Source organism: Mercenaria mercenaria, chromosome 17 (assembly GCF_021730395.1).
Source record: "Mercenaria mercenaria strain notata chromosome 17, MADL_Memer_1, whole genome shotgun sequence".
Taxonomy (NCBI): Eukaryota; Metazoa; Mollusca; class Bivalvia; order Venerida; family Veneridae; genus Mercenaria; species Mercenaria mercenaria.
This window is the reverse complement of record NC_069377.1, coordinates 22,594,334-22,738,512: the sequence shown is the minus strand read 5'-3', so window position 1 is coordinate 22,738,512 and position 144,179 is coordinate 22,594,334. Positions and strand designations below refer to the sequence as shown.

The window sequence follows — 144,179 nt, the reverse complement described above, 5'->3', positions numbered from 1 at the left end:
CGTAAGCATATTCTCGAAATACTGAACAATATTTTTTTCTTTTATTATGCATATATCTATTCTTAAAAGAATGCTGTCAAATCGACAAGATGTCTGAAAAGTAACAGACGTATATGTATGTATGCTCTGAATTTATAAGCTGCTACGAATGATATACTTTCCTCGCCTCCTATAGCACAATGCCTTTTTTGAAAATCAAACCGAAATTTAATGCACGACAAGAAAAACTATTCTATGAAAGTACACACATCAGAAGGTAGGTAGAAACTTTCACCTGTATACTCGTTTTATCTATCAAGGCCAGATTATAATATCTAAACACCTGCTGTGTCTGTTCTAAATATAACGCATAGTTAACTGTTCCGATGCAAAATTCTATATAAAACGTCCAAGTAAAAATAATATGAATAATGTCTAATCATTTAAACAGAGGATGAACATTCTATTGATGGGAAAAGTGACATCATTCTTTGAACGAAGTATGCACTTACAGGCTTACCCATAAGTATTAGTAACATTATTTCTTGTATGACGTATTAATTACTAAGTGGATGACGATATGCATATTAAATATACATGCGTATAGGAGTCAATTTCAAGGGATAATTAATAAGTTTTATAGTGTGTAGTTTTTCGGCGACGCCGTCTAAATTCGTTTTCGTTTTCCTATGCCACGTGACTTCAGTTTGCCAATCAAACTACTTGATAACGCATTATAGATAATTTATCAAAACGGAAGATTTATGCAACACTCTGCCTGATTTGACGAGAGTGTCAATTTCTTTCACTCTGTTGACTGTGCTACGCTGAGTGAAATGTAGACAAAGCGTTTATCCTAAACGACGCTGCTAACAGTTTTAAAGCCAACTTTGGCTCAGTATATTTAGCAAGAATATTGATATATCTCAAAATAATAAGTAAGTTTAATTAATATGATAAAAACCTGTTCAAATACCAACATATATAAAAATTAAAGAAAGAGCTGAATACGGTCTGCGTATCACATGAATAAGAGTGTGATAAGAGTCTTTTATGTAGAGAAGTGCTTTTTAAAAGATTTTCCTTGTTATAATTGAATTGTCGTCTGTATATGAAAAGGTTTCTTGCTTTTGTGACTTATTTAGTTTGCATATTAAAATGAGTACTTGTTTGCTTTGATATATTTGTTACAAATTATTTCAATTTCTTTGTTATATATGAATATTTTTTTTAGTATTGTATGCAAGTATTGAACTCAGTTGAAATCTGTTTCATTATATATATGCTATGTAATGACTGAATCTCATTTTACACTGAAATGAAGGTACGTTGCATACAGTTTATCTATGTGATATAACTACGGTCAAACTTTGCTTATGCGGCGCTTATGAAACAGAAATATTGAAATAATAACAATTGTATGTTTTGCTTGACCTTCACTTTTTATAGGTGTGACGTCATTGTCCAAAGATTCACGAATAGCGAATATGCATTTGTTAAAGCGGGATCAGTTGGCCTATTTTAGAAATAAATAAAAATAATAAATAAAAAAATGCTTTAATTGATTTTTTCTCATGTATTCTAATCAAACTTGATTTGTAGCATCTTTATTAGGCTCGCAGCCAACTTTGTTGAGCTGGGACATTTGACCCCTTTTAGGGGCTGCTAGAGCTAAAACTAGAAATGCCTTTATACAGCGTCTCATTAACAGCTTGGTGGATCTTTGTCATACTTGGTCTGGAGCATCATTATAAGGTCCTCTTCCAAATTTATTTATATAGGAACTTGGGCCCTATTAGGGACCACTATAGCTAAAAGTAGATATGCCTTTCTTCGCATTAACCACTAAAATGTAATGGATTTTTATCAAACTCGATGTGTAACAATATCGTAAGGTCTCCTGCTATTTTGTTACAAATGGGAATAGGGACCAATTTAGCTAAAAATATACACGTTTAATGACCTCTTCTCATGAACCGCTTTATGAATCTTCATCGAACTACTGCTGTAATTATTCGTCTAAGGATATACGAAACAAAATTGCAACCCTACGAAACCTTTGCGAAAAATTAAAAGAGAACCATTTAAATTGTTAAAGTGCGGTGTTTAGTTTTGCAATTTGAAAAATGTTAGATGAAAGATGAATGTTAGATGAAAAATTTATAAACTTCTTTTCTTATTACAACTCGCCGACCATCATTTTTAAAGATATTTCTTGTTCACATTTATTAACAGTTCCATTGAGTATACATGGCTTACGAAGTCTCCTTGTAGATATATGATAAATTACAATAATTTAAATACTGAAAACAAATGCCATAAAATTTATATATTTACAAACTAAGAGATAATACATCATAAGGCCATACCAAATTGATTTGTCGTTCGTCGGAACTACCGCATCAATGATTTCATTCCCGAGAAAAAGAAAAAAAAATTCACCCGCCCGCACGTACATAAAAATCGCCGAAAAAAAATTTTTTTTTTCTGATTACGCGGTCCGGAATGATAACGGTAAACAGGTTTTATCGCTGTTTTAATGCGTCAAAGTGATATTGATTGGAATCCATGCGTTCGTATTTGGTAACATGTAGCTGATGACACAAACTCAAAAAGTCAGGAATTATGGTGTTGTTCATCATTTGTTTTAAATCTGGAGTGTCTGTGCTAGTGCCACACATGGCCTTCGATGTGCCGGTAGGTGATGAAGTAGGCACGTTCTACGATTGTGCAAATTATACAGTGAAAAGAACAAAGCCCGACTTGTAAGACGTGCAGGGCCACGGGGATTCAAATTGAAAATATTTGGATTAAACATAGAAATAGTGTTCAGATAAAGTTTTCAAACCATTTGTTATCAGTTGTTTAGTTAAATATTTTAGATCTAGAGCCAAAGCCAGTGCTTTCTTGAAAAAAAAAGTTTGTTCACAGATCCTGACTGATCCATCGCATCAATTGTCTCAGGCCCAAATCGTTTTGAACGTAACTTCTTTAGTACGGCAGTCAGATATTCTATCAAAATGCATATATTCATTTTTAAAAAATGTTTAGCTTTTCAAATAAGTTGTGTAGATATAAAAAATAATTTCTGTCGTATTGTAACCCCAATTTTCCCTGTTTGTATATTAATTGGCTATGAATTGATTGAAAGAAAGAATCTGAAAAAACAGACCTTCCCAACTCAAAATTTCTTGGTCAGTCAAAGCACAACAAATAACACTTTTAAAGAGTGGCCATATTCGGATCATTTTTTGTCCGTCTGTTATCATTTTTGACTGAAATGAACCTCTACCACAAAAACTTAAGCTAACCTTATCTGTTAAGAAATTATTCCAATGGATTCGAGCAATGTTGAAGCATTTGTGTGCCCAACTCCGTTTGGTCTCATTGGTCAAGTGATTTATTACTTTCCCCTCATCTCTACCGTTTGGAGTTTCACTAGGGGCACAAAGTTGCTCATGTGTCGAAGCCATCTAACTGGGTTTCAGAAGATATGTTATTCCACTTGGATGCCTGTTTTGTCTTAAATATTCCTCATCCTCTGCCGTTAAATGGGCACGCCTTCAGATTAATGTAGAACAATCAAAATTAAAAATAAGACACTCATCCCTCAGTAATTATAAATACAAAATAAAAACAAAGTGATTCAGTGAGTTTTAGCAAGAATTTATTTGCAAAACCATTCATGTAGTCTTTAAAACATACAGAAAAGCTGTCTACTGTCTTAGTCACACTGTAAATGTTTAAGTTCTGTGTTATTCTTAAAGAAATGTTAACTTCATGTATAGTCATAATTGCAAAAAAAAAAAAAAAAAAAAATACCCGCTCGCTCCATGTAAAAGCTACCCGCCTCTGAAAAAATCAAAATTGAGAAAAAAAAAAAAAAAAAAATTTCGCTCGCCCGCTCCCATTTTTTTTGAAAATTTTCCGAAGAACTATTAATCAATTTGGTATGGCCTAAACAGTGATTTTATTTTTGATGCAAAAGAGTTATATGTGTGTTAACCTGAGAATACATCTCCGCAGTAGTTCGAAATAAGGTGCTCATCTTTGTCTAAGAGCGGTAATATCAGAACGAAACAAAATAAGTGTTCAGAGGAATCTGTTCTGCAAAATGACACAATTTAAAGATGTGTATCATCGTTTTGTAAGATTATAACGAAAATAAATGGCAATTTCGTATTTTTCTCATATTCTTGCCAAATCAGTCATTATCATTTCAGTCATATTCTTGCCAAATCAGTCATGATTATCATTTCTAAACAGAAACTAGAATAGTTCTATATAAAAAGCATTAGTACATGTAAGTATTGTAATAAGTTTACAGCTTTGTTAACACCACCAAGGGCGTAAACATGAAAGATCGTTGAATTTAAGGTCATCAAACATTTTTACTTGCCTAAATGATTCTGTGTAATTTTACACCTTAAAAAAGATTTTTGGATCTCTCGGTGCATTCTCCATTTGTAAGAATTGATAATTTTTCCCTGATATATATTTCATAGATAAAATTTGAAGATATTATGCATTGTGGCGTTCAAATCGATCAATTAAGGGATATTGGGAATGCATTGTAGGAGAGTCTGTTAGAGGCAGGTACATTAATTTCTTATTTCATATTGATATTGCTATAAAGGAGTCGGTATCCCAATACATTTAAGTTTATAGGTATACCAACATCTCATACATTTTAAAACATAAACGTCCAACGTGTTTTTTCTTTACTTTAACGTCAGTTTGTATGAAATACTTAAATTTTAAAAAATGTCATAACAATAGACAAATTATTAAATCTACGAATCTTATATGAGCCGCGCCATGAGAAAACCAACAGAGTGCATTTGCGACCAGCATGAATCCAGACCAGCCTGCACATCCGCGCAGTCTGGTCAGGATCCATGCTGTTCGCTTTCAAAGCCTACTGCAATTAGAGAAACCATTAGCGAACAACATGGATCCTGACCAGACTGTGCGCATGCGCATGCTGGTCTTGATCCGTGCTGGTCGCAAACGCACTATGTTGGTTTTCTCATGGCGCGGCTCATATGTTTATTGGCAATACATCTAACACTGCTAAGTTACAATTATATACAGATCATAGTAACAGCAATAAAAATATATTTATAACATCCCTGTCTATTTATTACCCAAAGGCAAACAAAGAACAAAATATACGAAATATTTTATTTTATTTTATTTGAGTCTCATCCATTTACATGAATCAATTTACATAAACATATAAAAACACATAAAAAATTATGTAAATGGTCACTCTAGTAAGAGTTACAAGAAACTTTATATAAGTACTACACCATTTTGATATATCATACACCACGTTTTTATATTCCACTTGCAATTAAGTATATATACATTATAAGAATTAGGAAGTGTTCGATAATCATGCACTGAAGTGTATAAAAGAGCCATAAAAGATGATGAATAAATTTTGACGAAGAGTTGAAACATGCACTATAAATATATGCCTATATAGACCAGACATATTTTAAAACAATTATTCCGAATGTGTGTAAACCAGGGGTCGTGAGTTCGATCCCCACTGGGGGCTCCATTAATCTGTGTCTATTACCCTATCGGTCACCAACACATCCTAGAAGACTTGGAATACTTTTATTACCAGTTGATAACTGTTACAATAAATCATCTGCAGTATTCTTCTAACTACAGTATACAATTCTCTAAGCTGATAGATACCAAAAACCTTTCAGGTCTGAAAATAAACATATCAAACATATCCTAATACAATTACCAAATATCTTATTTGAACAAATACGGTAATTAATCAGAACAAATACGGTAATTAATCAAACCGGTTTGACATCAATAATTCTTTCCTTAGTCATATACATTCAAATGTTTTCATTCAAATAATACATATACTTCATAAACAGTAAAACATATCAAATTCATAGTTTGTGGTCTAAAACCTTACAATTATACATGCAGATAAAACAGCTGATCAATACATTTTTAAACATACATTTTAAACACTTACTGATCTGATGGGATCAAACCCTTTCTGGAATAAAATATACCACACACCACGTCTCTCTGTCTGTGCTCCGGTTACTGTGAACAAACATAACATATTAAATACATACTGGGTTATGTTCAATAACAGAAGAACAGATAATCGATGGCCATTTTCAAAACAATGGAAATATGTATCGAAGCCGAAATTATAAATATGAGACCAAAAACAAATCATTCCAGTCATTACAAATTACCTGTAACTACTCTACAAAAGGTAAAATGTCTACAAGATTGAGTTAAGAAACTCAGACTCGAGTAATTCTAGTCTCCGACATCGAAAAATGACGTACAACAGGTATAAAACGACCACATGACTAATCACATGACCAAAGAGCGGGAACTTAAAATAACTACAAAACCGAAAGTAAAAGTAGAGAGACGACAAGCAGGGATGAATCGGAAAGGAATATGATTAAGTATCAACCGAGACTTAATAGAATAAATACGATAAATCCAACCCGGTTACATGTGCGAGAAAAAAGTTCTTTGTAGTTATATGTACTAGGGTTTCATCTGCATAGTGGTTTGATTGATATTTCTTTTTTCTACAAAATCGCCGAATACGCGTGTACTTGCCAGTGTTTAATCTTGCAACAATTAATTGTGTACTATAAAATCGTGATAATATTGCCTGTCTTTCTTGTATGCTACAAGGTTTTGGCATTTATAACACATGTTTTAGATAGAATTCAAATGAAGTTTAAAATTTGTAAAAAATATTCTTGGGTTTAAGCCATCTACTCAAAATATGACCGTTTTAGGAGAACTTGGAAGATATCCTATATATTTTATGTGAAGAGAGAGTATTGAATTATTGGATGGAAATAAATAAAGATACAGACTGTACAGAGTATCGCTTGTGTATAAGATTTTTCAACTTCAGTACGGAGACTTATAATAATGAAAGATGTTTTAGGCAAAACATGTTAAATTTCTCATTGGAAGCCGGTTTCCAGTAGGTACGCTTAAACAATTGTCCTATGGAGATGACGTCATCAATTTGGGATCAATTGTTGTATTACCTGTTATGTATAGATTGTAAAAATTGTACCTAACACTAAATGATTTAATAAAATTTGAAGGAATAAAATCAAATTGATTTTTTTAAATCATTCAATTTCTTTTTGATGCAGGTATATAATCATAATTACCTACCGGCTTCTTTGTTCCAATGAGGTCTATAAGCACCTTATAGACCACTTAAGAGGTCTATAACAATTTCCAGACCTGTCCTACCTCTACTGTTTACACGAAAATAACGAAAAATCTCAAGTGCCTGTAGCGGGAATCGAACCCCGAGTCGATCGGATGATAGTCCAATGCGATAACCACTGTGCCAAATTGTCGATACACTTACGCATTTGTCAGAGATTAAACTTAAAGTTACGCGTAAGCAACCGAAATAATGCAGTAGAATCATGAGAAATCCGTGCCTGTCATTTCAGGTGAACGCCTGACTGACTCGTAAATATAGTATCACTTGTTTCTAAAAAATACGTTTTACGTGAAAAATTTCCGACCAGTTTTACATATCTTGAAAAGTGATCTAAACATGACTTTACAGTAAAGTTTTACCATTTAATTCCTAAACAGGTCTTGATATTTTTTTCTGAAAGTTGATACGCGCAAACTCGTCCGTCTAGGAGGAGAATGCTTCATGAAGCAGGACATTTTACTTTACAATGAAAATAATGACAATGATATAATTGCAAAAAATACAAACAACACAAATTTCCTCCAGGTTAATCATTAATCTGCTATTGTAAATTGTGACGATTTTCTGTACAATCAACATGGAACATTAATTTAGAAAATAGCCCAGTTTAATGATCGTGATACACTCAAAACGTGTCTGAAATAAGATTGACTGTTTAAACATATTTAAAGGCAGTTGTTTGGTCGCGGTAACTGTGAAGGGTACATGTAACTGGTCAAAGTACATTTCTTGTTTTCTGAAAAATGTTCTTATTTTGCTGAATGACATTAATTCATATCAAATTAACAGTTGACATTTTATGCCTTTAATCTTTCTCCTGCTAAATTTCTATAATGGACAGGTCTATCATACAATTTGGGCAATGCCATTTATTATTTGAAGGGGTGTTCACTGAAAATGAACTGAATGAATAGTGAACAGTGTAGACCGTGATCAGACTGCACGGATGTGCAGGCTGATCTTGGTCTGCGCTGGACACAAGGGCCATTTGCAGACAGTAGGCTAAAGGTTAAATATCATAAGATATTTTGCACTGTACAATGTTCTGTCGACCTGATAGTCTTTCATTCGTGTAAAACTGTCAGTTTCCTGGATTCTTTACTTTTATTTACATCCACAAGTATCTGACAACTTCTTCACGTGAATCAGATGTGGAGAGACCTCGAACTTCAAGCCTTTTAATTAGTTGTACTCATTACTTTCATTGTCAAGAAGACTGAAGGTTTTTATATCTACTCGCTGGCGTGCGCGCAGGTTTTTAGCACATTTCGTTGTATCTTCTTGGCGTGTGCCTGATCACGGTAAATTATGATAGCATTTCTTGCGATAATGTAATGATAAATCTATATCAATACTTTTTTATACGGCAATGTATATTTAGGTAACAAATAAAAGATCTAAATTAACTTAAAAGTTTCTTATAATAATTATGAAAAACAAGACCTGTCACTATTGGTGACAAATGATCCCCGAAGTAGGCCCCAGAATACCACAATTGTATGCGCAAAAAATCACATATCATTATGTGACCTTGACCTTACCCTAAGAGGCATTGGTCATAATCGTGACACATCTCCTCAGTATGGTTAACATTTGTGTCAAATTATTTTCAAATCCCTTGATAAATTGCAGAGTTATGGACCAGACAATAAATAGCTTTGACTTCTTAGTATGACCTTGGCCTTGGAGCTAGGGGTCTGGATCCCGCGCATATGGAACATTTATGCCAAGTAATTTCAAACTCCCTTCACCAATGGCAAAGTTATGGACCGGACAAGAAACAAACAATGTTAACCTTTGACCTATAATTGTAACCTTGACATTGGAACTAGCAAGGGGTCTGGGTCTTGCTCATGACACGTCGTCTCAATATGAGGAACATTTTTGCCAAGTAAATTCAAATAAATGGAAGAGTTATGAACCGGACACAAAACATACCCTATTAACCTTTGACTTAAAAGTGTGACCTTGACCTTGGGAGCTAGGAATCTTGGTCTTGAGCATGAAACATCGTCTCATTATGATAAACATTTATGCCAAGTTGTTTCAAAATCCCTTCATGGATGGCAGAGTTATGGACCGGACAGGAAACAGACCATGTTAACATTTGTCCTCTTAGTGTGACCTTGACCTTGAAGCTATGGGTATGGTTGTTGGCATGACACGTCGTCTCATTTTTGTAAACATTTATGGCAAGTTATTTCAAAATTCCTTTATGGGTGGAAGACATACATCCCGGACAAGAATTTACCGGACGCACACTCGCACGGACGGACAGTACGATTTTTATATGCCCATCTTGCGAGCATAAAAACTTAAAAAATACCATTTACGTCAAATTCTGACTAATTGATCAGACACACATTAATGATCTCAGAAAGAGACTATAAGCTTCCGAATATTTCCCATAATATGCACGAATTTTTCATGCATAACAAAATGTCATGTCCCAGTTGTTGACAAATATATTTACAGGTGCGTAGCAAGTTGGGTCTTTTGTTGTGGCACATACTGTCTTGTTCCTTCTTCTAACTTTTTGTTTGTAATCATACATACACGTTACAAACGTTCTTCAAATCCGAAACCAATCTGGACTATGTAAAACAAAGAAGCATGTAGGTAAGTCAGTTATCATTCTCGGAATAGGTCTTCCTAGTGTTTATAGACCTGTGAGGTGATTTGAAAACCTCGCTCGCTGCGCTCGCTCGGTTCACAAATCCCTCACAGGTCTATAAACACAATGCAGACTTATTCCTCAAACAATAACTATTACTAATAACATTAAATTGTCAGCAACAATCGTAAAAGAACTTTTCCCCATTTTTGTAGACTTGTCAAGGATCCTCTTCTTCAATACTTTATTTGAATTATTTGATAGTTATTTCCCTGAATTTCGCATACTTTTACATCATAAACTAACTTTAGTGAAAAATATAAATATATTTATAAGGTAGCGTAATAGAATATTTGAAATGATCATTTTCGCGCAAAATTAGCGATTGAAATTCTTTCTCTCTAACAAAAATACCTGTTGGAATGCAAGTCTATACAGACTGGTTTTCGAATGTATCTGCTGTACTACATTACAAAGATTTATTACCGGGAACTAGACACTGCAATAAACTTCTCCTGTGGATAGAGATCTTAATCAACATTTAGTTAACAGGTGGTCAGCTCGTCTTCACGAGTTGAGATTCCGTTTTGTTTTACTAATCTCACTAGTTTAATTTATCATAAAGGTCTGAATTGCCCTTAATCTTCAATTACAATTATGTAAAAACTATGATACCTAAATGAAAATGTATTAAATAGTCTTCTTATAGGTAAGATTTATGAATATGTATAAATAACATACCGCTTTTCATCAATATATATGTATGAATGGGTGATGTTATTATATTATTCTGTTTATTTTGTGACACATCCAGTTTTTAAAAAAAAAATATTTAGAAAAAATAGAATAACTTGGAAAATGTATTAATACCAAAGAGAAAGCGTTATTTAAAACAAAAAAGTAATTACAGATCCAAATTGTTCTTCCTAGTTACCGTCATAATTATATTAACATTTTATTTTTGTAAAAAAAAATCTTCCGTTTTTAGTGTTTATAAATTTGATACATGTACCTGTGAATGTAAAAAAAAATCTTATGATTGCATAATTTAAATTCATTGAAATTTCGAAAATGTGATGAATAACATGTATATTTTAAAGTAAACTGTCATACACATTATTATTTTTGGCCACATATTCAGTTATTCGTCTGCGATATACATACGTTATGTTTTATTACAAATGACCCCTTAGTGTGACAAAATAAATTATAGATATTTGCATTTTGATGAAAATATTTAGATGTTATCTGATAATAAACATGTTCGAATCTAATGCAACGTGTACACCATTATTTTCTTCCAAACCATATATGTATTTTTGATAAGGAAATGTTTGACAGGTCCACACCGACCACAGCTGACATCGGGTATTGTAATCAAGTTTGTGTTTTGTTGTTGTGTGAATCAGTTGTTTAAAGTGAAATACATGTAGTTATTGTAGTTATGATTTTTATTCTGCTGATACATTCTTTGAACGTCATGAATCAAAATGATTTAGCATTAAAAGTTTCAACCAAGAGTGTTTTTCAGTGTGTCACATTCGAAAATATTGTAATTTGTTATTAAGACTGTTCTTCTGATGCAAGATTTTAATAGTATAATAATAGTAGGCCCGTTTTGAATCGTTTTGTTAAAATAATATGTCTGTATATTTTGTATATTCCTTACATTCGTTCTAATATATTTCTTTAATTAGTTATTTATAGTTTCATCTCTTTATTTATTCTGTTAACAGGTGCGACAATTTTATTCAGGTGGCATGCTATTTTTTTTAATTCCAGATAGTTGATGATTCGTTATATATAGGAAATGTTCTTTTGTCCGCAAAGTGCGCATTGCATTATGGTATAACTGCTGTATGTTCTATTAATAGAACACGAGAGAGTGCTATTTAGAAGTGCATTATGCACTTTGATATCAGTAAGTCTTATCTAATAGCACAGTGCATAATAAGATAAAAAGTCAATTACCGTTCATTTTGATCCATGTGTAAGAACGTAATCAGTAAATACACTCAACAATGTATCCTCAGCAGTAAGTATTACAAGTATTGCAAAAATATTTGTTTTTATATAAAAGAATAATTTAAGAATAATATTAAACAGATATTGGATGGTGTTGAGTTCAAGTTGGACATAAGCAGAATGAATATTTTAACAATGAATTCAGTCGGAGTGTTAATTAAGGCATAGTTAAATGGAAATGATGTTTTTCTTTTTTTTCTTTTTTCCTTTTTTTTTGGATTTTTTTAAGATAGTTTAGAAACGAAAACTCATTTTCTAACGTTCATAATAAGACCAAGCCGAAATCTGAAGATCAGTACCTTTACTTTGCAAAACTTGGATTCAAAGTTATTGTGATAATTTTGATTTAAATGAAGAATAATATTCTTTGAGTTGGAGTGAAAAGGGTATGTGTGTTACTTGCAAAATAGGCACCATTTTATCAGATTTAATGGCAATTTTTAACTCTGCGTATATGACAAATTATAGAGATGTAAAGCCATAATATTCCATTGAAGATAATCTGCTGAATGACCGACCTAAAGCTTTTGGTCGAAATTAGCAGAAGATGGTATTAATGATTCAAAAACCTTAAATCGAGAAGATTTTTGGTCCGTGTAAAAATTATAATCAAGTTATATTTCACATTCCAAGACGTCTGCTAACTGAATAAAAAATCTTTTTACATTTCTTTTCAGTGATGCAGTGGTATAAATTTACAATTTTGGTACAGAGTGTTTTTTGTTGCTAGTAGCTGCTGTCCGGTGTGCACATGGGTTCAAAACATAACTCGGGTTAACATATGTTTTAGACAGAAAGAGTTAGATGGAACTAAATTTCTTTTCAGAGACCCCTACCTCAAAGTAATACTTAGTGGTCAAAGGTCCTTTTGACACCTGTCGAGCTTGACATGTTGTCCAAGGACATCTAGTTTCAGTGTAAAACAATTCATAAGTTGTTGTATGGCATGCAGAAGGATAATTGTCTGATATTTCACCTGTCCTAAATACATGACGTATAAGTAATAGTTATTGTTCGAGGAATAGGTCTGCATTGTGTTTAAAGACCTGTGAGGGATTTGTGAACCGAGCGAGCGCAGCGAGAATCTTTGGTCTACTTTCAAGAAGCGGATTACGAAACTCATGGAGGAGCACATACCATCAAAATTGCTCAAAGGTCATAAGCCGAAAAAGCCTTGGATTGACAAGAAAGTAAGAGCTGCTGCCAGGAAGAAACTGAAACTCTTTAACAGAATGAAGAAAACAAATGGTGCAAGTGACATCCGTAAATATAAACAGCACAAGGCAGAACTACAAAAGCTAGAGAGACGATCCTATTTCTCATACATCAACAATCTCATAGAAATTTGTGATCCAGAAGACGAAAGACCATCAAAACAGAAACAATTCTGGAACTATATAAAGTCCCTCAGAAAAGACAATACAGGCATTTCACCGCTGAAGGACATGGGCCGACTCTTCAATGAGCCAAAGGATAAGGCTGAAATCCTGAACAGACAGTACAGCTCTGTATTTACACATGAAAACCTGGACAATGTCCCTAGTCCATCAGGTCCACCTTTGCCATCAATGGAAGAGATCATGGTCACCACAGCGGGAGTAGAGAAGCTACTTCGTAATACCAATCCAAGGAAGGCAACGGGACCAGATTCTATCCCTGGCCGATGTGCTACTGAATTAGCTCCTATCTTAGCCATGATCTTCAATACTTCTTTGCAAGAAGGGTCAGTACCAGATGACTGGAGACATGCGAATGTCACTGCTATATTCAAGAAGGGTGCTCGTCATGATGCTTCGAACTATAGGCCAGTCTCATTAACATGCCTCATCTGCAAGCTGCTGGAACATGTTATCGTGAGCAACATGTTGAAGCACATGGATAACCACCAAGTCCTTCATGACTGTCAGCACGGCTTCAGAGCTCGCAGGAGTTGTGAGACACAGCTACTCACCTTGCATCACGAGCTTGCCTCTACACTCGACAAGGGGATTCAGACAGACATGGTTATCCTCGATTTCAGTAAGGCGTTTGACCGAGTTCCCCACAGACGCCTACTGAACAAGGTAGGACACTATGGGATCAGGGGTAACACGTTGCGGTGGATAGAATCTTTCCTCACCGGGAGGACCCAGCAGGTACTTGTGGAGGGTAAGGCATCAGCAACAGCCCCAGTTGTCAGTGGTGTACCCCAGGAATCGGTCCTAGGACCACTGTTCTTCCTGATTTTTATCAACGATCTCCCGGAGTGCGTCATATCCAGAATCAGACTGTTCGCTGATAATTGCATTCTATACCGCCATATTGTGACGCTCGCGGATCAAGTTCAACTACAAGAAGATCTAAACCAACTCGCCGCCTGGGAACAGAAGTGGGGTATGGCATTTCATCCCCAGATGTGCAATGTTCTCCGTGTGACAAGATCTACAACCCCCATGACCTTCACATACCATCTGAAGGGTATTCAACTATGTGTAGACAGCAGTACAAAGTATCTTGGTGTGGATATACAGTCTACTCTAGTCTGGAACCAACACATCAACCGCGTAACCAAGAAGGCCAATAACATGCTCGGCTTTCTCAGAAGAAACTTATCAACAGCTACAGAAGAAACCAAAATCAACGCCTTTTACACCTTGGTGCGTTCTAACTTGGAGTACTGCTGTACAGTATGGAGTCCCCACACAAAATGCCAAATAGACCAGGTCGAAATGGTCCAGAGAAGAGCAGCGCGCTTTGTTACAAACCGTTACAGAAACACCAGTAGTGTTACAGACATGTTACAACATCTAAAATGGGACTCGCTGGAAAACAGAAGAAAGAATGCGCAACTCATTATGTTGTACAAGATAGTTAATGACCTTGTTGACATACCATCGTCACAGTATCTGAAACCTGCAGATTCACGGACAAGAGCATCACACAAACATAAGTTCGAGCATAAATCACCCTCTAACGACTACTTCAAGTACAGCTTTTTCCCCAGAACCATTCCTATGTGGAACAGACTACCAGCCAGCGTCGCTGAGGCTCCTTCTTTGGCATCATTCAAGAGGGAGCTGTGTGCCCATCCCTTCTAAGGAGATCTACATGCCTGTCTGTTGCATCTCAGATGACGGGGGAGCACTGCCGGCGGGACCTTGTGTCCTGGTAGCGCCACGCAAGCCGGACTGGTCACTCTGATGGGTTGTAGTAGACGGCATACTCAGACTTTGTATCATACTTTTATCTTTTATGCACCCATTCTTGACCGTACTATTTTCTGTCTTTACTGTTTTTTTATCGTGACTTTGTTTCTTGTCCGATTCTTTGCGCACCGTTAAATCATGGTCAATGATGACAGTTTAACGTATCATATAGATGTAGAGATGTAGGTCGGATATTTTTCACGTAAAACGTATTTTTTAGAAACAAGTGATACTGTATTTTCGGAGTCAGTCAGGCGTTCACCTGAAATGACAGGCACGGATTTCTCATGATTCTACTGAATTGTTTCGGTTGCTTCCGCGTAACTTTAATTTTAATCTCTGACAAATGCCCAAGTGTGTCGACAATTTGGCACAGTGGTTATCGCATTGGACTATCATTCGAGCGACTCGGGTTCGATTCCCGCTACAGGCACTTGAGAATTTTCGTTATTTTCGTGTAAACAGTCGAGGTAGGACAGGTCTGGAAATTGTTATAGACCTCTTAAGTGGTCTATAAGGTGCTTATAGACCTCATTGGAACAAAGAAGCCGGTAGGTAAATTTGAAATATTGATGATACGGAATATTAACATCAACGTGCACCAATCATAACTTTACGTAGTGCGATTTTATAATCATTTCTTCTACTAAACATTTTACTTCATAGACAACTTCCATATTTCTATGTCTAAGACATTTTAAGGAACAAAGAAACTGCGGCTTCTTTGATGCCATGCATCAAAAATTCGTCTTGTTGATAGTTTCGGATAGGGCTATATATGGCAACTGGAAGATATGTAGGAACTGATAGAATAAACAGAGTTTGCTAAAATTGCAAATTGCAATCATAATGTATTAGAGTCGGAGTATCATTTCTTAACGACTTGTCAAAATATTCTAACATTCGCTCTTTTTTTTTTTTTTGCCACGCGTCTCGTAGCCAAATTTCAATTTATTTACCTGTCTTATGAGTTTATGTATTTATAAATTCTTTTTTCTTCTACTAAAATCTAAGCACATGAATGCTTTCGTTAAAGACAAATAATTAGAAGTAATCCAAATAAAATATTTAACATCGAGAGTTAAAAGATTTTTAACTCTAAATGCGAAATCTTTATGTGAACTCGAATTAAATACATGTATGTACCGTGAGGCGGACTTTAGATTTGAGCTCAAAGTAAATAAATAAATTTTGATATGTCTTTTAATGTGAAAGTTCCCGCCAAATCCACATGATAATTATATTTAACAAACACAAAAAAGCAAGTAAATTATGGGCTACTAGAGAATGACTTACATAACAGACTGGAGCGATGTTAAATAATACAAAAAATGGAGCAATTCAATAATAGTGAAATGAACACAAGAGTAAACTTTTAGAACAGAATAACAGGATTAAGTTACATAAACAGTTCCTCTGGAGCATTTACATAATATATGAGCCGTGCCATGTGAAAACTAACATAGTGGCTTTGCGACCAGCATGGATCCAGACCAGCCTGCGCATCCGCGCAGTCTGGTCAGGATCTATGCTGTTCGTTTTCAAAACCTATTGGAATTAGAGAAACCGTTAGCGAACAGCATGGATCCTGACCAGACTGCGCGGATGCGCAGGCTGGTCTGGATCCATGCTGGTCGCAAAGCCACTGGTCGCAAAGCCACTATGTTGGTTTTCTCATGGCACGGCTCATACAGTGTAACAGATTGTAATAGCATTTACCGCGATCTTCGTGACAACTTTATAAGTATATATAAGAACAATAATATCTCTTACGAGTATTTTATTACCATATAATATTAATCATTGTTATAAATGAAGTGGTTTCTAAAAAAGATATTTACACATTGCTATCAACAAAGGATGAAAAAACTGCTATCTATATTTGCTTGCAAGAAACGAGAAACAGCTGTCTATAGCTAAAAATAAAAGATTATTTGATTTAAGTAAAAAAGCTTAGTGAATAAACGAACGAAGTCTATCAAGTTCTTTTCTTATATGCTGACAGACTTTTTTCGTTCTTAGCCCGCAACACTCTATAATATTTTTTTATATAAAACCACACCGATGAACCAAGACCTACCAAAACCTAGTCACATAATGTTTCCTTCCACATGAACTTCTTAAAAAGCATTCTGATAATACTGGTATTGCACAGCTTTAATGATCTAGCAGCACAACAATCAAATATGCTTTAAATTATAAGTTATTTATTTCACAAGTGTGATGTCGTTGCTTGTATCAAGTGGTCAAGATCGGCTTCTTGGTTGTCTGTGTATTTTTTAGTTATGTGGGAGTTTTTTGATACATAAAAGTACGCGAAAAAAACGTCTTTTATTTGTTAGATTGCACAAATTGACGTACAAAAGTAAGCAAGTGTCCTCGACAAGACGGCTATCAAATAAATCAGTATATTTGTTCTTTTGACAATACATTCAAACCAGTTAATAAGAAATTTCGGGTTAATAACTTATTCCTTGCGTTTATTTCAATAACTTGAATAATTAAATTACCACCCCCATATCGGCCAGATATTTCTTCAACAATAAACAAAATAGTAATGTTACAAGAATTTGGCACCAATTAACAAGGTTGTATTGTGGATGATAGTTATAGAGGGAGATGTGCTTACAAATCTCCTGGAATTTTACCTATATAATTTTATGATGTATTAATCAGGTACAAAGATATTTTGTAATGATTGTAGTAAGTTTTAATCATCATGTAGTGTTGGAATAAAGAGTATCTCACTTTTATGTATTATTAAAGGCACTGGCCTCCAGATCGTTCGAAAACAACAAGCAATATTTTTTAGATATCTGGAAATTAATGCTATATTTCTTAAGAATGCTTTGAAACTTAATTACCGACAGGCTATATGTTACGGAAAAACGTCAGAATTAATTGTTTTTGCTACTTTTTATTATGAAAATCGAAAAGCGTTTGTAACGCTTTATTCTAACACGATCCGCAGCAATTGCTATATAAACATATAGCGAAATCGCCTATACATGAATCTACGATAAAATATGGTTGGCTGTTACATTTCACCCACTGTCTAAGATTGTAACATAAGAGATTCTACTTCTTCCATTACATACGAATTATTCCAGGGCCAAACGGTTGAAAACAGCATTTCAAAAATATAAATATAATAAAAAGTCATACTGACTTATGTGTAGGTCCGTAAACACGTTCTGATCTCTACGAGCGAATTCAGTGAGCCTAATTATGATTCAGCGGTGACGTCATAAATGTATGACAAAGTATGACGTCATAATGATGTGACTTCATATTAGAATTTAAGCTCGGCACTCCTAACACAGGGTCAACTCGCCTAATTTGATGATTCTGTTCATAATTAGTTTGCGAGCTGTTAGTTTACTAATTTATGAATACTTCTCAAAATTCTGATAAAAAAGAAACAAATATCTATACGTTCCATTGGCTATGCAACACTTTCTAACCATAGGGGGTAAATTGTAACAGCATATGACCCCGAATGACGTATAACGCTGAAAATGTAGTACTGTAAAATGTGAATTATTTGCGTTGTTAGAATCGAAATAATAAATATGTTCCAATAATTTTATCAATTGATAAAACATGGGCAGTCGTTTGGATGCGAATAATTAAATCACTCGTGCTACGCACTCGTGATTTAATTATTACGCATCCAAACTCCTGCCCATATTTTATTAACTGATAAAATATAGGAACAGATTTATTATTTCTTAACTCGAGGTAAATTACCTCGATTATAAATATCTATATTTAACGCGCATTGAGAACTAAATCCTTTATAGCGGTATTGGTAACGACAGCGGAAAACTTCTTTATTGCAGCGGCGGTCCGGGTTCGATTCCAGAAGCGATTGTCTTTTTTTTCTTGATTTAGCATTTTTAAAATAGATGAAAAACAAAAAACTCACATTCTAATGTTCATAATATGAACAAATTTCAATTTGAAAGAAAAGTCATTTTTAGCCAAAATCTGGAGGTAAGTGCCTTAAATATTTGGTTTTAACTTTGTTAATAAACATGAAAAGAATGTGATACGTTTGTACTTTTACTGAGACAAACAAACTATTAATTTGATTATTTATGTTAAGCCAATTTTTTTTTTTTTGACATAGTAATCGCAAAGTTACGTGAAATATGCAAACATAAAAAAATCAAAGTCTTCAGTGGGGAAAGATAAAATAATTCTTCAATGTAAATATGATTTTTTAAAAAGTATATTTATTTCGAATTAAAAACATGCAGTCGTTTAAAAAATGTCCTCCGTTTTGCTTCGTGCATAAACAACAATTCATCAAAAAATACAAAAATCATATTTTGAAACCTATTCTAGCATAAAACTACTGTTTTTGTCATTTTTTCAGGGTGTTTCAACAGGAGAGAAACGTGTGTTAACAAGGAGATTCTCGCACTCACGTGCTGTTAAAACATCTTTTTATATATGGGCGTTCCTTGGCAAACCGTAAATGTAAATAGAATGACGTCAACTTGAAAAAAATAAGACTCAGACTATTTTATTTATATTATTTATTCGTGGAAATTGAATGACTTTGAGGGACAATAATTATAAACATTTATTAGATATTACGCGCTTTATGAGCGCATGTTCATTTCGTGTTATAACATCTGCAGAATCCCTCGGGAAAAAGCATGCGTTATCTCTACAAAACGGAACAAAGTAGCAAATTTTCCGAAACGATATATTAACGTCGCTTAGAAAAGGATATTTTGTATCAGAAGAAACCTGCACCTAAACTATATTTAAATAGTTTATTGATCAGCACTGCAATGTAGAGGTGCGATAAAATATGTCTTTTTCAGCAGCTACGGGTCAACATTTGGTTCCTAAAACTTATGGGTGAAAATGCAGTTTTCGTTTAGATTTGACTAAACCAAAAATGTTTTCAAATGGTTTTGAAAGTAAACAAAGCTGGTGGATTCTGAAAAATAATGGCAGAATCCCTGTACATAACACAAATCCAACATAGTTTAAGTGCTAGCAATAATTAACAAGTAGCATTACCTCCTCTCGAACATGCTACAAACATGATGAATGAACGACATTATCATACACTGGTAAATCAAGTCAGAGGTTGAAAATCATAGACAAACGAATGGAGTTCTTAAATTCTCAAATCTCAATTCTCAACAAAAAGGGGATGAACTGAATTCAATTTAATATTCTATCATTTATGTGACCTTCTTGAGAATCCAAGTTTTTTTCTCAGGTTTCCATTTCCAAATGCGTGTTTGATACCTGTATTTATTCATTATACATCTTAATTGCTTAGAGACTGGTATACGCTTACTTCTATTTTAACATATATACTATCTTTATTACTAGTATATGTCTAATTTTATTATATGATGTTCCGATAAGTTTTAGTGCTTCTGATTAGCAAAGAACTAAAACGTTGCTTGAGGGAACAGCCATTCATTATAATGTTTTGTAAAACAAGTTCACCACATAAAGGCTGATATCGTATTTATCTATCACTTTTGATATATATTGTGCCGAGTCCCCGCACAACGTTTTGGAAACAATCATCAGCGGTCTGAAATTATTTCGTAATATATAATAGCAACACAATCACTATGTTTATATTGATATTATCAAATACGTCTTCAGTAATATAATCAAATTTAAGAAGAGAACGGATTACAACATATTTAATAGAATTTCAAAACCTCTTGCTTCGTATGCTATGAGAAGGAAATATCTATTAAGGTCTGTAATCATTACCGTAACCATGGCGGTTGCATAAGGTCTCTTTGTTTATAAATTATCATCTACTTGTCCATTTATATTAATATAAGATTGTGTAGGATATAGCTTCAAACACATTTATGCTAAGCTTGTTCGTGTTACTACGCCGAATAAATGAGAATCGTTTTTATGAATTAATGGCAACCCTTCGGCTGGATGGGTGACCGCCTCGGTAGCCTAGTAGTAGAGAACCCGTTTTAAGTGCGGGAGATCTTGGGTTCACTCCAAAGACGTGAAAAATGGCAATAGAAGCTACATCGCATGAAACTCAACATTTCGAGGATGGTTCTAAGGCTGGTTAGTTCGGCGTCAATATAATGCGAGTGTGTAGGGAAAAATATCATGTCTACGGCATGCAATTCTAGTGAAGCAGCACTATATAGTTGGGCATTGTGGTCTTTAAAACAAGCAAAAACCGTTGCTCATGAAAAATTGTTGAAAAGACGTAAAACCCGAATACACACATCAACTTGATTGTTTCCTCACATGATATAATTCTACAGCCCAAACGAGGTTTTGATACCCAAACCGACCACAATTATCAGAATGGTATTGTTTGATACTATATACAAAGAGACATCAAGGAAAGTCCTTGACAAGTTAACATGGATCAAGATCTCAGTTATATGTTAAATACTTACACTTTTTTTACAAATAAATAGACTATAATCACAACTTACGGAAAAATGAACATGAATTTCAAACATATAGTAAAAATGATGGAACTCCATCACAAATAACAACGAAGTTTCAACACTGAATAATAAAAACAAGCATGCAATCATCACAACACGGACTTATGAAGAAACGTTTGACATGCCATAATAACACTGCAAAATATATTTTCATTGTTCTTATATTTCATTACTTCTTACCTATTTGTGGGAATCTGTAGTACAATTATTTTTGGCGAAAAAAAAAACGCATCACAAAAAGGTGCAAAGATGCAGACTGCTGATTTACCTAATATGATTGTTATGCATAGCTTGCCAAGAGATAATATCGCGCAAAATTAATTCAAAATCAAAATATATCCCGTTGATTTATGATTCAGTAGTCTATAATTTACAATGGTTGACTGAAACTTGACTGAAAATACCAAATAGCATAACAGGAATATTTTCAATCAAATATACTTGATTTAAATTATGTAAAGAAAATGAGGATACGTATCAAAAACAACGTCTATGAAGTTTCAACTCTGTTCTCTCCAACTGCAACAATGAAGTGCACAAAATTATTTATACGAGGGTGTTTCAATACTGTAACAGTCTTCCATAGAAACTACCTACATAACAGTAAGTGTTATAAGGGAGTTTAAATGTATTTGATGACAGATGGTTTCTATATATATCTGTGACGTATGAATTTTATCCAGTTACAATTGACCAAGATTGTACACTCATATACTGTGCTGTTATGAAACTATTATTACTATTATTTTATATCACATTTATATAACACTCTTTTTATAAAAAAATACGTTCAAAAATGCTTTACATAAAAGCATTCATATAATGTTCAATAAAAAAAAGGTAATTGAACTATTATAGAATGAATTTAAAATTACATTACGGTAATAAGATACATAACGTTTCAAATTAAAGGTAAGCATATCAAAACATGAAACAAAATACAACAGCGTAAAAAATTAAATGATCTATCAAAGAAACGAAGAACAAACAGAGTCAGGAAACGTTTCTTTGTGAATATCTACACAAGAGATATTGTCTGAACTGCGTTGTATCCATGATAGTTTTGTAATGAGGTTAAGAACATTTTTTGGTTGATCAAAACATTTAAAAGTGGTCGAAGTAGTGTCTGAGATAGTAACCGTCCATAAAGTCCTTTTGTTGCAAAGAAAAATACTACTGCCGTTTTTTTTGGTACGGTAGAAATGGTCAATACAATATTATGCCAATAGCATTCCTAAGGAGATCGAAAACCATATTTAGTCTGACCGTTTGAATTTAAAAAAATGTTTGTGCTAGACTGGTCTCCCAATATGTCAAGCATTAAAAAATGTTTAAATTTATATGAATTGAAATCAAAAGAAACGTTCCAAGTTGCATTCTAGGGACCCAGAGACGTAAATATCAAACAATGCCTAACTGAAAGCCAAACAAGGACAAAGAAAGGCTATATAGGTTGAGCACCTTGTGTATCTGTCCGCGAGATAGATACGTTCCAAAGTATTGTAGTGTAACTTATGCTAGTATTCACGTTACGGCTTACCGCGTTTATGACGTCAACGTCACTTCCGACGTTATGATATGTTGTTATAGTTATGTATGCTATCAAGAGATTCAGAATACAGATACGAACTGACACAACACATTTTATTGTTTCTTTGCTGGATCTCACTTACAGTATGACCCTGACCTAAATCCTTTTGACTTTTCCTTATTTCCTTTGTTAAAGTAAATGCTCGTTTTGCCAATAGAAATCCCACTAGTCCATTAGTTTTGCAGTTTCTCAGCAGTATACTAAGGGGGAAATTATGTTGTAGCATTGAGGTCATGCATAGCAAGACTCCAAACCTGGATTAGAAGGGATGATGTGAAAAATAATTTGACTTAATTGGTAATTTAGACATACGAAGACCAATTACAGAATGTAATGAATCACCCTCGTACGTACATCAAGAAACTCAGTGGTGCACCGCCATGAAAAGGTCATTAGCAAAACACCTCTTCAGAGTTTAAACACGGAATTTGTGCTAAAGTCCTAAATCCATCACTTCTTAGTGTTTGTCTAAATTTTGCAGGATGTTGTGTCCGTAAGAAAAAACAATCGTGACTACTTGTCACAGAAACATAAATGAACGTGTTTCTGAGAAGCAAAAATTAACAACATAAGCATAAATATAAAAAAGTTCTGACAATTGTGCAATGTCAGCTATTTTTAAGTAAGTCAATTTACTGAAACACCGTGAATAGAAATCGGACAGTATTTGTATTGTTTCCAATTCTGGAGATCATACAGTCCTTTCGATGCTCTTTATAATAGAGACAGCTGTACAACTATTATGAAAAGGCATTAAGCATCAGTTTCATCTTCGCTTTATATTCACAAATCAGTACACAAATATCTCCGGCGTTATAATTCATATCTATAATAATCAGCTATTCTTAAAAGTATTCACACCTTTCGGATAACTGAAGATTGAAGTGAACAGTGTGATACTTTTTATAAAGCCTTGTAATTTTGTTTTCGTGGAAATAATATACTTTTCATTGATCATACAAAAGCTTTCTATAAAAAGAATGTTTGCAACATGTTGTCAGATTTCATTTTTCTTTTATGAAACTAAATGAAAACAGGCAAATGTTGTTGACTGATACTTTCATGTTTATTTAAAGATGTTGAAAGCACAAAGCCGTTTCAGTACTAGTTCATCAAGTATGAATGGAGCTCTGTTTTTAATATGCTATTTGTACTCTATCGGTAATGGTAAAACACAGCATTGGCGAAAATAGACGAATTTGTTAACTTACAATGAAACAGTTACTTATTTTGAATGGAATTTATATAACATGACATTGTATAGAATTGAATGTAAACAATCTCATATTTCCTCTTGTGGGCGGAAGGGCTGTTATCATTTTTGAATCAAATAGTTTCAGGACTTAGTACTATTCAGTCGGAACATCAAAGATTCTCACATGGCTTTTCAACCTAATATAAATATAAATCAAACGTTTTTGTCTAAAAAAAAGATAGCCTTTTATATCTATTTATTGTTTTTGACTTTTTATCTATCTTTATTTTTTTATTGTGAAATGAAGTGATTTAAATCTGAATCAAAGATAACAAACAGACGGTTCGCCTCATGCCGTTGGGATTTGAAAAGCTAGTTTCCAAAAAAATCGTTTTACCCGAAGAAATATCGGAAACAGATATCGGTTATATCCTCAAATTTATTTTTTCTAGCTTGATCTGATTCGCCGATATGCGTCTTTCACATACAGATGTCTGTATCAGGTCAGAGAGAACTAATTCAATTTTCATAGACCAACATTGTTATATTTTAGAATATATTCCATTCCTAGCATTTTAACATTTTCTATGCCCCCTACCCATGATCAAATAAGTGTTCAAGACCTATTATGGAACAGAAAGAAATATACCTGTCGACTATCGCTTTTGGGCACATCTTTCTCTTAAAATTCGGTCACCAAAAGTCCAACACTAAATTACTTTTTTCTTATTTTTCATGAAAATGTTCAATTGGCAAAAGGGAAGTGCATGTTTTGACACACACAAAAAAAAAATGCATCAGTCAATTAAATTTTAGCAAGTTATCATGGATTAGATTTTTGTTTTAAGAAATAAGACGGGTTTCAAAAACATTCAACATATATGAGCCGCGCCATGAGAAAACCACCATAGTGGGTTTGCGACCAGCATGGATCCAGACCAGCCTGTGCATCCGCGCAGTTTGGTCAGGATCCATGCTGTTCGCTATTAGTTTCTCTAATTCCATTAGGCTTTGAAAGCGAACAGCATGGATCCTGACCAGACTGCGCGGATGCGCAGGCTGGTCTGGATCCATGCTGGTCGCATACCCACTATGTTGGTTTTCCCATGGCGCGGCTCATATATATAACACAAGTTGAAATCAACCATACAGCTTAGTACATCTCAGAATTCATTATGATATCATAAGGTAATGTTTGTTTTTAAAGTCACTATATGTTCATTCCAAATATACTTCGTTTTACTCAAGTGGAAACTGACAGGTATTTGAAAATGCAGCTCTCTGATTGGTCAGTAAGAACTCCTGATAACATGATAAAGTAAATCCATCCTTTTCTATCTTAATACATTGTAAAAGGTTTGGAAATCGCAAGACGAACACAGATGGATTAATCCGTGTCTTTGAGTTTACATTTGAGACATTTGATATGGTCTTATATAATATGAGCCGTGCCATGGGAAAACCAACATAGTGGGTATGCGACCAGCAAGGATCCAGACCAGCCTGTGCATCCGCGCAGTCTGGTCAGGCTCCATGCTGTTCGCTTTCAAAGCCTATTGGAATTAGAGAAACTGTTAGCGAACAGCATGGATCCTGACCAGACTGCGCGGATGCGCAGGCTGGTCTGGATTCTTGCTGGTCGCATACCCACTATGTTGGTTTTCTCATGGCACGGCTCATATGTGTTTTTCAATACATGCATTTGGGATGGATTAATCTGTCTTTTCTATCAATATTAACAAATGTATGTAGAAAATTGGAAATGTGATAGAAAAAGATCGATTAATCCGTGTCTTTGATTTTTACATGTGAGACATTTCGCGAACGGGTATTCACTACATAAAATTGGGATGGATTAATCAATCTTTTTCTATCAAGTTTCCAATGTTTTACATACATATGTTAATATTGATAGGAAAAGACGATTGATTAGCATTTGTTTTTACAAATTTGGAAAGCGTGTACAACGAATTAAAGGATTAGTCTATGTCCTTTACTGTATACTTTAGAAGGTCATACAATGTTTTCCACTAAACGAAATAGGCATGGATCCATCAATTCTTTTCTATAACTGATATTAGCATCTTTTAGTAGAAGTTTTGATTTTTTTTTTAAAATGAATGCGTGAATTAATCCAGTCCAATATACGTTGTTGTATACGAAACATATACGGGAAAAATACGTTCCGTATTTTCGTAATATACAAATTATTTAAATTCTGTATTTCCGGCATATACGGAAAATATACGGAGTTGTATATACCATACGGCTAACCCTTTTAAAAAAACTCCCGTATTTTAATAATATACGGGATATCGTATATCAAGAATTCCGTATTTTATAGTATACGGAAATCCGTATCTTATTAGTATACGGACTTTCAAATATACGAGTCCCGTACACGCGCAAATTCTAGTTTTCCCGTATTTCTTCCTGTCTATGAGTAATATACGGAATCCCGTACACTCCCGTATATTAATTCTTTTTTCGCATAATACATATATCAACCAATTAGAGGCCCGGTGAGTAAGTTTCATCGAGTTCAAATATCTGTTATCAGATTTATTATGGACAAGAACATTTTCCACACCATGATATACCTTTCATCCAATATATAGCAGACGGTGATAGAGATCGTGAGAGGCTATACATGTTTTAATATCTCTCGTGAACAGAATCTGTCAATCCGGGTCTGTCTATATTTTGCTGCTTCCAAAGGGTATATGTATAGAATATATTATCACAATACTAGTCTGTAAGTGTACCGTGTGGCAGCAGCAAACTATTCTCCGTATTGTTCTCGGTTTTGTTGAAATTTTGGTTCTATGATATCATGGAGTCTATTCAATGTTTATAGATAGCAGAATTTCGCTGAGGCCGCTACTAGGTTGCATGGTTTATTTCCTCTCATGAACAGACTCACTCAAAGCAGGTGTTCTTTTCTCTCATGAATAGAATCACTCAATGCAGGTGTTCTTTTCTCTCATGAATAGAATCACTCAATGCAGGTGTTCTTTTCTCTCATGAATAGAATCACTCAAAGCAGGTGTTCTTTTCTCTCATGAATAGAATCACTCAAAGCAAGTGCGCCATTGTTTCGGTCGGTTGCATTCCACACCTTCTTAGGATCTTCTTGGCAATGCGTAATTCATCAAGTATTATCACTGCATGTCAGAAGCGTTTGTTTTGAATATTTGATGCCCAGTGCACAATAAGTGGTCGTCATAGTTTGATGGCAAAAAGTAAGACTTCAAGTTAAACAAGCATTGTTAAATTTCCGTTAGAGAATGTATTGCTATACATTTTGGAAGAACTTTCAGCTTGATTATTTATTTATAACGCTTAAAATTTCAACAATAAATTGGGATTATCTGATTATCTTCAGGATTCCATGTCAATAAATAAAATAGTAAAGTAACAAGAATTTGGCAAAAATTAACAAGTTTGTACAGAAAATGTTAGTTATAAAAGCTGTTTATGAGGCTGAATTATGCTACTAAAACCTCTGGTATTTTAAACAGAAATTAATGATATTTTAATCAGGTACGAATACGTTTTTGATGACTGTAATAAGCTATATTATTCTATAAATAGAATATATAATATCTAATTTTTGTATTGACTTGAATTTTCTTCTTTTTTTTTGTAAAGCATGAAAAGAATGTAGAGCAGTTTTTTTGTTTTTGTTCTATTTACTTTTAGGTTATATTTTCAGTTGTGCTATAAATTCTTTTACTAGAAATCTTGGATATCTAAATCAAAATGAAGTTAAAAAGTTCAGCACAAGACGTTAAATTTTGTGGAAAACAGTGTACATTTCTGATGTCTGAAAAATAATATGAACTTGTTCATTTATGTGGACTACGAAGGGCTGTCAGTGATTTCACATTTCCTAGCCGTCATATTTCATGAAGTAGTTAAAGTGGTGTCCTGATGCAGAGGACATATCAGTCTCGTCGACTCGTTTCTTCCTTGAAAATAACAGTGACTACAAATCAAAGCCAACTCAGCAATCGTCGTGTAATGAAACGCATAAACGGCGATAATTCTCCATTGAATTCAGTCCAAAGAACAAATATGTATCATTGACAACTTTGTATTTGTTTGTAATAAGAAATATCGCCAGCTTTACATCGTAAAAATATGTACACATTATTTCGTGGAATAATACTAGTCAATAATTAATGATAAGCAAATTTAATATCGGGCGCGTGATATCATTTATGACGTCATTAATTTAATATGTTTCATCGGGTTGAAACGTTCATTTCTCCATTCTTTTTTTTCGCGAATTATTTCGCTGCAGAATTTGTGTATATTTATTATTCAAATTTAGTTATTCGACATATATTAAAAAACCAACAGGGTTTATGTGTAAACAATGTCATAAATACAATCAATAAAAGTGAAAGAAAACTTTCTTTCAAAGAAGCTAATAAACATATACTAGTAAATGATGTTTTAAAGTTCTCTATTTAAGAAATCAGTGTGGGATGTACATCGCCTAAGTTATTTCAAAATGTATGTAACAAGCTATAGCAATGTTCACATATATATTTTCGTTAGCTGTTTATTCCACTTTTACAGTGTATATGCTATCGATTATTTTCTTGTTAGCCTAAATGTTCAGATGTTTAATGTTTCTGATGAACAAGCAACTAGCATTTTACATACAGGCACAAAAAGTTAAACGCGTTATATCTAATGCTTGGTCAACATTTCGCAATTATCTTTCATTTCAATATAATATGCAAGTCTGTACAGATGGAAGAAGAAATAAGGTCTAGAACCATTCCCGTAATAATAGTCATAAGGTCTTTTGTTATCACAAAATGAACAACATGTCCGATGTTCTTTTATTAAATTTTATCAAATACTAGTAATATCCAAAAAATAAATAATAATAAGATACTTTGCAAAATTCGGAAACGGTACAGGTACAATGTCCGTTATTTGCTTTAAATAACACACGAAGAAGACGTCATAAAAGGAAAGATATTCTTGGAAAATATTGCATTATCGCGTATTCTGACTTTTGATTGTGTCCGATCTATAATTATTTTCGTTTTATATGATATTGCATTTTTGAATAGTACTGCTTTATATCGTTGTTTCATAGGTAAGTTTTCATGCTTTAAAAATCATCTTGTATTAAGATGTAAAGCTAACACATGTTTGTATAGCAAACTGAGACTTTTCTAGCCTGTTCAGAGGTACACAAAAAAAAAACAATTACCATTATAATAACGCTGAAGTAGGCTTTGAACGTTTTTGTTAATCTTTCAACTGTTTTGTTTTGTTGGTTCACGTGACGAACGAATATGCTAATGGATATTCTATGCATCAATGTACACACAATGCTGAGAAGTCAAAATATTAGCGAGTGTCAAATTTTAGAGGATTTTATAGTTGCGTTAATCTTTGGCAATTCCCAACGAACAGAAAATTTCCTATTGATTTTATCTTCAAACACGAAAATCCGCAAATTTTTATCAGCAAGTAGTATCCGTTTTTTTTTTCCAAAACCATGAACTTTTGTGCCCGCGATGATAAATGACTTTACAGTTTTTCTGAAGACAATCAAATCGAATAAAAAGCATTTGGCACAGATCAGCACCCTGTAATTCCTGCTGGTACATATAACAACTGTTAACAAGAGAGCGGGATATCCTAATAAATCGTTTGATATTTTAAATAGAATTTTATAGGGTATTAATCAGGTACGAAGGCGTTATGATGAGTGTAATAAGCAGTAATCGTTAATAGAATAAAGAATATTTCAATTTTATATCCACTTAACATTTGTTTTGTTGATCAACATGAAAGAAACTAGGTATAGCCCTTAAAACAAAAACTTGTTTTCAAGTCTAGAAATGCTAAGTATTTATGTATTAACATAATCTAGAGTTCTGTTATAATATCCTTTTGAAAAGAATATTAAGGTGCTAAAAGAGAAGTTATTTTAGTTATTCGGGAGTCAATACGGCGATATACCGTATCGACATATTTCAAAGATAATACACATGACGTTTTAAAACTTGATTTACTTATAATCGCCATAGTTTCGAATCTGAAATCAAAATTTATGCCATGTTTGATTGTCACTGGAGTTATTACGCTTGCAGTTAAAATACACGGGGATATAACATGACAAATATTGTATAATTCATCCGTGTACGAGGCAAATCAGGTGAACGTTCTGCTTGTATATAAATTGCCTAGTACTCGTACGTTCCTTTTTTGGAGGAATTCTGTGAACCGCCAGTATTTTCAGCATTGGTTATGTCAGGCTGGTAAGCCTAGAAATTTAAATTTCAGTTCTAACATAGATCGATCCTTTAGTCAAACATTGTATATTCTGCGATAAGTAACGGCTGATGATCAAACCGATGCGAAAAGATAATGACGTTTATTATGACGTCTGGTTGTTGTACGACGCCCAAAGCATTTCTTCTCGTATGAATGAAATTCAACTCTACATTGTCATAACTTTTCAATAAATATTTATGAGAAAGAATGGCAATACGCAATACCTTGTTGACTTTCGTCTGATTTTACACCATTCTGAATTCAGATGTCTGACCATTTAATTCAGAGAAGACATATTGTATATATTTTTTCAAGCACAATGGTCAATTTTATTCTATCAGTTTTGAGGAGATTAGAATAAAACATTTTCAAAATATAAAGCTTTATAAACGTCAAAAATATATTAAGATGATACAAATTTTGGTGACTTTAACGCATGAAACGTTCTGTAAAAGTTTTGACACATATTATGCTACATCAATTACGATTGAAGAAAACAAAATTATATCATGCAAAATGTCCTATAAAGTAATGCATACTTTAATATATAAAAACTGGCGCTTTTGATGAGGATGAATATTTAGTGCTAATAAAAGTGTAGTTTAAAATATATAATCATAATATTAATAAAATTTACATAATATACAATGATACCGCTCCTTTCTATACAAATCAGCTCATCCAGAAAATATATCTAAAGGTAGGTAGAACAGCTTATATTGTACTGCTCCATTTATCAGTCAAGGCCGCACTAATTCTGTAGACACCTGTTATAGCATTTCTGAATACAGCATTAGCTAAGTATTCCTCTGAGAAGTTATCAGTGCTATGTAACAGATTCAACAGTTCAGTCATTACTTAGAGTGCGAGATTGATAAAGGAAAAGTTTACTCTTTTCGAGAGAAATGAGGATAGCAAGTGTTTAGCAAACTGAAACTGAAACTGAATAATTTGACTAAACGCTTATTTCTATACAATGAGATATTCAATGGCGTTGTACATAATAATAATAATAATCATAATTATAAAAATAATAATAGTAGTAATAATAATAATGATAATAACTTTATTTAAACAAACATTCTTGATCGCACCCTGCCCTCTACGGCCATTTTACCCCTATTGCCGAAATATCAGTGCTTAAAGCCTTACATGGTACCCCCTGGTTAATGGAGCCATCATTTATTCTTTTAAAATAAGGAAATACCACCCACTTCCCTACCCATAGAGCCTATAGCAGCAGATACAGTTAATTAACAAACCTATAAGCTTGAAAATAGTACTAGTGTTAATACATAGTGTTTAGGTACTAGGAAAGCGCACCATGCCGCATCACCAGTATTGTTATCATTCTGTGTCCATTGGGATCATGGCGGCGTTTATTCAATCTTTCTTTAACTTGAGTAGGTGTTATGGGATTACATTTAAATGGTTGTTGTAAACTTCATTGCGAAATGAACGGTATAATAGGATTGGCACGAATCGCGCTATTCTGTCGTTCATTTCGCACTGAGCTTCGAAAAAATAATTAATTATTTTTTTATATTTAGGCCTAAAAAAAATTCTTTGTTTCCGGTATCATGCTCAAAAAAATTTGGGTAGGTAGGTCGGAAAAACTTATTTTTTTTTGGATTTTTTTTTATTAAGGGAGACTTTCAGAAATTATTTTTGTGTCAAAAAATGGATACAAACAAGGGGGTTATGCCTTTAGAGCACCAGTATGTTATTTCTAACATCACTGAGCATGTTTAAAGCATAAAAAGTGCAGTTTTGCAACTTTCTGTCAAAAAGTTGGAAAAAACATTCTCCAAGGCCATAAAAACATTTAGGGTCTTGCCAAAAATTTAGGGTAGGTCGCAATTTTTTTTTACGCCTTACATTATATTTCCTTTCCATTTGTTAACAAGGTTATATAAAAAATTTGACACATTTTGTTGCAACTAACATTAAAATCAGTTTCCCGGCCATTCTTTTCACCAAACGGAACAACTGCGACGTCATCTAAGGAACATTCTACCTGACTAATAATATCTGTCATGTATTTACGAATCGGATAGAAATATCCGTCCCGAGGGCACCTGCGCATTGGGCGGTAATGAGGCTTGCCGAATTACCGCCCATGCGCAGGTGGCCGAGGGACGGATATTTCCATCCGATTCGTAAACACATGACTGATATTTTTCCTTGCATATCGTCTACATGTTAGCATTTTATTCTGGCAGATTATTTTTCTTGCATACCGTTTTTTACAAATAACAGGTAGAAATACTTTCTTTGTAGCACTCTTTCTTATAGTGCAGCGCGGGAAATTAACGTCCGAAAGTAGAAGTGACGTCATGACGTTTTGCGTTACGCACAATAACAAAGTTCCACTTAAGTTTTATCGTTTGTAGCGTAACGTTATGTTCTTATGGTAAACTAACGTATTTTGAATCGAGAAATATACTATAAGGAACGGAGAGAAACTATCAAGGTACCTGCTTTTTTCGTATTTTTACATAAACAATATATTATCAGTGCATGAACCACTAGTTGTCATTAACAGCATGAGAGTCATCTGGCATGGAGGGTTTTGCCGGCATGGTTAAAATCACCGGAAACGCCAGTCCGGTGTGCAAGAATATACGCGGACGTCGTCAAAACAGCGACCAGTTATCACTAAGCAGCGTTGTCGTAACTTTGGCTCATTTCCTTTTGCTATTCATACAACATGAAATAGAAATTTAAGTATAGGGCGAATGTAAATATTTCAAATTATTGTCAAAGCAAAGTTGCGAGGAATAAACGAAATATCGCGTAAATTAGACAATGCTGCAACAAAGCCCGTTTCTATTCGGAAGATGTGTTTGTTATTCCTCTCAATTTCGGATTCGTTTATGAATTCTAGCAAAGTACATGTCATGGCAAATCCTTTTATTTACTTAATATTGTTATACTTTAGTTTATAATATATTATGACGAAAATTGGACAGAGATCCAAAATATTTTCTAATCGGTGTTAAAAAAATAAGCAGACGAAACTTGTCGATCTTTCACATTTCCTTCGGATACAATGATGCTGGAAATAATTTGTCTTAATAAAATTCTACATTGTATAGATCTATTAATATTTGTTTGCAACGTGCAGAAGTACCTTTTGTGTAACCTTGTTTACCTTTAATTCTGTGAATAATATCAAGTTGTTTTGTACTGATGCAAACTATTGATGTACTTATGATTGTCTTACAAAGAGAGCCAAGAGATTGTATCGTACACGTTTTATTCAATACATTAAGAAATTACATCGTGTTATTTTGAATTACGATGTTGAAGTATATATTCATAAAATGTGCGGTTCCTTATATCTATCATTCCATTCTTCCGCTGGGTGCCTTTATATTTTTCATAATGTATTACAAAAACATTTACACAGCACTTTTGAAGAATAAATATAACTGAAGTGTCTTTTTACTCAGCCGTAACCTACAAGTTTTATGAAAAGTTGTCCAGAATTAACTTACGTTTTGCTGTGAAATTCATCCTTCAAGTTCTAAATTCAGTACAATTTAAAAATTAATGTAACATTTGTTTAGAATTTATTTGAAATAACATTAGATATATCAAATAGCATCATACGATAGATTTCAAAAATAACGTTTAAGGTTTTCATTTCATTTCAGCATCGTCAAGTCTCTACCACGCACAGAAGTGTCCTAGCAAATATACTGTAGTTTTAAAATCAACAACAGTCATACCTGTAAATGTATGTTAAGTTTATTGCAGTCAAATACAATGTACTCCCTCGTACAAATTGAAGAATTGACACAAGCACATATATAACATGATTTATCAATGTTTCTAATGTTTCTAATTATTTGAGGTGTATCGCACTTTGTAGAATACGTCAGAATACAGTAATACTAATGGGTGAGAAATAATAAATCTTACTTTCCTCTGGGATTAATATATCTGACTAGTTTTTAAAGTACTATATATTCAAAAGAACAAAAAAACTTCACAACCTTCAGACAGGCCTGTCTCAACTTTCAATTGATCTGAACTATATTTTCTCTCTCGCAATTGTCAGCTCTGTCTGTCAGACGTTTCAAATTATACCAAATGAATTTAAAACGCATACCTGAATCACATGAGCGATTCTCCAAAATAATATTTCTCAATGAAACTCATCAAATTGATTTACCAAATTCCTCGAGGATTATAATATATCAGCAGTCTATATCGGTTAGTTAGAGAGTATACCCCGCCAATCATATTTTCTTTATATATCATAGGTTTTTTCCACACTGAATCATGTATTATTTCTAAGCATTTCGTTTTACGGTTAATTACCCGAGCATCTGTATTTCTATATTAATAAGATACTTTGAAATACAAATAAAATCAGCAAGATAGGTGTTAAAGCGGAAGTCGGAGTGAATACGCAATTGTGTTTATTATTCAGAAGAAATAGTTCGGATACTTTGATGAATTGGGAACTTAATTCTTAGTGTCAGAAAGAAACTGTTTAAAATAAATAAAGTAATATACTTATTACTGAGCGACTTTATGGATACATTTCAATTTATCATAAAGCAGCTCATTTCTCTAATGACAATTGTTTAACTAATGGTATTGGAATAACTTATCCACATTTGGACAAGTTAAAAGACGCATTTTTAAAAGGCTTATAAAAGTCATATTTTTATGTTATTAAGATTAAATCATTATCAAAGGCTGATCGATTATATAAAAAAACAATAGACCGTGAAATAGGCTTATTAAACAAGCAGATTTAAATTTCCGTAATGCTAACATAAATATTATATCAGATATAAAAGCTGTGTTGCATAATATTTAAAAAAGGATTGAATTTTAAATATTTGTTTTCGCTCTAACATACATTAGAAAATAGTTTAAACGATTGTTCAGAAAAAAATACATAAACATACTTTATAGAAGGACAATTCATGGATCTAAGGAACGCTTTCATCCGATCTAAGAGTGAGATATTTTAATGGCTACAATCACATACAATATAGTTTCATTGATGGCCAAGACGGTAACAGGAACAAACAATAACGATGTAAATGTGACAATACAGAAATACCTTCAAGAAGGTAAGATTTTTACATAGTAATATAAATTGTTAAATACGTGTTTCGTTTGCCTTTGAATGGCTGGGTGCAATGCAGTTTTTGTACAGGTGGTTTCATAGTATGAAAGTGTTTATTATGATATAAAATAACATTGATCATGATATATGGCAGAAATGGAGCGCCAAAGGGAATCGATCGCTAATAAAGACTATTGAATTTGCTTTAACGACATTGTGAAACAAGAAAAATACCCGTTCATTAATAGCAAAAGAAGACTATAGTATCGTCAGTTTTAGAAGTTACCTGGCAATGAAACTACATAACTAGTATTTTCCGATGCAAAATCAGTCAGGTAATTTTGTACAATGGAGGTTTGCATTACACCAAGTATTGCAAGGATCTTATAACGCGTTTGAAAATATTTGTACATGTATGAAAAGATATTAAATTTTGTGACAGAAAATGAGTAAACTATTTAATGTCAACTCGGAAAATGACGTTCACGGCTTCAATGAGAAACATTTAATCACCTGCTTGACGCGTACGTCTTTTTTCTAGTATTATGAAGAATGGGCATTTTTAGTATGTACATAGACTCAAAATGTTAGGTTTCAACAATGGTTTAGTTCTCAAATAGCATCTTTTTCTGATTTCTTCTAACCATTATGCTTTAACAAATATAATATTTTACTGGTACTGTTAACGATGCTTAAAGAGTCTTTTAAAATTATAAAACATGGTCAAACAAGGTCTGCAGATTACAGTTCGAATCAAGTGCTACAAAACCATGGTACAACAGGAATATATTTCAGGTAGAAACTTTAGAACAGAATATTTTACTGAAATGCGAATATAATTGTAGACCATTATGAATCTAATGAATAAAAGCAGGAAAAAGAAATTTAAAAAACAGTCTTATAATAAGAAAAACTTCTAACGTCTTATATAAGTTTAGTGGGTACAAATGTATTTATTACGATCGGTAGAACCATTGTCTGAATGTTCTATTAAAGTATTACAAGCAACAGGCAGGTATAAATGTACGACTGTTCTCTAATAATGTTGCAAACACCAAACGTAATCTGCATTCCATCGTTATATTGATTTTTAATTTTACTCATTTTACGACAAATTCACATTTTAATCAATACATCAAAAATCAAACAAACAAAGAAAAACCAAAAAGAAAAGGGTAGGAGGAGTACCCCAATTTCGAGATATTTTGACATTGCAGAAGCTGTTTCTTGTCAGAATAACTTTCAAAATGCAGTTATAAACAAATGATTTAGATACCTAAAATGACCACGCGAAATTCAGCGAATTACTCAAATAAATGCAATTTACATTCAGGCAAACTTCATTCGCTCGAATTTGAAGGGACCGGAAAGATTGTTCGAATTATCAGTAGTTCGAGCCGTAAAACAATGTAAATTATACAGGAGCTTTGCCCGGATATGACGATGAGTTTGAGCAACAGGCGGTGCTCGAATTTTCCAAGTTTGACAAATATATTCTTCGGAGTTTGATTGTATTGAAAAGTAGGTTGCTGTATTAAATTAGATACAGTTATATAATTGCATAGTTGTATTTGTTTTTTTGTATTTGACATTGTAATGCCATTACTTTTTCCTAAATGTATGTTAAATTTCAAAATTGTAAAGATATAAGAAACATATACAATAACTACGTAAAATTCATGTAAGCATAAAATTAACATGTTAAAGTATACCAACAGTAATATGCAATAGGTTTAAAATGGTACACACATAATAACACAATCTAAATATGTACGACTACAAAAAACTGGTAGTTTTATTAACAACTGAATATTATACATCATATTTTATTATGAATGCAGCTCTACACCCACTGTACATTTATATCTTTAGTAAAGTTTAATAAACCTCATGAGGATTTTCAACATTTGCAGTACATATCTAAAAATAAAACATTATAGTGGAAGATGGCCATTGGATAATTTTACTTAAGAAATTCAACATATAATGGCAAGAAAACTAAGTGTTGCGTCAGAAGGTTTGTTAAGTGTAGTACGGCAATATAAAGAATATACATCACCAGATAACTTACAGATTACCTCAACACTTTTTATTTTGAACACTGAAAGATCTTATTAGAATAGCTACGTTCCAAGAACGGAACCTCCCACAACAACAATAAAATAAAAAAAAAACAAAAAGCAACAGTGTATGTTTGAATGAATAAACGATATAAATGCACATATAAAAACGTGAACAAAGTTAAACAAGTAGACAATAAGGACACAACTTACAAATTAAGGAACACAGCCTTGGATCGATCAGTGGCAAAAATACCACTTGGGATCTTGAACACGATAATTGCGCTGACTTTAGTTAAAATTTTTGTTCTGGGAAAGAACTCTCCTCTGTTATTCATTGAACAAAGATTGCAGTTTGTAGACCTAGGAGGTGGTAAACGATAATAAAATCCTTGTACACGATTTAAAACAACAATATGTTAAAACAATTTTACGAATTAGTCCGCATGATACATTCGTTTAACTAATTTGAAGATTGTTACATTCCCCGGTTCTAAATCTTCATACATTTTATTAAATGCAATACTGCATGTAAAACCATGTAGCTGTGTCGGAGAGGAATACTGAACGATGTTCATGCATTAAGCAATAACCCACGGTTCAATTACTGATTTTGTTTTGTTTTTTGTTTGCAACAGATAAAGCAAATTTGCATGTTTCTAGTTTGTTTATAATCGAGGACATGGCGTTTGTCGTCGGAGTATCGTTCAAAATATGACGAAGATCATAAAGGGATACATTGAATTTCTACTTTGATAACTAATTCTTCCAAAGGCGTTTCATTGTCACCTTATATACCAGACATTTCTTATCATTTCATTCGCAAATCACCGGACTGTGCTCTGAAAGGTCAAATGTTTTATTTTCATCCAGTAGTTTGATCAAAATATTTCATCTTGTGAAATTCTATGAGTTTGAACGTGTTTTGTATAAATATATATTTCACCATATAAAATGTCACTTTTTCAACAGGACATTTCTTGATTTGCATTTTACATACATTTTTTTTTCAAATCTCTGTCCACTGACAAATTAGAGCGACACGTTCAAACATGAAAGGCGAAAATAAACTCCACTCAGGAATTCGTAAAACGTGGGTGCTGTGAAAGTGACCAGTGGAACAAACTTATTGACATAAAATTTTGCAAGACATATACATATATAACCAAACCTATTGTGCAGAAGTGCTTTAATCGATGCAACGCTTTTGAAATGAAAAGGAAAAACAATTTTATTCCTGCCTTTTTACCCAGATCTAACACTTATTTCACTTTTACCTTTTTGCAATGACATACACACATTCCCTATCAAACTTGGTGGAAATAAACCTGTTGAAACATTTTACCAAACTGTGAGCAAGTCAGTTGGTGCTCATTTCATGTCTAGGGGTAATAAATGCCTGGTTTACTGGAGGGAAACGTGTACATTAACCTTAACCTAAAATGAAGTTATAGTGGAGGTGTCTCCATTTTTTCCCAATATTTTACCCAGTATCAGTTTTTGGCTTTCAGAGTGCGATTTAATTATTCTTTCAGGCTTTGAACTTTCATGTAATTAACTAGTAATACACATGTATCTTAAATAGATAGTGTATTTCTGGTTCTACTGCCAAAAAAATGCGCTACATACAAATACAAACTATGGATTCTTTAAAAGTAGACATTTGTAATACAGTGCATTGTTATGATATAGTTCTTTAAAGCAAAATGTATATCCATAAAAGATCTACATTTTGTATTAAATCTTATAGTACCGAAGCACACATTTTATCATGCCATTACTATAACAACTGCATGAGAAAAGCAGTCTTTACACCGTGGTGTAAACCTATGATAAAGTCCAAGAACATCAGATTTTAACAGCTCCGACTACTTTATTGTGATTTACGTATCGGTTATTTTCAGTAGTTCGCGCATCTATTTAACAAAAAAAAAAAAATGAAGTTGTTAATGATAGCATGATAAAAAGAATAACAGGTTACTGTCTTCTGAGAAGGAGATTTCTCAGGCTCGGTTAGATATGGGCCGGAAGAAGCTCGGCAAGCCTCGCTCCTTCAAGGATCATATCTAGCTTTGTCTGAGAAACTCTTTCTCAAAAGACAGTAACCTGATATTCTTTATTAATATAGTAAACAAGACGTTTACCCGGCAGTGTTGTACTCTCATTCATAAACTAAAGGTATCCGTTACCAAACTATACTGAGTTTCTATATCAGATCATTCAATTCTAGACAGGTGCTAAATTTGCATTTATACACATGCCACTAAACGACTTACATACAGTTTATCGATATACATGCATTAGAGTACACGGCTTGCTGGTCAAAAGGAAGCCCTCCAGACTATCGTGAATTAGACAACGCTATCTTAAACCTGCCAGGTCACAAATAAAGCAAAGGGTAACGGCTGTTCGGTAAAGTTTCATAACAATCAGATGCAAACTGTGTTCTATGATAAGATTTGTGGGATTAAGATTTTATGGGGGTAATCTCTATCCTCACGAAAGATGGCTGTTTAAATTATAAACCTCACACAATGAGATTGTGTTTATGTGATTCTAGAGACTGATACATAGTTTAAGGAGCTATAAATCCTAAATCTGATCTAGCAACAAAAGAACAAAAAGTTAAAAAGGATAGTAAAGCTTTGCTTTTCATGCTGAGAAATGCCTTGAAAAATATTTGCTGTAATGCATTTTCGAAATGTGTTTTTGTTTTGGATTCCGAATATGATTCTATCGATGAAAAGTCTTCTTACATTGAGAACCGTTTTACACGGACAAATATCCCACTTAATCATGTGTTATCGCACAATTCTTACTACATTAACTTGAATGAATATTTTTCTAACATAAAAACAACTCTTCAGTAACTTCAAATTGACTTAGATGATGCAGCGGCGGGCTTTGAATGACAACATGAATGATACGTTATGGTAGCCATTAAAATGTATCAAATCGGCGCTTCTAAGAAAACAGTAATTTAGCGTAGAATTATTTAATATTTAAGTAAAATAATTGATTATGTTAAGGAAAGTTTGTTAAAGAGCTATTGTTTGATTATAAAGTGAAAGCGAATATATACGTTTGTACCTGATCTAAGTGATATTTACTTGGGAGAAACATCTAAGTGCGTATCACCATGCTCTGGTTCGCAGGCTTGGATATTCGCCGAAGTCATCCTACAGTAAATATTTTATTTTATGACTACACTAAAAAAAAAGAAGTGTGGTTAGAATTTGATAGTAAATTAATGCTCTTGTTTATAATTTTCCATAACAAGGTTTTCGTGAATTTCAAAGATCCTGAAACATGTACAAACGATACACCTGTTTGAATGTCTCCAAAGGTTGGTAAGGGGGTCTTTTCAAAATTTTCAATGATGTCAATTTTATGACCAAAAATATATTTTATCCATGGTCAAGGTTGGGAAAACTCACGATATCGTATGTTTTAGACATTTTACTCTTTTTTCCCGTAATGGATATGTTGCTTTTATTCTAACTAAGACATCATCCTGAAAATTCCATAAAAATCCATTCAAATAAAACAGTTTTAGGTTAATATCTCATTCTGTGGACATTTTGGCCAATTACACCGACTAACGAGACACGAGCGAAATTACACTAGCAATAATAAAGTTTATACAGTTTGACGTCGCGGTATGTATCGGAAACTTAATCAAATTACTGTTTATATAAAAAAGCATTTACTCGATGTTTACAGTATCGACAACGTGTGTAAAATGACTAATTTATTTGTAAGACTTCATATTGAATTTATTAATGTTTGACAGAAATTGATAAAATGTCGGACAGAAAGATTTTATCATTTATTCAACGAGTTTAATAAATTCAATATGAAAAGACACTCATGTAATATCCTCTATTTTTTTTACTTTAAAATCGTATCAAGCATGTAATAAACTATTTTTTTTTTAAACTCTTCTTTCTGTAAAATAAGGGGTATACATAGAGACATATCCATCTGAAAAGCTTACCTTGCATGTCAAAATATATCACCGTGCTGTACAGAATAGTGTCAAAAAACCGCTTTGTTAAATAGGAGATTAACAGTATATTATCCTGTATTACATATTAGTTCCTTTTTAAACATTGACCTGATTACATTCCATGCTAAAAGTCCAATATTTTTATTTGCCAGTTATGTGTAGGCGTTTCTCGTCAATATATCTCTCTATTTCACTTGAGACGTATTATATTTGCCTTCGCCGTCTGTCTTTCTTTCTTTCTGTCTGTCTGTCTGTCCGCATTTACCTTATGTCCGCTTCTTCTCAAAGATGTATAGTCGGATTCTATTGATATTTCACATGATTGTTTTATATGATGCCTAGCTGTGCATATCGTCGGTATGGCTAGAAGTAAATATAAAAAAGTACTTAATTTGTTGATAAAACCAGCTAGCAAGTAAAACTCAGACTAATTACTTTTACAGTTATAAGTCAATAACAAGGTATTCAGATGCTTTAACAAGCATCAACCCTCACTTTTAATTTATTGTGTGCAGATGATTGTTAGGGACATCGTATGTGCATGTTTAATTTTCGGGAAACGCTAAGTGGGTGTTTACCAATTGCACATACCAAATATCTGCAATGGTATCGTTGTAGAACTCGAGACTTTGACGATTCTCTAATGGATTTGAATGACATTTAAATATTTGTGGGTTTTAAGTATGTGAGTGCATGTTTCTAGACATTTTCGATTTTGGCTCTGAACAGTAGTTTTTCATATCTGTTTACCTCAAGTTACATGTAATCCACAGCCGGTTCAGCATAGTAAACTCGAGAAACACATGACTGATGTACCAAATAAAATGCGTACACATATCTCAGTCATTGCAAATTTACTCTGAAAACGTATTCTATAAATGACTTGGTCACTGAACTAAATTGAAAGCATTCCTAACATTCCAAACATATTTGTTGAGCAATGTTTGAAGAATGTTAACTCAACAAGGTCAAAATAAGTTTTGTTTTGGAGCAAATGTTGAAGTTAAGTAACTTCTTTATTACGTAGTGAATATGGTAGCTGCTTATGGCTCGAAATATTAGTTTAATTTACATTTAATTGAGGAACCATATTGACTTATAAAATTTAATACAATTAGCACGTGTTTAACGCCTTTCCATTCTTAACGAACATACCCAACACCGTCTGTTCTTTAGTTTTTCTTTATTATAGCTGTAATTTTCTCTTAATTACCTCTCCTCTTTAAATCATCATTTTGGGTAAATTTAAATGAATTCCGATAGACTTCAAACACTTTGAGAGAAATTTGACTGCGAATTAAGTGCTTTGTTATTGTAACAAATCTTAAACAGTTTTTGATAATTGCCTTTGTATGACGGAAATATTGAAAGAGACATAAAGCAGTACATGTTAAATGTTTTAGAATTGTAAAATAGCATTAAACTCAATGGGTTTTATGAATATAATTGTCGGTGCTAATTAGACTTTTTGTAATTTCTTCAAAGGTTGAAGAAAATCACTTATCAAACCCGTTATATTAAGTGCAGCACGTGGACTGATATAATGAATCATTAATGAGTAATAAATTTGCTCATAATGTCTGCATCTCTTCTCACAAAGCCGGGTTTTTCTGTTTAGGGTCACATCGGTAGAAATTAGGTCATACAGGGATGGTTGCACATATATGAACTCATATGAGGTATACATGTAGTACCTTTACTAATCTGGTTTATGACCTTTCATCTTCGAGTCAACTTTGATTAAAAGGAGTATGTCGTCAAAATTCATTTTATTACATGCTCTCTGTTGATATAGCGATTTATTGAATTACAGCTTTAATGACGTTTTTGTTAGAAACGAGAGTGCAAAAAATTTTGTTCTATAGTTTTACAATTGGGAACAGCACTGTCTTTTTGAAGTCTTTCCATTTGAAAAGAACTATCAGGAGATGCTGCCAAAATAATTTCAGCTAGGTTTGATAAATATTTGCAAAGAAATAAATCAGCTGTTTTGTTTTTAACATCCGCAACACAGTGTTAAAATTTGTAATAATTTATTGCATTTTTGCAGATTTTGTATTATTCGTTCTTTAACGTTCACGGCGTGTTGCAGGCTTTCAGCTTTTATATGATTTCCTCTGCCAGAAACCTTAAATATGTGTATATGAGCCGCGTCATGGAAAAACCAACAAAGTGCGTTTGCGACCAGCATGGATCAAGACCAGCCTGCGCATCCGCGCAGTCTTGTCAGGATCCATGCTGTTCGCTAACAATTTCTCTAACTGCAATAGGCTTTTAAAGCGAACAGTATGGATCCTGACCAGACTGCGCGGATGCACAGGCTGGTCTGGATCCATGCTGGTCGCAAATGCACTATGTTGGTTTTCTCCAGGCATGGCTCATATCATTCTGACAAAAACAACATTTAACTGACAGTCAAAAATGACAGTAATTATATGATCTAGGGCTTTTTGATTGGCTTCACTTCCATCGGAAGTGTTTAATTTGTAGAATTTCACTTCAGTAGGAAGTGTGTCTACTGACGGAAGTTCTCTCTAAATGAAGTCGATGATTTTATGTTTGTAGTATTGTAGAAAAGAATATGCATAAAGCTTATCGTTCCTTGTTAATAACTTACTCTTTTTAATTTTTGGCAGTATTCAAAACTTCAAACACATCTTTTTGAGATTTATCTTTAATTAATTTTGTTTTAAGTGATTGCCGTATAATGTTAATATCAAATGTTAGATGATAAAATAGACTATATACGAGTGAACTGCTTAACATTCTTTGAATTAAAGGGATTCAAACACGTTATTGTTTTACAATTCTTTAAATGCCATGAAGCACTTCGATTTATAGATTTAACATAAGTGTACAATAAGCCAGACACTACATACTTAAAGCTCACTAGAAATACAATAAGCACTTCGCATGAACTTCTAAAATATTGTCTATATGAAGATACTACATCTGACTGTAATTGTTATGTTCATTTTATAACACAATCTTCCTTTTACTGTTGAGATATATGGCAAGTACTTGTCACTTAAGGTGTCCGATCCACAAATAGGTAACATTTCGATGTCTGGTGACCCCATGATTTTTCTGTATCATTTGAAACAGTTGTGTCTGCTGAACAAGAATTCGTAAATAAGATGACCATGTGCAAGAATCATTACAGTCATGTTTTATTTTTTGACTGCGAAATGATAAATCTTACACTTTAATAACTTGATTTCTGTTGAAGTATCATAGAATACTACATGTGTAAAGTGAAAAAAAAATTCTTAACCATATTTTTTCAGATAATTTATATTATCCTTTCCAGTAGACAAAACACTTTTAAATGATACCAAAGTTATATGAGCTTACCAGGTAAAATAAAATGATATATATGATACCCAATCGCTCAACTTCCTTACATTTATATGTTTTCTGACATTGTCATTGTTTCAGAACATGCAGTTTAAAAAAGCTTACCAGACATTTGTTGTTTTGTCAGTGAAAGAATTTATAACATACAAACGTTTTTGAAATATTTACATTAATGTGTTAATGACATTTTTGATAGGTCATAAAATACATATACATATATTACAATTGCAAAAAAAATGTCAGAGAGGAAGAAATTAAAAAAAAAAAAAAAAAAAAAAGCTCGTTATCCTCTCTTGTCTTCCAAGATATAATTTTTGTCTAGAAAAAAATACCTTTGGTTTCCACTCGTTTATGCATCTATAACAACATAGGGTTCTAAAAGTACACTGCATTTTATTTCTGTTCTTCGATAAAAATAAACTTTGTAACTCGTAAGATATTGGCAAATAGCTCAAGGTTGGTTATCAGTTTTGATCAGTATATGCTATGGCCAAAATCTTAAGATACAGATAAATTGTGTGGATAAAAATTTATCTTGGGGTCAAGAGGAAGCGAATCATACTATTTTAGCCAACGTTATCTTCCACCTGCTGCTAGCGGCATGCAGCAACTTTCGGTAAAGTTCCATAATAATCAGATACCAACCATGGTCCATGTTAAAACGTGAGTGAGTGAGTTGGGTATTACGGCGAATCGACACAAAATGGTCATATATCGCCGACCATGTTAAAACGTACGGATTAAATAAGAATTTGGATATGATTCTAAACATTTAGCTCTGAACATAATTGTAAAAATTAGAGTACCTTTAGGTGGTACATGGGACATTATAACCTGTCAATTCCTGTCAATAAATAAGATTATCAGGAATAAATGAAAGCAGAACTATAAGAATTGTTCATTTTCAGGAAATATTTTCCAGGACATGTATACTGCTATGACACTTTTACATCATGACTGATGTTTAGTATAATAATTTCCAAGAATTTAAAAATATCCTTTGCTCATATTTCGCTTAAATTTTTTATCTTAGATATAATAATAAATCTGACCAAACGTATTCAACTTTATTAAATACAATGTATGTTGAGCGATATATCAATACTTAAGTGTCATGCAGTACACAAAAATCCATTTGACTGCAGTTTGATTTGTACATGTAACAACAAATTGGTAAGCATCTTGTCCCTTTCGTGTTTGGTCGCTCATTGCAGTTGATGAACGTCACATTGAATTCCTTTGAGTTATCCATTCAATAAACGTATTTATTTATTTAAATTGGCATCACTTCATATCGTCATTGACTGTTTAAACAATTACAATTTGTCACATAAAAGTACGCACAAACTGATATTTACGTATGGCACATTTTTGACAAGCATCCCATATAACCAGTGTAGAGAAAACTCACATTAAAATAAAAAAAAAAACTGAGGAATTATAGTTGAATCACGGTATCTCAAATTCTAAGGGCTCAATAGTTTTTACCTCGAGAGAGCTGAATTTTGCAAATGTCTTCGCGATATCCGGAATTTCGATATAAGCAATTTTGATATACTAATTTTCAGCTGTATTTGAGCAGTTTCATTTTAGTTTAAACAATATTTTTATTTTTGAAGCAACATACACATAACACGTACAACAAATTTTTACATGTCAAATACATGGATTGGAAAACAAGCTGATAGCTTATGTAAATTCCTTTCCATTCCTGTTTCATTTTGTATCATAAATATAAAAAGTCATGATATAATAGTCATACCGGTGTATGCATTTATATTGTAGTTTTCGATATTAAGGTCATTCAAAACTTAATGGATTAAATATCAATAAGTACATGTTTCGGCGGATATTTGGGTCATACAAGTACAAATGAACTTTGAATATGGGATTATCTTCAATTGACATGAATTAATATTTTAATACCCAGTGGCATTTAATTTGCATATACGAGTAAGGTCATAATGGTATATTAAATTTTCAGACCGGAAAAACAAGTTCTTATTTGTAAAATATGCACTTTGTTATTTTCATAATTTAAAGTTATATAATTCCCATTTCTTTTTCTCTTTTTTTTTTAAATAAACGATTGATACTCTCCTATGTTAACACGAAATAAACATGTTTGTGTGCATAAACAATATTGTGTGTAAATTTGAATAAAGAAAACCATTAGGGAGCCTCCGTGACCGAGTGGTTAAGGTCGCTTGCTTCAAATCACTTCCCCTTTACCGATGTTGGTTCGAGCCTCACTTGGAGCATTGAATTCTTCATGCATGTGAAAAAGCCTTCCAGCTGGCTTCCGATGAAATAATGCACGGAAGGGCTCCTTGGGTCTTCCTCCACCATCAAAGCTGGAAAGTCGAAATATCTATGACCTATGATTGTGTCGGTGCGACGATAAGCCCAAACAAGCAAAAGAAGAACACCATTAATAAATGTTAACTGCTCCAAGTATAGAATGTGCTACCACTAAAATGTACATACCATTTAATTGTTAATGCAGTACTTTATACAGTTTTTATAATCAGATTCTGTTTAAGATTAATCTTTTTTTCATGAGGATATTCTACATTTAGAATTGATATCTAATGATACAATATCTTAGTGAAAGATGTACATAATACGTCTTTATGTGATTCAGTGTTCTTACATTTTCTGGTCATTTGAGAACATGGAGTCACAGTATAATAGAATTCCGCTTAAGCTGGTGCTATCGGTTGTAAAAGTTTTCATTACCTCTCATGAACAGACTCAATCAAACCGAGTCTAATATTATTTTGCTTTGTTGCATTCTATGCTTCCAAAGGAGCATTTTACAGGTTTTAGTAAACATCACAATAGCAGCCTTTAAGTCACGTGAACGGTCTCCCCGTACTTGAATACAGTGTTGGTATATTTTCTCGTCAAATGGGATCAATAACTGTGTAAAAAGTTTTGTTTGAGCCATTGCTAGGGACATTGTGTGTAGTTTCCATTACCCCTCATGAACAGACTCAGTCAAATCGAGTATGCTTTTATTTTGCTTGGTTGCATTCTATGCTTCCAGAGGATCTTCCTACAAATTTTATTTAAGGCCATTAAGGAAGAAAATGTACACACCCTATTTTCTGATCTTCTATGTCAAGGGCATTGATATACTGGTTATCAAACTAATAAAAAGCTGTTAGCTTCAGCACGTAAAGCAGTGTGATACAACAGTTTGAACAGAGAGGTTTTAATTGAACTCTTATCTGGTATCCATATTGAGAACATAAATATACACCGAGCATAAGGTTAGAACAACATGACTAGCGCGCGTTTTTTCTTCTGTTCATCGCAACGTGCATAACCAAGGGCGTTTATTGTGCACTTTCTAGAAGTTCTGGATTGGACACACATATTTTTAACTGGAAATTTCATAAAGAAAAACCTTAGTGTTGAGTATTTTAAAACAAAATATCTTAGTTCAAACAATATGAAATTCTTCTTCAAATTACGGTTTTTGTTTTTGTTTCTTATACTTAATTATTTTCAAATAAAATTCACAGTCCCGAAGATATTGAAATAGACATAAACATTATTAAGAACTTTGCATAAGACGATGCCACGCAGTTCGGTTGCGAAATGTCGGTAACATAGAAGCGATTTGTAAACAACCAGTATATAATTTCCTAAAACGTTGGAATAATTGCAGCGTATATTCATATGATTTAGAAAATTTTTAAAAATAAACTTGTAAACCTCCGTTTACCCTCTCGGGTAAAAAATCAGTAATAAGATGCACCAGAGGCATCAAAAGCAACCAACCAGAAGTTAAAACAGACTTGGTTTGATCCATCACGCACACTAGCACCAGTCGGGTGATTGAAGTAGCCCTTGAAACAGAAAATAACGTCGTTTTTCTTTCTTTGTGCTTACATGTGTTTAACGTAGGAACATGCTTTGCTATCCAGCTTGTATAAATACCATCGAGTCAATATCTGACTGAGAATATGGTATGACAAAATTATTATTGTGATTTTATCCAACTAAATAATTGTTTCCTTTGTGGCCATGGCAGCAAAAGAAATGGAATGAAATATACTATTTTGTTCTAATTTGTATTTATCATTTTTTGCCTTTTTAAGTTCTTGAAATAATTGGATAATTGGTAATATTTCGCACAATGAGGTTAAGATTAGTGTTTGATAGCACCTTAAATGCTTAGAACAATTACAATTTTAACATATGTCGACTTTCAATAAGCCATACCTTTTGTATTATTATGTCTGTAGAAAGTACTTCAGTACAAAAACATTCCTTGAATGATCTTCTACCCAGAGTGTTCATATTGTTCTGATTTGTCAAAAAAACATAGTCGTCATTGACAATTCTTTAACTTTATTAAATTGTCTTATCTAATTATATCATTTGTTCCGATCTATGAACATGAAATTGAATGAAGCTTTAATTAAGCAACCAACGTATTTTGTATCCTATATGATCTTTTCTCGGAATACGAGACCTCCATTCCATTTGTGGCTGACCTGGAATCACTTGCCTATCGCCGTTGTAGGTTCAATTGTAAGGTTGTCTTTAAGGTTGTACCCTTACTTAGTGGTTGATAGTTCCACTCAGATATTCGGCGATATATGACCATTTTGTGTCGATTCGCCGTAAAACGCAACTCACTCACTCACTCCACTCAGATATCCGCCTTTAATTATAAAAATGCCTCGAGTGACACATTAGACCTTCTTCGAAAATAAGAAGTTGGAATATCGACAAATGACCTAAATTCTGGAATGGTTTAAACCCAACAAAAATAAATAAACAAATCTATGAATTACAAATAATTACTATTTAAGAAGGTAAATTAGGACTGAGAATAAAAAGTACAGGTAAATACTTCTTGATCAAAATTTATTCTTCAGCATGCTGGTCCAATTTGATCTTAATTACAATTTATCTTCAAAATACACATGTGGGTAAATATTTCAATGCTTCTTGTTGAACTTCAAACATATTGATGGATGTTTAATAGCATATTTAGTGTTTTATTATTGTTACTACTCTCAAATAAAATTAAGATGTTTAAAGAAACGTATCGGTACAAATCAAAGGTTTTGAGGTTGTAATAAGTCAATCAACCTGATGAATTTTGGTACATACTTGCTTAACCAAATTGCCGTATGTATACAGTCCTGAACAACAACGTTATCTTGAATGCTTATATCACAAAGCGTCATACTGACTGCTCTTCTATTGTTTGCAAATAATCCCTCTAAGGTATTAGGTCCTTCAACCCTTAGCCTGCTAAATTTCTAAAATGAACTGGTCCAACATTCAGTTTGGGCAGTACCATTTATTATTCGAAGAGGCATTCACTGAAAATTTACTGACTGAATAGCAAACCGTGCAGACTGATCGTGGTCTGCTCTAGTCGCAAAGGCAGAATCACTTGCCGCCAGCAGGCTAAAGGCTAAAATATTTCTTCTTTTACTTTATCTATCTCATATAAAACACTGTTTCCAAATCAGATGCAATTTGAGCAATCCCAAAGGATCTAGAAATGTCAAACTAATAGTTTTTTTTATTATTGAATATTCTATTTTATGAAATATTGTCTAACAAACCAGTACTATTTCAATCTACGTATTGTCACATTAAGAATTTACTTTGCACCATGCACCGCGAAACATATCTTAATTTCTTTGCGTGGTCTGAAGCGGTTTTCTTATCAGTTAGCAATGACATCTGTATAAAATAAAAAAGAAGAAATCCACAGGTCGCCCAACACGACTTAAACGAAAATGTTGCAGGCTCGGTTTGAAAGAGCCTGTTCATGGACGGTAGTGGAAATGCAAGGTTCTGAGACATCCGCAGATGTATTCCCACGGAGTTGCACATGGAACCTCCAATAATGCACAGAGTGCAATTCCATGAAAAGCGGCGTATGGTCCTCATATAAAAATAATGGCTTTGCCCTAAAACATTGGACAGAACTAAACAAAATGGAATTTAGAGAGGATATCGGTGGTTATTTGTTGATACAACAGCTTTCCGGTTAGAACATATCTCTGGTTAAAACAAGTTTCCAGTTAAAACAGATTTCCGATTTAAACAACTTCCCTGTTAAAATAGCTCTCCGGTTTAAACAGCTGTGCGGTTAAAAGGAGGTTACTCCGACTGAGAAATAAGGAGGCAATAAACAATTTTCAAAGCCTCTTGGACGACATTTGCATGCATTACTTCAAACCCCCAAACAAGAGTATTTAACTACATACCTGATGTAAAATATTGCAATGTCAGCATGATTATATGTGCCTGCTTACGGACCATAATGAATACAAAAATAGCATTTACAAATGTAGTTTTCATTTTGCAAGCCCTGAATTTTGCTTTCGTTCGGCCTCAACATCTGCTGACGATAACAGATCATGATCTTTGTAAATGACTGCACCAACTGTTAAATTGGTTCTTACTTTGAAGTCTCCAATAACACTGTAAAATCTGAAATAACCTCAAGAAGCTGTGTGTGTCTTTCACACCGTCTTTTCACTGTTGCAATAGTTGTAAGGCCCTTATCAAAATTACAACTCCACTTTAAGCTAGGTCAGCGTATGCATGTATTCGCATCTGCAAGTCACCATCACATTAACTTAATACATTCCACTGGAACTTGAATTCAAACATAGATACATTTAGTAGATAAATGCATCCGAATTGAAATCATTGTCTTTTTTGTGTAACTTTGACCCTGGTCCATTCCACAACAACCCCGAAAATCGGTGTATTGCCTCCTTAATATCACAGTGATATTGGTACAACAGTTTCATAATTATTGGGTGCGATATGCTTCATACAGTTTGAAATTCATTACAATTATCTATCATCGTTAGAGTTATAGAACTCACACAATGGGGTTTTCTTAATCTGATACAGACGTGAAGAGGCAATTAAACATATCATGTCTCTATCAACAGGAAACCAGTGCTGTAACGTTAGGTTTGATGTGATATTACATGTTCTGACTGCTGTTTAATGTTTATTTTTACTTGATACGTGTAAAACAAATGACTTTGCATAATTGTAATATTCTTTAATGTTTTACCTATTTCGCGGATAATCTGCTTTAAGAGATGTTTTTGCGTTGTCGTGTTCCAAGTATCCTTTACATTTTCCACGTTTAATAGAGAGCAGTAATTCACGCAGCATAAAATGCTATAACTGTCTCTGTTAATGACATAGCCTAAGATACAAGAAGAAAAGTCTATATACCGCTAATGTTTTTGTTATGTAATATCCGACGTTAAATTAAGCTTCTTTTATCTTGTATCAAAATGGAGAAACTAGTAGCATATGGAATTCCGTGTTTAACAATATACTTTTTGAAAGGTAGCAAAAACAAATACTTTAAAAAATTCCAAAGATGCTTTATAATATCAGTGTTCACATGCATACGTCAGTCTGCATGTGGCAAACAATGAACGAGTTTTGATAGCGTTTACCAGCTGATCAATTAGATAGTAGTAAATATGAACGTAAAATATTCCTGAAACATGCAGACACCACAACGAGGATTTTGATACACAAGAACTTTATTTACAACTCCCATCAAAGCAGGAACATTTATTCTAGGTCTGAGGGTGATTTCTGTTCATGATTTCAGCTGCACAAGGTTGTTAATTTATGTTCAACTCAAATAACCGATTGTCAAATTGTGTCCAGTTTACTACACAGTTTATGTCAGTTGACTGGTGAATTCACGTGTCGCAATTCATTAATATTCATCCCGCATGGAACCTTACTGTTTACTTTTGCCTGTCTCGATCAGTTATTCGTACATTTTGTTTCAATATCTGACTAAAAGCAATATTAGTTATGTAAGAACAATGTCAGTTGGACTGTGTTCGGATAGGGACAGTTTTGCGTATAATGTACAACAACCTTGATATAAAATATAAACCTTGCATGTTAAGGTATTTTATATCCATGTCCGGATTAATAAAGTATATTAGAGATAATTTGAAAAAGACGACAATGGGTTTAATCACTTGGAATAGAGGTCAGATCGTGCCTCTCGTTATTTCAAACAAGATTAACTCTAATCTGAAGGTTATTGTATATAGTCTTGTATCTTTCAATTTTTATATTATACTAGTTTTTGAGCGTTTGCCATTAATTTTTAGCACTTTTATGACTTTTTGCCCATGAATGCCATTTCAGTGACATTTTTCTATATTCAACTCAAACTAAAAATAAATATTGTAAGCCATTTTGGACTCTCATTGGAATTTCGTATGTTCCGATAATTTGGGAGCCGTTTTTTTGCCATGGTCGCCCTCAAGGATTCCCTTATTTCTTTCTGTTTTTTAATTTGTGTGTGTTTTTGCTATTTACCCGTACAGTGCCAAAGCTGCGTAAAAACATTGTCAGGAAAGAAACTAACAAAAACAAGAAAGTTATAACCCATATGTTATATATTGACGATTGCGTTATAAATATACACTTGGACAAGAGCAAATCTTTAGCCCTGAATTTAGGGATACCAAAAAGAGAAGATATGGTTTTTTTTACGGTATACTCAGCACAACAGCACTGCCATTAATGAACATGATTGTTTATTGCTAAATCTATAAAGGCTGCCGAAATTATAGAAACCACTGCACTAGTGAAGACCAAGCTCATTGGAATTAAAATTCAATTCGCAAAAAAAAAAAAAAACATCAAAATTTCCATACAATGACCAGGAACACAATCACAGATACAAGATCAAATTATTGACCATAGCCACTAAAAAAATAATACATGTAAACAAACATTCACACATCTCGAATAATCAATTTACAATGCTGCACTCTGTCCCAGTATGTGGAACTACATGCAGCCACCTCACTTCACATCGGCACCTTACAACTGTAAAAGTAAGCAATGCCACCAGAGACAGAAAAACCATTTACATCACTACATATAGGTAAAACAAAAAAAAATCAGCATTCAAACCCAAACAACCGCATGCACGCAGCCATACATGTGCTGAAGTAAGGAAAATGAAACTGGTAATAATGCTGTTGAAACACCTAATGCGCACTGTATGAAGACACATGAAAAAAAAAGCTTAAACAATTTTCCAGTGAAATACATTCTCAACAAATGAACAGCCCTTAAACTTTAATTTACATAACGCCATAATACAGGCAGCACAAATTGCTAACTTAAAAAAATTCATAACAGGTTGCTGAACTTCAAACCATCATTTAATCAATAATTACCAACCTAATTCTAGACAACAATAGGCAACATTATGCTAAACCACAAAATGTGATGCAAGCTCCCTCAGCAAAATTTAATTTGGGGAAAATATTCCTCAGAGTGGACTTTTGGTTATTTTTTAACAAAGTTCATATATTTCTAGACATAAAAGCCCCTAAATAACTTCTGGATATCTGGCACATTCCAGGCTATAACTTCCTACACTCACAACATTTTAGTATATGTTCTGTTGGGCAATCTGCAGTACCGTATTTTTCATTTCAGTAATACAATATAGCCTCCGCATAAAACAAACACCAAAGAAAACCAGGACAGCACATAAATACTAGATGACCACGGACAACATGTCGAGCCCGTCAGCTGTCAAAAGGACTGGGAGTTGCACATGACACTCTGTCTCATTGAGGCAAAATGCCAAATAAAAAAAAGATTGCAAAAAGTTACAATATAGGTCATATGTAGTAAAAACAAAGAGAAGTAAACGTTAAAAAAAAAATCTAAGTCCACACAAAAATTCTTACCAGTAGAGATAGGCCAAAATACATCTCAAAATTGGATGTAACATGCATGTTGTACTACAGAAAAAGTGGTCTTGGTTTTTCCCTATGACCAGTAATGAAAAAGTTACAATATAAGCTATTTACAGTAACAACAAAGGGAAGTAATTCTAGATTTTTGCGAATGACACTCCGTCTCATGATGGTGAACAATTGTGCCAAGTTACATCAAAATCCCTCTATGCATGAAAAAGAAATGCTCCGGACAATGTCATTCTTGTATCTGACCTTTGACCTCTAAGTGTGACCTTAGACCTAAGGACCTGGTTCTTGCGCATGACACTCTGTCTCATGGTAGTGAACATTTGTGCCAAGTTACATCAAAATCCCTCCTTGCATGAAGAAGAAATGCATGGCCTTGATCTTAGACCTAGGGACCCGATTCTTGCGCAGGACACTCCGTCTCATGATGGTGAACAATTGTGCCAAGTTTCATCAAAACCCCTCCATGCATGAAGAAGAAATGCTCCGGACAAAGTCATTATTGAATTTGACCTTTGACCGCTAAGTGTGACCTTGAACTTTGAGATAGGAACCTTGGGGTTTGCGCATGACACTCCGTCTCACTGAGGGTTACATTCATGCCAAATATAAACAAGATTGCTCCGTGCATGTCAAAGTGATGGTCCGGACAAACAAATCCGAACGGACGCACGCACGGATGCACGCACTGACGCACGCACATACACCGAACAGACATTTGGACAACTATGTCTTCCCTACCGCAAGTGGGCTCGACAATAAGGGTATTACAGCATTCAATTGTTAATAAACAAATTACATAAATAACTAAAATTGGATTTAGAGCTGATAAAATTCTGTTCAACCAACACTTATCTGAATGCCCATTGTGATTTTACCCCCCTCCCCCAAAACCCCGCCACACTGCTTAGCCGAAGGAACTAAAAGCGCACGTACGAGCTATAAATATAACAAAAAAATGTATCAAAATGCAGTTGTTTACATGTTTTCCCTTATAATCTAATGTAGTTGGAAACTTGAGAATGTTATGTTGTATTTAAATTCTACTAAATGACATGTTTTATCCAGGCCCGAGCTAAACTTTTTCTCAAAATGGAAACTTTACAACAATGCCATAGTTGCAAAGGGAGGTTAAAAATACCACCTTTGGTCATCAACAAAGGTAATAAGATGCTAAAATTTTAATTGAAATTCCATCATGAGCCCAGTGAAAAATATAATTATTTTGATAATGCAAACGCCTCTACCATATATTTCCCATAATAACCTATCAATTCCCTCAACTTCTGTGTCAGCAACAAACCAGGGGTGCGTTCGATTCGGGTAGAGTCGAGAGGAATTTTAACACTACCACCAATTTAACGCGAGTCGTGCAACACTAGTGTTGAGGCCACAAGCCAAGAACATGCTCCTCCTGTAATGGGGAGTGTAGTCAATCAAATATGCGCTCGACTTAATTCTAAATGGCATCAGCAAGTGAATGATTAGGTCCGAGCTAGTACAAACTCTACCGATTGCATATTAGAATCTAAGATCACGTTGGGTGAAACAATACAGATTTTTCAAATAAGTGGAGATGGGTAATTTCAGCTAAATACGCTCAACTTTACCCAACTCAAAAATTACTTTGCCTGCAGTGCATATAAATTAAAACCAAAACGACTTACAAAGGGAAAATAAAATGTTTTTTATTTTTTAATAATAAAAATTATAAAAAATATTGTTTGTTTGCAGTGCTCTGATATAGATGCTTTTCCCCCATTTCTGCCAACACAGACATGACAAAAATACAAAGAAAATTCAAGCTGCCAATATTTAGGCTTATAATGAATAAATTATTACATTCTACAGAAATAAGTAAATAGTTAATACAATTTTTTCTGTATGCCAGGGCTTCCTGCTAGGATTTGAACCTAGAACTCTTACTGAAGTAAGCGTGTTTCCTTACACTACAAGAAGTAACCCCATAGCAACACAGACATTTTAGAGCATCCTAACACTTTCATTTATATAGAATATAAAAGTGCAATTAGTTCCCAAATCTGCAATAACAGCTGATAACTGAAAAGACATATACAAAACTACAACCTATATATTATATATGTGACGGTGACACTTGTAAATATATTGTAAATATTTCAACAGAACAAAATTTAATACATCATTAACTGTTGTGACATGTGCTGATAAATTAGCAACACTTGGTAGTCTGTTCATGTAAAAATAGCAAAATGAACTGCGCCATGAGAAAACCAACATAGTGTGTTTGTGTACAGTCTGGTCAGGATCATGCTGTTCGCATTCAACGCCTCTTGCAATCAGAGAAACCGTCAGTGAACAGCATGGATTTATGCCGGCTGCAAAATCACTATTTTGGTTAGATCTATACATAGATCTCTGAATTCGGCTACCCCTGTCAAATAAAATACAATAAAATACCCCCAGTCAGATAAAATACATGTGATCAGCTGTTTAGATGGCATAGAAGCTATGATTATGAATATATTTTGGTCTTCTCAATCTCACGGTGCAGCTCAAATGAAAGTGAATTTAGTTGTTGTTGTCAATCTATAAGTGTCAAAATTAAAAATATGTATCATATTTATAAACAAACAGATGCGGTAACCGGATCCCTTGACCCTTATGTCTGCCGGTCTGGGTATGTTATAATTTAGTAAATTTAGACTGGTAATTGGTAAAGTTACCATCAAACATGCCTCTTTCCATTTGTTTTTTTAAGAATCTACACATTTGTATGAAAAACAAATATCTATGAGGCGTTAGACTTGAACTTAGATTATTAATTAAATGATTAAATCAATTATTTTGGGACGAACTGTCAAAGGAAGAGCGAGTTGGCTGGGGACGAATTGGCAGTATGCCATTATTTACGCGTATTTTTAAGACCTTCGTCTACTTAACATTAAACAAACAATGAAGAACAGCAAATCTATAACATTGAAATGAAATGGGATTTGTAACTGCCTGTATTGATTTGAACAAACCTACATTTCGTCAGAAAATAAAAATTCTCGGAAGCTTACCTCGCAGTCGCCGCCATATTTGTTTACATGGGTGAAAGTATGGAATACTGAAAATCCTGAAAAATTTGCTGGGGGCCTGGGGGCCGCTAGGGCCCCCGGTGGGTCATGGGCAAAGCCCTGGTAGGGGGGCCAGGGGGGCAAAGCCCCCCCCCCCACCCCGGAAGCTTCTGAGAATTAGTGATTCTGAACGCTTAGAACAGCCCTATTCTACCCTTATATGTGTGCCAAAAATTTACTTATTATATTGCACAAAATGCATGATTTTCAGTTAACAGTAACTTTTCTAAGTCAAGGACTTATTTCAACAATATACCCTAAACATATTTTTGTAAGATTCAGACTGAAACTACCAGAAAATTCTAGCAACATTTTTGTTTTTTCATGCCACCATATTTTAATGTTTTGGCACAACATGCACAAAATGCAGACCCTGCAATATCCGGTTTTCGTAGCCAAAGACCCCATCGATCACCATCAGTGTCACATTCAGATAGCCAAGCCCATCTCCATTTGTTACCATGTTTGCTTTCTAAGTCCTAAGTATTGTACGCTGGCGGTAAAAACATTATTTTTCACGCACTAACCCGTGCAGCCCTAATTACGGCGTGTTAATCCCTGAAAGAAATCTTGATCTTCCTCCTGTTCCTCGTGGAAAGATTGATACTTTGGAGATAAAAAGCATGCAAACCGAAGAAATCAAGACATGCGTGTGAAAGTCCGTGCAAACTTTGACGCGGCAACTTTTAGGTGCACGTGAAAGTCATGAAAAACGTAAGTGAATAGTTATATAAACGGTCGTCTAAAATGATGTTTTAAAACAAACAGTTGAAGTAAATTTCGGTACGTAACGGGATCGAGTAATCATCACTGCAATATTTTTTATAAAAGTGACTTTTCCGTGGTTGACGCTTGTTTTATAATTGGAACTCTTTACAAGGTGTGTATAATAAAATCCAGACATCACGAAAGTTGCCAAAAATGGCCGGACATTCGGTCCTGCACTGCCGGGACGAACATTAAATATGAAACAAACAGGAATCTTGCTTCCTTTTATCAGTATGCAGCTGTTAATTATTTTTCTTGTATCCTATCTGATAGGGGTGCGTACCGGTTCTCGATACGTATCGAATACCGGTATTCAGGGTTCGATCGATACATCGAATCGAACGTTCCTGTATCGATCAAAATATCGATCAAAAGCTAACTACATGGTAAATGGCCTCATTACCGCAGATACTTACGTATAATGCGCAGTTTTTTTTACCCCCGGGACCACCCCGAATTGTGGGCGCGCAGATTATACACCGGTATAGACGATTTTCCAACTTCAAAACAAGTTTGTTTCCAATGGTCGCCATTTTGGTAAAGGGAAACTACTCTCCGCGCCAGCTGTCACCGCTAAAATATAAGATTGCCGTTACGTTCCGTAAAAGATCGAACGGTTTAATTTTCTTTCAAACAAAATTAATTTCATACAAATTTGAAAGTATTTTGATTAAAGAGATATTAATAAATCACAAAATTTATGATACTAATTAAAGATCGAGTATTCTCTTTAACCGAGATCAAACTGTGAACAACAAAATTGACAGAGGTGACAGCTAATTGCTGGCTATTTGATCATAACAAAAAGACTATCACACCTTTCGTTATCATTTGAATTGAGAAGCTCATGTCATTTTGAAAGATACCATTCTGATTCATATTGAATCAGCTGTTAGTTATTTTTTCAAAATAGTTAATTAAAAAAAGGTAAAACAACAATTCTAATATGCTTGCCTCTGTTTCCTAAAGAAAAATGTATCCAAGTCCTGTGATTTTGACTCAGAATAGACCGACCTTAGAAGTGAGTAATTATAGTTCATATTACATTACTATAATGGTCTTGTACTCTGTTATTATTCTGTTTGAAAATATCATATGATATATCAAATATCGATCATTTTGTATCGATACAAATATCATATCGATCATTTTGACTCTAGATTGCTTTGGATTCGAAAATCCCGAAAAATAATTATCAACCCACCCCTGTTCAAAGCGGAAAAAAACATTAACAATTATCGGTAAATATTCTGTTGATAAAATAAGTACTGGCCTTGTTTTCGTCATCAGTTAAAGCCCCCTTAAAGAGCTAAAAGAAGTGTGTCGGTATCATGGCATCTGAAGTGGAGATCAAAGTTGCCCGAGATTGTCATGGCATTACGTCATGTTTTCGCGCCATGTGACACATCACTGTCTGATCGTACCGCCTCGGTTCTTTAAAACAGTAAAAAAAGTATCTTCTTTAATTTTTTTAAAAGCGAATGTGCAATATCCCGTATAAACTGACAGGTAAATGTGTCAAACGATAAGTGACCTATCTGACCTAAAAAATTTTACATTATTGTTTGAGAAGAATATCTCGTCAAAAATACATCTACAAATATTCATTTACTTATCAAACTTATTTAAAACCACAGCGACATCATACTGCTTTATTTTAAAACCATATTTCTATTTACGTTCACGAGGTCACGTAACCTATTCTGCCGCATTACACAGAAATCTGTTTGCCAAAAATTGTTTTACTCATGTATTGAAATAGCTGCCGCTTTTTTATTATTTAAGATTTTTTAATTCTGTTTTTGTACTTTCTTGTCAAAAGTCTGAATTTTATGACCATAGAATGTAGTATTTATTTACTTTTAGAAATAAATAAATATTTAAGATCGCGCTGTTTGAAATTTTAAAAATAAATGTATGAAAACTCATCGTTTTTATAGACTTTTGCCTACATTTCTGTCGATATCTTATTAAAATCGTTATAGAATTCAAACTGTATTACTTCTAAAGCGGTGTTGAAAATTTGAAGCGATTATATTAAAAAAAGAATGCACTAAGCCCGTTTTTTGTGTACGTGTCGATAAACAAAAGTAACGGCGATCTAGCCTAAATTAGATATTATTACGATAGGTGTTCATGGAATGGAAAATTACTGGTATGACGTTTTGATATCTTTACGATTCGCGGGTAAATTCCAGTCAATCTAGGTTATTTTTAGGGATGTAATTTCTGCATTTGGTAAAGTTACGAGGTAAAATCCACGCGTCCGATCGGATGAGCATACAGAGAGGTCCACTCGTCCCTATCCGGACTTTAACCCACCAATACTCGTATAAGAAATAACTCGCAATATACTAGGCGGATACATGTGCATGCAAGAAATCGAGAAATGCATGCTGCAGACAAAAGTCCGTGCAAATTCTGACGCGCGGGAACTTTTCGGCGCATGTAAAATTTATGAAAAACGTAACAGTTGTTTTCATTGAAGTACAGCGCCTATGTGGGCCAATCAAAATTGTTGTTACATATTGACGATATTCGAGATGCGCTGCAAACGGCAAATGTGATAAACAGAGTCGATTGTGTTTGTCGCCGATCGACTGATTTTTCAAGCTTTGTTGATTGATGACACAATACCAACCCCCCACGAATTTCGACCCGGGTTTAGACGATTTGGAAAAACGATCCCGGCCGAGATGGAAAATCCGGAACTTCCGGAGTATTCTGGAAAACTTTCACCCATGTTGTTTATCAAAATCCCATCAGCCAATCAGGCTACAGAAGTCGCTGGTGGTTACCTGTCGTACTTTTTCAAAGTTCGGGGGACCAGTCTATGGGACTATTTCTTGTGGTATAACAGTAATATGCTAATTATGGAAAAACCTTCACACAGCTCGCCCAATCAGCTGCTTCTTGGTGCGTGATTAAAGTGCCGCCCTTTTACTCAACTTTTTCCATGCACATTTTCTTAAAAAATAAACAATGGCTAAGTGGTAACTATAATATCAATAATTATGCCATAATAATGTTGTAAATATGTATTTGAAAATATTAATGTAAAAGGATTTGCTTAATTTTCACTACCTGTATTATGCCTTTATTTGATATTTTTCTCTGGCAAAAATGACAAAATTTGCAATTTTACATGCTGTCAAACTCGATATATATTCAGTCATGTAAAAAAATAATTACAGCCCATTGTAAAGCAGACAATGAAGAACAAAGTCTTAGGGAATTATGTTGAAATTTTACCTGGTCAGTGAAATATACACAAAAACCCAAACACTATCAATTTATCCTATTTGATCTATATCTGTTCACACATAATTTACAGTTACATAACAGGCTTCGGTGCGAAAAATGTGTGGGATTTATTCGGGTGGAGAAATCACTATCGTTTCGTATGTCGTTGCTCGCTCGTGATGCGTAAACGGTTTGGAACTGGGTTTTGAAGTAAAGTTTTTCTGAAAGATTAATCTTTTGCCGAAAGGGTGGCCAACCATTGATAAGGAAATATTGTTTTGAAAATAAAGTACGGACCTGGAAGCAATGCACATGTCAAACTGTTCTTGATCACCTTTCTCATGGCTCATTGTCACAGGAGCAAATTTTTTTTCAAAATAGCTTTTTGTCTTTTTTTTCCTAAGAAAACATTATATCTATATATCATATAATTGTAGTAAATTTAAGGTCATATGGCTCATGGACCCATACAGTATCCTAGGTACGTTACTGACACCTGTGGGGCCAATGAGACCAGAAAATGCTTCGTAAACACAAAGCCTCTGTAAAACTTATGACGCAATACATCATTTACGCAGATGCCCACTAGAAAAAAAGTCTCTGATTGGCCGCTACATATCACGTGGTACATAAATATAAACAACATAAAGTAGGTCAATATCTACTTCACACCTTATAACCAACCTTCCCTACTACAAATGACTGAAAATAAATTAATACTCTTATCCTTATTTAATAACACATAACTGCCACAACATTTCTTTTATTAACATTCATAAAAGACGTAAAATTCCCTGCCATAAAGTGTTATCATGATGATAAACACGTGCACATGTCCACGGCTATGTCCTATCGTTATATATCGATAAACATCAAGCCTTACAAAAACCCTACCTTCAAGATATCAACAACATCATAAAACATAACATATACATAACAGTTCCATATATATATATATATATATATATATATATATACGTACCTACTCCATTTCAAACAACGTTTTCTATTTCCTTTCACTTTCACAAAAAAACTAGATAAATAAAATGGCGACTTTTCCAGTAGACACCCTACTGGAGCATGCGCATAATCCAATTCCACGTGACCGTTCAACAACCAATCAAAATGTTTCAGATATTTAATTACTTTTATAAATGAAAAATACATAAATCAAATAAACGAACATATTACATACCAACACTTTATGATAACATCTATTGATTCTCTCAATAAAATTATACTTTGGCACCTCTATGTTGCAATTACACGCCATCCTTTTTGACACATATACGCATGCGCAAAAACTACGTCACTAGCTCTGCTACAAAATAATATGACAAAAGAGAAATATCCATAGGTACCTATGTAAATAAATACCCTTCAATAACTTTCGTCATGAAAAAAGACGAAAGACAGAAAGCCATTTTGTAATTTAGTGTAACGAGTGTGAAAAGTACTAAATATTTATGTAGTACACACAATCGAATTCATGTTACAACCGAAAGTATTACCAGTTTAAATGGTCATAAAAATACATTTTTTTCTGTTTTCTCTTAACCTGCAAAGTGGTAATCCGTGATCTGAACTAACTCGAATTCTGTCTTATCATAGTGAAATTGATGATCGGTATATTTCTGTTAATGATGTATTATAACCTTTGACTGATTCAGATCCATTGTAGTATCTATTAGTTCACAAAATTCCTAATTGCCTTGACAGTGTTAATATTGAGGTCTATGACTTATGGTAACAGTTAATCATTGTGACGAAAACAGACATGTTTTAAAAGTACTAAGGTACCAAAATATTCAATATAATATGACTTTAGAAGAAACATATGTGATAAAGCGGTCTTCAGTCCCTTATTGACAATCGAAGAATAGTTCGTTAAATCCTGTTGTTTTTAGTTAGTTAAATACAAACAAGACTAACCAGAATTCTTCAATTTACGTGTATGTAGACGGATACCGAAAGAAACATTTCAAACGATTCAGATGCACATATTTTAGTTAGAGACTAGAGACTTAAATATTTGTTGCCAAAGTTTACTGCTGATGTTGACGGTTCTCGCGGATTGTTACTCTATAACTGTTTCAAGAAAGTATGTCACTATTTTACTTTCTGAAGCAGGATATACTTTTATTGTTTTATCGCGACTCTTTTCAATATTTTTAACACAAAAGCTGTGACTGCAAGTTTGTCTTTGAAAGACGTGACAGGTATATTAAACATATTTACATATTAAGCATGATAAGAAATCAGTCAAATATAAATATGTTCAGTGTGTCAAACGAAGCTAAATCAACCCAAATTTTAGCGACTGTACAAAGTAAATATGAATTCCCATGCACTAGTTTTTCTGTTTATAAATTCTATTCGTTTTCTTTAACATCATTATTTTGAAAGATAATTAAATGAAAATATTGTTTCATAACAAGAACCAGAACATTAGAATCGAGTAAAGAATGCGCTGCAGGATGTATGCTGATTTAGTCTTAAAATATCAATTTTGATTAAATACTAATTAAATATCCTAATTAGGGGAAGAAAAATATAGAATGAAGGGAAAATAGAAATGAAAAAGCATGTGCTTAGAACCAATTTTATCGAAAGATTTGATCTAGTAGCTTATGTTGTTTAGGTTTTCTGGAATATCTGGAATAGTTCCAAATATTTATTAGCTGATTTTTGTTTTCCAAATTATCTCCTCCTGAGTCATACTAGGGGGTAGCATGTTTATTGAATCTTAGGAAACGTAGATCATTATAGTCATGTTGTTAAAAATCGTCAACTTTTGTAAACATGAAATTGGTGTTGTATATTCTTGTTGTTTGAAGCCATGGTGTACGTTCAAAGTTTAGGTTAAGCCAACGTTTCATTACCTCTCATTAACATGCTCTGTCAAACCCAGTCTGCTATCATATTGCATGTTTGCATTCTATGCATCCAACGAACCCATCTCATGTATTTTATTAACAGTCATTTTTTGTTTGACTTAGGTTTTTATGGCATCACTATTTCTGACAATATTGTAGTCTCATAACAAAACAGACCCCCGTTGCCGAGAGATCAAAGACTTAGAACAACTTCCTCCCCCCACCCTCACTCCCCCACCCCAGCCCCCACTCCACCCAGAGCCCCTAGCACCGCTTGAGTGAGTTTAAAACAGCGCTTGGGATGAAGAATTCTTTTATGAGAGGATGCCACCTGATCTAACAGTTACTGTACCAGTGATTTGTTAAAAATGGGTAGAACAGTTAATCATAGATACATCTGTATTCAGCAGCTATGTATCCATAGCAGCCAGCAACCTAACATCCCAAAAGTGATGTTTTGTTTTAAATTCAATTATTTCCAAGCCATCGCTTTGCTTATATGATTATTTATTCGCAGGTCGTTTCTCTTATATATATATTCAATTGTTCAATGGTCGTTTCCCATATAGTTTCAATTGTTCCCTTGTTGTTTCCCTTTAAACTTTTCAATTGTTCATTGGGTCGCAAAGACTGCAGAACTAATTTTTCATCCCCTTGTGACCTTGAGAGTTTGGTGTCTTACTGTAGATTGTTGTAGTGTGAAGGTCACCCTTGAGTCATCAGCGGGAGTCTGCTGGTACGTTACGTAAATGATGTGCAAATTTTATTTATTGAGTTGTTAATGCTTTTAAAAGCAGTTTTTGTACGCTGTAATCTGGAAAGGGATAGCTCTAGATTTCTGCATGGAAAAAGGTGTTATGGTAGGCCTATATTTAGACACTGCAAAATGAAGTATTAAATTAAGTTTAGGCCTAGATATCGACAGAGAAATATGTGTTAGTTTTTCCAGATGAGTTATCTTTTAATGTCGAAAACCGTATGAAATGGAAACGTACCTGCCAGTCGATGTATATTGAACGCTATTCTAAACAAGAGCTCGTCGAACAAGAAATGTCCCCCTTGATGCATTTAGTAATTGCACAAGGAACAAATTATATGCTCACTTATGCATGTGGTTCAAATTTGAAGGCTGCAGCTTGAAAAATGTGAAAGTAGGTCACTAGGTCAAAATCAAGGTCAAATTTTATTTCGGAACAGAAAACTATGCAAGTGATCCAAATTTGAAGCCTGTACCTTCAGAAATGTGAAAGAAGGTCACTAGATCAATCTCAAGATCAAAGTTAATTTCAGTACACAAAACTATGCTTGTGGTTCAGATTTGAAGGCTGTAGCTTAAGAAATGTGAAAGTAGGTCACTAGGTCAAAATCAAGGTCAAATTTTATTTTGGAACAAAAAACTATGCATGTGGTCCAAATTTGAAGTTTGGTACCTTCAAAAATGTGAAAGTAGGTCACTAGGTCAATAACAAGGTCAAAGTTTGTTTCAGTACACAAACCTATGCATGTGGTCCAAATTTGAAGGCTGTAGCTAAAGAAATGTGAAAGTAGGTCACTAGGTCAAGATCAAGGTCAACTCATGTCAAGGTTCATCTTGCCACTCAAAACTACACATGTGGTCCAAATTTGAATGATGTAAGTTATGGACATGAATATTCTTAAGTTTTTCCCTAAATAAGTCTATATGAACCATGTGACCCCTGAGGCGGGGCCTATTTGACCCTAGAGGGATAATTTGAACAACCTTGGTAGAGAACCACTAGATGATGCTACATTACAAAATATCAAAGCCATAGTCTTTGTGGTTTGGACAAGAAGATTTTCAAAGTTTTTCCCTATATAAGTCTATGTAAACCATGTGACCCCCAGGGCGGGGCCATATTTGACCCCAGGGAAATAATCTGAACAATCTTGGTAGAGGACCACTAGATTTTGCTACATACCCAATATCAAAGCCCTAGGCCCTATGGTTTTGGACAAGAAGATCAGAAACTGTTTAACTGTTCCTGGCCAATGCGACCTTGACCTTTCACCTAATGACCTCAAAATCAATAGGGGTCATCTGCTGGTCATGGCCAACCTAACTATTAATTTTCCTAAAACTAGGCCCAATCGTTCTAGAGTTATTGCTCGGAAAACATTTAATTGTTCCTGTTCACTGTGACCTTGACCTTTAAAATACTGACCTCAAAATCAATAGGGGTCATCTGCTGGTCATGACCAACCTGCCTATCAACTTTCGTGACCCTAGGCTGAAGCGTTCTTGAGTTATCATCTGGAAACCGTTTAATTGTTCAGGGTCACTGTGACCTTGACCTTTAACATACTGACCTCAAAATCAAAAGGGGTCATCTGCTGGTGATGACCAACCTCCCTATCAACTTCCATGATCCTAGGCCCAAGCGTTCTTGAGTTATCATCCGGAAACCGTTTTACTATTCAGGGTCACTGTGACCTTGACCTTTGACATACAGACCTCAAAATCAATAGGGGTCATCTGCTGGTGATGACCAACCTCCCTATCAACTTTCATGATCCTAAGCCCAAGCGTTCTTGAGTTATCATCCGGAAACGGATTGGTCTACATTCCAACCGACCGACAGACCGACCGACCTACCTACATCTGCAAAACAATATACCCCTCCTTCTTCGAAGGGGTGCATAATAAAGAGTGCTCGTTTGGCTTACGAGATGAAATTAAGGGCCATATGCAACCATTTTTAATTCTTTTTATGCTGGCAATTTCCAAATTCAATTTATTAGGCTTTCAAGTATTTTGAATATGTATTCTATATACTGAAATTGTATGTATACAATAATCAAGGAATGGGCCACACTACTTGAGAATTCAGAGAAATCAGCTTAGATTGTAATGTAAATGTTAATTCTAACGACTCGATTCATTTTCCTGTCGAACAAACAAGACTGAAATTGTTTTTTTTATGCTGAACAAACACAGTACGTCACACTTAATACGTCATAGCACCAAACATCAGAGCAGCACGCAGGCAAAGAAAACAACTCAAAACAGGCAAAACTTTTGGTGGATGTCGTCAACATGTATATGATCATCCTTTATTTCGTGAAATCGAAGTAGTATATCTCAAGCAGTGATTTTCTCTTGTATAAAATCATTGCTTGTTGTAAAGTCAACTCGGCCATTATCAAGATCCGTTCTTCGCAGGAAAATTGACAGTCCTCGACCAAATAAGAAAGCCAATATTAAATGACCTGATTACTAACATAATATTGATAAGTACTGCACCCGTTCCGTAAATACGGATATATTTATGATTTCATAGTCTACACACAGCATGTCTTTCCCGGTAAGTGTAATAAAGATTTTATTTTGCTCCATCTTACATATAAACAAGAGGGCCAAGATGGTCCTAGGTCGCTCACCTGAGAAACACACCATAACAGTGTAAACATGTTTGACCTAGTGATTTCATGGAAACAAATATTTTGGCCAGTTTTCATTAGGAATGGACTAAAAATGTAGTATTTTCTTTGATATGACCTAGTGACCTACTTTTTGACCCAAGATTACCCATATTCAAAGTTGACCTAGATTTCATCAAGGCAATCATTCTGACCAAATTTCATGAAGATCAATTAAAAATACAGCCTCTATTGCATACACAAGGTTTATCTTTGATTTGACCTAGTGACCTACTTTTTGAACCCAGATTACCCATATTCGAACTCAACCTAGATTTCATCAAGGCAATCATTCTGACTAAATTTTGTGCAGATCAATTGAAAAATACAGCTTCTATCGCATACACAAGGTTTTTCTTTGATTTGACATAGTGACCTACTTTTTGACCCCAGATGATCCATTTTTAACTCGACCTAGATTTTATCAAGGCAATTATTCTGACAAAATTTCATGAAGATCAATTGAAAAGTACAGCCTCTTTCGCATACACAAGGTTTTTCTTTGATTTGACCTAGTGACCTAATTTTTGATCCCAGATAACCTATATTAAAACTCAACCTAGATTTTACTAAGGCAATCATTCTGACCAAATTTCAGGAAGATCAATTGAAAAATACAGCTTCTATCGCATACACAAGGTTTTTCTTTTATTTGACCTAGTAACCTACTTTTTGATTCCAGGTAACCCATATTCAAACTTGACCTAGATTTCATCAAGGAAATCATTCTGACCAATCATGAAGATCTATAGAAAAATACAGCCTCTATCGCATACACATGCTAAAGGTTGACAGAGACAGACGACAGACAGACGGACGCCGGACATCAAGCGATCACAAAAACGCACCTGACCATTGCTTAGGTGAGCTAAAAATGTGCAGATATATAGAATAAGACGGTCTTTTGAATAAAGCATGATTATAATGCACATCATTTGTTTAATAATAAACGGTGTATCTTACGGTAACACTATCAAGAAAAGAATACAGTAATCACCTTGAACATTTATAAAGGGATGCCAGGAATAGGTGTAGCTAAATTATAGGTAAACACATACGTTGTTTGTTATTTTGTCGTTAAAAATGCATAAATACACTATTGTACTGCAATTGTGTACACCTTCAGTCAGTTACAGTTATAATGATCGTAATTGTCTCTAAGACTTCTGACAGTCCAACAGAATGTTAGACATGCAGTATGACTAGACTTTGTCCAACCGCACGACGTTCATATCAATCTTTCTCCAAGCGCACAGCGTCCATATCAGTCTTTCTCTGACCGCACAGCGTCCATATTAGACTTTCTCCAACCGCTCAACGTCCATATCAGTTTTTCTTCACCCGAACTTCATCCATATCTGTCATTCTCCAACCGCAGCACGTTCATATCAGTCTTTCTTCAACCGCATGACGTCCATATCAGTTTTTCTCCAACCGCACTACATCCATATCAGTCTTTCTCCAACCGCATCACGTCCATATCAGTCATTCTTCAACCGCATGACGTCCATATCAGTTTTTCTCCAACCGCACAACGTCCATATCAGTTTTTCTTCAACCGAACCACGACCATATCAGTCTTTCTTCAACCGCATGACGTCCAGATCAGTCTTTCTCCAACCGCACAACGTCCATATCAGTCTTTCTTCAACCGAACCACGACCATATCAGTCTTTCTTCAACCACATGACGTCCTTATCAGTCTATCTCCAACCGAACAACGTCAATATCAGTCTTTCTCCAACCGCACAGCGTCCATATCAATCTTTCTTTAACCGCACTACATCCATATCAGTCTTTCTCCAACCACAGCACGTCAATATAAGTCTTTCTTCAACCGCATGACGTCCATATCAGTCCTTCTCCAACCGCACAACGTCCATATTAGTCTTTCTTCAACCAAACCACGACCATATCAGTCTTTCTTCAACCGCATGACGTCCATATCAGTCGTTCTCCAACCGCACAACGTCCATATCAGTCTTTCGTCAACCGCATGACGTCCATATCAGTCTTTCTTCAACCGAACCACGACCATATCAGTCTTTCTTCAACCGCATGACGTCCATATCAGTCTTTCTCCAATCGCACAACGTCCATACCAGTCTTTCTCTAAACGAACCACGACCATATCAGACTTTCTCGAACCGCATCACGTCCATATCAATCTTTCTTCAACCGTACAGCGTCCATATCAGTCTTTCTCCAACGAACACAATATTTTATAAATGAAACTCATCAAATTGATAATCCAGATTCCTTAAGGATTATGTATCATATCTGTTAACCATACGAAACTCATCAAGTTCTGTTTTCTACTATTACAACGAAATATACCAAAGCAATCATATATTCTTTTTATCAATGATGTATTATAACTTACGACAACTAAAATCAAATCAGCTTGGAATGTGTTAAACGGAAGTTGGATTTTATTTTTCTTTGCAAATATTTCTTCATTTTCTTAATAGAATCCGAATTGATCACATTGTTTAGGGAATATATTAAACTAATTAATTGTTCATTATTCTAGTGAATCAGTGTTTTCTTTTTTTCATTTATATTTGAATCTAAACCGATAATCCAACTAATCTTACTATTACTTATTGAATATTTAGGACTTATAAAGTCAATATTTTTAGATCTTATTTCGATTATAATAAATCCAAGGTCAAATTTCCAATTTTGATATGTAACGAGTGTATAAAATCTTACATCAGATGTTCGTCCATGAAAATATTCTCGGATAATAGGAATGTTTCAAATGTGAGACATTTAACAGATTCAAGAATATACACATTCCTGGTACTTAAGTCGGTTTTTGAAACGTGACACATTAAGGGAAATATTTCAATTCATAAACACTTAGCTTTCCCATACGTGATATCCGCGACGGTATAAGCTTACAGTATAAATCAGAACTCAACTGGGTATCTTTAATCGTAGTTGTTAAGAACAGTGATTAATTGAAGAGAATAAAAGTATCATAATGTTAGACAAAATAGTTTAAAGATAACAAGGTCTTGTTATTGTGAAATACAAATTAAATATCATGATAATAATAATAACGACTTTTATTTCACGAGGCAAGCTTAAACTTCCATGTGGGCCCCTTAAGCGAAATTAAACGAAGGGTCTTATTGCATGATCTAAATCAAATATAAATCAAACTTAAGATCTTGTTACTGAAGCGATATCTAAATTAAACATTAAGCGAACGTCTTATTACTGTGGCAAAATCTACATTAAATATTTCACGAGGATCTTGTTACTGTGGCAAAATCAAAATTAAGTACAAATCAACGGTTTTATTACTTTGGCGAAATCTAAAAAGATATTATGCAAATGTCTTGATACTGTGGCGAAATCTAAATAAAAGTTTAAGCGAAAATCTTGTTACTGTGTCGAAATCTATATCAAGATTTGTTACTATGGCGAAATCTAAGTTAAATATTAAGCGAATGTCTTATTACTGTGGCAGAATCAAAATTACATATAAAACATGAGAAAATGCGTTTTAACAATGTTAGTCTTTAGTTATGCAGGACAGTTCAACGTTCTACATGTATATAAAGAATCTTGTCCAAAATTCAAAATAGTTTGTAGTATGTTAAGAAAATATTGTCCGAAATACTACTTATAAAATACCATAAAAATGACTTTATCTTTAGATAACAACCATTGTGATGAACTAAATGAAGAAAGATCAAGAATATGTTTGTTTGTATATTCCATTGGGGTATAAGTCGTCACAAAGAAACAACCGTTTTATGAATGATTAAAACAATGATAGCAGTAAAATACAAATATGTGAATCAATATTCTAAAGTGTTTAGTATATTGTTTTGACAAAAATTAACAAAAAAATCACATTGACGACATCAACCATTGACATTTGTCGGCAACATTAAACTAAATAAATACATGTTTATTACTTATTATGACAGAAAACACAACTATTATCAAAGCGGTTACTTTTACGGATCGTCATTACTAATTGTCTCCTGACAATTGTATCAATTAGATAAAATAACGTCATTTATGATGAAAGTCTGCAACAAACATTACTATAGCCGGCATGTCTATGAGTGCTTGTGAACGAGTGGTAAATATACAATATATAGATATTTATCCGGGGTTCCATTCCCGACGCGGTCATCTTTTTTCTTGATTTGGAATGTTTAAAATATTTTATAAACAAAAATTCATATTCTAATGTTCATAATATGACCAAACTTCAATTTGAAAGAAATATTATTTTTCAGCCAAATCTGGAGGTTAGTGCCTTTAAAGTGCTTTTTTATACGCCCGAAGGGACGTACTATGTTATGACGCTGGTGTCCGTCTGTCCGTCTGTCCGTTAGCAATTTTGTATCTGTCCATTAGCAATTTTGTGTCCGCTCTGTAACTCTTGAACCCCTTGAAGGATTTCAAGGAAACTTTACACAAATGTTCACCACACTGAGACGATGTGCAGAGCGCATGTTCTGGATGTCTCGCTTCAAGGTCAAGGTCAAACTTAGGAGTCAAAGGTCATATCAGTTTGTTTCGTGTCCGCTCTGTAACTCTTGAACCCCTTGAAGGATTTCAAAGAAACTTGACACAAATGTTCACAAATGTTCACCACACCAAGACGACGTGCAGAGCGCATGTTCCGGATGACTTGCTTCAAGGTCAAGGTCACACTTAGGGGTCAAAAGTCATATCAGTTTGTTTCGTGTCCGCTCTGTAACTCTTGAACCCCTTGAAGGATTTCAAAGAAACTTGACACAAATGTTCACCACACCAAGACGACGTGCAGAGCACATGTTCGGGATGACTTGCTTAAAGGTCAAGGTCACACTTAGGGGTCAAAGGTCATATCAGTTTGTTTCGTGTCCGCTCTGTAACTCTTGAACTGCTGGAAGGATTTCAAAGAAACTTGGCAGAAATGTTCACCACATTGTAACAATGTGCAGAGCGCATGCTCCGGATGACTTGCTTCAAGGTCAAGGTCACACTTAAGGGTCAAAGGTCATATATGACTCTGCTTTGTGTATATTGCTCTGCATTGCAGTGCTTTTGTTTTTATTTGGCAGATCTCATTTTTGTACTTACAATAATTTTTTTTTTGAATTACTTCCCTTTTATGTTACTATAAATAGCTTATTTTGAAACTTTTTTATTATTCATTGATTTGTGGGATCTCATTGAGGTAGTTTTGCACGTTTAAAACTTAAATGTCAATAGCGATCTTGACCTACAAGCATAGATGATGTACACAATACATTGTCTCATCATGGGTAAAATTTGTGTGCAGTATTAAGATAATCCATCAATGCACATAAAAGTTATGGAGTAGAAACTAATTTTACTTGACTTACAATAGTGATCTCGAACTCTGACCAACAGCCATGGGTTATGTGCACAACAAATAGTCTAATCATGGGAAACATTTCTGTATAGTAATAAAAAAAATCCTTCACTGCATTTAAAAGTTATGGGGCAGAATCAAACTTCCACTTGACCTTTTAACGGTGACCTTGACCTTTTACCGACAAGCTTAGATCATGTGTTAACACATTGTCTCATCATGGGGAACGTTTGTTTGTTCCACCGGAAGGCGACTGAAACGTGATTCTACCATATTATCATGCTACAATAATATCGTCCCAACATTCTAACATCGCTATCCTGCTATCATATCTAATATCACCCTACCATCCTACCGTCCTGTCGTCCTACCATCCTAACAATAAGTCGACAAAGGTAACAATTTACGTTTATTAATTTATTGATTTTAGTTAATGTTAGTACAATATCTGTCATAAGAATAAGGACCTAAATGTACAACCGCGCACTGAGTATTTACAAGATTGTCTTGTTTACACAAACACCTATAACAGGTTCTTTTAAAAAGCCAACCTGTGAATCAAATGTTAGTTACCAGGTATGTGTGTTTTTATATAAGCTTGTTTCGTTGCCCCTAGTTTAGGGCGAATGATAATAGAATAGTTCTTAATTACCTTTATATGTATGTGTGATGCCCCTTTAACAACATATCGATAATTGTGTAGCAGAGTGCTTTGAGCGTGGTTTCTCCTTCAAAACTTTGGGTATAAATATGTTCATTGTAAAGGTAGAAACTTTAGACTTGTCGCTTTCTAAAGACAATTAGACAATATAAATACCCAGGTATAGTAGTTGATGCCACATCCCCTTTCTGTCAGGAAATGGTCCGCTGAAAAATGGCACTAAAATTAGATAGCTATGTAAATGCAAAGAGCCTGAAAATCAGGCCATCATCCCAGATATTGAAACATGATACCATTTCGATATCTTATGAATAGATGCACTATACAGATGTTTATACCTTTAAAGTCATTATTGTTAGTGATGTCACATTCCTTTCAAAGCAAACGCATGTTATCCGGATACAATGATAGGATAGTAGAATAACAGACTGGTAGGTTGACAGGATGGTAAGATGTTAAGATGATAGGATTGCAATAGTAGGACGACAGGATGACGGTGGCAGAATGCTTTGATGATGATGGTATGATGAAAGGATGAAGATGCTAGGATAGTAAAGATAGGATGACAGGATGACGGTGGCAGGATGCTTTGATGGCGATGGGAGGATGTAAGGATGACAATGATAGGAAGACAATGGTAGGATGATAGGACGAACATAATAAGATGGAGATTGTAGGATGACATCCTAGCGTCCTACAATCGCCATCCTATTATCCTACCATCGCCGTCCTATCATCCTGCCACCACCACAGGGCCCGGTATGATGGTAGGATGTGTATTAAACGGGGCATCGCACAATATGGTTTTATAACGATGATTTTAATAACATTTCCTTGGCTAGTTTTAGTATGTATCAAGTTTTGTTAAGTAAGGTTTCCATCCAAAAGATTTGGTTTTAGAATTAGCAGATGTGCCGTAGGCCTTTGTTCTATAATATTGATTCAATCATATCTTATATCCTATATATACTCGTACGTGCAAATAATTGCAACAAAACAAAAGCAAATGGGTGGACAAGTGCTAACAACATTGCATTAACCTCTTCCCATTACTGAAAATAATAGACAGATATAGAAATAACGCCACAGAATGTCTATAATATGCTTGAAACAATTCCGGTAGTGGTTCATGGAAGACAAGCCAAATAGAAAATCTGCATTAGGGTAAGGGCTTGACCGTTCAGGTAACAAAAATAGATTTACCACGCAAATATCTATCGTAAGGGAGGGTAAAAGCAAGAGGGAAAATGTGTAAGGCTTGAAGCGCTTTATTTATCGATTGTTAATTTAATATTTATTTTGAGGAATATAAATACAGACTTTACATATTAAACAAAGCAAAACAAGCACGTGTTTAACGCATTTTCGTACCGAACGTGCAGATACAAAGGCATCTGTTGTTCATTTTTTAAACAATTACGCTTTAAATAGTTCCAAAGATTTATTGGCTGAAAATATTTGACAGTAACTTATGCACTTTAAGTGTTATATTTTATAAATCTCCAAACACATTATTTGACTTTACTCAAAGTGCTTTGCTGTTTTTACATTTTATTATTTATATTGTATTGTATATAACTTAAAGAAATTGCCAGTTGATTGCAAACATATTGAAAGAGACGAGACGTAAAATTTGGATGTTAAGTGTTTTGTAGCTGAGCTGGATAACATCCGTAACTAATTTACCTGAGGTATGTGCGAAATCTTAAATTAGTGGACCTGTAATAGCAGTCGGCAGTTTCCATACGATTTTGTATTCTTTTCTGGCCTTTCGACATCCTTCGGACGTAAAGATAGCTCATGTGATTTAGGTGACAACCAAAAAATGCCCAAATCACATCCGAAGATTACGAACGAAGATTACCGAATGCCATCACGGTCTACTACCTTAAAAGGTAGAAAATGCTAAATTTGACAAATTGTTCTGACTAATTTTCAGTACAAAATATTGTCTACTCATACGTTAAGGTAAAATGACATTTATTTTATCCTTCTTCAGCGAATATGTCACGATACGGCTTTGCTTTCATAAAAGTATTATTTTTTATTCATTGTATTTTAGCAGCAATGTTTATGTTACACAAGATGGTGTTGCTTAAAAATCTAACGGAAGTAACCTCCGTATTGACCCTACCGTTAGAAACAATCAAAATGCTTTAAGTTAATTCTAAATCGTTTCAAGTGAGGCTACTGAAAATGTACTCTTTGTTTTTACATTCCATGTGTTGTCATTGTCAATTGTGTAATCCAATGTTTTATTTGACCTTGAGTTCTGCCTATGTTTTGAATAGTAAAGTAGACGTTTGCAATTGCTTGGAAAAATTCTTCTTTGCTAAACAATATAGGTTTTAAATGTAGGATTTGATAACCTGTCTTTTTTTTCAAAAGTGTACATGTAATAAGAATACAAATGAACATAAAGATTCTTATATCTGAATTGCATGTAGGTGTATAGTATGCTAACTGACGTATAGTTTAACAAAGAATATGTTTAAAGGCGAAGATTAATAATGTAAGAAATGTATTAAGATACATTTTATTTATATTAAGATATAAATATGCATGATTTCTGTAGCGGAAATGTTCTGCGACCTTATGGGCGCAGTTTTATTCCGCGAAAGAACGAGTAAAAATGAATGCTCCCCTTTATTTATGACAACGATTATCCCGCTGTAACAATGCTTTTAAACTATTTGTTTAGAATGTTAAAATCTCTGAGATTAGTGCAAGTCGATGCAAAATGAATTGAAGGACCGCTTGCAATAGATTGGCTTGAGGACATCTTTTGGAAATCTGATAGTACAAATATTAAATTTGTTTCTACTGTACATGTATCTCTCGTATTTCTATATCTAGTTTGACGATCTTATAATACTTATAATAACCTTGCAAATTTGTCTGTGTTTATAAAATATGTCAGACAAATACCTTCCCATTTTTTCTGTGTTTAACAGATAAGTAAGGTAAGTACAATATACTCTGCAAATCAGTTAATGTAATTAAATCGTATTTTGGTAAAGGAATCTTCAACAATTTGAGATGTTTAGTTAATAGTTAATAAGTTGTGGTTAATTATCAGCAAACATAAAAAAATGTTGAAATATTTATGAAGATGGTCCATGATACTTATGGTTCTAACAAATATTTTGATGCATACGATTCGCGGTAAACGCCATTTTAATATACACAAACGACAACTATCATTACCATACATCTAAATGAATAAAACATGTATATGAACATACATGAAACAGTAGGGTTAGCAGACCACTGTAAAATGATCAAGACGTTATGATGATGAAGACATTTAGGCACATACAAGTAATGTGATCTCGTTTCTGCGATAAATACAAATTTCAGTTTGATAAATGGTTATAAAAGTTACATACTAGGACATCTTTAATTCGCTTAAAGCCAGAATATTTAATTTCTCTGAGAAATGGTGCATATGGGTAAGTTATTGCGAGGAAAACGAAGTAAATAAGAACTAATTTGAACTGTAAGATGTCTTTGCTGGCATTGATGGCAGGTCATGTATTATTTTTTACTAAACCAGTGTCTATTCTAAAGATCATTCATAAACCTGTTAATGACAGTGTACAGCAGTATAGTGCTTCTGCGTAAAATTTGCACGAGTTTCACGCAGAATATAGTCCACGGAAGAGGACTTGGTGAACGAAAGTTCAAGTGGCAACTTACACGTTGCACTGTTTCCAATGTAAATTACAAACACGCTTCTGCACTGAACTGAATCATCCGCAAAACCACGTATATATAAAGGTGCACTGATGTACCTTGCACATCAATCTTAATATGTCAAACTATATAAATTAGTCATGATGTGGGTATGCGAGTAAGCTGATTCAGCCACCATGAGTAACAGAAAGCATCCTGTTTACATGAGTAAAGGAATATAAGTATAGTTCCCTGGCGTTCCATGAACAAGATTAATTTCTTCTGTTGATTTTTAGTTTTTGTTAAAACAGTCAGCCCTTTATTAAAGACCTCAAAATGAAGACGACAACAATATTTAGCCTTTAAAAGTCAACTTGTTCATTTATGTACGGTAAATCAATCATCAAATTTAGCCAGTGGTGATCGTTACGGACAGATTTGAATACATAAGTAAATGTAATGTCCCCACCAGCAATGAATGGAACAACTTTTTAAAGATCTTAAAATGAAGGCGATAACCATATTTAGCCTTTAAAAGTTAAAACATGTCCTCAATCGTTTTATTTACGAACGGAAATTCAGTCGTCTAATTTAACCAGTGGCGGTTTGAATATATTATTATAATAAGTAAAAGTTATGTCTCCAACAGGAATAGATGGAACAATTTATTTCCGGCCGAGCCCGCGGCAGGCGTTATATTTTCCTCCCCAGCATCCTATCTAGGCCGATACTGCTGGAAATAGAACCAATTCAAGTTAATCACCCAGCGCTGAATACTAGTAGGGATATCAATCGTGACCAGTAATCTATCCCCTCCAACCTGCCAACCACTGAGCCATTGGCTAAAATTTTGTACTTCATGTGAGTTACATGTATGTATCCTAACCATTTTGGGATTACACAAAATTATAAGTATTTGAAGAAATATTTCAAGAGTATGGACACAATTAGTATATAGTAAACTAATTAGAGGGTAATTAGTAGCTAATTTTATGATAAAATCATATATATTGTGTTTAATCTATAGCTAGACATGTATCATTTTTAACAAAATCCGTAGAAGGATTCTTTGGAAGCATAGAATCCAACTAAGCAAATACCTAATATTCACACAAACATGCTAGTTTCTTTACGTGGATACTGAGAAGAAATTGTTTATATATTCAAATGTGAGTTTGGATCTACGATATCTTTAAGTAATTATAACGTAACATCTGTAAAATGACGACATTTAATCCAATGTTGATATATTTATGACTTTTTATAATCATTTTGATTTTTATAGCGCAGAGTAGGTAGGGAAACATCAGGATTTCAGACTGGAATGTAAGTGAGAGAATCTTAAACATTTTTATTAAGCATTTTAATGCTACAAATTTCCTGTACCAAGCAATCACTAGTTTGCAATTATTCATCGGTATAGTAGTACGTGTATGAATATCATTGAGGCAATTTTTTCACATCCGCGGCTTAGGCCGGTTTGCCACTTGCAACCCTCTGTCATTGGTATGAGTTTCCGGCAATGCCCGGGTCTTTCCGGAATACGCTGATGTGCGCAGGTCGTATGTACTTTATGAGATAGATTTAGCTGCAAATCTTATACTTTTGCAATATAAGTTCAGATTTTTTTTTGAAATTTTTGTTCTTATAACTGTAATGATAGAAACATGTCAAAAGAAAACAATCGCTCACTTATTTGGAACTGGTCAAAAAAGAATATCATAGCATTCGTTTATTTTAAAATCGTGACTGGCGTATGCCGGGTTGGGTGACACGAAGTGCCCCTTTCTGTTTGTGTTTAATTTTCTTACGAAAGTATATATCATACCTTAATGAAATTGATTCGGGAAACGATAAATTGTTATACTGACGGATTCATAGTTACCTGTTTTAACTTTTCAGTCTTCAAGTTTTTCACGTGATGCGATTTGCTAAAGACAAAAAAAATTTAAAGCTTAATGCGGCAATAAAAACAGTGAACGAGCATTTACACATCACGTAACAAAGTCACGCGTTCCACGAGAGCGCTATAAGTAATATCATGGAAACTTGCCACCAATTATTTGTACTAATAACGGCAATTTAAATCGCTAACATTTTAGCACAGTCGAAAGAAGTTATTCTGTTTTGAAAATAAGAATGTCACGTTTTCTGTCCGTCATTAGAGAAAATTTAAACTACGATTGTGAATGTTAATTATTTTCATTCAAACGTTTTTAGTGAAACAAGCAATGAAATCATCTATTTTGGTAATGGCCATTTCATATGTGAAATGTTGTTATTTGGTAAGAAATGTGTAGCATTACAAAATAATGTGTTTGTTTTTGTTGGAGTAAGAAAGCAATATGAGCCGTGCCATGAGAAAATCAACATAGTGGGTTTGCGACAAGCATGGATCCAGACCAGCCTGCGCATCCGCGCAGTCTGGTCAGGCTCCATGCTGTTCGCTTTTAAAACCTATTGGAATTGGAGAAACTGTTAGCGAACAGCATGGAGCCTGACCAGACTGCGCGGATGCGCAGGCTGGTCTGGATCCATGCTGGTCGCAAAGCCACTATGTTGGTTTTCTCATGGCACGGCTCATATCAGTTTCAGATAAGGACATAAAAGTGTCATGTAAATAGAAGAAAACCATTATAATCCCTTCTCTTTCTGGTATTTTACGGTTCTCTAAAATGGCGACATCCGCAAGGCAGAATCCTATGTGAAGAAGTTTCTAGTAATACGAACAGTATTCACAATATTTAAACCCTTACAACTTTTGCAATATTTTACATCAATGTAGAATATTAACACAAGTTTATTTTGAATATAACATAATCTTTTTTGTCATAAGAGGATTTTTGTGAAAATAGTCCAGACAAAGCCCTTTGTTTTAATATTTTGATATCAAATTGTTCACACTCATAGCTACGGGTATATATTCTATCGATTTTATGCAGTTATATAATAACATTTGTTATTCTCCTTAGCAGCGCCATAATTATTAACGTGAGCTGGAAAACTGTGAATGCGGACAAAAGAGTTTTCCTCCTGCAGAGATACAAATTTCAAATTTTCTCAAAATATTTTCACGTAATACTTCACACACTTCTCTTATCCATGGACCCAAGATTCAAAGAAGATTTTTAAAGGTTTCTCAATTTGTTGGTTTTCGAGTTTGTTAGAGATTCAGCAGATGAACATCATCTGTTAACTCTATTCCAGCATATAACATATATCATTTTATCACATGTTTGACGTCGCGGGAGTGTAATAAAGCCATTGAATAAAAATAATACACTAGTGTAATAAAGCTTTGACGTCGAGGTCATTTATAGTTTAGGCGACGTCGGTCAAATTGTCTTGATTATATAGTAAAAGAAAGTCGATATTTTGATTTTTCGACAAGAAAGGCTTACATGTGATAAAAATAAGTATTGCATTTGTGACTTTCCATATTGAATTTATTAAACTCGTTGAATAAAATTGATAAAATGCTCGGCAGAGCCTCGCATTTTATTATTTTATTCAACTCGTTTGATAAATTCAGTATGAAAAGACACTAATGTAATATCCTCTATATAAAAGCTAAATTGAATAGATTTTAAATGAACGTTTTCTATTTCCCTCGAACGTTTTAATTGACTGTTTACATTTCGCCAAAGAACGCGAATAGATAAAATGTATTACATTATCTCCTTGTTAACACACCAGTATGATACAACATCACCTTATCTCCTTGTTAACACACCAGATAAACATTTTTAAAAATGGTTTTAACATAATTTAGTCGCTGTAATATTTAAAAATGTTATGATTTCAGACACGGCAGATTTTATTGTATTACTTTCAAGGTAAAACTCTATCGCAAATGTGGTTGACCACTTCTTTCCTTAAAATTATTCACTTGATTTGCTCAACACTATTCACTAGCATTAAAACAGTCTAGAAAGTCTTGCAGTAAAATATAAATATGTATATATCTAACATTTTATTGTTAATTAGTAACTCGACAATCTCAAAACTTCAAAGACATTAGTTTGTATCATTTACTATCAATCATCATATATTTTCTTCTAAGTAATTACCTCAGCATGGTTTACGTGTTGATAGATATAAAACGGGCCATATAAACAACTAAACATGCTTTGAAATGGAGGATTTAAAACACTAAATGGTCTATCAACACTTCAAATACTCACAACAAACACTTAAATTTACAGTTTTAACATACACGCTATTGAAGTTGGCAAATTATTTTGTTGTGTTGATAATTAGATAATAACTTGATATCTTTAAAAAAATATATAATCTAAAACAACACTTGAATCATATATATTTGGAATGAAAACCTCATTTTCTAATGTAATTGATTAGTAGCGTCTTTATTTTTTCTAAAATAAATTTGAATGAGAAGCTTTGATTAAATCAGAAAAGTATTTTTACCTTGCGTGTTAATATAATACTCGAGGCGGTAATAAAAAAAACTCATAGGTATAAATCATTTAAATTTTTGTCAACATATAGCAGAACCATGTTTTTAATATCTGAACAATACGAAGAGGTTATATGCATGCATAATAATCATTAATTAAACATGGTGCTGCTTAATATTATATCTGTAAATTTAACTGTAAAAAGTAGGTGAAATAGGGAAGCATTATGTCATGGCACATGAATGGCGCCAGATATAGTACGTCGATGTGACGTCAACGTGTAACAGTGTTAAAATACGTGAAGTAACCCGACTCGAGGAAAAACTGGGAATGCGTAGACATCTAGCGAGTTGTTCTGTGCACCTATTAAGCGTTTTATGGTGTGCGAATTAAGTGTAACAACGATCTGTTATATAATTTCGATCCTGAAATGTCTTTAATGTAAAATAGTAGATCAGTTGTGGTTCTCGGCGACTGTCACATTGAAACAGAACAGTTTCTTAAATTTAAATTTTGTAGTAAGTTTTTTTTTTCATTCTACTAAAATCTGCTATTATGAGATTTTACAACGTGTCAACATTAAATTTGTCATTAACAGAGCGTTTCCGTTGCTTGTATCAATTGAAGTTCATGATACATTAATTTTTAGAAGTGGTCTTTATTCCCAGGTTAAAATACACTGTAAATAATAAAATGGGAAACAAAACATGTGGTCTTTATAGCCAGGTGGTCTCTGTTCAGAGGTGGTTTAACACAAGTTTGACTGTATATGCATGACCTGTCACACTTCTATAAATTGCGCACACAAAAACTACACAAAGTTCTATTTTAACATCGATGAACATTGAACATTTCATTAAGATAACAAAACAAAAAATAAAACTGTTGAGGTATGTAATGTAAGGGTCATTAAAACAGTAGCTAGATCTGGGATTTTGTATATGGCTCTCGTGGACTTGACCATGTCAGATCTAACTCGGCGCTTGTTCTGACCTGGCAAAATCCACTCGAGCTGTATACAGCATTCCAGATCAAGTTACAATTTTAACAACCCTGTTAGGTTGATATAGGTTGTGTTTTAATTCAAACGCCTTAATAATGACTATATTCTTGAGAAAACCCTTAGCCGTGCCAATTGTTAATCTGAATATAATTGTCGTTTAATAAAGTGTACAGAGTGGTCTTTGAAATATACGAATATTATATGATACTTTCTTCGAAATATATCATTATATCGCCGTGATAATTACAAGTAACTTAAAATGTAACCTTTGGTGTTAGATATAATGAGACGGCTACTTTCTTTGATAAAGTTAATTTCAAATACGATAATGTTACATGCTATCACGATTCCTTTTAATGTTTGAAATATCGCCACACCTTAATTTATTGCTATTAATACAAGTTTTGCTTCAAGACATTTCATGTTAAGGTGTAAGGATGTATATCATTGACAAGCAATATTTTGCTAACATGTCACCAAACGAGCCATTAATTTCAGCACTGGCTAAACACTTAATCAACACAGTGTGCAAGGTATAAATCTTGGCTAATATTAAAGTCAATATATTGTTACAAAATACACCATTCCATATAATGGTATATAAATGTCGGTACTGTCTAGATGAAAAAATATTAAATCAATAGCGACAAAGGGTACTATCAATGCAGAATATCTGTTTAAGGCCGCAATAATGTGTCGACTTATAAGTGTATTAAAATTGAAACATTATGTAACATAACTAATCACTATTTTCATCAGATATATGTATTAATTTAAAAGAAATCAAGGACAAATGATGTAAAATAAATATTATTTTTAAACTAATCTGGCCTCAAAATGTAACAGATCGTTCTCTAAGGGTCTTTAATAAGGTGGAATTTTCTAAAACATGAAATGAAATACACAAATAATTTATTACATTAAAAAGGAAAAGGAAAATGTCTAGCTACTTATTTGTTTCAAATTGTATTCAAAAAGGTAAACAAAGTTTTTAAAACTACTTTAATATTACTTTTAAAATCGATTTATTACTTGTTTGTATATCTAGCGAGTAATAAAGGTATATATTAGTCACCTGTTGGTTGAACACCATTTAAGGGGACCTGAGGATTGCGCCTTCCTGTCCGTCCGTCATCCCGCCACACTTTCGTATCCAGTCTTTTTCCTGTCCGATTTGTAACTCAACAATCCATCAGGGGATTTTAGTATTACTTGGCACTAATGTTCTTCATAATACGACAACGTGTCAAGCGTATCTTCAAGACCCATGACTTAAAGCAGAAGGTCTAACAGAAAGTTCAAATTTTAACATGATATTTAAAGCGTCTATTTCGTGGCAAGTCTATAACTCTGCCATCCAACTAGACTTTTATGTTAAATGTTACGGTCACACTTGGAGGTCAGATGTTTACAGCGCTGCATAACTCACTATCCGTCAAGGGTTTTTAATATCACTTTGCACAAATGTTTCCATAATGAGACGACGTACCATGCGCTTAAAACCAAGACAACTAACTCCCCTAATTAACGGGTAAAGATCAAACTTGTAGGTTAAGGGACAGCAGTTGATGTTTTTTACTTATACCTGGTTTATGAAAGGATGAAACATGCAGATACCAAACCTACAGGTTTAGGTCACAATTTGAGGTCAAATGTTAACTTTGTTTCTACAGCGTCTGTTTCTTGTCCGGTCTGCAATGGATTCTGCAATCCATCAATGGATTATAATATACCTTGGCGCAAATGTTCAAATCAATGGGCAAGCATGTCATATGCAATATCCAGACTACTAGCTAAAAGGTTATGGTAACACTTAGAAGTCAAATGTCTATTGTCAATTATGTAACTTTTTCACGCACTCATGGATATTTAAATTTCTTGGAAAATGCATTTAGCATAAAAAGCTGAAGTGCCGTTAAAAGAATGTGGCTATAATTTTAGAAATACTTCCGTTTAATTGTTGAAATATTTCATTACATTTTTATCTATTTTCGACCAACATAAAATGAAACTCTATTAAGCATCTATATATTAATTAGCAACTGTATTTTTTTAGAAAATTAAAATCCAAACAATGCGTTACAACATAATTATTATGTAATATCATATATTGTATAAGCAACATTGACAGGTATCACATCATTAGGTTAATGCTGCAGTTGAGATAATTAGTCACCTTTCAGTAGGGGACTCTGGTTTGCATGACAATACTTCATTAGTGAAAGAGCTGATTATCTCTATCAAATGTTTACTTAATATAATCATTAAATCTGAGAAAAATACCTTACTTACAAATCAACAACGGTCAGTCAATGGAATTATAAAAGCAATAAATTAAAGGTCCAATACTAAGGAAAGTGAACATTTTAATTTCTTTTAAAAAGCACGGAAACTATTTCATTTTATTGGAAAATGAAAGTTGGTATGTAGAAATTCGAAATAAATCGCAGTATATGTACAATTATTTTTCTATGAAGTATGAAGAAAGTTAAAAAGACCTGGGGGGCCATTCTGTCCATTCATTGAAATTTCAACATAATACACATACATTTCTTTGAGTTCCAAAGACCTTCTGTAAATTTTGACCTGCCAATCTTCATTATTTAGTGTCTTGCAGAAGTCTATGCACTGGCTATGAAAAAAATTACCTACTCACTTTCCCTTAGTAATGGACCTTTAATATTCCACAAAATAACCTAGATCATGATGTAACCAGCATGTATTTAGCATGTAGCAGGATGGATTTCTGGTAATAGTGACTGACAAATGTAGTTACATTTGCAGTTAGAAGAAACTTTTCTGATCCCACATAACATATCTTTATTTGTCCAGACATTTAGGAAAAATATATCTTTTGCCGGAGGCGGAGTATTTCTGTATGTTTCTGAGTTGTTTTAGAGCCGAATGAGAGAAGATTAGAATTCATGTGAGGTGAAGTGATATACGTTGAACCGAAGATAAACCATTTCACAATTCTTTTATGTAATAAATACATATAGATCAACAAATCCTCCTGATTACATTGGTAAAATTTACAATATTCCAAAACTTTATAGGTGATTAAAACAATATGATTGTTGTTGGTAATATGAACGTGGTTTTGGTAGATGTCCCAAGATTTCTTATCTTTACGGATATTAAACTACTTGGTACTTTATAATTAAAAAAAAAGATATTCCTAATCCAGCACATGGCAGCAATACCCGTAATCGTTTGTTAGTTTCTATTCTGTAAACTGATTCATGTATATGCAATAAAGCCAAGTAATAAGTACAAACATAAGGTATAGTGATCGTTTATTCATGTGTAGCATATAATATTATTGAAATACTCATTTCATTATGTACTACATATAAATGAGAAGTCTGGCTGTATAAATACACTGATTTTGACAATTGTAATAAATTACTTGAACCATAACAGTAAATCAATATAGTTATTAAAAATTAACAAACCTGATTACACATACCAAAAACATTACAGCAATTTGACATAAACCATGTATTATATATACCTCAGAGTTGAGGAAAGAAATACATTTCAGAATTAAACTCCACAAAAAGCTAGACGTTTTCGATGATTAAATGATATCTTTTTTTTTTTTTTTAAAAAGGAGAGATATAATAATAAATACCTTTTTTTGAAAGTGTTAATAGAAGAATCATTGACACTTTGCATGACAGCAGCTTCTAAGGCATATTGGAAATAATTAGGTAAATTAACACATACATGAGATAAAATGAACCATATCGAGGATTGTACGCAATACTGTTTTAAGTCTTTCTTTATTTAGTAGGAGTTACTAGAGTATTGCGTTCAACACTCAATGCCTCCATTTATCTTCTAAACGATCATTAAAAAAATGTTCCGGGTTATCTTAAAGCCAGCTTACGCTACATTTGGTTATTCAGAGGCCAGGGAACTGCTGGATGAAATGTGTAACGTCTTTAAAATGAAAGCTAGGAAAGGTCTCAGGAAAGGATGTACATTGTATTTAGTTTAGTTACCAAATGTTAAGAGGCATTACATTTAATAACATCACTATAAATAGTTTATATGAAGCATAGGGAATTCAAAATTTCTGCAACTTGTCAAAATCTTAATATTTCTAGTGTTCGTACCATTTACAAATCAGCTTAGAGGTAAAGGATACTGTTTATGTTCAAAAGGTCTTTCACCGTGTGGGTTCGAAACTCATAGAGTTTAGATTTTTTAATTTTCTCTGTGGCACAACGGCAGTGAAATATCTAAAACCGATGTGGCAGATGAGAAACGTTTAGTATCATATTAAAGATGATATTAATTAAATGCAAGTACCAAAGTAAATCATGAGCATAATGTTACGTTATAGAAACAAGTATAATTATACAAAAACAAAAACAAAATGAAAGAAGGAAAGGACGAATAAGGGAACAGAAACGAAACGAAAAGGAAATAAACTAAAAAGAATAATATTCGAAAAGAAATTCTCACGAGGATTCGAACTCGTACAAATGATTTATGTTATATATATTAGACCAGCTTTATATAACGCTGATTTCCTATTAATATCTGCATTTCACCCGACAGAGATATTATCCCGTATACTTAATGGACAGATAAAATGTAACAAATACTGATATTTAATGTCAAGTAATGTACAAGCAATCTGTTATCATGAAATGGACGCGTCCTCGCGCTAGCGCATGAATAACGTTATTGGGAATTTGTATGTAAAAAAAACCCCTTTGTTCCTGTTGTTAAATAAATTGCTTAAATTTTCGTCGGAAAAATGTACTTCAAAATCCTTGGTAAAAATCTATAGTTTTCCCTTTTTGCAAAAAGTCCATATGCATGAAGTAATTATGAATAATCGTTTCCGCCAGATTTCATTTTTATTTTAAGTTGGAAACGTTTTTGAAAGAGTAGTATAAAATAGTTACGCAAATTATTTTGTGAAAAACGATTTATTTTACAAATAACGGTCTTTTTTATACCCTGTCACAGGTTATTTTATCAGCTTAGTGATATCTATAAATAATTTATGCTATTCTCTTTTAAAGAGAGAACATACATGTTTAATAGTTTGAGACACTTCAAAGACTTTTTTGAGGCAATTTCGAATCGTGGATTACTGACTAAAACTGAAAGCACATAGACTCAGTTGGAATTTATTTCTAACAGGGAGAAGTGTGCCTGACTGAATACTAATGACAACAGCCCTAGCTAAATCAATGCCGGAATCATTTGGACCTGTCTTTGTTTTAATGTTCTTTACAATTTGCAGAAAACGGTCTCGTGTCTTATGCATGCATCAAACGTGACTTCGTTGTTATAGAAACAGATAATTTATCAAGCAACTTGTGAGTAATAGCCGGGAATGTGATATTAAGATTATATATCGCATGTATTAGAAACTGTTAGATGCAATGCCATCCCAAACTATCAAACTATAACCCACGTGAAACATTAAAATGTCATCTAATTCCAACTCGACGCATTCTGTGTGGCGAAGCTTATCTGGTAGCATGGTTTTATTCCTATTTAACGGTATGTTTTGTTTATTTAAATAGTATATATAGAATATTTCAACTTCTTTTAAACTTGTGTCAAGATTTGTTCTAATACTTTAGCACGTGACTCTGTGCAATCAATTTTAAATTTCAACTTCTTTTAAACTTGTGTCAAGATTTGTTTTAATACTTTAGCACGTGACTCTGTACAATCAATTTTAAATTTGGGAATACTCCAAATGATGTAAGCATCACATTGGAGGGCAATACGTCGACTTTTATTCTTACCAGTATCCTTTTCATTGACATGCCTGTTTGGTATTTTGCTTCGCGAAAATATTGCATTGAGTGTTTTGTAGAGGATAATAAATAAAATGTTGTTAAACGTTGTTAACTATTCAGCCATATTAATGGCATTTGAACCGTGTCATGAGAAAATCAACATAGTGGCTTTGCGACCAGCATGGATCCAGACCAGCCTGCGCATCCGCGCAGTCTGGTCAGGATCCATGCTGTTCGCTAACAGTTTCTCCAATTCCAATAGGCTTTAAAAGTGAACAGCATGGAGCCTGACCAGACTGCGCGGATGCGCAGGCTGGTCTGGATCCATGCTGGTCGCACACCCACTATGTTGGTTTTCTCATGGCACGGCTCATTTAACTCTTTCGCTCAGAAATAAAGTTTGATTTTTCTTCCAGACATATCAAATTTTCTTTTCATGGCTTATAATGAATTCGAATATTCATTTATTTCTAAAAGAGTCCGTGTGCAATTTTGGATTAAAAGTATTACTAATATAAAATGTACTTATCAGCATGCTTGACAAGACGTCCAACATGGCAGGAAACAGTTCTTCAAAATGAAGTATCATGAGAGTTTAAAAAAAGAAATGTGTTTTTTCCGTTTACAAAAAAAAATCTTAGACCAGCAGAGTTGTTTCTTCCATTTCAAGTTATTATATTCAGATTATTTCAAGTACATTTTCTTAAGAGTTAATGATATGATTAGAATTATTATTTTCGCATATTTTATCAAATGTATTGGCAAAATATTTGTCGGAACTGTGTATGGATCCAATGTGCAGAAAATCTCTAAATTAGATCTCATGCACCAGTGACTTATTAAGAACAATGAAACGGATAAAAATTAGAACCTTTACCTAAACAATATCTGATAGATTCTTCATTTTGTAACAAATACATTTTGAATAGAATTTAACTGTTAATCTCAAAGAATAAACTTTTTCTTGAACATGCTTTATCCAACAAATTTTAAACTGAAGAATATATAAAACTAAAAATCTGGTTTGAATCTTAGAACAGAAGGCACTAGCTTTAAACGAGTTTCTTATTGATAACACTATACAATGGAAATCTTTAAGAGGTTTAGTGCAATATCATACGGGCAACTGAATGAAAGTTTTAAACACAAGTTTTATTATTGTGCCCGTGTTCAAACTCATTCCGTCATTAGATTTGAATAAATTCAGTTCAAAGGTCATGTTTTTCATGATTTTTGGTGAAGTGAAACAGAATGGGTTACTTAGATTCCTATATCTTTAATAGTAATAAATATTATTCCAAAGATTTATTTATACCATGATTCGAAATTATTGCTGTATCTGAAGATATTACTCAATGTAACCATGATTTTGAATTACTCTGCAAAGATCTAGATTTAGAGGGATGTGTTACGCGTAAATATTGTCAATGAGTCATTTCTATGTCTATGTCACATCTTTTTCCTTATGAATTTATTAACATACAAATATGACAAATAATTAACCTAAATAGTTGACAGTTATCTACAGACAAAATAATTTCTTGCATATTTTGTAGCAAGCTGGCTTATTCGTTGTATTTATGTTGAACCGCGAAATATAATAACAAAAAGGTAAAACTACGGCTTAATGTTGTATTTTAAAATAAAGTCTTTAATGCTTTTTCCTATTTACAGTTATTTAACGTTTAATGTTTTCTTTAGAAAAGAACTTTTGTATTGTATTTTGAACAGTGAAAAAAAAAATTTGAAATATCAGACTCTTTTAACGTGTTAGTGGAAAAATTGCTTCTAGTTTAAATGTTTGAAATAAAAAGAACGGTAATGATACAGCGATAATAAAAGTAATATGTGCATAAGTTTGCAGTGTCTCTTTCTTCTTTTCATTACTTGCTTACTGATCAGAATTTTACACATATTTTGTTTTCCGTTCAGTACCTTTTTGCCTGTGTCAAGTATGTCTCTTTAAATATGTGAATGAAGAAGTTACTACTTGTTTAAATGCTGCAAAATCGTCAAGGATCTAAAATATGTATTTATTTAGCAGCGGTACTGGATTCTGTCATTGACATGTTTAATCTAGTTTGCTTCCATCATGTCAATTTACTGCTTTGCTACGAAACCGATATATATATATATATATCTCACTGCAAGATTTTGCATTCTTTAATTCAGCATTTTATTATTACCTTATTATTATATATATATATATATCGCTAATAATAAGGTAATAATAAAATGCTGAATTAAAGAATGCAAAATCTTGCAGTGAGACTTTATTTCCTTTCATTGAAGGTAATCACATGCTATTTCAATTTGCAGTACTGATCAGAGCTCATCTCGCCCGTCTGCTTAGCACAATAGAGAGAGAGCAGATATACGGATTTCGGGGTCGCAAGTTCGATTCCATGGCAGGGCGTATGCTCTCCGTGACGATTTGATAATAACATTGTGTCTGAAATCAGATATCCTCCACCTCTGATTCATTTGGAAAAGTTGGCAGTTACTTGCGGGGGACAGGTTTGTACTGGTACAAAATCCAGGAACACGACCCAAAACAAACAAACTAAGCAAAACTTCTTTGAACGTGATTATCATAAAGATGTCGCTATATCCTGTAACAAGAATGTCTTTTAACTTTTAATAAACAAAATGCCAATATGAATTACTATGCCCCAACGATAACTTGATATTTACAAACATGACTATAAATAGATTAAAATGGAACATAGGGAATTCAACATTTTTCTAACATGTTACAATCTAATTATGTCTAGATTTTGTACCAGTTGCAAATTAGCTCAGTGGTAAAGCATACAGTCCGTGTTAAATAGATCTTTTGCCGTGTGGGTTCGAAACTCAGCATCGACATTAATCTTTTTTCTCTTAAAGATTTAGATTCCGTCATGAACTTTGTGACAACACAGCTGAGAAGTATTTTAAACCGATATGGCAGATCAGAAAAGTTTACCATTGTATCAAAGATGATATTGACTAAATGCATGTATTTAAGCCATGCAAATAATAATAATACTATTGTTTTATATTAAGGCATACATACAAATACAAACTATCAAAGAAAGAAACAAAAATACGGGAATAAAAATGAAAACGAAAAGAAAAAAAACAGAAAAAGACAAAAAATGAAAAAAACCCTCACGAAGGTTCGAACCCACAAAATGATTTACTTATGATATTCAATTGTTATCTGCAGTTTACCAGACTGAGCTATGTTTCCATATAATAATAGTACATTTAAGATGAAAGAAATACTAATATTTACTTAGAAGGTAATGTGTAAGCATTATGATTATGGATTGGTATTTCATCGGTTATCATGGAATAGAATCGTCCTCGCGTTTCGGCGGGAATCTTGTTATCATTGGGGATTAGTACTGTAATACACTATATATATATTACACTGTAAGTTTTGTTTTATAGCAGTTCAGACAGATGCTTTCAAAACGATACAAAACATTCATACAAAACGATACATACAAATAAGATTCACACTTTTCTGTTATTTAAGCCAAAGTCTATTGTGTTATTTCGTGAGCCTGATAATCGTTTGAATTAAGTGTAACACCTTTCTGTGATACCATTTCGACGTCTTTAATATCTCTTCTTGAAACGTTTGTAATATAAAATAGCAGATCAGATAAGACAGTTATCTTTCTCTGAGTATATAAAGCGCCAATCGTCAATATTGCCATTTTTAGTGAAAATGTGCATGTTTATTCATATGTAAATGTAAATTTTGCTACTGTCCTTGTTAAACGACTGAGTTTAGTTTTGATTTTGATTTCGACATTCTTTGGATTTTCTCAACATGACCATGTGTGGTAGAAAAACAGAACTATAACTTTCTTTTATGAGTATGACGCACATTACGGCCAGGTTGCTTTATTTTTCGAATTGTAAATTTTAACATGTTTACTGATGGCAAATGCCCCTACGTTCCCCTCCAGCTAAATTGTTTCTTGAAATGAAAAAATAACACCCCCAAAGTGATGTTTCAACCCACAATGGAAAAAGGAAATTGTATAAAGCACAAATGGTATTCCTTGTAACACCAAAGCAGCGTACTTTCGTGTAGCCTTGGCCCATTTGCCGTGATTTAATTACATGTGTATCTTGAATATCATATCGACTCCTCAAAAGAACAGACAGTGGCACAAGTGTTTTCGATAAGAATAAATTACTTTTCTCAGTTTAGTAATATATGCTCGTCATGCGGACCTTGTGAATAGTATTACATGCCCGGATCAAGTGAAAAGCTTTTATGCAAGAATAAAAGAAGAATTATGCACATGAGGAAAATATGTAAAAATGACAACCAAAATTTTGGTATCAGGTAGCAGTTCTTTCCTTGTATTTTGTATTATCTTTGCAAGTATGGTTTTCTTATAAATGTATACATGCTTCATTAGGGAGAATGTCATAACAATACGTTGATTAAGGCTTTTTAATGATTTGTTTTTGTTAAGTAGCCTTATTCTTCCATTTTAGGTAAAAACAGTATATAAAAAGTGATAAACTGTAAAGCTATAATAAAAACACGTGAGTAGTTCACACGTACGTTGCTAGGGACATTCCTCAATGATAGATATTGGCCACTGTACAAACTCATTGGGAAAAGGAGCTTATAGGCGTATTTCTTGAATTTAGATACCATATCGAAAACTTACATATACAGTCGTGCGTGGGGTATTGATCATTTACATAAAAGATGACAAGCTGCGATGAAATCATACGCAGTCCGATTTTGTGCAAAAATAATAACAATCTCTAAGATATAAAACAAGATTCGGATTGTTTTCTTTGACATAATTTGGAAACTTCTTTTGGATAAATTTTGGTATTTATTTCATTGACAATTATATGGAAATAAAGTAAAACAGAAAAAGCATTAATCTGGAATAAATTGCATTTATTATAATTTCTCTGATCAGAAGCTACTGTTTAAACAATTTTGATATTTTATCAAAGAAAATGGGACGACAGACAACCGTTTTTTAACGAAATAAAAACTGCATCTATTTCAAGAATAAACATACTAAAACGATATTCTATTGGGAAAATTGTTTGATAGCTGGAAATAGCTGAAGTGATTTTGCAGAACGTTTGAATATAACCAGAGGCTGCCGATCCTGTAATGCACCATTGGGCTGTGTTTTGTAAGGTAAATACATATTTTAACGTCATGCTGATACTTCAACAGTTTCAACGTTTTTCTTTTAAATTCCGTTTACTTCTTGTTGCAGATGTCAAATTTTAAAATCGTAATTGCAATGGTAATATTATTTTAAAGTTTATTTGTGCTCTCACAATCTAATTCAAAGATTGTAGGAACCTCGTCCACCCCTAAAAATATTTCTACTTCAATTTGTATATTAACAATTTATTGAAACGGTACCAACCCATCGGGCATCTGAGTGTTAATAGAGTATATATTGAAAATGGGATATCTGTGGGGACTTTTAGTGCAAAGTATTTCTTTTAGTTCAAGTCATCATGATAATTTCTATTAATCATAATACTCAACAACTGATTCTGCTCCATCGTAATGAAACAAGTTTTGGTCATAATGACCGTAACACAAACTTTAACAGCTATGCTCAAGTAATATCTGAACTATTTTGCATTTTGACCAAATTTTGGTAAACTGTTTATAAACTTGTATTGTGAAACGTATACGAAGTGCGATGGGAAAGTCATATAAAGTATTTAGATATGGGAAACGTTGTTCTATCGTCCAGCATGGCAGAAATTATTCATGGATCATATATTAATTATTTCATCCGTACAAAGGAACGACGGCCATATTGACGTTTATTGTTTTGGCTAGAAAAATTGATTTTTTGCATGATAATCTATATTTTGTATCTCTCTTATCTCTCTAATAATAAAGTGATAAATGATAAAAAGTTTGAGATATTAGCTGAAACTCACTTATGGGTGATTAGTGCATCTGGAAATGCGCTAATGACTGAACGAAGAGAAAACTATATATTTATTGTCACAATACTTCTTCGTATTGCCATTACTTAGGAAGGATCTCGGTAAGATTGTTTGCTTTTTCGTTTAAAAAAGACATCACAAGTTGATAAAAAATATTGTATTTTTTTTTCAAAACTGATGTTAAATTGACATAGTAGAAATGTTCTGTTCTCTTTTATCGACGGTGTATAGCCAATCTAAAAACTGTCTATTTTTAAAATACACACATCTCATTATATACGTACGAAATTAGTTATTGTTAATCAAAAGTCCCCGTAGCATAAAAAGGTGACTTTGTATTACTATAGTAGCGTTTGTAGAATTTAAATAAATGTAAAATAATAAAGGTTGACATAGTAGAAATATTTTGTTCTGGTGTATAGCCAATCTAAAAACTGTCTATTTTTAAAACACACACATCTCATTATATACGTACGAAATTAGTTATTGTTAATCAAAAGTCCCCGTAGCATAAAAAGGTGACTTTGTATTACTATAGTAGCGTTTGTAAAATTTAAATAAATGTAAAATTATAATGATACTAAAAATATTACAATTTATTTCGCGTTTATTGTTAAGTTTTGATTTTTGAATAACCTGTCTTAACACGATTTGCTATTCTATGTTATTTTGTGAGAAAGAAAAGAGGTTTAAATTTACATCATTTATTTATATACAGAAGACTTTTAATACAGCAGCAGCAGCATAGCATTATCGTAAGTGATATATAGGCATCGTATATCTGGTATCTCGTATCACATGTGTAGCTGATATTCAGTTATTGGCAAATGCCACTAAGCGTAGCTTAGTCTTTGAGGTATCGTTTGCACATCATTACCCTTTTAACTGATCAATAAAAAAATAAACTTTTATTGTAAATTCATCATACATATTCACGCAAATACCCACAGCGATTGAAATCTGCAATTCAAGTGTGCCAATATAGCATTATTGCTTTTGTTTAAGTGTTGATGAAAGTTATTATTATGAGCTTTTTGGCATATGAATTCAGTGCTTTAATTGTTACGAAATATGCTTATATTATTTTTACTTTACTGACATTCAGCGTTCATTTACCTTTTCATTCTTGCAATAATAATATTTTAATCGATGTTTGGATTATTCAAAGTGTACTAATGTATTTATACATCATTTGATATATTTCCGCGACAATGACATTTTACAGCCGTACAGCATATTTTTCTGTACGTTTTAACGGCTATGTTTCTTGTTTATTTGATATATTTCAGTTATGCCTAAAACTCGTGACTGTTAACTGACATTAAGCGTTCCTTACATGTGTATTTCGCATGCATTTTAGATATGTCCAAGACTGTCATTGTGTACCGACTTTTAGCGTTCATTATTCTTTCATGCTTTTCCGGTATACCAATGACCACCTTTTAGTCATGTTATATATTTCAGATCAAGACTGTCATTGTATAACGACTTTGACCGTTCATTCGTTTTTATTATATTTCAGTAATACCCACGACTCTGTTTACCGACTTTAAGCTTCCGTTTTATATACTTCAGATATGCCCACGACTGTGATTGTTTACCGACTTTCAGTGTATTTCTCCCTGTGCCTGACAGTTTCAAGTCTCTATCTACCAGAGATGAAAGTGCAAGCAAATGTGAGGCGGATGAAAAGTATTCCATTAACAGAAGCTACAGATCCAAAGCCGTTATACCGGCAACACAGATCAACAGGTAAGGATAATTTTGTTTGTAAGCAGTTCCCAACTTCATGACCGGTCTGTGTTCAAATTAGTAATTATCGCAGTATTGACTTTTATTTAGTGTTGTGTTTCTTGTGTGGCGACTGTGAAAATTACCTTCCGTACATTGATCCTGAGTTGTTTTCTTGGCCTTGTAATCCATTCCACGGTTTGGTTAAAAGAGATCTGCTCTAGTCGGTGCTAGAGTTGTATGACGGGTATTGTACATTTCACCTCCATTATACAGCCGTACTCAAACTGGGTCTGCTAGGGTTAAGCTTGGTTGGGTTCTGTGCTGATAAACTATCTCCTTTTAGTCTACATGTATAGACATAATTATTGTTTGTCATGTTGTCCTCATTGTACATTCTTTTTAAAATACTATAAATCTTTTCACCGAATATCTTACACTCTTGCATTGTATCGACACATGCCGTTCCAACATAAAAACAGGTAAAAACAATATCGTTTGCTGTTATATAAAGTACAATGTAACGGTTTTGACAGATAAGCTCATCTTCGATAGAATAGCTCTCTTCTGTGTGAGATTTGAAGTAACAGTTTTATTACTGCTCTATCTTAATTGTAATCAATGATAAACAACCTATAACCGGAAACTTTTCTCCCACTATTTGTCATTATATCAAAATTGAAATCTTTTATTGTCCAGAACACAAAAATAGACCTCATTGTATCTGTTTTACCAGAAATATTATCGTTTTCGTCCTTGTAACTGTTATTTAATTGTTAAGCAATTGCCTATAATCGATCACGATACCTTATTTGACACTGATACATGACTGGGTGATATTGAAAGGGAATCAGATGGTGCAAGTCTGTCGATCAAGCGAGACTTACATGTTTTCATTCATGCTGGCATTTCTCTAAGAATGTGTCAATATCTCGCCGTAGTTTGTATTTGCTTTATCAATAATCATATCCTCTGCCAATAACAAAGATCGTTATAATCTGAACGTTATCTGCGGAGACTTCTTTCCTATCACCACACACTGCTTCCTACACCTTCTAAAGAAGCCAGTATACTATTGCTGTGTTACTCAACGTGACTTCATAGATTGTTATTATACTTTGTCGGGTCTAATGTTTCACATAATACCAAAAACACGTTCCAAACTATTAATTAAAAACAAATATTTTTACCCAGAAGGTACAGAATCAATTTAAATCTGTAATATGATTATGGATGTAGTCAATTTCTTTTTTGTGTTGGTCTAAATTCTGTCTCCCTACCATGAATGCGTTTTCAAAAGTACCATAACTCCAAATTTTAATGTAGTATTTCTGGCATTGAACTGGTATTTGCATTATGCCGTTCTTGTAACATGGCATCGCGAAATAAATTTCTGAATATTTTTTAAAGTTTCTGATATCAAATTTCATCAAATTGTCACATATTAACACCGCTGTTCTGATTAACACAGAGTGAAACTTAAGGCAAAATTATAAAAGCTCAGTAAAGATATATTTACGAGTCTAGCTGTCTGAATTACTACTTGGTTTTATTTTTGTTGTGTTCAAACTCACACCGAAACCATGTAGATCTCATTTAGTAATGTAGTAAACTTTAAGACAGAATTTTCGGAAGATAGGTTCTCTCTATTCAGGAAAGCAGTTATTCACTTACAAAATAATGATGTGAAGAATCGAACGCAAATAAATATGAAAAACAATATAATCTTAAGTTAACTGCACAGCTTATCCTCAATTTTCTAGATAACTTACCAATTGATAACATTGTGTTAAGCCATACTTATAAACATATAAGTGTTTCCAAATCAGGACTTCTTCAGGGATTGCCAAATCCTTTAATGGAATTTGTACTTATATGTTTACGCTTGCAAGTGTTTTTTGGAGCCGTCGTTATGTTTGTAATTGATTTGCAACAATTAACAAGTAATAACTCTGTAGAACATCAATACAATTTTTTACTTAGTTTCTCTAATAATATGTAAGCAATTAGTCTATTTGAAAAAAATATATATCTAAGTATGCCGTCAGCTGAAGGCATGGTATTTAATTAGTCTTAAATGGTCCGCTTTCGATTCAATTGATTCGTGTAGGAGTAATAGACGGTTGTATTTCTTCACGGTTCAAAAAAGTTACAGTTAGATTGACCGCTTGGTCAGACATGCGAAAAGAAGTATTCTTTTTTTAGTACGAGTTTAGAGAATTCCTTTGAGATAGAGGTCAAAAGCAATTCAAGGTAATTGTTTGCGAAAGACCAAAAATATATAGAAAAAAACATATAATTAAAAGTGCTTATTAGGAATTAGACAAAACAATGCCGCATCTTTAAGCTGCCGTTTGATTTTGAATTATACATAGCCTTGTTCATACCATAATTTTAAATGTAATATCTTTTTCTTCTTGTTTTCTTCGTTGACGTGCAAAGCCCTCTGTGGCTGAATGATTAAAGATGATGACTTGGAAGACTTTGTCTGTCAAAGCCGTAGTTTTGAAACCTCGCTTGGGATGAAAAGAAAAAAAAATCATACGATGAAGCTGTTGTGCTTGCTTGCATAAAACATGTCGGTGACTTTGCAAAGATGCACCATGAAATACTTGAAATAGTGGCGGCAGTTGAGGACCTACCATTTATAATTAAAAATTGCGTAAATTGTGTCAATGCGATCTAAAATGTCATTAAAAACCAAACAAATCTTGCATTACCGTAAATAATGCCATTAATTACAGGTCCTCACTGAATGATAGTTTCGTAGACTAAACATTATTAGAGATTGAGCTTTTAAAGTTTATTCAGACAGATAATCTTTTACTTTCAGGCCAAGACCGCTCGCCATGGAATAAACGTTCAGTGTATAATGTTTTCTCAAAAATGATGACGAGGCATGCAAACAGACACAACAATGACAAAGCCTTCGTAGACAGAATGTTTAATTTATTTGATCTAGACGGTAAGTTTAATATATTTGTTTGCCATAAAGATGTGTCATTTTGAAACGTTTTCTTGTTTGGTGATTTCTTTGAGAAAAATGCTTAAGTCTACTTCTGTTGTTGCATTTTTAGTATTTTTAAAATTTCTGGTCAAAAGGTCTATTCATTATTATGTGGAATAGAGTTCCGCGTAAGTGGGTGACAGGTAAGCAGCACATTACAGAAATTTCCGTAAACAGAGTCAACCTGATACTACTTTGGTCCAAAATTACATTTTAACATTGCGTCTTTGAAATTCAGAACATATTCTAGAATAAATCTAAGTGAATTCTTGATCAGATGTATTATTTGTCATTGTCACATTTTAACTTATGTTCGTTTCCTTATTGCTTTTCATCTGATTTTGTAATATAACCTTTCCTTTGATAATATTGTTACAGAACGTGTTCGTTAAATCTCTAATATTAAGGAAAACCCAACAAACTAGTGATTTGTGCCTTCGTTAGGTATTCAGTGACCTTTGCCAATAGAAGTGGGCAGGCAAAATTGTTAATCAATAATAGATGATTAGGCTGTAATTGTTGCAGAAATTTCATTAGGGTTTGTTAATACATGAATGCATGTCTCATGTCCGAAAAAGGTCGCGATAAATATAATTGTCCAAAATGATGCTTGGTATTTATCAATATGCGAACGTCATTTAACAGCAAATTCAATTATTTACGGTCAAGATGAGCGTACACAGAGGAACAAATATTATGTTTAGAAAGTAGTGATTTTAATCTGTTGATATGGATTAACGAACTCTTATTTTGATTTAAACAAACAAAGAAAAAATATGCCATGATACCAAAATTGCAAACAGGATTTACCAGTCAAAAATGACATCATTGGACACTAATATTGAGTAAAATTGCTGAAAGTAGTCATTATATTTTCATTACATTTGAATTAGTTTGATTTTTCCGTTGACCAGTTAAGTTGGTTTTTATAAGGTGATAGTTAAATACATTTTTTATCTCGTTGCAGGCGACAGAGTGATAGAAAGAAGGGAATTCAAAGCAGTGCTGCAAATATTAGGAATCGTCAGTCATCACTTTTGAAATCGTTATTTTTGTTGACAAATTTTAATTAACTGTTAAAAATATCGACCTGTGATAAAATGCTTTGCATACGATCGTCACGTGCATAATATATTCCGCTGAGAACATGCGCATGCGTATGTTCAGTGAATTCATAGATACAGACGACAGCGTTTTCTGGAACAAGTCAACGCACTATAGGTCTAACATGAACTGCACGATATTTTCAGATCTACAGCTGTTGGGGCACTATAAGCATAATTTTATGCTTTGAAATGGACCATTATTTACGCATTTTCTCATAATACGACAATGCAATAGTCTTTTTACAAAATAAAAGTAGTATTGTATTCTTATATTTTCTGCCAAGTATATTCTGAAATATTCTGAAATAAGTCTAATTATTTGATTCACATATTTAATTATTTATTTGATTAAACTGAATATTCAGTCTGTTTTGTAGTAGCCCGAAAATAAAGTTTAAAGATTGTCTTGGTAATTTTAAAACATGTTGTTTTATGTGACAGCTTGTTACAATTTCTAAACGTGTTTTTCTTTACAACAAAACAGCAACAAGAAATCAAGCTTTTGAGAGGTAATGAGGAAAGATAATCTGACCTTTTACCCCAACAAAAGAAGAAGAGATATGTATAATACTAGGTTTGTCTCTGCTTGAATGTCATCAGCATATACATTGTATACCACGATATGATTCAAAGAAGAATGTTCTTCAGAATGGGAGTTACGTTAAACTTTTACTATAAAAACTGAAACAGGCTGGCATGATAAACAGTTACTCTACATTGTCTAGAACTCTGTCATACATGTATATATTTACGTAAAATCGAAGGCAGAATAGTACCTGTGCACTATATGTTAAAGGCGTCATTTACAACTGTCATATCATACAGTCCCTACCAAGTAACCTTACCCTTGTTAGATCAAATTTCAACGATAAGCAAAATACATGATATAACACTATTCATATCGACCTCTTTCGCAATTTAGCGATATCAGCTGTCTTGACTGTTTACATGTAAGAAGAGAATGTGCAAATATGACATGAATTTATCTGTTTACACTAGAAAGGAAGTTATCCGTTTTCATGACATGTTCCTTCAAATTCAAAAGAACCGTGCCAACAACATTCTAGTCAAAATGATATTTGTAAGTTTTTAATTAGCCCAACACATAATGTATGTGTTACAAGAACCACATTTAAAACTAAATGCATGCGAAATTAAGTCCTATGCTTAGTATTGTCATATCCGTACAAAGACAAGGTTATAACGTTAACAAAATGGTGTATAACAAAAACTACAGACCTGACAAATTCGTGTTATTACTTGCAGCTCTCTGTTGTTACTTAGATTTGTTATCTGAATGAAAATGGATGAATTTGAATATGAATAAAACTCTCATTCCATAAATTTGCAGAACTTTAAATCCGACTGATATAACTTTGTTGATTATTTGCGGCAGCATAACAAGTAGAAATAATAATTTGTATTATGTATAAATAATATTAAGCTGTAACTCGAAAGTTCATTGAATATGTTTCACATTTAACTTAATACTAACAAGTAAATGCTGTAGAACACAAAACATATACATATACACAAAATTTCGTTAAACTTTCCGATCTGTTCCATGTGCTTAAGGTAATTCTTCATGTTCGGATCGAATTATTTTCTACAATGTAGAATTTGATTAAACTCTGATTTTTTCAAAACTTCAGAATTTACTAACATGTAGAAAATTCAGCAAAAAAAATAAAGATAGGGTCGTGTGTTCGATTTTGCGCTAGACTGATTTGAAAAAATTGGACCTCACTCATTTTTTCATAATGGGAGTCTATGAGAAAATCATAACTTTCATAACATTTTCGCGAATAGAAATTTGTCTAAAATGTAGGTTTTAATGAAATTTCTCATAGTTGTAAATAAACATATGGGCTATAATGTGGTGAAATAAAATGTGTAGGTCCATGTGCTTATTTGTGAGATATTTGACCACGATTAAAGTAAACCGCACATTTCACGCTAATTTTAAGACACTATTTTTAATTGTTTAACCTGTCAGATATTACAATGTCATATAGTAACAGTGTCATTGTAAAAAATTTACTCACGGACTGCCATTAATTCATAAAATGATTTTCGTTTCCGTACGACAAATCCAGGCTTTATTCTACTTTTTCCAGATACATGACCTTACGCTATCACTTCCGGGTTTTCAAACGTGCAGAACTACCTTTAAGCGAATTCCTCTAATACTCAGCAGAAACTGTAAGAGTGACAATGTATCATGTGCTTATATATGAAGTGGCTGACAATGAAATGGGGTGTTATATCACTGTGCAATACTGATACACATGTGAAAACTTAAACAAAATGCTAGTCACCAATTTGTATGCCATAGATATGGCAAATTAAGTAATATTTTGAATTAATGACATGTCTCTGTGTATGATATCCAAAACAATGCATAATCAAATTCAGATCCGAGTCCGATTATTGTTATTATTTTAAGTGGACCTGACGTCTTTTGTCAAGATTAGGAAGTTGAAGGTAACAATATGCTATAAAATGTCAACCTAAATCAAATTTGACAACATAGATAGATAAAAGATACTATTTAAAGTCGTATTTAAATGTATATTAAAAGCAATGCCAACCTGGTGTATGAGAACGAATGGTCCTAACGGTGTGTGCTAGATGTATGAGTATGTTACCATATCGCTGTATATTGCGTGTGCAATTGTATTATTTATTTGGGCGTGTTTAATAAAATACTTTATTGGGGAATATTTGATGAAATACTTTATTAAGGCATTTTAATGAATTACTATATAGGAGCATGTTGGATGAATTGCTTTATAAGAGCATGTTTGATGAATTACTTGATTGGGGCATGTTTGATGAATTACTTTATTGAGGCATGTTTGATGCATTACTTTATTCGGACATGTCTGATGAATTACTTTGTTGGGGCATGTTTGATGAATTACTTTATTGGGAAATGTTTGATGAATTACTTTATTGGGGCATGTTTTATGAATTACTTTATTGGGGCATGTTTGATGAATTACTTTATTGAGGCATGTTAGATGAATTACTTTACTGAGTCAGATTCGATGAATTAGTTTATTGGGCCATGTTTGATGAATTATTTTACTGGGACATGATTGATGAATTACTTTATTGGGGCATGTTTGATGAATTATTTTATTGGACATGAATGATGAATTACATTATTGGGGCATGTTTGATGAATTACTTTATCGAGGCATGTTTGATGAATTACTTTTTGGGGGCATGTTTGATGAATTACCTGATTGGGACATCTTTGATGAATTACTTGTGATGAAATGCATGTTTGATGTATAACTGTTACATGTTTGATGCCAATATAAAGTTTGAATATATTTTTCATGTGTTAAGAAATATGTGTATATTTGCATCGTTAAATGATGAACATGACATTAATTCAAAACATTTTTAATTTATGTAGTATTTAAAATAAAAATATTGAAAGCTATTTGTTCTTTCTTCAGAAACAAATACTTCCTTTCCAACAAAGTTGTATGAACACGTGAAACTAAGGATAAATTATGTCACACACGATTCTGTCGCTAAAAGATAATCGCTGCATCAATAAAGCAGTATAAATGGTTTAGTCAATACGTTGATATAATTACTTTAGCCCTTGTCCTAGGAGACGTTTAACATCATGGCTGAGTTAGCCATAAGCCAAATTCAAATAAAATATGATGGCAATTTTTCTAGTTTTGAACAAAAGAAAGCTAATTTTTAATGGTCATAGTCTCCATTCAACATCTGATGCAAATGTTTATATTGACCCATTTCTACTTCAGCTAAACATCAATAATTTGCAAAATACAAGCTATCTGTGCATTTGACATGCTCAAGGAGTTGTCCAAAATGAAAACTGGTATCGTAGAACAATTTGTGCTATAATATGCGTGCGCTATATTACACGGAAACATGGAGAGCATGAGAAAGCAAAAGAAATTTATTTTATTTTGCAATATATTTCATAATACAAACAGTATTCAACCACGTTTCCAACTCCGTCGTTACCTCGTTTAAGTATAGACGTAATACAATGAACTGTACAATTATCAAATACGGTTAATAGAACATATTAACAATGGCAATATGACCATATTTCAATGAGTTATGACAGTTCAAATAAAGTAAACCTTAAATGAAATGACAAAATGAGCGCAGATTGGTGCTGGCCTTTATGCGAAATTGACAATGGCATGATTCATCACCGGGCGGGCACTTGAGTAGAATCATCAACCGTCCGTAAGCCAGCTGGATGACTTCTCTCTTGAAGAATTCAACGCCCCGAGTGTTGTAAATTGGTTGTTTTAAATGATGTCCATTGACCATTATTTTTTAATATTGTATCAACTGTAAAGTATCTGCACAGTATGCTATCGAGACTCTATTATAATACAAGATTAGAAAGTGGGAAAACTTGTTTTGTTAGAATCAATGTAAAATTTATTGGTTAAGTAACTATTACTTTAAAGGTCATTTAACAAAACCCGAGCTTATGTATTAAGTCATTTTCGAAAACCTACACAAGCTAGTTTCTAATACCACCTTCACGATCATAATGATGTGTTATAGTATGACTTTGTTTAATAAATCTTTAGCAGCCACTTAATGACCTTGAATCAGTGTTGTATCTTCTGGTCATTTCGGGGGTACTTGAAACCATTCACTATTTCAAGATTTACGAGTCACCATCATTTTTACCTATGAATCAGTATTACAAAATACTAATACACAGATGAATAATTAACTAATAGGCCGGAGTGTTTACTTTAGATACAGTCACACTTGGAAATAAGAATTTACAAAAGATTACGACGGCTTCAACCGGAAATTGTATGGGATCATTGAAAAGTTCTGCAACAAGTTCAGACTGCTTTTGCAGCGCACGAAGGAATTTGGTTGTGGGTAGGTTTTCTATCATGTTCAATGCACTGGTCGTAACTTGTCTTAGATAGGTCTTCAACAGGCGTGCACTTGTTGTGCTACAAGTCTAGAATGGTGTTACCATGTCTTGACTGACCATGAATCTCTCCAGTCGTCCAACAGTCGCACGATAATGCACAAAAAGCTGCATGTCCTGTTGCATCAAGTCAAAACCAGTCGTGACTAGTATAATGACTGATCTTTGACAATTGTAAGCGATGTAAAGTGATCGAACAAGTTAGTCTATCAATTTGCTACAGGTTGGAGACTAGTCTGGGACAGGTTAATATTATGACTGCTATACTCACATTGCAGAACAAACACAGCTAGACCAAATTACTTGGACACTATCAGCTGCAAAGCATTTCTTTATGAACGGTAGAATCAGTTTCGCACAATGTATATGAAAAAAATATTTAAACGGTCTACGTCGTCCTTGGTTAGCTTTTAGGATAGTGCAGAATTATGATATACGATTTGTATGAATGAATGAATGAAATAAATTTGATAGCCTTGCTGTGATGCGATACTGAAATTACTTTTGATATTTCATATTCCCGATAGTGCAAGGAACACGTGGGCGGCAGTTAATCAAAAGTTTTCAATAATAACTGTCCCAATCGATAGCAAGCTGTTTGCCAAATCTTCTCCTCTGTTAAACAGAAACCATTTAGGACTCCTTTAAACAGCATACGTAATTTACAGTAAGTCAGAGCTCTGTTTTCAATATTTGCAGTACCTTAGCTATGTGACTGTGTAATTCCTTTTTGGTATAGTCCTCTCGAAACTGTATTTGTAGACTTTTAGCGTGGTATTTCTCTTCCATGGTGCACACCATACGTTCTTCTCACTCAATAGCATTGATTTACCGACTTCTCTTAAATTCATAACCCAGTCTTATCTTAGAAAACGTATTTTTAGAAAAACAAAACAAACAAAAAAAAAGAACAAAGGAGAATAAATTTAGTCGCTCCATATTTGAATCAGAAATCTAGGTCTGTTCAGGGTTTTTCTTCCGTAAAGAATAATCAATTAGCTCCCAGTTAATACACGTTTAAGTGTAACACAAGGACTGAATTTAGTACTTACTGTTTCGAAAGAAATTCATCAGGATAGAATAACACTTAATTCAAAGAGTTCTCCAGTAACTTATTTACCTTTGTGACAGTTTTGGTTCTCCATTGGAGAACCTTCTTCAGACTGTGATCAGAAAGGTCATGTGGAAAATCTAACTGAGCACCTGAATCAAGGTTCTACCGATAGTATCAAATTCACACATGAAGAAGAAAGTGAGGGTCAGATTCTTTTCTTGGACACGTTGATAATTCGGAAAGATGACGGAATGATGAAGTTGTTAATCTACCGGAAACCTACACACACTGACCAGTATCTATCATTTGACTCACTCCATCAGTGTCGTGTAAACTCTCGTGGACAGGTGTTTCTCGGTAGTTACAGAGAAGGATGACCAAGACAAGGAAATAAAGCACATACGCGAAGCGCTGAAAGGATGTGAGTATTCACAGCTATAACAATAGTAGTAGAGCAAGTGGAAAAGAAGAACTTGTCTAGGGAAGGGTAAAAGACAGAATGAGACTGAAAGTAAATCTAAAGGGATGGATGTTATTCCGTACTAAGCGCTACAAAGGGATTTCAGGAAGCACAACAAAAGTGTAGTCACGAAACCACATAGCACACTGCGCAGGGCTTTGGTTCACCCTAAAGACAAGACAAAGAAAGATGATGTGTCGGATTCCATGCGAAAACTGTGATTCGGTATACATCGGGGAAAGCGTCGCAATCGATAGAGCACACAAGTGCAGTGACTGATCACATTGCAAGACAAAATCATGTGATAGACTGTAAGGCGGGGGGGGGGGGGGGGGGGGGGGGGGGGGTAATGGATAGGGGTGATAATACATCTCTTAGAAAATTTCGAGAGTCACTTCACGTAGCGAGGGAAGCAAACGTCTTGAACAGGGACGAGGGGGCTGCCGAATGAGTCCTATCTACAGGCCATTGTTTATTGCTGGGAACCAGTACAGGATAGGGGTAATAATACATCTCTTAGAAAATTTCGAGAGTCACTTCACGTAGCAGGGGAGGCAAACGCCATGAACAGGGACGAGGGGGGCTGCCGAATGAGTCCTATCTACAGGCCATTGTTTATTGCAGGGAACCAGTACAGCAGTAAACCCGCCGTGTGACGACAGCTTCCCGCGGAGATCACAGTCTGATGAAAATAGAAACTGTCACAAATGTAAATAAGTTACTAGATATGTGCAGTAGAACTCCTATTAGTACTTATAAACAGCAATACCACAATGTTATAGAACTTTCTCTGAATTGTGATGTTTATACGGACAATTTTATAAAATTGATAAACCTTGCCTTTTTATGTATATGATATGAAACATTTACTTTTAAATTAGTTACCAAAATGCATTTCAGTTAGTGATTTTAACGTTACAAAATTGCATTTTATTAAGCGATTTTTATTTCTCTTTAATCAATTGTAACAGTTTTAGATAATAAATTCTTGTGTAGATAAACTACCTTTTAAATATTTCCGTAGAAGAACACAATAATAAGTGACATTTCCAAAACAGTATATGGTCCGAGAGCTCACGGACTTTTATTGCAACAATTGAGGCCAAAAGAAGTTTATACATTTTTGGAAACACTATTTCATATCCTCCATGAAAACCCATTTCTTAAGTGTCAAAGCCGTGCCTATCTATATTTTGTTCACTTATGTTTGTGATATGGGAGGTTAAACTCACTTGTAAAAATTTAGGGGGTAGGGTAAAGTTTAAGTTTACCAATTTTTTCACTGTTTAATTACAGTAGCTATTTGATTGTCAGTAAATGTATATATGCCAACCAATGTCAGCAAAAAGAAATTCATCAAAAAGGAATGAAGGGCAAACTTGATATTTAAGGTCAAAGGTCAAATTTATGTACAAATCACAAAAATTGGTATATTTGAAATTTATTTTTATTCTTAAAAATTAGTTTGTTATCATAAGTCACTCAGTTTTACTTATGTAATGTGTTTATATCAGCCAAAGTCAGAAATGCAAATCTTGTTGCAAAACGTCAAAGTCAACTCTGATAATTGAAGGTCAAAGTTCATTTTCATGCAAAAATGTGAAAAATGTTACCTTTACTTTTTTAATCTGTTTAATATGTATTCGCATTATAAGTCACCGAAGTTAATTTGATTAAATGTCTGCATGTCAGGCAAAGTCAGCAGTGCAGATGTAACTCCAAAACTGCCAAGGGTAAAGCTTATATCAAAGGTCAAAGGTCAAATCCGAGTGAAAACTTGCATGAACAGCTTCCTGTTTGAAATATAAATGCTATTCCTAATCATTATTAGTAATTGCTCGTGATTTATTTTAATGTATATATGTCCCACAATGTCAGTAATAAAGATGTCATTTGAAATCAGAAAAGTTCAAATGTGATATAAAGTGTCAAAGGTCATTTTCATTTAAAAGCAAGAAAAAAATGGCTCTTTAACTTTCTTCTTGTTGATAATATTTTGTAGATATTGGTCAACGATATCAGTTCATTTAATGTATAAATGTTAGGCGATGTCTAGTATGCACATACAATTTCAAAACATTCAAGGTCAACCATAATATCAAAGGTCAAAGGTCAAAGAAGTGAGTAAAATGTTGCAAAGATATCACCTATTTGTAATAATTTTTATTGTTTAAAAGTATTTGTTTCGTCATTTTAGTAGCTGATCGTTGTTCATTTTACTGTATATATGTCAGACGATGTCATAGAAGTGAAAATAAGTCAAGGTCAAACCTGGTATTGGAGGCCAGGGGTCACTTTTGTATAAAAAATGACAACCTTTACCATACTTACTCATTACTTTAATCAAAAATAGCTTGTTCTTATAATTCACTGTTAGCAATTTACTTTAATGTATACATGTCAAGCAAGGCTAGCAATGTAGGTCTAATCCTTATAAGTAAAAAGCAAACCTATTATCAAAGGTCAAAGGTCAAATTTGTGTAAGAATTCGCAAAATAACAAGAATTTTGCAATGATTTTTGGTTGCGGCTTTATCCCGCTACCGAAGTTAAAGTGTATTTCTGACTATCATAGCATCTTTATTTTATTCAGAAATCAAATCCAAAAGATGTTCATGTGTTACACAAATTAGTCCCATTCATGCACAGTGCGGATGAATTATCAATGAACAAGCAATTCTTATTCAACCTGTATCCACGCACACTAACCATTTAGATTATATAAGATCTATCAATGATAAGGTATTCCAGCCCATGGTTACATCACAAGCTGGGTCAGGCAGCGTTCATCTTAGATATGATGCACATTAAATTTGTATTTGTTTCTCATTCATGTATATTCATAGACTGGCATTTTAAACAGAAAATAAATCTACCAAAAACCCGCAACCATCAGACATTTCAAGGCTTCGATTCTTTATTGTGTAGGTTATTTCTGTCACTATTAGTAAAACTGATCAGTATTCATTATTACATACAATATCACTGTTGAAATAATAATGAAAAGTAAGTCAAGGTCAAACCTGACATTAAAGGTCAAAGGTCATTTCATGTAAAAATTCAAAATACAGCATTTTTAATTTCTTCTTCGTTACAAATTATATTGTCATTTTGTTCATTGAAAGCAATTTTGTCTTATGTTTATTTGTAAATCAATGTCAGCAATGCAGATCTAATTTCAAAAACAGTGATTGTTAAAGCTTATATCAAAGGTAAAAGGTGAAATTTGCGTGAAAGATCGCAAAAAGTAGCATTTTTGCAATACTTTTCATTGTTTAAAAGTATTTTGTCATTATTAATATTAATATTTTATGGTTATTCCTTGAAGTCTCATACATGTATATACATTATCTATATATGGGTAAATGTCTACAATGGAGATATCATAAGACATGGGTCTAGATCAGTCCTGAAGTTAAAGTTTAAAATTTATTTTCGGGTAATAAATACAAAAGATAGCATTGTTATTTTATTTCTTTGTTCAAACATATCTTGTTATAGCTTGATGTTAATTCATTTTAAAGTTAGCCTTTACTTCCTTACTGCCTTCCATCTTCTTATGACCGTTTTATATCTTATGATTAGATACGGCAATGAACTGCATCGTATTCTGCAGGTCGCTGATATCTCTTCACGGCTTGGTCTCAAATGGGATGTCTGTTGGCCAAACTTTCTGGCGTGCTTCATCCAGATAGGAACAGCTCTGCAGAATGTGAAACGGTGTTTGTTCCTCTGATCCGCACTGACATTTAGCTTTCTCTAATTGGCTGTTTAGCTTGTGTAGACAGTCATGATTTGGCGGGTAACCTCCATTTATGTTCTTCAAGTCTGACGCAAAGCTGTTCTTCCACAGAGTCTGAGCTTCTCTGTATGAAGTTTGAGGTTTGGGGTGTATTTATCTGGTTGCTTTCTTTGCAAGATTGTGCTCAGCTTCATTTCCAGCTATGCCCATATGTGCAGCAGTCTATCGAAATGCTACATTGTTGTTCTCAGGCAGGAGACTGATGTTTTTCAACAGCTGTCTGATTAAGTTGTCTGATGGATCTGCTGAGAGAGTCTGAAGAGCTGACTTGGGGTCTGTTAGGAATATATTGTCCCTTTTCTCCTCGCTCATACTGTTCCAGTGTCGCTGATGTGAGGGCTTGCATCTGGATCTGTAGTTGGAGCATCTCTTGCCGACTGGATGAGAGAGTATGAAGGAGGAGCTGTCTGAAAATTTGATGTAGGCACCACCCCAAGCTTTTTGAACTGCTTTTTTCACTGATCCATTGGTATATTCTTGGATGCAAGAGTGTGCTGGATAGCGGTTATTGATTATTTCTAGCGTAAGAGATTGTTGGTTAGTCTGATTTTGCTTTCCCTTTTTTTCTACTCCTGGCACCTCAAATGTGATCTTGGGAGCACATTGTCTGGGAAACCATTCATTGGGCTCGAGCGGCTCTGCCTCTGTGTCCAGTGCTGCTGCTTTCTATTTTTGCAGTTTTTGACGATGTGGATAAGACTCTGTCTTATCAGTTTGTTCTTGGTTCTGCTCTCGAATTTTGAGTGGAGTGGGTGGGATGGTAGTCTCTTTGCCTTCTATGCACGGTCAAAAGCTTTGTACTCTCGACTTGTCTCTAATTGTTCAGGGTTGGCTGTCTTTTCGATTCATTTTATTTGAGTTGTTTTCATTGCCCCTCAGACCTGAAATTTAACCTTGTCCAGTTTATCTTTACTGGTTTTGGAAGCAGGTACCAATGAGGTTGATGTGTACTATGCTATGTATCGTACGTTGCCTGTGTAGACTTGCAGAGGAACTTTGCATTCACTCCCCAACCTGTTCAAGCCAGTTTTTTTTTCATAGTGGCGAGTTTTTTAAGGCCCTCTTTTTTGACCTTTAATGTCAGATTTGACCTTGACTAATTTTTCATTATTATTTCAAGAATAATATCATCTGTTATAAATACTTTAAAATGAATAATAATTAGTTAATAGTTTTTAAAAACCCTAAAAAATAATGAAAAATCGTTGCAAAAATACTGTTTTATTTTTTTTTTGGCTAATTTTCACGCAAATTTGACCTTTGACTTTTGGGAATAGGTTTTGCTTTGCCTTATTTGAATAAGACCTACATTCCTGACCTTGCTTTACATGTATACATTAAAATAAATTGCAGCAGAAAATTCTAACAAGAGATATTATTTTTGAACAAAGTAATGAGTAAGTATGCTACAAATTGATCTTTTACATAAAAATGACCCCTGACCTTTAATACCAGGTTCGACCTTGACTTATTTTCTCTTCCATGACATTGTCTGACATATATACAGTAAAATGATCAGTTACTCAAATGACAAAACAAATACTTTTAAACCATAAAAAATATTACAAACAGGTGATATTATTGCAACATTTTATTCACTTTTTTGACCTTTGACCTTTGAAATTATGGTTGACATTGAATGTTTTGAAATTGTATGTGCATACTAGACATCGCCTAACATTTATACATTAAATGAACTGATATCGTTGACTAATATCGACAAAATATTATCAACAAGAAGAAAAGTTAAAGAGCCATTTTTTCTTCCTTTTACATGAAAATGACCTTTGACACTTTATATCACATTTGAACTTTTCTGATTTCAGATGATATCTTTATTACTGACATTGTGGGACACATATACATTAAAATAAATCACGAGCAATTACTAATTATGATTAGGAATAGCATTTATATTTCAAACAGGAAGCTATTCATGCAAAGTTTCACTCAAATTTGACCTTTGACCTTTGATATAAGCTTTACCCTTGGCAGTTTTGGAGTTACATCTGCACTGCTGACTTTGCCTGACATGCAGACATTTAATCAAATTAACTTCGGTGACTTATAATGCGAATACATATTAAACAGATTAAAAAAGTAAAGGTAACATTTTTCACATTTTTGCATGAAAATGAACTTTGACCTTCAATTATCAGGGTTGACTTTGACGTTTTGCAACAAGATTTGCATTTCTGACTTTGGCTGATATAAACACATTACATAAGTAAAACTGAGTGACTTATGATAACAAACTAATTTTTAAGAATAAAAATAAATTTCAAATATGCCAATTTTTGTGATTTGTACATAAATTTGACCTTTGACCTTAAATATCAAGTTTGCCCTTCATTCCTTTTTGATGAATTTCTTTTTGCTGACATTGGTTGGCATATATACATTTACTGACAATCAAATAGCTACTGTAATTAAACAGTGAAAAAATTGGTAAACTTAAACTTTACCCTACCCCCTAAATTTTTACAAGTGAGTTTAACCTCCCATATCACAAACATAAGTGAACAAAATATAGATAGGCACGGCTTTGACACTTAAGAAATGGGTTTTCATGGAGGATATGAAATAGTGTTTCCAAAAATGTATAAACTTCTTTTGGCCTCAATTGTTGCAATAAAAGTCCGTGAGCTCTCGGACCAATAACTCCTATCATGCTGGACACGACTGATTCTGCCTTTGCCGACCAGTGTAGATCATGATCTGCACTGTTCGCCATTCAGACAGTGTCTTTTGGTAAACACCCCTTCTAACAGTTACTGGTACTGTCAAAATTAAAAGATAGACAAGTTCATTATAGATGAATGTAGCAGAATGCACTAGTAATGTAGCAAGGTAAGGGAAACTGAAACCCTTCATCCTTCTGCGACGATCTGGTTATTTTCGCTAAATCACCAGAAATACTTCAGTCCACGTTAAGACTGATTGTCAAGTTTGGGGTTTAATAATAAACATTACAGAAACAAACGCAATGATTTTTGAAAATTCTCCATTTATAATGATCTTGTAGAAACACTGAAGTCGTTTAAATATCTAAAAACGGCATATTTCACAAAGAGTTACTGATGTCGTACTCAAAATTTATCGTCGTACTCAAAATTTATCGGACCCGCCCGCTTAGCTCAGTAGGGAGAGCGTTGGTCTACGGATCGCGGGGTCGCGAGTTCGATCCCCGGGCGGGGTGTATGTTCTCCGTGACGATTTGATAACAGACATTGTGTCTGAAATAATTCGTCCTCCGCCTCTGATTATTCATGTGGGGAAGTTGGCAGTTACTTGCGGAGAACAAGTTTGTACTGGTGCAGAATCCAGGAACACTGGTTAGGTTAACTACTCGCCGTTACATGACTGAAATACTGTTGAAAAACGGCGTTAAACCCAAAACAAACAAACATAATCAAAATTTATCGCCTAGCATGCATCGTTTTTATTGTACAACCTCTAGTAATTTCAATAACGTAGAATATAACCAATCTTCCGTGAAGCCAACTACATTGCGCTCATAACTTGGAGGAATCCCGTTATCTATTTCCAGACAAATAAATATGATTAGATATTGGTTTAAGAGATCAAGACAACAAATCTTCTGTGGTTAAAAGAAGAATGACTTTTTAACAGTATTTATTATGGTAAACACTGGGCGTTTCAGATTAAAGCCTTCCTCCCAGACATGGCTTTTCTGATATACGGAATGAACAATTTATTTTTAAGATTCCTTTTAAATCTATCAAACAAAGAACTGTAGGTGTGATACTCTTGACTGATTTAAAAATATGTATTTGCTCTATCAAGCTTTTAAACCATGTAAAATCATTTCGGCTACACTCTCGTAAAATGTGTATCATGATTCTGCTATATTTTATCTCTTTATTAATACATACATAAAATGTCCTAGACGCACTTTCATCCAAAAATAGCTTATTTATTGAAACTAGACTCTTCAAATCTTGTTATAAGAATACAATCGAAAATAGGTACCAGCTCCTTTAAGTATATCCAGTGTAAAGAAATCTTTAAATATTTTTTAAGCTTATGTTGCCATTGGCCAGATATATATCAATTAATGTAAAGAAAATGTTGTCATATCCAGGAATATTATTTTAAAATTTTATCTAGTTTGAAATTAAACTTCGTATTTCCTAACTTCTATTGTTTTGGATTACAGCTAATATCAGAATATCAGAATATCTTCCTCTACATTTTTAAAATGTTTACATTTGTAAATTGTTATAACGCCATTCCCATAAATACCCATGTCATTAATTCAGTTCGCATTTTATGTTAGCTGTAACCAAATGTATTAAGTTTTAATCAGAATAAACTTTTGTATTGTGTTGTGTTGTGCTGTGCTGTGCTGTGCTTTGCTGTGCTGTGCTGTGCTGTGCTGCGCTGCGCTGCACTGTACTGCACTGTAGGTGTAGTGTAGTGTAGTGTAGTGTATTCAATTCTATTCTATTCTATTCTATTCTATTCTATTCTATTCTATTGCACTACTTTCAAAAAATGCTCTTGTGTTTTTCGTAATTTTGACTATAAAATGTTTTATGAAGCGTATGACTTATTTTTTTTTTACTATTAGATATTTTATGGTTTATGGTTTTTACTATTAGATATTTTATGGTTTTGAAGCATTTTATACCTTTTTAAAAAGTCATGCAGTTATAATCTTATAAATCAGTGTTATATATAAATTAACAGAATACTTTCTAAAAATATTTTAAACATGAATCTGGAGGCGACTTTTCTCTTAAACCCTCATACACACTGCTCGTCGACAGTGCATAACTTCTATTTGTTTGGCCAGAATTAAAAACCTCCAATACTTCATAGTTTAGTTTCGGAATATAAACTGCAAAGTTCTGCAATAAAAATTATGAAGGCGTACATGTGACTTTGAACAAAATCGCCACAAATTATCAGAAAAATGAAAATCGAAGAATATGCCAAAAGTAGTAAAAGAAAGTAAGTTAAAATCTTAAACTACAAGTAAAATCGTCTTTGTATGCCTCCAAATCACCCTAAAAATATCGCAGAAATAGACTTGGTGTTGCATTTTTGGCTCAAATAGCTAAAAATTGGCATTGTAACAAAAATATAATTCTTTCATTTTTAAATGCTTTGTGTAAAAACTGTAAGTACCCATGGAGATTTTTAGAACACATATATTTTCTTGACGAAGAAAAACAAGGAAATATTGGTAAAACCGATAGATGCTCACCGAAATATGATTATTCAATTTGCGTATTTAAAAAGAAAAACAGAAGTGAAATTCACTGACTAATGTTGAATTATCAAAGGTAAAAATATCTCATTGAAAAATCATACCACTGGAATTTGAAGACACTATGCGCACCTCCTCTTAAGTGAGAAGCATCCTATGAATTTTCGATGAATTGCAGTCAGTGGTTGCTGAGAAATACACCTGACGCTACAGTTTACAAATGTTGAATAATAAAAGAGCAATATCTCAGTGAAAAAATCTGTGAAAAATCCTTTGGAAGCATAGCATGCAACTAAGCAGCATAATAGCAGACTCGGTTTGATTGACTCTGTTCATGACAGGTAATGAAATGTGCAACACCTCTCCCCCCCCCCCCCCCCCCCCCCCCCCCCCCCCCCCCACTCCCCCCACACTCACAGCTTCGGCTTAAGCGGAATTCTATTATTATTGTAAAACAATAATGTACTACATGATCTCAAAGGACCAGAAAATATAACAAAACTAAGTCTAAAATGTCATCTGACCGGAACATGAACTTAAAGTAATATGCGCATTTCCTTTTGATAGTAAAGCTCCTTATGAAGTTTCGCTAAATTCTAACCAGTGGTTGTTGAGAAATACTCCGGGCGAGAATTTGTACTGTAGTATTCAAATGTTGAACAATCCAAGAGCAATAACTCGGTAAAATATCATACAACGGGAACACAAAGACAACATGCGTATCTATTCGTTAAGCATCCTATGAAGTTGAGCTACATTCCAACCTGTTGTTGCTGAGAAATACACCAGACAGGAATTACAGGACGGACGACAGGACGAAGCGGCGACTATGGTGTCGGCCCGGTACAATTTGTCCTTCTTTTCTCTGCTGTATAGTAAAACAAGCACTTTTGGACATGGATTGTGAGTTTCACAACCAAATTACAGCATTGTCAACTCTGTATTTCTGAAGAGAAACACTATCCCAGTTAATATATCATATAAAAACAGTATCATCAACGATGAACTTTTTGCTACACATTGAAGTATTCAGTCAATGTTCAGTTTTCCCACACACATCTGACATGGCCGCCAGTCTGGTGTAGTTTTTAGTCCTTCCACACAGAAATATAGTCCCGAAAATCCCAGACAAAACAACTGTTAAAGACATCAGAAATGACACAAAATGTACACAGTGTCAATAAATTCATTTGGAATTTAACAAGTCAAAGGTGGGATGGCTTCAGATTGGGAACTTCAAAATTTTAAAGAAATACTTCCTAGGATACAACGACCCGGAGGTGTGACACCTAAATGCTTCCCCTTCGGGGAGTATAAAAAGGAAAAATGTTTAACCTCGTTACAGAATTTTGAAATCAACCAATAAAGTTTCACTCCTAACATGCTGAAAACAGACAGAATTTCCAAAGCAGAAATACGTTTTAATTAAGTTATATTTTTATTTAATACTTGCAGAGAAAAGGACGATCTTTATGTTAAGAAAGCATTTTCTGAACATGTCTGTTTTTTTATTTGATTAAAAGTGTACAGTTATAAAAATATATACATACATATTATAATGTCTTGGACACATTTGACCTATATCAAACTGAAAACTCAGCATAGACAAGGCATGGGCAACTACTGATGTACATGTCATAAGGCAAAGCTAAATTAAAGTCGCGTGAAGGCACTTTGCAACATTCAAATAAAACAAAACTAGATCCATCTTAAACATTGTCAAGAAATCATAAATGTTAAAAAACATTTTGCCCTCGACTTTTTATTCCCTCAGATGATAGACAGTTTTCGGCTTTTCTACTATATTTTTGTGGAGGGAGAAGAGAGCAATTCTTTAATTCTATATCAACTTGTTTCGACGGTTTTGATGCATATCATCAAATATCTACTTGATTTGTTTGTTTTGGGTTTAACGCCGTTTTTCAACAGTATTTCAGTCATGTAACGGCGGGCAGTTAACCTAACCAGTGTTCCTGGATTCTGTACCAGTACAAACCTGTTCTCTGCAAGTAACTGCCAACTTCCCTACATGAATCATAGGTGGAGGACTAATGATTTCAGACACAATGTCGTTTATCAAATAGTCACAGAGAACATATGCCCCGCCCGAGGATCGAACTCGCGACCCCGCGATCCGTAGACCGACGCTCTACCTACTGAGCTAAGCGGGCGGGTCAAATATCTACTTGAAGACAACAACTACTAGTATTATGAAAGGATGATTGTATCTACATTTTCAGATATAAAGCGGCAAGAAATGTTAAATTGTTTTGAATATCACTAGAGAATACCAATATACTTCTGGAGAATCAGTTTGATTCAAATTTCAGAATACTCCTGTCCGCTGTTGTATAAAACTAAGTCATTTTACGCTGATTATCATTCCTTATTCCTTCATCGATTTGAAAATTTTGAGCCGTGCCATGGGAAAACCAACATAGTGGGTATGCGACCAGCATGGATCCAGACCAGCCTGCGCATCCGCGCAGTCTGGTCAGGATCCATGCTGTTCGCTAACAGTTTCTCCAATTCCAATAGGCTTTAAAAGCGAACAGCATGGAGCCTGACCAGACTGCGCGGATGCGCAGGCTGGTCTGGATCCATGCTGGTCGCAAACCCACTATGTTGGTTTTCTCATGGCACGGCTCAAATGATTTTGATAGTGATATATACCTAACAGATATCACTCACTTAGAATTATTTGTAAACTAAAAAATGTAATTCCAAAGAGATTTTGGCAATCTCTTTCTTATACAAAAAAACATTACTTTAATAACCTAAACGTGCACAATTATATATTGAAATTTCAACAGAATCGACAATGCTTTATTCATTTCATGACCTCAGCCAAAACAGCGATGGTAAACTTATTTAGAATCAAATGGTCAAGTAATTGTAAAGTACTACATGTAGTTTCACTATAACATAATTATAAAATTTGAATGTATCTAAAAGAAAGTTAAAAGAACATCTGCATCAATAAGCTACTAAATAAATGTTATGATTTACTTTCGTAATGAGAGGAAAAAGTAACATTTGTTTTACTATGTACACCTGTTATAGAAATGATATAATATTGGTTTAGCCGTTGTTTTGTGTAAAACATATTTATATTCTCCTGTCACAATCCCATACAGATTTTTATCAGGCACATCCGGTTATAATTCATAAAATAAGATAATAATTACTGATGATTCAAAGCAAATGATTATTTTAAGTGCCCATTATCTAAATATATGTATTCGCACTATTTTGTTGCTAGTTTTGTCGTCGAGATTTCCATGTACACTCATTGCCACAATAATGCAAAAGCCTGATCTTCTTTAGCACTGTAGGATACTTAAATACAAAACAATTACTCAAAGTTTCACCAGTCTAATTCACAAAAGTATTTATTCCATTATCTCAAACATTACTTAACAATTATTCACAAATATAAACAAAATACTCACTTAAAATTCCAGTTTATGCAATAAATTATAAGACAATTGTGTTTCAAATACAATTTTAAATTCAAGTATAAACGTTTTTTTAGAGATTTAAGCAACGGAATGAGGGTATGCATATACAGTAATCCAATTTGACTTTAAACACTGCCAGTAAGTACAAATTGATTATTAAGTGTTTTGGATTTATAACTGTATAAATCATTTCAAACACATTAAATGTTATGCACTTGGATAATTATTAAGCTGCAAACAATTAGAAATGCTCATCATGAATCATAAATAGATAAATATAACAAACTATTTTAATTGTGGTATATAATTCACGCATTTCACATTCCAAGTATGATATAATTATTTAGTTAAAATGTAAATTACATTGAAGTAGCGTTACAAAAGCCGTAATTTCAAACACATTAAGTGTTATGCACTTGAATAATTTGTAAGCTGCAAATAATTAGATATGAACACCGTGAATCATAGATAGATAAAAATAACAAATTATCTAAGTTTTGGTATACAATTCACGCATTTCACATTCCAAGTATGATATAATTATTTAGTTAAAATGTAAATTACACTGAAACAGCGTTACAAAAGCCTTAAAGCAAGGCCTGTAAACACTGGCTCCATCTCTCAATGGAGGTTAATTGAAAAAAAGAGCCACTGATAATTTCTAGGCGGCTCTAATAATCGGAACTTGAAAGAAAGACAGCGAGGTGATCTTTTACTTTCTGTAAAAAAATACGACTTTATTTTTAAATAAGGACCACTGTAGTTCAACTATGAAATGGTTATATCTTTTATGTATTCAGGTCAATTTGCAGAGCGAAAACATATCTTGGTACGAGAACTTTTTAACGTTGTGAAATTGGACCGGTTCAAACTGAAAGTCTCTATATTTCGCCCTAATTTACACAAGTCAGAGAATCAATGTCATTGTACGGATCTTGTTGAAAACTATGTCTTTTTACTTGTTTACCTACGTTATTTGTTGCCGGGTTTCACACGCCAATGTCCGTATATGACCAAGCGGAGGAGCCAGCTTCGCAGAGGTGGCGCTAAGAACCAGACTGGAGGTCGTTCAAGATATTAACAAACTATCCGTTTTCCTTAAACTGTATTGCGAGACATTTGCCCTTCTTGTCTCTATTTTACCATGTGTAATGGCGTTCAAACATAATGTCATTATTCGTAATGATCTTTGATTGAGGAAATCTTGATTGAGGAACTCAATACATTGAAGTCATTTAAAAACCGGTTATAGTTTAACTGTATTCTTTTGAGTTTTCATGAAGGTAATGTTATATGATTTTCATCAAAAGATTGAGAACAACAGCAAACTAATTTGTTTTAATTGTTTGAAATGATCCAGATGCAGTGATAATTAGGAGGCCAAGACAAGACAAGAACTTAAAGCATTTAGTTAAGTTTAGTTAAGATCAAACTGTTTGTGTTCAATGTAGGGATGTTTACTAGTATTTCTAGTTACATATCGCGGTAATGTAACCTCTAGCTGCATAACATTTTAATGTAACTTCTTGCTGCATAACATTTTAATGTAACTTCTTGCTGTAACTTCTTGCTGCATCACATTTTAATGTAACTTCTTGCTTCATAATATTCTAATGTAACTTCTTGCTGCTATTTTTTACAATATAACCTCAATCTGTACATTATTACTACGTAACCTCTAGCTACACATCATTATAATGTAAGTTCTAGTTGCATATTATAACTACTTAACCTCTAGCGACACATCATTACTTTTTTTCTTTATGGAAATGGAATATATAATGGTTGAGCTATATATGTTCGTTACCGTAATTCATTTAGAAACCGCTTCACTGCAGGCTGGTACAAGTAAATAAAGCTGTAAGTTTAAAAAAAATATTCACTAGTGTAATTCTGCCTTCTTTGATTGTAACCAGGTGCCGAAGCACAGACCGATAGTGTAAGTATACATTGAACTGATCTGAGGCTGAAGTTTTTTGCAAAAATCAAATGACATGATTGCTCCCATAAAGAGGTCTTTAATTAAAACATATGTTATAAATTCCTTAGACGTTGTCAGAAGCTACATTTTTAACAATTTATTAAGAGCGATATTTCACCTGTTTTTATTGCTTTTAAATGCGACGAACGCCAAGAAAAAGTAAGGATTCGAGGGATATTTGAATTTTTGAAACATATATTATAAAGAACATTGATATATAATAAAGGGTGTACACGGTAACATTAATCAACTGAAGAAAACAGAATGTCAATATGTGACATTTCTTTACATTAAATTAATAAAGTTACCCAACAGAAATCGTATCTGACATTTATTTCTGGATATGATAAAAGTTGCATATGTGACCTGTCTGGAATATGTTTTTTATTACTTATTACAGTCGTATTTTATTGCTATGATTCAAATTATATATATAACTAATAACTCATTGCAATGTGTCTAAAAACATCCCTGCGGAAAAATTCATGGACAAACCAAGGTAAAACCATGGTTAAAACATGGTAAAACCATGGTAAATGACATGGTTTCGGCTATGATATATATACATTATAACCATGATTGAAACATGGTTTGACCAGGTATCGCAAATGGAACATTACCACATCGAAGTTGGAACATGGTCACAAGAAATTGTGAACTGACAATGATATGAACGTGTCGTCTGAGAGCGATCCGGCAATGATTTGGACATGTTCAAATCAGTTCCAGGTCATTTCAGCAATATCATGGACAATTCATAGTTATATCACGGGTATGACATGTCTGTTATAGCCATGATGTGACAATGTTCCATTTGCGATACCTGTTCAAACCATGTTTTAGACATGGCCAGATTATGGTCAAATGGAAGCCATTTTCATTTGCCTGAAACCAGAGTTCTGCTTGACATGCTTCAATTTCAATTTTCTGAATAATTTGAAAGGGGGCCACCAAAGGATCATTCCTGTGAAGTTTGGTGTAATTCTGCCCAGTGGTTTTGAAGATCTTTTAGCAATTGTTGACAGACACACGACGCATGACGGACATTGAGCAGTCACAAAAAGCCCAATATGAGCCTTTGGCTCAGGTCAGCTAAAAAAAAGTGCTATTATAGATCTATTCACTTGTTAATTCAGTCAAAGTCTTCCTTCTGATAGTGTTCACCACCTGTAATAGCATCTTATCTCACACTTATCTTTTTTTTTCTACATTTCCCCACCCGCTTGTTTACATCAATGTTTTCTAAATTTTCAGCATTGGTTGAAACGCTTTAAACACTTCTTTACTGTAGAACTATCTATTTTCAATTATTCTGCAATTATCTTCCACTACAACTATGTTCATGTAATGATAATATGGTATTTTTCACAGATGGAGTAAAATTTTCTACCCATGTCACTTTGCAGACGAAATATGTAAACACCAGTTATTTCCCTTTTAGAATCTTTAGGTGCTAATATAGATTGTTACCCTGAAAAACTATCCTACCCTTAATTGGATTTCAATTGCACCAAATTTCATTGAAATTCCATTGAAATTTTAGTGAAATTTCACCAAATTTTTATCATTTTAGTGACTTTTCCACTGGGGCGAAACAAGTCAGTTTGAAAAGAATATGAGTTGGCCATAATATGACCCAGAAATTCAGACACTGTCAGAACATTGCCACTTCAGGAAACTCTGTTTCAACATTGGTATGGAAATGGAATATTTGCATTGATTTGACTATAATATGATCATGGTCTAAACATGTCCAGTAAAGGTAAATTTTTCCAAGAACATGAAGTGACCATAATATGACCATGAAATTCAACCAAAGTCAAAACATTGCTACTTCAACAAACATGATTTCACCATGATCTGGAAGTGTAATATTTTCATGGTATTAATATGACAATAATTTGACCATGGTAAAACAGGTCTATTACCCTGACTACGTTTATCATTGATGTGGACATAGTCAAATCATAGTTGCAACATTGCCGTTTCATCCTCGATATTTACATGTTATCTTTGTTTATGTACTTTTTGTATGTGTTGGTCGTATACTCGTCCATACATGCGCTGCTGTGGATTGCGGTTTTGTAAGTCTGCGTTCTTAGAACATGACCTTTCGTAAATAATAGGTATCCTTGTTTTTGTTATGCCTTCTTGAATAGTGGAACATACTGCAGGAAACATATATTTATTCATTTAGACATTTATCTTGGGTTTTTTTTATTCAAATGTTGTTGAATACAAAGATATGCACGTGCTAAATAAATATTTTGTTAATAACATAATAAAATTTCAACAAAATCACCTTGTGCAAAGACATTATTCCAATCATTTGATAAGTCACAAAAATGCACATAAGATAGTGCTATTTAAAGAGTGATACAGATGTGAAGATATTGTATTTTCACTAAATATATTGTCAAATATTAAACAAAATTTAAATTTATTCCCAAGAAATGACAAGATAACTTCAGGCCTTAAAATACTTCATAGTTCAGTTTCGGAATATCATAACATCATTCGATTTTGTTTAAACTTTCGTACTTTCTTTCCTTAATATTTTTCTAAATATTTTAATTATTTTGAGAAATTTCAAAAAAATGTATGAAAGATCTTGACAAATGTATAATCAATGGGTGCGCTAGAAGTTTCGTTAAGCTTATTTTATCATTTCATGGTGATTAAATCTAGAGAATTCTTATCAAATATAGTATTATACTAACAGTGTATGCTGTGTTTAAGTCGTTATAAAAAGTTTTGTTGAAAAATATCTTGTTTTTTTTTTTCGTTGCAATATATATTCACACTGTGTTTACTTATACATGACATTGTGCAACATTTAAACCTAAAATGTAGTCCTGTTTACATATAAAGCCATTCTATATTAAAATAGATTTTGTTTAGTACATGCAGTTGTTTATATTTTCAAATATGAAACTTGGGTGTGATACATGTATATCTTTAAATTTTCATTTTGTCAAATTGATAAGAAGCCATAATTATGAATATTCGATATATATTTGGTACACAAATGAACATAATGATTTCATGGAAGAGACATGATTCATCCATAAATGAGAACCTTAAAGGCTTTACATGATGAGTCTCCTGCCTATATAAGGAATATGACAGAATTGTATAGACCGGTTAGAAACCTAAGATCACAAGACACGCTGTCACTGGTTGTGCTAAGACTAAAACCGTGAAGATGTATGTCAATCGGAGCTCCTGCCTTCCCGTCTGACAAGCTGGCTGTTTTTAAAAGCCTGCTAAAACTGACTTGTTTGTACAACATTTCACAAACTGACCAATACATTTTTTCTTTCCATGTTACAGCGTAGAATGGTATTTTATCCTAGGGTTTCTTTAATTTCTTTTGAATATGTAGATATGTTTGTCCAGTTCTGTTTTATCTGTATGGTTTATATTTATGTTTTGTTGATGTAAAAATGCATTTTGTCGGTGTTGAATTTGTAATTGTTTGTACTTTATTGCAATGTTTCTGTAAAGCACTTTTAAAGATGAAGTGAATCCAAGAGCTTGAACTGGTACATCTGCGAAGATGTTGTTGTTAGAAGCAATTTGGTGTGAAACATTTGTCAATTTTTACCAATGAAAGAAAGCTAGTTCTAGAATGACCTTAGCACTTTTTGCCATTTGCCACACTTGTCAGCGATTTATACATAGTTTCGTCTCACATTGAATTCAACATGTGAGCAAATTAAAGCAATCCTACACAATTTCTACCAGGGAGTGTCCAAAAATAGGTGCTAGACAAGTGTGAATTCCTTATACAGTCTAATTAAATAATATGATAGTATGTGATTCCACGACGGCAAGTGACAAGATCACATTTCAAGGCACGTGACCCCCTTAAGAACTTATCATTATATATCGTCATGATTATGTAAAATATAACTGTTACAAAAGACACGATGGGCGTTCCTCCTCATCGAAACAATGGTTTTGGAAAAATAGTATGAGCCGCACCATGAGAAAACCAGCATAGTGCATTTATGACCAGCATGGATCCAGACCAGCCTGCGCATCCGTTCAGTCTGGCCAGGATCCATGCTCTTCGATAACGGTTTCTCTAATTGCAATAGGCTTTGAAAGTGAACAGCATGGATCTTAAACAGACTGCGCGGATGCTCAGGCTGGTCTAAATCCATGCTGGTCGCAAACACACTATGTTGGTTTTCTCATGGTGCGGCTCATATAGTATGTATATTAGTCAGAGGAGAATAAGTGTTAGGAACTACACACTACAGTTTCTTAACTGCCTTTTCACTATGTTCGTGATAAGCAAGTAAGCAAGATCTATTAATGGTTCTTGTGCAATAATCCTCTGTCATTGTATGAAGTTTTAGCAAAATGCCTTCAATAGTTTTTAGCTCGACTATATCAAGAATATTGAGAGCTATTCTACTCGACCTGGCGTCAGTGTCCGCGTCTGATCCGCGTTTACATCTTGATTGAAATGTTGATTCATTTTCACTGTATCTCTATTATTGCTTTATGGATTAGCTTCGAACTTAATAATATTTATTCCTCATCACCAACATCATATTACACTGGAGACATAATTCTCGCACCAATATTCAATAAATTATCCAATCTTTTTGCTTTTAACTAAATGGATTCGGTTTAGACTTTAAAACGTTGTTCAACATCAGCACTCACATTATATAACATAAGATTAATAACTCTGATATCAATTTTCCATGAATTATCCCCCTTTCTTACTAAGAATGTTAGGTTATTTTTAGTGCTTTTTCACTATATTTCTCTTTTACAGAAGAGATATTTTAAAGAATTATCGCCTTTTTTACATAAAATTTCCGGCTGAAGGTTTTATACACGTTTACGCTCTCTCTGTTATTATACCCCCACCAAACATGTTTGAGGGGGGTAAATAGGAGTCAGTTTTGTCGCGTCCCGTCGCGTCCCGTCGCGTCGCGTCCCGTCCCGTCGCGTCCCGAAATCTATTATCTCAGTTATTACCAAATGGATTTGATTCAAACTTAAAATACATGTTCCACCTTATCACCCACATCATGTGACACAAGGTGCATAACTCTTGACACCAAGTTTTCATGAATTATGTCCCCTTATACTTAGAATTTAAGGTTAATTTTGTTGTATTTTCACTATATCTCAGTTATTACTAAGTGGATTTGATTCAAACTTAAAATAGATGTTCCACCTCATCATCCACATCATGTGACATAAGGTGCATAACTCTGACACCATTTTTTTTATGAATTATGCCCCTTTTTACTTAGAATTTAAGGTTGATTTTGATGTATTTTCATTTTATCTCAGTTACTACTGAATGGATTTGATTCAAACTTAAAATAGATGTTCCACCTCATCACCCACATCATGTGCCCACGTCATGTGACACAAGGTGCATAACTCTTACACCAAGTTTTCATGAATTATGTCCCCTTTTACTTAGAATTTAAGGTTAATTTTGTTGTATTTTCACTATATCTCAGTTATTACTAAATGGATTTGATTCAAACTTAAAATAGATGTTCCACCTCATCACCCACATCATGTGACATAAGGTGCATAACTCTGACACCATATTTTTATGAATTATGTCCCTTTTTACTTAGAATTTAAGGTTGATTTTGATGTATTTTCACTTTATCTCAGTTACTACTGAATGGATTTGATTCAAACTTAAAATAGGTGTTCCACCTCATCACCCACATCATGTGCCCACGTCATGTGACACAAGGTGCATAACTCTTACACCAAGTTTTCATGAATTATGTCCCCTTTTACTTAGAATTTAAGGTTAATTTTGTTGTATTTTCACTATATCTCAGTTATTACTAAATGGATTTGATTCAAACTTAAAATAGTTGTTCCACCTCATCACCCAGATGATGTGACATAAGGTGCTTAACTCTGACATAATTTTTTTATGAATTATGTCCCCTTTTACTTTAAATTTAAGGTTGATTTTGATGTATTTTCACTATATCCCAATTATTACAAAATGGATTTGATTCAAACTTAAAATAGATATTCCACCTCATCACCCACATCATGTGACACAAGGTGCATAACTCTGACACCATTTTTTCATGAATTATGCCCCTTTTTACTTAGAATTTAAGGTTAATTTTGATGTATTTTCACTATATCTCAATTACTACTGAATGGATTTGATTCATACTTAAAATAGATGTTCCACCTCATCACCCACATCATGTGACACAAGGTGCATAACTCTGACACCATTTTTTCATGAATTATGCCCCTTTTTACTTAGAATTTAAGGTTAATTTTGATGTATTTTCACTATATCTCAATTACTACTGAATGGATTTGATTCATACTTAAAATAGATGTTCCACCTCATCACCCACATCATGTGACACAAGGTGCATAACTCTGACACTATTTTTCTTGAATTGTGTCCCCTTTTACCTAGAATTTAAGGTTAATTTGATGTATTTTCACTATATCTCATTCTGATTGGCTAAGAGCCAAAGGGAAGTAACCTTTTTTAACCTATGTACTGAGTTTCTTCCCCTTAAATTCCAGGAATAAGTCTATTTTTAGAAATCCTATTTTTAGATTTTCAATATTTTAGGTATTTTTCTAACTTTTTTATTATAAGTCCTATGTAAAAAATAAAAACTTTTTTCAGTGGTAACATGGGTCGGTAAGACACTTTTTTGTATTCACTTTTAGTGTATCTCTAATATTAGAGATTTAATATATTTACTAGTATTACTATACTAGTATTATACTAGTATTACTTATATGTGGAAGCCCAGGATGAAGTACTCCAAAGTATTTTTAAGATTCCTTATGGTTGCCATTCTTCTGTGACAAGACCGTATGGTGGGGGTATGAGTCACTCCTGTGACAGTTCTAGTTACTCAATGGATTTGAATCAAACTTAAAATAGTTGTTCTACATACCATCATCATATGTATATATATGTAAATATATAATGTATCATGCATTATATCCCCTTCCCCCTGCTTCTTTTTATTTAGGATGTTAGGTTTACTTTGTTGCAACTTCTCTATATCTCCAGTATCACGTTAAGTATTTGATTCCAACTTAAAAAAGTTCTTCCTCATCATCGGCCTCGTGATAGAATCAAAGTCAATAACTCTTGAATAAATAGTTCATGAATAATGCCCCTTTTCATGTAGAATTTCAGTTTAATTTTTATGTTTTTACCATATCCCTGTTGTTAATAATGGATTTGAATTAAATAATAAAATGATTGTTCTAAACCATCATCCACACCATGTAACACATAAATTACAAGTCATATAACACATTAATTACTAGAAAACTTCTATTCAAACTTGAAATACTTTTTCCAGATTATCAGCCATGATATGACACATGGTGCATTACTCTTGCAGAAAGATTCAACGAATTAGGTCCCTTTTATACATAGTTGATGTTTTATATAATTCCAGCCCATATCTGCTATTACTAAACAAATATACACAAGACTTAAACTGTTGTCCAATATAGCCATACGCATCAGAGTCATTAAAGACTCCAGTGATAACTCCAGCTTTCTTAGTGGTACCCTATTTCACTATTTAGCACCGAAATAGTCGAGCGTGCTGTCTCCCTAGACCGCTCTTGTGAGGTTATGCTACGGACATATTGTTATAAGTAAAATCAAATCAAGGAAAAATATTAAAACATTTTCTCTCAATATCCTATGCCAATGTATAAAGGTTTAGTAAAATGCCTTCAATAGTTTTAAGGTTGTCATTAACATTGTGTTACATGTAAAATTAAATAAATAAAAAAAAACTTGAGAAAGGTACAGTTATAGTTCTTATTCACTGCATTTCCAATATCCAAAAAAACTCCAGTAGTTTTGTGTACGCTAGGGGCATAGTGTTATAAGTAAAATCGAATCAAAACGTGAGCAAGGTAGAGTTATGGTTCTTGTACATTGCACTTCCTCTCAGAAGTCTCTGTTATTGTGTAAAGTTTTAACAAATCCATTCAGATGGTTCCTGGTTTCTGTTCCGGAAATAACAGTTGTGAACAAATAGACAGACGGGCGGACGCACGCGCTGATGTTACAGTAGTACCATATCTCTGACCCTTTTGCCTTTCGGTGTAAGAGATAGCAAAGATAAATTTAGTATTATTTTGATCTTTGGTCACATAAATATTTTCATTTAAACATACTTTAACTCTGTAAATAAACTATGCAGACATACCTCCGTGGACATTTCGAAGAAGCTTTGTTTTTTCTTTTTCTATATTTATCCGCTCTTTATGCAAAACAATTGAAACACAAGAAAGGAACAATGACGTAAGAAATAATGTAATTAGCATGTAATATAAATTGTGTTTGGAACTGAAATAGACTTATTATTATAGTACTATGATGTGCAATGTCGCATTAGGCTCGAGTGGATTTTGCCAGTAAAGGATCCCACGAGGCCCTTGTGCCGAATGTGATCCTGCCTGGCAAATTCCACGAGAGCCGAACGCATCATTAAAAACTATGGTGCTGTATTAATTACCATTTCATTCTATACCTCTACCGACTTCTACTGTTTTTTCAGCCAAAACTATTATTTAAGAAATAATAAATATGTGCCTATATTTTATCAGTTAATAAAATATGGGCAGGAGTTCGGATGCGTAATAATTAAATCACGAGTGCGTATTTATTAACTGATAAAATTATTGGGACATATTTATTATTTCGATTCTAACCACGTAAATTCTTCGCATTTTACAGCACTACATTTTAGCGCGATTGTCATTCGGCTGGCCATATGCTATTATAAAAACCTCCCCACGAATGGAAAGCGTTGCATCAAACGGAATTTTCCGATATTCAGTAAATTTCAATTAAAGTATTAAGTAGTTATTGCCGTGAAAATGTTATTTTCAATAACATCAAAGGTCGGATATAGAAATCAGAGGTAAATACTTAATTCAAGGTTTATATATGCAGTTTCTAAAAATAGTACACGTCACCTACATGATGGCACTGAAACATACACGCCAGAACATTGCGGCGGCATATAAACACGTAAAAACTTGAGTCTGGAAGATTGGAAAATTAATTATAATTTATTTACTGTCAAAGTAGAATGTAGTTGACATTTGTGGTGCCAACAACGCAGAAATTGTAAACTACACACACGACCAGACATAGATGCACTGGTGTTGAAGTTGAAACTTACCGGGCTGAAACATATTCTTACGGTTAAATATAAACAAATAAATTCATCAGTTAGATATTGTTTGTTTCAGAAAATTTGATGTACTTTTTATTACTACTACATAACACTGAAAAAGTCGAGTATTTAGTCGGTATATAACGGAAGCAGAGTAGAATCTCAGTCGTGTTACAATCGTAGGGCGGAATGGAAGAGCTATATTTTATCGTAGATTCATGTATAGGCGATTTCGCTATATGTTTATATAGCAACTGCTGCGGATCGTGTTAGAATATAATTTTAAACAAACAAATCAAAAGACTTATTTAAGAGGTAAACTTGGAACGTCAAGACGCCATCAAAACATCATTTCTAACGTCATTGTTCCTTTCTTGTGTGAGGGATAATTTAAGTCATCTAAGAAGGAAGATCCCAAGGAGGACGCCATTAGATATATAGATATGAAGTGCTTTACCGGAAGTGAAGAAATGATTCTGTATGCTATAGGTTTAGAAGATATATGATAAGACCTTAAAAACGAAAAACGACACATTTTACCAAGCGAGTTTACGTTGTACGTCAACGTATGGAATGTGTTTGTATAAATCCGAAAATTGGGCAATGGCTGTGTTTAAATTACAGTAGTGTTTGGTACTCAAAGAAGTTATCAATTGAACAATTTTTAAGAAAAAAGGAAAACAGGTCTATAATGACGGATTCTATATGAAATTTATATCCGACTGTTTATCCGATTTGTCTCCTATATTTTGTCTCTGAAATAGACACTATTTCGTCAGTAACTAACTTCTCTGCAGACACTTGATTGACACTCAATAGATGATCTTTGATTTTTCTTTCTTCAATGATTCATCCTACGTCTGCATAACAATAATTACATTTCATTCATAAATTCAAAGAAGAGAGCAAACATATAAGTGTAAGGCAATATCTTTTTAATGTTTTCTAGACTACTTTCTTTAGCCAATCCCTTTGTTGGAGATTAGGTTTGGCTTTCGATAATTGATATGATAGACATCTGAGTGTCAGACTGGCTTAGATGGACAGAGTTAATTTTGTATTAATTCAATACGTAACATGCATCAGGAAGAATACCGAAAAAATTTGAATTTTGAAAAGAAAATTTGCCAAAATATTATGACACATGCATCAATTCGTTAATGAGTGTTTGTACAAAACATATAATTTATTACAATCACATAGCAAACAGTGTTAATTCTTTATGGCGTTTTCATCGAAATACACTCTCGTCACGCAACTAAAACACGTTTATTTAAAATAAAACAGTTAACGTTACATGCAAGACATTTGACAAATTCCGTTACAGTCATACTCAAACCAAAAAAAACTGAAAATAAACTGATTTACATAACTAAATCAAATGCAAATCATGAGAATAATCAAGCAAAATAAATCACTCATGTTCCTGTGTTGTTATTTCATGTATCACTATACAGTTACAGGGACCAGCTGTGTTTCCCGTAGTGTAACATTTAGACAATATTATCTAGAAGCTAACTTGTATATTATTAAAAGAAAAAATATAGACTGTTTCCAAAATGTCTTTAATAACTAAACCACTGATAAGGGTAGTGATACCTACAGTAACATATTGCCTGAATAAAGATTTTTCATAGTCTAATCTAGATTAAAAGGTATATCTATAAATATTCATCCTATTCAAAGATATAAATATATTTTGATTTATTAAACTTGTTGGATATGGGAACACATGGTATCAAACACCTACGTTAAAAACAAAAAATAAGTATGGATAAGTTACAAAATCTAATTTATGATATTCAGGGAGAACTCCTTTAAATGACTTTTGCTGTCATTCCATATAAAGACGCCTCTGTATAACAATGAATTCATCTCGACACATATCTTTCAGTGTTCAAGACCTTATCAAATACATAAGGACAGATAATGTTGAAGCAAAGAGCACAACCAAGACAACTGTCGATTTAATTTGGTTTGTTCATGAGAGGTCATGAAATGTGCAACTGCTTCCCCTAACAAGGCTTAAAAGTAACTATATTACTATATGATATTGGATGGACTCCATGAGCATTAGGATAAATATAACTTGAGATGCTTTACTAGCAATGCCACATTCTCTTCATTAGTATTTATTTTTTCTCTTCTCTAACCTATGTTCTTCTCTTAAAGCTTCTTGTTTACATTTTGTCAAAAATAAATTGAATATACTTATTTACATAGTTTGGTATAAAATGTATACCTGTCATTAATTAGCACGAGACGTGAATTATCACTCGCTGTTTATAGCAGGAGAAAAATATGCATTTTCGATGGTGCAGGGTAATCCCGGTATTAATATATAACGAGATTCGTCTTCCGCGCACCTTGCAGATATTGTAAACGTGGTATATACGTAATGCGAAAGTTGCTACATATCTGGAAACGATGGGTTAAATCTTTGCTAGTCGTGATGATTTATATAGCTCACAATAGACCTGTGTTTCTTTTATTTTTGCATGTGTTACTAAATATAGAAATAAAACGTATATGAGCAGCATGAGGGTGGTGTTGGTGTTCCGGTGTGCTGATGTGCAAGATAATGATATTTTGCACACTTTCGGCGATATCACGCTCACTTCCGGGAGCAAAAAAAAACCCATTCAGATTGTATACTTCCACTGACAGAAAGATAAGTATTTACAAATTCACATTTATTTTACAATACCACCTCGGTAGCATAGTGGTAGAGTGCCCGTTTAGTGTGCGGGAGGTCATGGGTTCGATCCCTGGCCGCGTCAAACCAACAACATAAGTAATAGTATATGTTTACAAGCTTCCTCGCTTGGCGCTCAGCATTAAGACTATGGTGCTAGTACTGGTCAGCCCGGTGTCAGTATAATGTGACTGGATGACATATCATGTCACGTGTCTACGGCGTGATATTCCAGTGAAGCAGCACTATAAAGTTGGGCATTGTGTTCACTGCTACAAGTAGACACTTTCATTAACATGACTGGAAAATTGTTCAAAAATACGTTAAACCCGAACACACACACGCACTATTTTACAACACAACAGAAAACATGGTAAATTAACATTATTTCGCCTGCTTCCTTTTTCTAGCTTTGTTATATAAAGCTTGCACAAGAAACTATACGGCCTTATAGAATTAAAACTAATGTTTGAAAGGAAATGAAGTGCGTCACGAGACAACGTTGACGTTCCCGCGCATTACGTGTACAACATAAAATAATTTTATTCTTGTACATGTATTCAGGTAAACAGTAGAAAGGACATATATAATTAAAATATAATTAAAATTAAAATTAAAAGAAGCTGGTGTGCCTTAGGGTGATATTGGCATACTAGACCTGTAAAAATCCCTCGAGCCAATACCTCGAGAGTCCTAGTATACCAATATGGTATTAAGGCCCAACATCCATGTATATTAACCTCTAAGTATTTAATTATATTTCAATTGAAAGTATTTTAACTGAAATATTATGAGTAGTAATAACTGATAATGACTGTTCATAAATTGAAGCATTAGGCTATAACATAAAAACTTGGTTTCATTTAAAATATCTGACATATACATGAATACTAGTATGAAACAGTATAAAAGTCATTAAAAATAACGATAGACGAACTAAATATTTCATTATTAAAATGTGTGATAGGATCGGAATTCAAACCCAGAGCCATAAAATACCAGTTTATTGCTTTTTACCGAGGCGCAACCGATTGAGCTATAATCGAGTTCCTAAAATTGTTAAGTTTGTTCTCAAAATCAAAGTACTCCAATCTTATATCCAGTCTCAATGTTTTATTCCATAAATTTGTAGCCCGTGCACTTAGCTTAATAGGGATAGCGTAGAATTACGAATCACGGGGTCGAGAATTCGATCCTTGGGAGAGGTGTATCTTCTCCGTGGCGTTTTGATAAAAGACTTTGTGTCTGAAGTCATTCGTTCTCCACCTCTGATTCATGTGGGAGGGGCGTGGGTGGGTGGGGGGGGGGGGGGGGGGGGGGAGGGGTTGGCAGTTACTTGCGGAGATCTGGTTTGTACTGGTACAGAATCCAGGAACATTAGTTAGGTTACTTTCTATATCTTTCATGCTTTCCTTCCTAGATAAACAAACAATTTTCTCCTGAATTTCTTTTTGTAGTTTGCTTAACTGTTTCTTGTGTATTTGTTATTGGATCAAATTTTGAACGCTACTGACTATTTTGGTCAACAGTTTTTAAGCTTATTTCATAATTTAAACACTTAGATAGGTAAACAGCACTGTGATAAGTCGGCGGATATGCCTAGACGAGCCAGATTGTTGTTTTTATATGTATAACTTATTGAGGTGATACTACCTTGCAAAATAAAGGGCTGCTGTATCTTTTGATTCGAAGCTGTTCGAGACTCTGTGATAGAATCTATAAGAATGTCCTTTGGAAGTATAGAATGCAACCAAGCAAAATAATAGCAAACTCTGTGAGGTAATGAAACGTAATGAAACATAATATTTGTACACGAAGTGTCGACTTGCCTGCTAAGTTATTTGTAAAGGAATGAACCGGTTTGAAATATCAAAGGACCAAAATGTCCACATTCGTGAACTGCATGTACGTGAAATTAATTAATCGAGGCACGTTATATTAATATATGGACTTGATAGAAAAAACAATAAGCAGCAATTATAGCTCTTGCGTGTATACTGAAAAGTAACATAAATTTACTGCTCAAGAGAACATATTGTGAAATCATTTTTATTCGCGTAGGACGAATTTTCGCGTATTTCGCGCTAGGACCAATGCGCGAATTTAAGACCGCGCTAAAATTATTTTTTCATTATATTTTTCATTACCAAAACTGAAAATGCGCGAATTAAAGCCCGCGCGAAACAGTCCTTTTTCACGTTTGCGCGAAATTTCATGTCAGCGAATTTAAATGATTTCACGGTACATACCTTTAATTTGATTTTTTTATTCGTATAATTCATAAAGTTCTGTCGGATTACGTCAAGTTCCTCGCTTTGAAATATATCATAAAGGACACGTACTCGTTTAATGCGGTTAACCACAATATCTTACCATTTTGCTGATGAAAAATAAAGGCAATTTATTCCTTTTGAAGTGTTATAACCTTAGACATTTTATAAAGCCACGGGAAGAAGTGCATCGCATTTTCTATGATTAATATACATTTATTTTATGGTAATTCTCCAGAAATCGCCGACCTTACTTGACGCAAATGTGCAAAGAGTGATATAAACAAACCAGGATAAAAATGTAGCAATTTCAATAAAATTGTGTTCAGTGCAGGAAACCCTACCACTCATTTGATTTCATTTTAGATCATATTTCGTCCTTTGTTATTATGGGCTCCTAATATGTTCTATTACATTTGAATTATAGATTAACGCATTATCCGATGCATTCTTGCAATGATGTTGTAGAATAACGCAAAAACAATTTCAAAATTTCAACATAAAGGTATTTTCACTATAACAATTCATTCAACAGTTTTTAACAAATTCAAAATATTACTGATAGAGTACTATATTTCATTTTGACAGTAACCTAAGCCAATCTCGAGCTATCATCAAAGAAGTTATATCTACCACAAAAATTAAACAGAAAATGAGTCTGATAAAATTCTCCTTGAGCTAGGTGCAACGTTCAAGGACAATGGCTGCATACATTTTTATTTGAAGGATAGAAACAAACCAGATCAATATACTGCGAATAGCTGGAGAATGTACTGGGTAATGATGAAGGTTAAAAGTTAAATTACCATTTACCTTGGTAAATAGGTACATTGAATGTCTGTTTTGTGGAATAATATTATGTTATGTATCTTTATTAACTGATAGGTATATTCTTATTATATGTGTATTCATAAACTACATATAATTCTGTTACCGATGGAATTGAAAATTTTAATTGTGTATATGTCTAAACCTACCCCCAATTGATAATATAAAGACGGTTCAAGGGCGGATCAGGAAAATATATAATGTAGAGACACAGGAACCTGAAATTCTATCTATAAGCAAGCATAAGTCTATATAAAATGACCCCACCCTCCTCTATCTCTTAATATATATATATATAGTAGAGAGAATTTATACGAACTAAATCACCACCATAATATACCAGCCCAATTACGGCAAAGCGCCTAATAGTACAAACGAACTCGCACATGCCACAGCAAGTCCACTAACCCAATAAGGTTAGTTTCGGTGCTGCTTTATATACGAGCCCGAATTGTACTACACATTCGTACTGGTTCAGTATTTGCATATATATACTCAAATCTCTGTTTTCATGTCTCACAAATCAGTAGTGACATTTAAGTCTTTTTAACTGATTGGGACCAGAGAAGCTATATTTTCTCTCTCTGAAAGTTAACTGGATCTCGAGGAAACATTGAATATATAGAGATAGTTTGCATTAAGGGACATAATTATATTCAGAACAGTTATATAAACACCAGGAATGCAACCCTTGGTGTAATTAGTAAAGGCAACAAAACAAAACGGAACTGTGCTTACTTGTCACTCTATTGACTTATACAAAAAAAACAGTTTTAACAACATTTCGTTCATGGTCGAAACCATTGTGTGACGTCACATGTATTGCCTCAGAGATAATAAAAATTAGTTTCAAGGGTCGGATAAAAATATCTTTATACGTTAGTTTTTATCATTTATATATCTTTCAATAAATATTACAACTCGTTTAAATGAGCCAACACTGTTGTTGTACTTATAAAATAGACTGGCCCGGATTATAAGTTGGTCAGGGCTACGATATGTATTGTATTTTGCCATCGAAATATTTCTATAAAATGCTTCTTCCCTTTCCGTTTGGATCCGTCCATGTTTACAAACACGTTTGTTTATTTTATGAACTGTACATCTTTGAATTTATTTAACAGTTTAATAAAACAATAACCGCCTCGATAGCCTAGTGGTAGAGCGTCCACTTCGAGTGCGGGAGGTCGTAGGTTCGATCCCCGGCCGCGTCATACCAACGACGTGAAAAATGGTACCAGTACCTCCCTTGCTTGACGCTCAGCATTAAAAGGAAAACTGGCTTCTCTTCTGTCATATCCTCGTGGTGATGGCTTCCATCAGGAATGAGGTGTCGAGAGTGATTAATATAAATTGTAGAACTTGCTTCAAAATCGGCCTAAAATAAATTGTGCATAAACTAAAACAATATTTAGCCAAACCATGTTGGAAAAAAAACCCAAAGATGGGAACTAACTCGAGCATTCACAAAAGCGGGGAAGTAACTCGACCTTTGACGCAAGCAGGGAGTAACTGATATTTTTTATCATGGTTAGTCAGCTATGTCTAGCGATGCGGTATGAGGTTACTGATATCAAATGTTAATTGCGATGTAAATGACAATCCTGCTGTGACAAAATACATGGTTACGCGTTCATAATATTGTACTTTATCCCGTAAACGGTCCTTACGCAACAACTTTATTAACTTCCAGGCAGAAATTAACATTAAACCTCTGACGTCACGCTTGAACGATGAATATGATATGCTGTTGAAACTGTTGATTTTGTGTAAGTCAGTACGGTGACAGCGACAAGTAAACACTGTTCCGGGTATATTTTAGTTGCCTTTAGATAACTACACCACCCGATGACACTCCTATTTCTGTTTTTCGAAATTTCTTGTTTACATGAGGTGGGTGTGGTGTGAATGCGTTGCATTCCTGGTGTTGTAATTTTTCATATAGAGAGAGGTCTTTTTTTATATTATTCTGGCTTACAGATAGAATTTCAGGTTCTTGTGGCAGAGTAAAACATGAAATACGAGAACTGTCTCATAGATTAGTATATTTATGAAGTAATTACTGATCCATGATAAAAGTTCCATCGTCTAACTTTTACCTGACACGCAGGTTTCGGAAGTGCATAATAATTATACTCATTGAAAAATAACTCGCATTCCGCCCTCGTCAGTCTTTCACTATTTCATAACTTTCCCATATCTAAGAGAAATTTCGCGTATTTTATAGCGTTTTTGTTGCTCGACATTCTCTAGGCTATGACTCTTTTTATATGTCTTGTTTTCTACCAAGATGAGCAAACTAATGCTAGAAAGTAAAAGGCATTCAAAACATTTTGATATTTTGATTCGCATATCATTTCAATGTAGACCTCCTACATATGAAAACCTTCTTTTGCCAAAAAAACAAAATGCGTATAAATATTCATAAAATGATTAAGGTAAAATTTGTAAGCTTAGTCATATGTTTTATCGATTTTCCCAGCTCCGAATTCCTTATCCAGCAGATTTCACTCCTATATTTAGGACAACAAATTAAATTATTATTGACTTTCATGACTTTCAGACAAATCGCACTGTAGTTACAACATGGTATATCAAAGCAATATATCTTAACATACAGATATATTGTGCCTCATTGTATGTTTCAATTATCAATTGGCCATCTAACAGAGCGTAAAGCCCAGATAAATGCCGACTAAACTTTTTATAAAATAGTTATTTAAAACAACAGTCTAACAGGCATCAGTAGAAGAACATGTTAAGTGTTTACATGAATTTTTCACATAGTATTCATTTTTTCTTTCCTTCAATTATTTATCGGAAAATGATACTGAAAATGTCAAATGTTCATTATTTTGTCGTGTGACATTGACAGATCCTTCCAGTTATGAAACATACTCCCACATTCTCAGTAGTATTTTACAGGCATAAGTAAAAGTGAAAAAATAACATTTGAATGTGTAAAACTTTAAAGTACTAGATCGTAATGACCATTGACAATTACGTATTTCCCGTATATAAATGATTTCGGCATTTTTTGGTATTTGCGGAAAGACATGCGCGTGTTGGGCTACATGTCCGAGATTGTCAAATTGCCATGGATATTTGCTGCATGTCATTAAGGGCCGTCTACTACGTTAAAATTATCATTGACAATTTAAGCGCACGACGTGCAGTAGAAAAAACGAACTTGTACTATTATAACATATCGATGCTGCTATCCTAGACTGGCTCCCGTCCCTATGTTTGTACTGTCATATTTCTCATGTATAAGTGTTCTTCATGAACAGTGGAAGTAACTTCCGAAGGTTCTTTCATATATTGACATTTTATTGGCCCTGGCTTCGAACATGGTTTAGCCATCAGATAAGATGTGCTTTTAGACGCTTAAAATTAATTTATTAAAGGTTTGCAGTGTTTATAAAATAATAGCCATGCAACCAGGTAGCCAGGCTACTGCTATCCTAAGTAGTTATTTGTAAGATTCATTTTCCCATTGACTGCAAAAGACACTTATCTTGAACGTTTATATGAATGAACTACTGCTGGTATTTCTCAAGAGGCCCAAGGAGAATTACATCTATGAATGAGTGGCGTCATATACAGACACTGTCGAGTATCAGCTTCCGCCAGTATAGATATATAGATTACTCTGCTGTAAATATCTGCTTTAAAGGTGTGTCACTTGTTGGAAACATTAACTGCATAGTTATCCTTGAAACTGGAAAGGCAATGTAACATTTGTTTATATGTAAATATATATCGCACATGGGTTTGAATTCACGAAATAATTGCATTGCATTACATTTTAGCGTTCCTTACCTATGGTAGAACATAAGTGTCAGGTGTGCGCAATTTTTAAAGCAACATTTTGAGATAAGTAATTCGAAATTTTGACTTTCGTCACCCAATATTTGGACTTATTAATTCGAAAATTTGAGATATGTTCGTCGAAATTAGTATACGTAGATATACAGGTTCTAGTCATGCTTGCTTATCAACCTTGTTTAGCCCTTTCGTAGCCCTAGATAGTGATGTAAAATGGCAGGATATTGTTTGCTCTTGAAATATATCAGCATTTTAACCAGAAGTAAATCTTGAAGGTTTTCGTCCCAGTTTGAGCCAATATTGGAAGGAAATATTGACATGCCATACGAGCTTGCGTATTCATGGCAAGAACGTGTACCTTGGTAGTGTTAGAGTTTGAGAAAATATCATAAAAGGTTACTGGATAGTGTCACTTAATTGTAAATTTGTTTTCGCTTCTTTGTATTTTAGTGTTTCTTTAAGGGTAGAATTAACTGCCTTCTACAAGCCAGCTGGATGGCTGCTTCACAATACAGACTTTAACCATCGATGGGACTTGATACGATATCCTTCCGTTTTCTTTGTTCATGCATGTTTGTTATTCCTGTTGTTTGTTGTTGTTTTTTTTGTTGTTGTTTTTTTGTAATTTCATTCATGTGTGATTATTCCTAAGTCCACTTAGTGTTAGAGCTAATGTATACATTTGCATCCATGTTTTGACTTTTGTAGCTGTGTTTCAAGCAACAGTGACAGATGTTATGTATAGAATAGAAGCCAACTTCCGGAACCAGTCGACCTCTAAAATGAGTCCAACAAACCTTTAAACAGAATAAGTATATCAGGTACTAGTAACCCTTAGAAATATACCATTAAATGCCAAGATTGAATATCACATTTTTACCTTATTTTTCCGGCTACAGAAAATGCATGTAATAAAATGCAGATTTATTACAGTAAGACGATAAGATTATGATTCTAATCTGTTTCATTTCTTAAAGATCAACTCTTTTTTCATAGCAAACATTTAGCAGTGACAAGACTGCTTTGCTTCTTTTCATTTTAGTTTAGAACCGTTTGAAAATTTTATATATTTATAGTGCCATAATTAAGTTTAATCCTTTCTATGGCGTTCAGCATTTCTGGATTTATATACACTCTCACCGTGATTGGAGAATTCATATCTCACCAGTACAATTTAATATCTACGGAAGACATTTTGTCGTGTTACAGATTACGTTTCAGCTACTAACATAAAAGAAAGATGTAAGTGGTAGTTGCTTAACATTCTTTATTGTAAATAGAAATAGAGTACATAAAGCAAAGTTACGAGGGCTGTTAAAAATAGCATCTCCTGTTGTCAAAAGCCGCAAGTTGTATATAGTGCAATGTGAAATATATGATTGTAATTCGCAATCTTCATGTAATTTGGTCATACATCAGACTCTTTTTAACATTTTTACTGATAGGCAAAGCGCGTAGAACGTTTTAATTACCATAGCTACGCATGACCAGCGCAGTTGCTTTTTTATCAGTCATGATTTGAATTTGACTGCCAATGTTTGCATTGATATTCCACTTGTTTACAAGAAAATACACCAAAATGCAGCAATACGTCAAGGAGACATGCGCTGAATGCATGATGCCATTCGGAGGACGTGGAAGGGTGAAGTAAACAACGTTTAAACGAAGTGGGTATTGCTGTTTATAACGTATTTAGTATCGTCCCCAGCACGCATAGATAATCAGACAGTTGATAAGTTATACAGAGACTTTGGCAAACACCAATTGAAATTTGTAAACTAATGAAGCAGACACCACAATAATATCCGGTTATATGTATCTTAATTTTAAGTGGTACAAACGATTAGCAGATGGCCCAGACTTGCTGAAAGGCAGCAAATATGGAGGAAGAAAAGAAAAATATCCGTGTTTTGACGTAAACGTCAATTTATGACGCCTTGGATAAAGACCAACTGCTCACGGTGCGCACCCTGTCTGAGATGTTTGGCGTAAGTGTTTTTACTGTTTTCAGTACTCGAACCAAACAACTTATCATGACTTAGGTATTGTTTATCAGAAAAGAAATTTAAAAATATAAGTTAATGCAAACTTACTGACAGCATTTCGCTGAAGACATGACGTCATTAACGCCGTTGAGATATGACCACCATGCGCGAGGTTCATGTAAGTTACTGCTTTCGAGGAGGCATAACTCCTGACTATATGAGCATAGTAAAGTCAAATTTGAATTGATGTAAATAGAAAGATTACGAATCAATATGGTGTATTTCGTTTATTGCTTCTTTAAATTATGTAACAACTAGAGACATTGTCTACGTTATTTTTGAACAGCCCTCGTATATATCAAAATAATACCTACCTGGGCGGCACTGATACAAATACTGCAAACAAGAGCTGTCACTATTAGTGGCAAATGCCCCCGAAGCGTGCCCAAGAATGCTACAGTTGTCTGTGCAAAATAAATTAATTAAAAAAAAATAATGACATTGACCCTGACCCGAGAGACCCGGATGAAGCACATAGCATGTTCTCAGGCTAAAATAGTTATTTGCACAAAATGACTTCTAAATCATCGATATATAAACAACAAAAACAAATATGACCGCATGCAGAAAACCGATATGTCTAATTGAGACCTTGATCTTGACCCAAGAGACACGACACACCCTTGGGATTAGATGGATATTTGTACAAACTAATTTCAAAAACCATCCATGTGCCCAAAAGGTATGGATCGGGCAAGAAAAAACCACACAAATCATTTTGTGACCTTGACCTTGAGAGATCCGGATCATAAGCGCGACACACCTTCTCAATATGATTAACATTTGTGTCATATTATTTTCAAATCCCCCTATGAATGTTGAAGTTACAGCCCGGACAAGGATTTAATTTAGTAATACACGGACGCACACACACAAACACGCTCACGGACGGACAGTGCGATTTTATTATGCCCACCTTCGGGGGCATAAAATAAGTGATACTAGAAACAAATATAGCAATTACATAGACCAAATGTAAATAGAATATATATTTCATATTTTATACTCTCCATTGTAGTCAACTTTATATATATAACTATTTGGCATTGGAAAATATAAAGTGTGAATCATAGAACAGAGATATTTCCAATTATCTGTTTTTGTTCTTCATCTCCACAGTTCATTGATGATTTGTTTTCCCACCAGTGTTTGTATGACAAAAAAGCAATTGTAAAGATATATAATGTTTCAATCGTGTTCCATTTGATCTGACAACGTTACACTTCACATATCTGTTCCTGAAAATAGCAACATGCGGGTGAAAAGCAAGGACGGTACAAAGCGGGTTCATTTGAAAACAT

At 33.7% G+C, this 144,179-nt stretch overlaps 1 protein-coding gene and 1 long non-coding RNA gene across 3 annotated transcripts; one reads left to right on the top strand and one right to left on the bottom strand.

Annotated features, from left to right (window-relative positions):
* Positions 1-5,230: 5,230 nt before the first annotated feature.
* On the bottom strand, positions 5,231-6,294 carry LOC123536078 (uncharacterized). The gene is made up of 3 exons (XR_006683265.2): positions 6,225-6,294; positions 5,993-6,066; positions 5,231-5,707 (listed from the first exon to the last, which is right to left on the bottom strand). It is a non-coding gene; the product is annotated as an uncharacterized LOC123536078 (long non-coding RNA).
* Positions 6,295-34,902: 28,608 nt separating this feature from the next.
* LOC123537450 (uncharacterized) lies at positions 34,903-104,298 on the top strand. 2 transcript variants are annotated; one of them, XM_045321167.2, is made up of 4 exons: positions 34,903-35,740; positions 96,782-96,958; positions 99,771-99,902; positions 100,912-104,298. In XM_045321167.2, exons 1-4 carry the CDS (start codon positions 35,638-35,640, stop codon positions 100,983-100,985), a joined length of 486 nt encoding a protein of 161 aa, XP_045177102.2. In that variant the 5' UTR covers positions 34,903-35,637; the 3' UTR covers positions 100,986-104,298. The 2 variants fall into 2 exon arrangements, 1 of the variants encoding a protein (XP_045177102.2); XR_008368237.1 differs by lacking the exon at positions 34,903-35,740 and adding an exon at positions 93,955-94,427.
* The last annotated feature ends 39,881 nt before the right edge of the window (positions 104,299-144,179 follow it).

What these genes read in the sequence shown, in the direction of transcription:
- LOC123537450 (XM_045321167.2), top strand. Translation starts at nt 35,638, where the DNA reads ATGGCTACAATCACATACAATATAGTTTCATTGATGGCCAAGACGGTA. An exon ending in ACAGAAATACCTTCAAGAAG is followed by an intron (nt 35,741 to 96,781) that starts GTAAGATTTTTA and finishes TATATACTTCAG; the next exon opens with ATATGCCCACGACTGTGATT. An exon ending in TAATTTATTTGATCTAGACG is followed by an intron (nt 99,903 to 100,911) that starts GTAAGTTTAATA and finishes ATCTCGTTGCAG; the next exon opens with GCGACAGAGTGATAGAAAGA.